The sequence below is a fragment of the Taudactylus pleione genome, unplaced genomic scaffold (assembly GCF_031769625.1).
Source record: "Taudactylus pleione unplaced genomic scaffold, aTauple2 ptg000207l, whole genome shotgun sequence".
Classification (NCBI taxonomy): Eukaryota; Metazoa; Chordata; class Amphibia; order Anura; family Myobatrachidae; genus Taudactylus; species Taudactylus pleione.
This window is the reverse complement of record NW_028284609.1, coordinates 114,436-258,614: the sequence shown is the minus strand read 5'-3', so window position 1 is coordinate 258,614 and position 144,179 is coordinate 114,436. Positions and strand designations below refer to the sequence as shown.

The 144,179-nt window shown below is 43.1% G+C and overlaps 2 protein-coding genes across 4 annotated transcripts; one reads left to right on the top strand and one right to left on the bottom strand.

Moving 5' to 3' along the window:
* The first annotated feature begins 4,355 nt into the window (after positions 1 to 4,355).
* Positions 4,356 to 47,053, top strand: LOC148517843 (cysteine and glycine-rich protein 2). 2 transcript variants are annotated; one of them, XM_088478092.1, is made up of 7 exons: positions 4,356 to 4,484; positions 18,329 to 18,363; positions 31,012 to 31,130; positions 32,341 to 32,509; positions 39,537 to 39,666; positions 41,669 to 41,762; positions 44,696 to 47,053. In XM_088478092.1, the coding sequence occupies exons 3-7, from the start codon at positions 31,019 to 31,021 to the stop codon at positions 44,770 to 44,772; spliced, it is 582 nt and encodes a 193-aa protein (XP_088334218.1). In that variant the 5' UTR covers positions 4,356 to 4,484; positions 18,329 to 18,363; positions 31,012 to 31,018; the 3' UTR covers positions 44,773 to 47,053. The 2 variants fall into 2 exon arrangements, with proteins under 2 accessions (XP_088334218.1, XP_088334219.1); XM_088478093.1 differs by lacking the exon at positions 18,329 to 18,363 and having other exon boundaries at positions 44,696 to 47,051.
* Positions 47,054 to 56,400: 9,347 nt separating this feature from the next.
* ZDHHC17 (zDHHC palmitoyltransferase 17) lies at positions 56,401 to 143,203 on the bottom strand. Of its 2 annotated transcripts, XM_088478090.1 has the most exons (17): positions 142,967 to 143,202; positions 122,254 to 122,360; positions 120,764 to 120,886; positions 116,548 to 116,625; positions 109,100 to 109,244; positions 99,176 to 99,240; positions 98,204 to 98,366; positions 97,375 to 97,500; positions 95,581 to 95,723; positions 79,607 to 79,707; positions 68,620 to 68,744; positions 67,147 to 67,209; positions 65,684 to 65,777; positions 64,052 to 64,135; positions 63,053 to 63,210; positions 62,434 to 62,528; positions 56,401 to 61,514 (listed from the first exon to the last, which is right to left on the bottom strand). In XM_088478090.1, the coding sequence occupies exons 1-17, from the start codon at positions 143,027 to 143,029 to the stop codon at positions 61,376 to 61,378; spliced, it is 1,872 nt and encodes a 623-aa protein (XP_088334216.1). In that variant the 5' UTR covers positions 143,030 to 143,202; the 3' UTR covers positions 56,401 to 61,375. The 2 variants fall into 2 exon arrangements, with proteins under 2 accessions (XP_088334216.1, XP_088334217.1); XM_088478091.1 differs by lacking the exon at positions 120,764 to 120,886 and having other exon boundaries at positions 142,967 to 143,203.
* Positions 143,204 to 144,179: the final 976 nt, after the last annotated feature.

Genomic DNA, 144,179 nt, shown 5'->3' with positions numbered 1-144,179 from the left:
GCAGATAGTGTATACTGCCTTTCAGTACTTCCTTGGATAGTAGACACTTCTGTTACACAGAGGACATGAATAAAAGGAACAAAACACTTATCTCTTGAAGGCCAGTATAAAATATTTGTTGATTGGTTTGGTGCCAGAATTATTATTTGATATGATATCATATTTGATATGATAAGAGTTAATATGTCAACTTCACGCTGTTATTAAGCCAGGACAGAAACTTTGCCCGAAAAGCAGAATTCAATTGTCTCACTGTAAAGAACAAAATTAAAAGTATTACAAAGCTGGGTTGTACACCAGTGAAACTGCATGGCGTAAAGAGAAGACACCAGGAAGCATACCCTAAAAGAAAGAAAGAACATGCAAGTAAAGCAATTTAAGAGACGCTTACTCAAATATTGTCTCTTCCACGCACATCACTAGAATCACCCAGAAAGTAAGCAAATGTTCAGGTTATGATTATTATTAACATTTTCTTATAGCACAGCATATTCCGTTGCGCTTTACAATTGGAAACATAAAAAGAACAAAACTGGGTAATAACAGAAAGATATATAGGTAGGAAGGCCCTGCTCGCAAGTTTACAAGCTATAGGATGATTTACAAATATAGAACAAATAGGTGCACTAATAAATAAAAGCTATTGTGTGTATATACTTGCCGCTGACAACTGAGGGATTCTGGGCCTGATTCAGATCCGCTTGCGAGCGCTGAGTGCTCGCAAGCGGGTCGATGTTGGCCAAATGCGCATGCGCGAGACCCGAATAACGACGACCAAGCCGTCGTTATGGGTCTCGCACCAAAGGGGGTGTGCTGTCGATGGTGATTGACAGCACGCCCCCTTTGGTGGGCGCTCTTAAATTCAGAGGGACGGCCCTGATTCACAGCGAGCGCTCTATCAGAGCGTCCGGCTCTGAATCAGGGCCTCTGTCTACCCTATACCCTAAAATAGGAAAATAATAAGATTTGTTTAATAAATGGTTATTTTAACAACATCTTTTGGGAATTTTTACGTGTGTATGCTGGCGCAGACACATTTTTTTCATATGTGATGATATACAGACTGATATATCAATTATAGCAAAAGTGTGAAGAGGCACCACAAAAAGAAGTAATAAAAATATTAACTCTAGCACCAAACCAATCAACAAATGTGTTATTCTGGCCTTCAGGAGATAAGTGTTTTGTTCCTTTTATTCACGTCCTGTGTGTAACGGAAGTGCCTACTATCCAAGGAAGTACTGGAAGGCAATATACACTATCTGCTAACACTCTAAAAGAAAATTACAGATATTTTCAACAGGTTCCAAACAAGAGGAAAATTATTTTATTGTTAACTCAATTTCAGTTATTTTTAAGCTTTAAATGTCATTGTTTCTTGTCAAAATTATGTATGCGGTACAACAGTATTTGAACGTCAACTTCATTATTTTTTTTCTCCACTATGAAACAGAAGGCCTGATTCAGAGACGGACACTCTGAAAGAGCGCTCGCTCTGAATCAGGGCGTTTTTTTTTTTTTTTGTGCGGCCTCCTGGCCCCTCGCTTAGCTGTGGGTGACCACCCACAGCTATTGCGAGTGGCTAGGATGATGGCCGCGCGGCAAAAAATGGGCGTGGTCACTTAAAAATGGGGCGTGTCAACATGACACACCCCTTTATTTTCACACTGAACATTCCTATCCATATGCACCTTAACCCCAGTAGTACCCCTTATACAGTACCCCCAGTATGCAGTTGTGGTCCCTCTTATGCAGGCCCATAGTAGTGCCCCTTATACAGTATCCCCAGTAGTGGTCCCCCTTATACAGCCCCCAATTAGTTCCCCTTACTCAGTACCCCCAGTAGTGGCCCCCCCTTATGCAGTGCCCCCAGTAGCAGTCCCCACATTGCAGTGCGCCCAGTAGCGGTATCCCCTTATGCAGTGCCCTTAGTTTATATAGTGCCCCCAGTAGTAGTCCCCCCCCATGCAGTGCCCTTTATATAGTGCCCCCAGCAGTAGTCCCCCCCATGCAGTTTTCCCAGTAGTGGTCCCCTTATGCAGGAACCCAGTAGTGATCCCCCCTATCCAGTGCCCCCTGTAGTGGCCCTTCCTATTATTGCCCCCAGTAGTGGTCCCCCCAGTGCAGTGCCTCTAGTAGTAGGCCCCTTTTATAATGCCCCCAGTGGTAGTCCCCCCCCCAAGTAGTAGTCCCCAGTAGTAGCCCCCCCCAGTAGAGGTCCTCCCAATAATGGTACCCCCAGTAGTAGCCACCCCTCCCCTGTTGTGCCCCCACCCCCAGTAGAGGTCCCCCCAGTAGTAGCCACCCCCCTCCCCTGTTCCCAGTAGAGGTGCCCCCAGTAGTGCAGACAGGTTTAAAAAATATATATATAAAAATATACTTACCTGAATCCACACTGCTGCTGCTCTGGTCCACGACACCGCTCCCGCCGCCGCCACCCGCAAGTCCTCCCGGGCTGGCGCGCTCAGCATTATGGAACAGACGTCATGATGTCACGACGTCTGTCCCATTACCCACTGCAGGAGCCGGACGGAAGCTCGGCTCTTGCAGTGGGTGCTGCAGCAGTCAATGAGAGTCTATCTGACTCTCATTGGCTGCTGTTTAACACACGCATCGCCGCCAGCGCTGGCGGCGATGTGTGTGTTATGCACAGCCTGAGCCCGCCTCCTAGCGTTATTGGGCAAGCGATCAGGGGGAGGGAACGGGCTCAGCTGTGCAGCACAGGACCGGCGCTGGAAGCCTAGCGCCGGTCCTGTGTAAATGTGTATCGCTAACCGCACACTGGCTAACTAGGGCGGGCGGGCCGGTACCATGGCTAGCGGCGCCCCCCCCCCGCGCTGCCGGTCCCACGGCGCCCAGGGCACGCACCCCGCTCACCCTGCCCTAGTTACGCCACTGGCGTGGAGTCTTGCTTTTTGCTGTAATGAAATGGTGGGTTATTTATGAAGCAAAAAAAAAACACAATAACGTCTTGGTAATGTCTCTATAAATAAACAAAAAATACCCAATTTGCTTTTAGTCCACTTTCTTGCACTACCAATAACCCCCCCCCCCCACCACCACCACTTTTTTGCCCATTTTGCATTTGAAAGAATAAGCAAACTAGAGCTTTCTTCTGAAAATGCTGTTTACTGTAAAACAAACAAACAACCAAAGAAAACCCCAACAAAACAAGTTATAATTTATATGGGTATACTGCATATTGATGTTGGAATATGCCCAGAAAAAAAAGTCACAATGGCAAAGCCTCAGCACTGAAGGGGTTAACTTAACATGCGTTAAAACATACCTCCCAACTGTCCCAATTTCAGTAGCACAGTCCCGTTTTAGAGGCACTGTCCCACTCGAAACCGCAGTGTCCTGCCCGTAGGTCCCAGTGTCCCGCGGGCAGTGGGAAGGACCCGCTAACTCCGCTGCTCTGCATAGCCGTGCAGCTGTGAATGGATGACAACACAGTGCCGGCTCTTGAAAAGGCTGGGGGGCTGTCAAGCCCCCAGCATGATGAAAACATGGGCGTGGCATTTCCACTAGGCCACACCCCCTATTTTCAGGCACGCACTACTCTCCCACCTGCCGGGACCTAAATGTTGGGAGGTATGGTTAAAATGCCGATTCAAAAAAATATTGCAGCCATCTAAAAAGGGCCGCAGCAATCGGAGGCTGCCATGAAAGCGGTGCTAATAAGTACCTGGAGGCTGAAGGAAATTACGTGACCTGATTAGATGGAATTGTAGGTTTCTTGCGCACTTGCACCCTATTTAGCAGTGACGTGCGGTGAGGTAGATGGCTGGGGAGGCACTGGCTAGTATCAGAGCCAGATTTATACATACATATATGAACCTGAGGGTTAATGTGGGCATTATATAAAGGTGCAGCAGTATATAGCGCTGAAAATTTTGTGAGTTTTGATCAGAGATGTGTGGAAAAGGTAGACAGGGGAGGCAGTGCCTCACCTGCCATACACTTTATACTCCAGAGTTATGACTATAAAAATGATTAGCATAATACACAGAATATATTTATAATATTATCTTTACTTTTTTCTTAGAATTTTTAGTCAAAACTCTGGAGTATACCCAAGTATGACAGGAAAGGCTCTGTCTCACCTGACCGCACATCACAGCTATTTAATACATGTTTTATACCAAGTTCTGTGACTGTGTCTTTTGACATATTCAGCTTTCTGCCTGCTGTACCTGGCTGGCTAGTAGCAGCAGGGTCCGACGAGAGTGGCCGGGAACAGCCAGCACCGCAGAGGTTACGGTGTGAGGAGTGGGGAGAAGATGTTGAGTGATGTCATCCTGGGGGCTGGAAGGGAGAGTATGTGGCATAAGTGCAGGAGCGCTCGCCCCCACCTCTCCTTATACTGGTGTGTGACATAGAGACAGGCCCCTCCTCCCTATTACATACGCCGAGCAGCTGCACACAGCCTCTCACTCTTCTCCTATCCGCGCTGTGTGCTCCGAGCAGTGATTGCTCTCCTGGTGAGTATGCAAGTGCCTATAGCTAATGCAATCTCTGTGGTTATCATAGGCTAATCGAATGCATATAGTTACATGTCTGGCCCTCTCCTATATGAGAAACAGGAAACCTCCACGTTTATGGAAAAACCTGTCTTCCTGTGTGATAATGGGGTATTTTCTTGTTACATTGAAGAGACGCCGCAAGTGAGTGTTCATTTGGGGTGATAGTGCCCCCTCTGTGGGCAATCCCTCTGGTCCCTGACTGCTGTGTGCGCTGCGGAAGCCGCCGGTGTATACAGATGACATATTGGCGTTATCAGAGTGATTTATTATCATTTACTTTACTCCTGCTGAGTCCTGAATAACATCGTGTCTGCTGCTGACTTACACGGTGATCTATAGCCCGGAGTCCTATTACTACCAGCACGTCAGTGTTTATACTGTAATCTCCCTTTATGACCTGCTCGTCCATATAAGCGCCGCTATACGGAGTTACATTATACATTATTTTAAAGTAACCGCAAAAGGAGGGAATTTTTTTCTTCTTCTAAATACAGGTGTTCAGTCACACGGCACCAAACAGGATTATTATAAGTGTCAATAACTACAGGCTTCATTGTGTGTTTTGTGTACTGTGATACAAGAGTTTGAAAAGTTGTGTTGTTTTGATACATATCTTTCCCACATTTTGCGCACCATATTTTATTTAGAGCTTTGCCCTCTTAGCTCACCCCATATTGAGATGTGCCCCTGCTATGTTTTTTTTTTATAGCAGATTTTTATTTATATATTTAAATCACAGCTGGAAAAGTGCAGTGCTTTAAAATCTCACTACTTGTTATGAGTCTTAAAAATGCCCCATTTATCAATATTTTCTGAATTAATTTCCAATCGATCTTGCAATGTAGAAAATACTTTTTTGAACAATAACGCTGCTGTCCTCGCATCTTAAATCTACTTTCGATCCAATAGTGGTAGCAGCAAAAACTTACACTACTAGGTTCTATACCAGCAGTGTTAGTGTGCAAGCATACAGACAGAGATATCTAAATGGACCCTCTTCACACTCTGGACCCCTTACAAGGTATTTGAATATAGCGTTAGCACAACTGGAATACCCCTATAGAATGGGGACTGCAGTCTACTAATACCCTTTTACACCTAAATCCTGGGTCTGTGTCACAGCGGCATGAAGCCAGTTTACACCGCAGGCTGGATGTGGGATATTGCCGGGGCTTACCTCTGCCAGCGCTTTGCGATGACATAATTTCCAAGCGCCGAGAAGGCAGCTCTCCCTGTGCAGTAAACGGGACCCGGATCGGATGACCTAGGTTACCTGTTCACACTGCCCTGTAACCCAGGTCCATCTCTGAACAACCCGAGTAGAAAGTGTTAACCCGAGACGCTGGACCCGGGTTAACTCTTTCACACTGAGTCGCGACCTGGGATAACCTGGCAATAACACAGGTTTTTGCTGCGTTGTAAAAGGGGTATAAGACTTTGCCATTAATGATGGAGATATCTGTGCTATCTCCTGCATAATAGGTGTTTTTGTTAAATAGGACATTTAACTAATAAATGTGTAAACGTTCTGTGTCTGCATGTTCACTGGGACGAAAAGGCTTGATAAATAGTCCCAAGTTCTGCTCAAATATAGTATGTTTTATTTGGGAACTCGTTTTTTATTGAGCACTTTGGATACATATCTACTTGAGCAGGATTGGGGTCTGTGTGCAGAAAATCCCCCTCACCGCACAGTTGGGTCCCCCATACTTGTTCCAGAGGTGCCCTCTTTTCCGGTGATATCTTTAGAAAGATGGTGCAAAGATGGCACATTCACAGAAAAGAGCAAAGACTTTGGCACATTGCCAGAATCTTTGCTGCTCATGTGCACAGGCACCTTTCCGAATATAACGCCAGAAAGAAGGCGCCATCTAACGGCCATATGAAGTTGGAATGCCGTACCTGCAGCCACGGTGGCAAATCGTGTTGTGTGGTATTCCAATTGGCCCATGTGCACTGTACACCTATGATACATATGCCACTACGCTTCAGCAATTAAAGCGTTTGTATAATATACTTTCCCATTTAATAAGACATTGCTTGTAATTTGGAGAAATTAAAGCATCCGTGTGACACCACCTTTTATGTTTTGATGAGGGCAGTTCCAGAACTCCTCACAATGACCTCTTCTTAAACTTTTGATCCTTGGCTCCATGTAGGCCCTAGACTTGGGTGGGGTTTATGAAATATTCCACATGTATTATCTTGAGTCTTCTATTTAGTCTCTTTCTGTGTCAAAGAAAATACAACTTTTGTATTAACCTTTCTTGTAAATACAGTTGTTACATGCCTTGTAACAACTTTAAATCTGTGATACTGCCTGAAGAATGCTGCTGTAGACCTATTGTGTAACTAATAATGAGTTAGATGTACATGTTCCTCCCTGTATTATTCTAGCATTACAAGCTGCTGATTTTTATACATGCCCTCTGACACTTCCTAGTTGCAAACAAACCTGGTAGAATATGGTGATCCATTAGTTGTAATTCAGTTGTTAGCGATGAATTACCAGCATTTGGACCATTTCCCCAGCAACACATGGCCACCAACTTCTCGGTTTACTTCTCAGCCCATTGAGGTGCACAGTAAAATTTGAGAAGTTACTATACTGTAATTCTTGGTAATGTGCAGACAACCCTAATGCCTACACACTAGATGACATATATCGTTCGTACAGCCAATCTATTGTTCAGTCTATCTGACCGTGTGTACACACAATATATCTATGAAGGACGTCTTTCACAGATATATTGCATTGGCCGTGATGCATGGCAGATGCAGTATATCTTTCACATCTGCTTGTGTGTACAGATGACTGACCAACCCATATACTGGCCACAGGAACCAGCAATAATGACATCACAGCTGGTTCTACTGGCCAGACATATAGTGTGGCCGATTGGTAAGTGTGTATACACAAGGTCGTTTGTGCATAACTTTGCCAAATCGTTAGATCGGTTTGTGGGTGGATCTAACATTCTGTCCTTTAGTGTGTATCTCATATTACTCTTGGCAATTTTACAGAGTTTCTTTAATACTGAATAATTGTTTGCCATGGCACCGTTATTTAGCATAACTCCTCTAAAGACTGCTTTTCTGAGTCTTCATGCTTTAATTCAGCTCTATCACAAGCCAAGCAATCATCATTTAGGTAATTTAACAAATGCAAATAAAATTAATTGTCAGCAGCTCCTCTAATCACACCTCATGACTGTAGCTGAATGTATTGTACTTTGTTTAGAAAATTATCTGTACAATCAATCCCTGTGCAAGTCTGTATACACACTAAATGACATGTATCCAGCGATGTGACACACGACCCCCATATCGGGTGGTCCGTACACACTGGACAATCCAGTGCCCGATATGCCCCCCCGCCCCCCCTGGCATAGAGCTGCATGGGATAGTCAGCCACATCGCTTGATCTTACATGCTGCACGTAAGATCAGGTGATGAGGCAGACAACCCCGATGGCCAAATCGTTAAAGATATCGTGTAGTGTGTAGGAGCCATAACTGTTCCTAATATTGTCCATTAATTTTCTAACATAGAGTAAGTGGTCTTTGTATTAACTCAGGGCACTGCTGAACGCAGATTCCCGATGGTCTGGAATATTATGCGCAGATGCCTTACCCGTTCTGCGCATGTGCAGTATGGATCCTGCGTATTTGCACGCAGACAGTAATTGATAGACAGTCTTCTGCCATTTATGGGGTGAGAGGGGGCGGTGACGGCCTCTATTTCCTGAAACGGGGGTGTAGTGTTGGGGGGGGGGGGGGTAGAGTGAGGAGGGCAGGATCTCTTTCCTGGCTTTTCTCTCATCTGCAGCGGCTGGCTTGTGAAACCCCATGAGTCACTTAGCGGGTCGATGTTCACGCACATTATCCGATGCTGCATTGTGCAACGCAGCTCGGATAAATAATGCATGCAGGAGGCGTGATGCCTCTTGCTGCATTACCATAATTGCAAGGATGGAATTACAAAGCTGCCTGCGTGCATCTTTGCAATTCCGTCCTAAGCTGAATTAGGCCGCAGTCTACACTATGCGGTCTCTATCCCATTCCCTCAGATTTCTGAAACTGTCTCAATTTATCCAAAATCCTCAACCATCTCTTTCCTCTGGTATTTTTCTTGAGACATTCAATCACTCTAATACTACCAATATTCCCTACATACAGCATTTAGGTTCTGATACAGAGGTGGATGCAAGTGTTGATTTTGGTCTCAAGTGGCTGATTTCAGTCTACGCATTTATCGAGTCACAATGCACATGACCTGATGGTTTACCGCCGGGGTACACAGAACGGATTTGGTGCAGAAAGAGACCATTTAAGTGGACGTTCCTGAGTGGTAACGTGGGGTGGCTAGCTAGACGTGAGCTGGAAATTGCGGCCATCTTCCAACGGACATTCTGAGCAATCCACAGGGCTGCTCTAATGTCGTATTGTGTGACCAATGGTATTACTTAATACACAAATGGGCATTTCTGCACGAATACCACCGGCTGGGGCATTAGCATAAAGACAATCGCAGCTGCATTACTGTCCACTTCTGAATCAAGCTCATAGCCTCAGTTTACAGTACTGTCTCTATTATACCTTACTGCTGAAATATTTTGCTGCTAATCAACTAGCTGAATTTCTAGAGCCCAATAACCTACTTGACCATCTCCAATCTGAATATTACATCCCTCTCTTGACAAACAAATTTTATGAAAATAGCCAATGAGCTACATATTACTTGGATCTAAAGGATCATTCTTTATAGTAGTAATTTTGTACCTTTCACTAACATTTATAACGGCTCTGTGACTAAGGGCCTATTTATCAAACTTATTGGATTCTTATTCATGGCAGTTTCTGAATGAATTAATTTATTAATGGGCAAATACCAGAGATATCAAAGATCCCCCGTCTTCAGCTAAATAACAAAGGATACTGCAGTGCACATTATTCATAATAGGGACTGTGGTCTTGCGTAATCTTTGCATATTTTGGCCCCGATAGCTAACACAATCCTTAGATGGTGTTCGCCATTGTAGCCTATAGGCTAGACTTTCAAATGGTGTTTTTTTTTTTTATAATGCTGGAGAGTGACCTTTGGGTCCCTCCCCAGCAGCGTATAATTACATTAGAGGCCTGATGGTCACTCCTGCACAGTAGAGAAGCCAGGTCCCATCCCAGCAGTAATGTAATAGCCAAAAAAAATAAAAAATTATCGCCAGGATTTGCAGCAGTAAGAAATTGTTTTAGGGTACATTTAACTAAAAAGTATAATAGGCCAGTATGATGATTTTTTTGACTCTTGTCACATCTGTTTAATCATTCCTTTAATGTCTCTATTAAAGATTCAGCTTCAGCTGTTGTAGATTTAGCTGTTACAGCTAAGGGATCATTGCTTGGGCCTCTGGTCTTTTAGTTATTATATGCTGTCTATATGAACGGTATAACCTGTGTTCTGATGAAGCACAGCTCTACTTGCTAATAGCAAAAATTACATTGGAGGTTCAAACAGCGATTACTAAGTACCTATCAGGAATTTGTAAGTGTACATGTCTCTGATGCATGAAACATAACATGAATAAAGGTATTATATCTTTTGCCCTAGCCGAGGTTCTGAAGTTCCATTAACAGCCGACATCTACTCAATTGAGCGCGTTTCCCAGGCTTGTTGTCTTGGTGTTGTATTTCATTTGTCACTCTTTCACTTTCCCACAGTCACACAAACACAACAACCATGCTGCTATTCTTCATAAACATTGCTATGATACGCCCATTTAATTGTTACTCAAGCACTAAAACTAATGCATGCCCTAATTCTGTCCCACAATGACTAACTGCTATAATCTATGTCTGGTCTTCTGCTTCTATCTGCACCACATATGTCACCCACAGTGTTGCTCTTGTCTTCCCATATGTGTACCCATGATCCTCTTAAAACATTCCTGTTAGCTCCTTGTCAATTTCTAGAACACCTACAAGATTTTTCTACTTGCATACAAAGCTGTACTTTCATCTACATTTCTTCACTTATTTCTATATATAAAACTGGGCAATTTCTGTGCCACTGCTGTATTTTATCCATAACCCTTTTCACTCACAGCTCCAGCCTCTGGAGATTTATCAGATACATCCTACACTGCAGTAAATGATAAATGATCCCCTGAAGGCACTTCAGCTAATGTGGATAAGAATACCTGTTTCCTCTTGTTTAATGCAACCACTTAAAAAATGGGAAAGTGTTTATCAGTATAGAGCAAGACCCCTTATTGCAGCGATGGAGGATGTCTCTGTGTGGACATTTATTAAAGAAAATCACTGTTACGGTAATGCTCCTTTGCGGCTGTGTTGAAACACATTGAGATCTCATTATGGTGCATGCACAAGGACGTCCGGATGCAGTACTAGTAAGTAACCATAGTGCCATCTTTAGATGGTGTTATGTATTAGTGGGCAAGCATCGAAGCTTTTCATCGCTGAGTTAATGCACATCACACTTCTCCACCATAGCTGGCTACGTTATTCTTGGCAGAAGAAAATGTGCTGCTGATTAAGTCTCTGATATCTCCATGGGACGCTTTTTATTTTTATTTTTTTATTTTGGAGAAGCAACCAAAAAGTAAGGTCATCATCACTTCATATACCCCAATCAGCCAGAACATTAAAACCACCTGCCTAATATTGTGTAGGCCCCCTTTGCGCCACCAAAACAGTTCTGACCCCTCGAGGCATGGACTCCCCAAGACCTCTGAATGTGTCCTGTGGTATCTGGCACCAAGATGTTAGCAGCAGATGCTTTAAGTCCTGTAAAGGTGGGTACACACCTGACATATATCTGCTGATCGAGTGATCTGCACATATATATGCAGATGATGGTCGTTCATACACACTGAATGGCCGTCATCTGCTTGTGCCCTCGGGTCCGGGGGGGTGGGACACGGTGGGTGGGTCGGGGGTGTGTCCCGACCACATCCTCGCGGCTGCTGCTGTGTGTGTGCGCGGCCGGTCTGCAGACCGCCCGTACACACTTGCCGATGGACAGCTATATCTGCAGACATATCTGTCCATCGGCTGTGCAGCACAGCTAATACGATATGTCTGTGAATGCCGACGTTCACCGACATATTGCTGGTACACACTGGCCGACGGGCAGAAGATACATTGGCCGATCAATTGATCGCAAATGTATCTGTCAGTGTGTATTCAGCTTAAATTGTGAGGTGCAGTCTCCATGGCTCAAACTTGTTTTTCCAGCACATCCCACAGCTTAATTGGAATGATATCTGGGGAATTTGGAGGCAAAGTCAACACCTTGATCTCTGTCATGTTCCTCAAACCATTCTGGAACAAATTTTCAGTGTGGCAGGGTACATTATCCTGCTGAAAGAGGCCACTGGCAGCAGGGTATACCATTGCCATGAAGGGGTGTACTTGGTCTGCAACAATGGTTAGGTAGGTGTCATGTGTCAAAGTAACATCCACATGAATGTCAGGACCCAAGGTTTCCTAGCAGAATATTGCCCAGAGCATCACACTGCCTCCACCAGCTTGCTTTCTTCCCATAGTGCATCCTGGTGCCATCTCTTCCCCTGGTAAACAATGAACATGCACCCGACTGTCCACATGTAAAAGAAAATATGATTCAGCAGACCAGGCCACCTTTTTCCATTGGTCCATTTCTGACACTCAGGTGCCAATTGTAGGTGCTTTCGGTGTGGGACAGGGGTCAGCAAGGGCATTCTGACCAGTCTGCAGCACTGCAGCCCCATACATAGCAAGCTGCAATGCACTGTGTGTTCTGACATCTTTCTATCATAGCCAACATTTAACTTTTTCGGTAATTTGTGCTACAGTGGCTCTTGGGTGGTATCAGACCAGACACATTAGCATTCACTTCCCACTTGCATCAATGAGCCTTGGGCACCCATGACCCTGTCACTTGTTCAAGGGTTGTCATTCATAGACCCACATTTGGTAGGTACTAACCACAGCATACCTAGAGCACCTTACAAGACCTGGCATTTTGGAGATGCTCTGTCTAGCCATTACAATTTGGCCCTTGTCCGAGTCTCTCAGATCCTTACGCTTGCCTATTTTTTTCCTGCATCCAACACAAGAACTGAATGTTCACTTGCTATCTAATATATCCCACCCCTTGACAGGTGCTATTGTAATAAGATAACCTATGTTATTCACGTCACCTGTCGGTGGTTTAATGTTATGGCTGGTTGGTGTATTTGCCCTTATATTGCTTTAAGCTTGTTATCTCTAGCAACAGAAAATCAGAGGAAGTATTAGACCTTCATATGTATTTGAGAATGGTCAAATGACTAAAGATGAAGCATGTGACTTATGTTTTTTATGGTGAGATGGGAAGTAATCCTGTGACCACACAGATGGTTTTCTTGAATGTGAAGGACTGCATGGAAGAAACCATTTAATAAGAATTTGTTTATAAATAATGGGACACTCGAAGGACACAACCACACTAGGGGATCTAATTATCAATGGCAAAAAGACCTAAATCCTAATAGCAGACGACTGTTCATTGCTATCATGACCAGTTGCTTTTACTGGGGTCTTTCTGCAACTTATTCTTGCGTACTGCAATGGTAGGAGTACTGTTGTCATTCTCTGTTAGCTAATGCTATCTCAGAGTGGTGTAGCCACAGGAGCCTATAGGAAGAAAGGCTTTATTAAAATAAACTTTCAATTCCAATTACAACCCCTCCCCCCTCCCCTTTCCCCCTTCAGCTTTCTCTTTTTGTGTAACTGGAAGTCCAGGGTATTGGTAAACACAAGTGAGATGATAAGCCAGCTCATTCAAGCTTAATGTCCTGGCAAGTGGTGAGGCTACTTTTACTGCCGTCAGCCAGTGTCACCAGGGAGCTGGGCATCATTCAGCTGACCTGGTAACTGAAAAAAAGAATCAAATTTAAAAAAAAACACAGAAAAAAAACAACAACTTTGTATGGTGCCAGTTATAGTTAAGTTTAAGGATTTGTCGGATAGGAAGACTTATGTTCGTTGGTACATTCACACAAATGGGACAGTCCATTTTCCCTAATCATGGAAGGATGGACTCGCCAAAGGCTGAAATGAAATCAGGAAAGGTACCTATTGTAGGTTGCTGAGTGCAAACCTGTACTCAAACAGCAAAAGCAAATATTTGTAATCACCACTGTGCTATATCAGCATTGGGTAACTAGGAGAAAGAAGAAAATAGGGTCATGGCCATACTATATGGTTTAATAATCAATTATTGTGTAATCACATTTTTATTTTAAATGAAACTCTAACTTTCTAACTTATCTTTCTTGGTTGGTTTGTATCTTTTTTTTTTTTTGCCCATTTACAACAGCTGTTTATAGAAGTCTGCTTTTGTTTTGTGTGAGCTTCTTGGGTTCACATTTTCATATTAATAAACGATGCTGATGAGGTTGCATCAATCTTAGGGGTCCATTTATTAAATAATGCATTTTTCTTTTATCTGAATACTGTATGCAATTTTCTCTGTTTATGTGTATTTTACACCTGCGGCAGAGGACCTAAGTAAATCTACTTGTCCTACGATGCAGTTTCTGCACCCTGCAATCAGGATATTAATAATGCAAGCCAAGTTTCTCTCTTTGTGTATGCGTGAGTCGGTAAGGCCGTACATGCGCATAAAATACTCTTGAGTGCAGTGGCGTAACTTCATCCCAGGTGCCCCCCCAAACTAAAATGTACCACCCCCAGCACCTATGCCAGCCCCAGCTGCCGCCGCTCCCCTTATGCAGTTCCTTTTATATAATGCCCCCAGTAGTGGTCCGCCTATGTAATGCTCCCCAGTAATGGTCCCCCTATGCAGAACATCCAGTGGTGAGGCCCCTTGTAGTTGGCCCCCAGTGGTGAGGCCCCTTGTAGTTGGCCCCCAGTGGTGAGGCCCCTTGTAGTTGGCCCCCAGTGGTGAGGCCCCCACCGCGCGCGCGCACACACACAAAAAAAACAAACACCTTTATCCCTGCTCCAGTGCTGCTGCCGTCCATCCCTGGTGTCTGCTCCTCGGCACTATGGGAGTGACGTCACTCCCATAGTGCACTGCGGGACCCGGAAGACGGAGCTCACTCCTGAGCTCCGTCCCCGGCGTCCGCTCCTCGGCACTATGGGAGTGACGTTATGACGTCACTCCCATAGTACACTGCGGGACCCGGAAGACGGAGGGAGCTCTGTCCTCCGGCTACCGCCAGGAGGATAGGAGCCGGGCGCCCGCTGGTAACACACTCAGCGGGCGCCCGGCAAATGGAGGGTGCAGGGGTGCGACCGCACCCCTTGCACCCTCCGTAGTTACACCAATGGAGGTGGAGCGCCGATCCGAGGCGCTCCTTCTCCATGCAGCTCCCGGGGACAATGGAGCCAGGTGCCCCCTTCAGGGCTGACGCCCGGCGGCAAATTACTCCATTGTCTCCGGGAGTTCCGCCACTGCTTGAGTGTGTCGGACTCGGACTGCGCATGTGTGAGCTGGTAATGTGCTGGAGAAAGAACATGTGATTAGCACATTGCAAGCCTGCAGGTAAGCATAATGCTGTCCTGAGTTGCCATTATGTGTTTAACAAAAGCCCGATTTTCGCTGCACCATAAATTGATGATTTTTTTTTTTGTGCTATTAACATTAAAACATCCTCCTCCCCTTTTTTATTTTTACAAAGAGACCCTTTCCACTGTGCACATTTTGAAAGGTAAATGGAGATTGCTCATATTGCACACACAAGGCTCACTGATCTGTAACCAATGTCAGAAGTACTGCTGTTACAGGAAGTGCAGCAGTTACTGGGCCTAGAATCAGCTTCTGCACCCACTATTACCTGTGCATTCATAGGCCTCTCTGCCTGCTCAGAAGAGGAGACATTGGTTGTGGTAGGGCTGATTGTATTGCTAGGCCTCCCCTCCAAAGTTAGCTATGTGACCTGACCTGGTAAGTATGAAATCTTCCTTGCAGGGCCATGTTTTTCGGATGTTCTACTGGAGAAGGGGACAGATTAATCTGGTATAGGTAAGTATGTGTGAATGGGTAGGTGTGTGTAATAAAGTTATACTGTCACGGTGTGTGTGTTTTTGTCTTTTTTTAACTATTTATTTTTCAGTGAAATTACAGGTGGCGCATGTCTGCTGGCACTTGTAGTTCCACAACTGCAAAATGGCAGGCATGCTGGCACTTGTAGTTCCACTGTAAAGTACAATAATGTTACATTATTTGGCCCCCCTATAACCCCCATACCCACCGCTCCAGGGGTATGGGGATGAGCCCCAGGCTTCAGCGTAAGCCTATGGTGCTTGGGAGAGGGGGGACCCTTTTTTGGGGGGTCCCCGACTCCCCCGAGATCACCGGCTTGCGCTGACCGACTTGGGGTGTAATGCTTTGGACCTGGAGCCCCGGTGATTGGGTCTCCGGGCTGTGGCATTACACCCCAGTCGGTTGGGTCTGGTGCTGGTCTTAAATATAGGGGGTACCCCATGTCTTTTTTTCCCCCTAGATTTAAAACCATCACTAGTCCCTGCAACCTGGTGTTGGTTTCTAAAATACGGTGGAACCCTACACATTTTGTTCTGCTTATTTTTAGAAACCACCACTGGCTGGCAAGCCTGGGGCTGGTTTGGCTATTGGGGGGGGGACCTTATGTAATTTTTTTTGTAAATTTTTTTAGTAAATTTTTTTTTTTTTACAGGTTAAAAAAATACGTGAATTTTCGGAAAATATTCTAGGGACACCCCCCTAAAGATGTGTAGACATGGGGGATCACTATGGGTACCCCCATTTTTATCTCCTGAAGGAAGTCTGGATTTCTAATAGCCGCTGCAGGAAAAAAGCTATTTAAAAACCAGACTTTCTTTTGCAGGCAAAAACAGAGATACCCATAGTGATCCCCCATGTCTGGGCATCTTTAGGGGGGTCCCAGGCATATTTCCTGAAAATTCCCGTTTTTTTTTTCGTAAATGGGGTCAAGGGTCATTTTTAAAAAACGGATAATTTTTTAATTAACTATACCAGGTGAAATAAAGTTTAGATTTGGGGTTTAGGGGTGCAGGCTTATAAAAAAAAAATAGCCTGTACTTTTTGGAATGCCCCCTTAAAACGAAATGTTCCAAACAAAATGTAAAAAAAAAAAAAAAAAATCGGACACCACAAAAGATAAAACAAAAATTTTGGGGTGACAAAAAAAAATTGTCAAACAAAAAGCCAAACTGACTAAATTAATACTGGTGGGGTCCCCAAGGATGTGGCAGGTGTTTTTTTTTTTTTATTGCGCAGAGTAGCGGCAGGTGTATTTTTACAGAATTTATAAAACTACCTTTAGGGACTTAAAAATATGCTAGTACCCATTTTCATGTACCCCAAACTTGATGGGACCATTTTTAAAAACGAAAAAATAAGCTAAATGCTCTTCTGCATCACTTCTTCAAAGTCGGGGAAAAAAAACACCTGCCGCAGTTATTTAAAAACCCGACTTTCTTTTGCAGCCAAAAACGGGGGTACCCATAGTGATCCCCCATGTCTGGACATCTTTAGGGGGGTCCTAGGATTATTTCCCGAAAATTCCCATTTTTACCGCCGTTCCAAGTATCGCCGGGTCCCGTTTTCGCCTACTTTCAAATTGAATACAGGGATACGCGGGCACGCGCGCGATATTTTAACGCCTGGAAGACAGGCGAAGGCAACATTGAGTCCGTGCTGCGTTAAGTTAATGCTGCTCGGCTCAAATTGAATGCGGGCCTATGTTTAATTTGTAAATTACCACCAAGAATGGGTTATACAAGCATAATGTATCTGTATTTTTGCAGACCCGTATGTCATTGAGGTGTGTGTGTGTGTGTGGCTTGTTTGAGTACAGATACCACTCTGCCATGTAGCAGTGCAGAGAGATAGCAAATCTTTTTGATCTGTCTCCCTGCCTGTCGCACTGCTGTAAAATCAGACCGTTTAGGGTCATACAACAAGTTCTCCATATATCTACGGTAACTGAAAACCATAGGGTCATGCCAATCTGCGTGATGACCCCCAATCAACATGACACGCATTTCGCACAAGCTTTTCCAAAAGGTCGAGTCTAAATCAGTGCAGCTGGGGTTTAAATATTTTGTCAAGAACCGTATTTTTATTAATCTCTATATATTTAACTTGGACCAGTTACTCAATTTTGTAGGCCGATAACTGTTGTCACTGTATTTTTTAAATATGTTCTATTTTAAATATTCCCTTTCCAATGGAAACCTACCTTTGTGGCTATGTTTAGCATAGATACCAACATTTTAAACTAATATCCAGAGACCATCTGAGCACCTCATGCATGATGCAGTCTCAGTGGACTTTGTAACCCGACAATCACTTATGTCCTGTTTACTGAATTAAATTAGATTTTAGTTTTTATGGATTATAAATATATTTTGAAAAAAGAGCAGATAACAAGAAATGCTTTAAGGAAAAAAAATTCTACTGTGCTGTTGATCATTACCGAATACTGTAAAGTAGGAACATTTCAGGGATAAATATTTAAAACCTAATACTGCCCTGGAAAAATGACAAAAAGTTGGCAGGTATGGTTTAGTATTCTGGTCATATATGTGAGTCTATCTGCTTAGACTACACCACATTTGACCTACATACTGTATATGCACAAATGTTAGTGTAGTGGCATTGGAGTGTCACTATCATGTCTGAGAACAATGCTTAAGACTGAAGAAAAACATCCTTTAATGCATCTTGCTGCGACTAACAAAGAGAAAGCGGAAACTGCATATAAAATATGTGATTGTATTCTCTTCCAGAATATTACCTCAAAGCCCGAGATCAGGAAAGAAATGTAAGTTCTAAATATACCAATGTTTTAAAAAAATATATATATATATATTTTAAGCGGATTGTTTTGTCGTGCAGTTGGCCTGTTTTAATCTGAGACTGATTAAACAAAATGAATCATCTAATTTAAAAAATATTTCCAAATCTGAAATTAAAAGCCTACATACTGCATTTTTTTAAGATGGAATTTTGACTGATTTTTTCACATGCAATATTTAAGGTGGTTGATTTTTATTTATATAGCGCCTTTTGTATTACCATTGGAGTTTAAAGACGCTCAATCAGTAACAGTGGTTACATACTGATCACTGCGTCCTTTTTAGGTGCTGTACAATTGTGGTGGTTTCTATAGCGTAAGACACTTGGGGGTCTAATCATCATGATATAATTGACGTAATAAATGCTAAAACACTCATTTCCACATTATTTAAGCTTTTGCCCTATTCAGCAATGTGTATATGGAGAAGATACCGTAATTATCTTCATATTTTCCTAATTCGCAGAGTACCGCACTGTAGGGATCAGCCATTGATCTCTACAGTGCTTTAACGCTTTTTGCTATTCAGCAAAGCAAAAAGCATTAAATCACTCCTAAAATATTTCCTTTATCTATATAACGCCATTTAAGAATGGCGTTATATGAGGAAAATACTTAAATATCCCGAAAACTGCAGGGACAGAGGGAAATTTTCCCATAAGTCCCTGCAGCATCTTGTAAGCCCGCCCAGTCTCCGTGCCTGCTTCCCGGTGATCGGCGGCAGGTAAGTCCACCTAGAGCCTTTTAAACCTGCCGAAATTGATTGACATGTGACTGACATGTGTATACAGGCTTTATACTAGCCTGTATATATTTATGTGCGATTATATTTAACATTTCTATATAAATGTTAACTATAAAACCACATAAATATACATGTATACAGGCTAGTATAAATCCTGTATACACATGTCAATCAATTTTGGCAGGCTGGAGCTGTACTTACCCCGTCGGCGGTCACCGCAAGCAGGGATGGAGACTGTTCCCTAGCACATGACTGAGCATGCGCAGAGTTACCGCAACAGCTGTCCCTGCAGAAAATATTGCTGAATAGCAGCCATATTTTATCATAATTGATAAAAACTCGTGACAATGTTGCCCGATAATAATCTGGGCAACATCGTCACGCTTGCTAAATAGATCCCTTAGGGGGAGTTGTTTTAAACTTTCAAGAGATAAACAAATAGCAAAAAAAATAAAAAAGGATCTGGTGGCACTAATTAGTACAATAAATAAATCTAATAATCCAAAATATGACTGTAGCAATTACAGAGGGGTATCTGTGTAACCCTCACCAAATAATTGCGCTAGTCAAATAAACGGTAATCAGATAATCAGTGGAAGTCTGGTTCACATACAGTATAACACATATTTAATGTATAAAGATATTGTATAAGATCCTATGAATATGGCATCACAACAAAAATACAGACAATAACAATCAATCACAGTATTATCATTAAACAATAATCAGGGTACAAGATTAAAAACCCAGAGAAGAACAACAAATGTTCATAAAAACTCAAATAATTGTATTATAGTCGCTGGATGACATCCAATTAAACAATCTAATAGTCTCTCTGCTCATGTCTTTAAGAACCAGCTGCATTGGGCCGTCACGCTGTTTGAATACAATGTTGCAAATAGTAATAACTTTCTCTTAAGTTGAAAATGGCAGTAACTAAATAAAGGTTTGTTACTCACTCCCCGTGTTGTAATTACCTCGCTGCTTGCTATGCATAGGCTAAACAACGTTTATTCGTATTAGCAGCACTTCAGGGCCGTCGTGACCTGTAATAGTTGTATATGGTCATGCAGAGCCGGCCCTAGGCATTATAAGCAAATGCCTAGGGGCGACTCAGAACGCTAGGGGAATTCCAGGGCTGAGCTCTGCCTGTCTGTCCCCCGCCTGCCACTAGCCGCTGCTCCCACCTACCCTGGAGCCGGTGCAGCTACCGGTCTCTCCCCCAGCACGCCGCGGCGATCGGAGCTCTCAGATTGGGTAGCACAGCGGATGGCCAGGCCGTCATGTGACCAGGATCCTCATCTGCCCAGCCTTTAGTCAGAACAAGCTTCTGCATAGAAGGGCCAGGTTAGGCAAATCAGCCTCCTGGAGTCCACGCGGGAGCAGCAGGAGGAGGTTTTGCAATGCGTCCACGTTTAAACAATAAGATTGGTGGTGGGATTATATGCTAGGGGGCACCAGTCAAAATTTTGCCTAGGGCACCAAATTGGCTAGGGCCAGCTCTGTGGTCACGGATAGGGCTCCTAAAAAAGCGGCAGGTGTGAAGCAAAGCAATGCGTGGTAGTAGAATAAAGCGTGCCGGATCGGTAACTGTCTCAAACGGGGTGACAGTGGGTTGTTGGAGACCTGGTACTCATCCCGGTCTGGTATGTCCAACAGGTCTATTTCTCCCCATGGCCTCCGAATAGTATTAGCTGCGTGGTATAATTAAAGTGCAGGTAGCAGTTGGCAGCAAGCCGTTCAGTTGGAACAGAGGTAAGAGCGACCTAGAGGTCCCACAGTATCACTCTTGCCTCAGGCAGGCATTTATATGCGCCCGCCCAGTTGAGCTGTCAATCACCGCTGGCCCGTGCAGCAAGTGTACAGGCGGTCGGCTGACCGCCCTTACACACACCACGATGCCCCAATATATCTGCAGCAGATGTCTCAGAACGATGTCGTTCACAGACATAGCGCTGGTACACACTGGCCGATGCACACGATATATTGGCCGTTCAATTGAATGGCCGATATGTCAGCCAGTGTGTACCCAGCATAACTGTCATTTTTCTAGCACAGCCTGCAAAATGACAGAATCTGATTGAAAGAGTTTGAAGTTGTCCATAATTCCCCCCCTATGCCTGGTAAATCTATTTGCACAATCTCTATGGTGCTTACTGTGTGTCCCAAGTAACAAGTGCATTATTTACAGTTCTTCATTAGAATAAAATGTCTGTTCTGCTCTTTAATAAAATACTATTTCTTGCGCATAATACAAAGTATACTTTGGATTTTACAGAAATCTTAAACACCTCTTTCACCATACATTATTTTAGATGTGCGTGAACAGACACTGAAATTATCTAAAAAAAATAACCTTGGTGAGTTATTGTGATAATAAGTAACTTACCAATGACTGGAATACTTTTGGCACACTTTTCCTTTACACCTAATTATTTTCTTTGTGAATTGTGCCAGTTTATTAGATTTATACTCCCATTTAGCCCCCCTTATACGGATAAAGTATAAATGTTTATGTGCTCCCGATTCATTTATCATCTTGTTTAATGAACTTCCACATTGTTTTTACATCAAACTAGAAGTTCTGGTATATTTGCTTTTAATGCCGTTCTGAATCGTAATGGCCCTACGACCCTGCTCCGCTGCTTGGAGTTTTGAATAACAAAGTGGAATGTTCGTTTAGTATGCATGACGGGTCTTCTTTACTGCAGAATCAGACCACTTGTTTCAGTGAGCTTCTACAGGACTAGAAGCAATACACTCAAATGTACATATACTTGCAGGCTCTAACTGATTGTATAAATTTGGCTATTTCAATTAATCAATGTACTACAACTGGAGTAAAGGACGACATAATATTCTGAATGGGGTCATTAGGCAACATATGTAATTTATTGTCTTTACTCTGAGCTAAACAGCAGTAATTAAGCTGCCTACACAAATAGGGGTATTCAATATGGAGCGAAAACTCTGTTTTTACGATGTTTTCGCAGCAATGACGTCATTTTCGGAGGTTTTGGTTTTACACCGTATTCAATTTCAAAGACTTTTCGCAGGTTCGAAAAGTCTTTGAAAAAACTTTTCACCACTGAATAGGTGGTGAAAAAAAGTGCAGAATTGGGGTTTAGGGGTGCAGACTTAAAGAAAAATAGCCTGCACCCCTGGGAATGACATTTTAAAAATAACTGTAAAAAAAAAGTTTAAAACAAAATAGGGACACCTCAAAAAATTAATTAAAAAATTGGGGTGAAAAAAAAAAATTGGGAAAAAAGTGTTTAAAAATAGGGAAATAGGTTCAGGGCTATTCTGCAAGTATGCGGCATGTGTTTTCTAGAATAGATTTATAGCGGCAGGTGCACAATTGCAGAATTTTTTAAAATTTACTTTAGGGACATCAAAATATGCTAGTACCCATTTTCATGTAGCCCAAATTTGATGGGACCACTTAAAAAAACGAAAAAAAAAAACCTAAGTGCTCTTCTGCAACACTTCTTCAATGTCGGGAAAAAACACCTGCTGTGGCTATTTAAATCCCCGACTTTCATTTGCAGGCTAAACTGGGGGTACCCATAGTGATCCCCCATGTTTTTACAACTTTAGGGGGGTCCTACAATTTATTCCAGGAAAATTTTCGTTTTTTTTACGCAGATCCCACTTTGCAGCTTCCCGTTTTCGTAGGTTTTATATTGAATACGGGGATAAAGCGGACGTGCGCCCGATACTTTATCCCAGGAAAATCTCTGATGTAGATCTTTGGATGGTGACTTGTGATTTAGTCCAAACTGGCCCTAACTTCCTTTATATATATAATAACCATACAGAGTGTCCGCACTTGCAGCACCAGAATCAACTTGGGGGTGCTCAATTAAGGACAAAACAGCCCATGAAATATAAAAAATGAGAAGAATTGGCACTCATCAGGTAGCTGACAAGAAAATTGGTTTTTAATTACCCATCTTGAGGGAGAAAGTGTATAGAGCCATAAAGTGCAATAGTCATAGTCTACGTTTCGGTCCTATGTAGGACCTTCTTCAGGACATCACAGCAGACATGTTTCAGCTTGTCTTTGGTTTTCAAGCTGAAACATGTCTGCTGTGATGTCCTGAAGAAGGTCCTACATAGGACCGAAACGTAGACTATGACTATTGCACTTTATGGCTCTATACACTTTCTCCCTCAAGATGGGTAATTAAAAACCAATTTTCTTGTCAGCTACCTGGTGAGTGCCAATTCTTCTCATTTTTTATATATATATATATATATATATATATATATATATATAATTTTTTATTTATTTTTTTTTAAACGACCAGCAATCCCAGTACATCTAGACACTGAAAATCTAGTGTTCTGAGATCTCATGTCCTCTCTGGCCTACATGAGAATCCCTTATTACTGCCCCGTTGAGACAGTTCAATCATAACTGGAGTTGGTCCTGAGATGTGTGTGGCTCTGCTTCACCTGGAGTTGCATACTCTTGGTTCCAGCACATGCATAGAGCAAAAACACATAAGATGCACTCTGATGCAGAGTTAAACGCAAGTCCATTTGCTGGTTTTTTTTTATAGTACTCAAAACCTTCATTTAGCCACTTTTTATGTTAAGTAATGTAGTTTGTTTTAACTTCAATTTTTTGGTTGATCAAAGAAGACCCGTGAGTACCTTTCTTTCTATTCACACATCTGTTTATAAGCTTTTCCTGTGTCCAAACCGTTAACTCCTTTTGGCTTGGTAACAAATTGTCTATTCTAGTAGGATTCTGTAATGTACAGAATAAAATCCCAAGAGGTTCTACTTAATTTAGAGTTTTAGCTGGCGTTATTCAAAGCAAGTTAATTTCCCTGATCTGTGTCAGCTGCTGTTTAGTAGTTAAGCCAAATGCTTGGTTAAAATAAAAGGAATGTTAATCTTTGAGTTTTGTATGTGTGTGTTGCCAAAAATTATAGCCACACTATGGATGACATCATCAAAAGCTGTGAGGTTAAAATTGTCAACCACTTAAGTTTTAAGTCACTTGCAGAGAAGAGCTGCAGACTTACAATACAATGTTACATTGTTTACCAGGTCGCTTTCTAATGCTGGCCATACACGCTACAATTATAGGGACAATCTGCTCGATATGCGCGGATCACCCCGATAATTGTAGCGTGTGCGGGCAACCGAGAGTTAAATATTGCTCGTCCAGCATGCCCGTCCGATGCGATAAAATTTCGGCCGCATCAGGCAGTGTATGCCCAGTCGCGGCCGACAGACATTTCCTGTGTTCCTTCCCATGTCTCCTCCCCTGGGGGCGGAGCGCAGATGTCTGGCTAATACAGAGATATCTCAGTGTATGCCGTGGACATCTGCGGGCTGGCAGGCTGCCAGATAAAATGTCTGTCTGACAGGCATTTTTTCTAAAGTGTCAATTCACAAACATTCAAAGCACAGAACACATGCTGTTATTTGGAATCATGCCCATACTTTGTACAAATCCCCACATTTTAATAATGAAACAAATTGCTCTATGGTGACCTCTAATGCATGTTTTCTCATGGCGTTAGCTAGGCAGATTGGGGTACTCCTTCACGAGTACAAAGTACACTGTACAATGCTCCTAGTTTTCACTGATGTGCAAAAATAAGTTTCCTTGTATAGGATGAGCTGGCAGGGTGGAGTAGGCAATGACCCCTTTCTCTTTTGATTAATATAGGAAATAAATTAGACTAATGCTGGACATACACTATACAGTTATCTGTCAGATCTCTGTCCAATCTGGATGTTTGAAATGAAAGACTGGTAATGTATGGGAGCAAATGACAATCGATTATATGGTTTTAAACACTGAAAAACAGAAAAAAATGATTGTTCAAATTGGTTAAATTTGTTTTATTTAACCATTTTGGCTGAACGTCCATTTTTGCCTGTTTTCCAGTGTTTGTGAACAATTATCATTTGCTCCCATACATTACCAGATTTTCATTCCAACCAGCCAGATTGGACAGATGTCTAGATAATTGTATAGTGTATGCCCAGCTTTAGTCAAGCAGTAATTTAGGAGAAAACATAACCATTTCAATTAATCAGTAAAAATACATTGTGATTTCCGGAGTACCAGTAAAAAAAAAAGGCACTACAAAATCCAAACGCTAGCAGTATCTGCAAAATGTAGACACTACCACCATTTAATACAGGCATTTAAAAAAACAAAATGGGTGCAAATCTTTAAACTTTTTTTTTTTTAAGCTATCTATACTGAACCGAACATTAGGAATGTGCCTTGTTTTACAGTCGATTGCGAGAATTACTGCTTCAGCAATTCCTTTTCATCTAAACCAATATGGCTGAAGAATGCATAACAACAAAATTTAGGAACTTGGAAAGAAATATCCACATGATCATATTTTGTTTGATGTTTTAGTTTATGATTAGGGGTTTCTAAAACAGTGGGAGCGGGAGACATCAGCATCTCATTTTGGATGTATATCAGCGTTTAGTAATGCTGTGTGCAAGTACAATTGCGATTATAATAGCAAAGGACTGCTCTCCCAAAAGAGCTGTCCTTTGTAGTATGCAGACTTCCGGGTTTCTGCGCATGCATGAGTTGTGGGGGACCCTGGGAGGGATCCTATTGGTTCCCTTTCAAGGAATTGTGTTAAAAAGCCAGTAGGCTTCTATTAGGCAACGAGTTACCTATAGGGTACAAGCTTCGGAAAGTTTTGCTTTTCAGAGCTTGGTGCATATGTGCAATGTGGTCAGACCTCCAAAAACTGCAGTTTTCTGAGTTTTGACCCCAATTTGGGCTTGATACTTCCCACTTTCTATGAGTGACTTAAGTGACAGCCATCAGCTTGTGAAGAGATGCCCAGCTGGATGGGATCATTGAGGAGAGAAACCGTGCCTGGCACTGGAGGATAGAGAAGACCCTTGCCTGGAGGTGGAGGAAGTCATCCAATCGGCAAGGTAGCGCCTGTTAAAGCGCCTCTATATCAGTTATTCTAGGAGTGTGCTATAATGTCACAGCCAGACACTACACTGCCCCCAATAGTAATCTCCCCTATGCTGCATTGCCCCCAGTAGTAGTCCCCCCCCCCCCCCCCCCCCTATACAGCGCCCCCAGTAGCGGCCACCCCCTGCTGTGCCAGGCTTACACACACACAAAGAAAACCAAATACACCTTACCTGATCCCCGCTCCTGACGCGACCGCCGCTGTCCTCTGAGTCCCGCCCCGCTCTTCTCCTGCATGGGAGAGATGTCAGGACGTCTCTCCCATCACATGCTGCGGGGGGAGACGGAAGACTGAGCTCCAGCTGGCTCCCTCCGTGGACGACGCAGCAGCAAATGAGAGTCTGGCTGACTCATTGGCTGGCTGCTATTACAAACTGTAAACTGTGTAGGGCCAGTGGCGGATCCAGGGGGGGGGGCGATTAGAGTGATCGCCCCCCCTAGCACAGTTTGTCCAACCATTATCATCTCCTCTGCATCATTAAGTTCAGAGGAGAGAGATGATAATGGCTGCCGGGCTATGCTGTGAACGGAGCTCCCGTCTCCCAGTCAGGGCCGGCCCTAGCCCAAATTTTTTGGTAAGCAAGTATATCTTTTGGCGCCCCCCTATGCAGTGCCCCTTTTACAGAGCCACCGGTAGTGGTCCCCCCTGTGCAGTGCCCCTTGTGCCCCCAGTAGTATTCCCCCTATATAGTGCCCCCAGTAGTAGTCCCCCTATGCAGTGCCCCCAGTAGTGGTACCCCCTATGCAGTGCCCCTTTTACAGTGCCCCCGGTAGTGGTGCCCCCAGTAGTATTCCCCTTATATAGTGCCCCAGTATTACTCCCCCCGCCCCCCCCTATGCAGTGCCCCCAGTAGTGGTACCCACTATGCAGTGCCCTTTTTATATAGTGCCCCCAGTAGTGGTCCCCCCTTGTGGTGCCCCTAGTAGTAATCCCCCCCCTTGTAGTGCCCCACTAGTAATCGCCCCCCAGTAGTATTACCCCCTGTAGTGTCATAAGTAGTATTCCCCCCTAGTAATCCCCCTTGTAGTGCCCCCAGTAGAATTACGCCCAGTAGTGTCCCCCCCCTAGTAATCCCCCCTTGTAGTGCCCCCCAGTAGAATTACCCCCTGTAGTGTCCCCAGTAGTATTCCCCCCCTAGTAATCCCCCCTTGTAGCGCCCCCCCTGTAGTAATCCCCCCTGTAGTGTCATAAGCAGTATCCCCCCCCCTAGTAATCCCCCCTTGTAGTGCCCCCGCAGTAGAGATGTAATGAAAATTAAAAAAAAACACTTACCTGAAACCCGATCCTGGTCCCGCCGCCGATACCAGCTCCTCCGTCTGCCGCTTTGCATTATGGGAGTGACGTCACGTCTTGACGTCACTCCCATTACCCACTGCGGGAGCCGGAAGATGTCCGGCTCTGGCAGTGGCAGCAGCAGCCGATGAGAGTCTGTCTGACTCTCATCAGCTGCTAAAGCAAACACAGCTGCCGGCGCCGGCGGCTGTGTGTTTGTGCTGTGTAGCGCTGACCGAACTCCGTCCGGTCAGCGCTACACACGCGGTGCACCTGTGTCACAGAGACAGTCTGCACCGCGGCCCGCATGGTACGCAGCTGAGGTGCCCTTCACTATGTGGCGCCTTACGCAGCTGCGTACCATGCATAACGGTAGAACCAGCCCTGCTCCCAGTTAGGGGGATGTGTCAGTGACAGGCTGTCACCTGACCCGGGAGCCGGGGAGGAAGCGATCACAGCCGGCTCCTCACACCCTGTGATCAGCTATGTGGTCTAAATAGACCACACGCTGATCACTGCTAAAAAATAAAAAAAAATCCTTTGTCCAGGGACCAAAGATCAGGCTCCGATGATGTCCTCCCTCCAGTCAGCTGGTCTCCCAGCTCCTGCACTGTGACCCTGGTCAGCTGCTGCATTAAACAGTTGACTGGGTCACAGTGCAGGATGGGAGAGCAGCTGCCAGGAGGGAGAACATCAGCGGAGGCAAGTGTAAGTAAAGGGGGGGGGGGTCGCGGGGAGGGGGTGGGAGTTGCCGCGAGGGGGGGGCGGAATTAATCATTAACTCGCCCCCCTCCCCTACTACAACAGTCTAGATCCGTCCCTGTGTAGGGTAGACCGCTTTCACTGCGGTCTGCCCTACACTTGTGGGGCCGGGGGACTAGTCCACCCCTTGGCTGCTGGTGGTACTGCCGGATGGCGCCCCCCCTTTGGTCGATGCCCCTGGCGAGTGCCATTCTGGCAAATGGGTAGATACGCCCCTGCAATATTGGGAGACCTAAATTGGGATGGGGACATGACAGGGCTATAGTGGGTATGACAATAACTCCAGGTAGGAATTTATACCAGCAAAACACTTTTTTTTTTTTTTTTTTTTTTTAAATACAAATCTTCCGCATGTGCAAAGCAAATGCCTCTCAACCTCCTGCAAATGAGAATAAATGTGCTGATTTTGTGATTAGTCCCAACCCAAAAAGGGATATTAGGGAGGTATACCACTGAGATGAGCTGAGGATGCTGCTCCCACCAACTAAGGTAGGAAGTAGTGAGGGTGGTGATGCAAGGAATGGGTATGAAATACTGCCGGCGGTTCGATTCCCGTCAGCGGCAGCCCGACATGAGCAGAGTTCCCAGCAGCGGAAGCCAGACAGCGCTGGAAATCCTGATCGTCGCTAAGGTAAGTATAAACTAATCTAACACCCTAACCCTCCTTAGGGGTGCCTAACCCTAACTTCCCCCCCAAGTGCCTAACCCTAACCACCCCCTTCCCCGCTGCCTAACCCTAAGTCCCCCGGGGGGGTGTCTAACCCTAAGTCCCCCCCGGGGGTGCCTAACCCTCCCTGCCCCTAGCCTATCCCTCCCGGGGGGGTGCCTAACCCTAAGTCCCCCCCGGGAGCCCTAAACCTAACCCTCCCTCCCGCGGCTGTCCGCTTGCGGCGCCCAGCATCACTACGTTCGGGATGCCGGGCTCCGCTCTCCCGGCATCGGGGAAATGCGGGCGTCTACATCTAGACTTCCGGCATTTCACCCTTGCCGGGATATGACAGTCGGGAAGCCGGCTGCCGGTATTTAGGCAGTCGGCTTCCCGATTGCATACCTGATGCAACACCAGACTGGGAGGATGTATCCATTTCTGAGTGGGGAAGTATGTTCCCAGGACTCGCGCTGTGCCTATTTTATGTGTATTTTGTAAGTCCAGAGAAAAGCTAAGAAACCCATAAGAGTTCAGATTTTATCTAGGCACCACTATGCTCGCTGTGGTGCCTAGATGCTGTACAGGCAGATGTATGTGCTAGGCCACAGGGGGAATTTATAGTTGTGAGATTTTTCTCTTGACAAGAGACTTCTTGTTTTGCAATATATTGTTTGCTATACAAGTGATTAATATTTGTTTTGAGTAGATTGTCTAAAATAGTGTAATTCTGCAGTCTAGTTACCTTGAATGAACTTCAGGATATTAATTTCTTCCATTCAACTACATGGGATAAGCAATATAATTGTGGAGATCTGTGATTTTGGACAATGTTCAAAGAAGAAAAAAAAACCTTGCTTTGTCTAAAACTTTTTTTGCTTCCTTTTGGGTGATTAACCATCTAAGATTAATTGTAAAAATTAAAATATAACGTGTATTTGTAACCTCAGACTAAACCAATAATAATAATAAATAGTCCAGTCATGCTAGATACTGCGTGATGAAGCAGGACATCTCTATAGGGGATGCGGTCGATATACTGAGATCAAGATACTGACTGCTGGTCAATCATATGTATTCCGGGGATGCAGTCAGGATGCTGGCGGACGGGATGCCGGACGTCAATATACAAACGCTGGAATCCTGACGCCCGTCAAAATGACAATGCCGCCACCCCGAAGAGATCAAGATACCGACGTCTGCATCCCGATGGTAAGTATGCGTGTTAAGTCAAGGATGGGGGACCAACCGGGGTGGGTTATGGTTCGGCACTGACCGGGGGGGGGGGTTTAGGGTTAGGAACCACCTGGGAAGGGTTAGGTTGCAGGAAGGGTGGGTTAGGCACTACGTGGGAGTGTTGAGGGGGAGGGTTAGACTACTTACCGGCCTCTGTCGGGATCCTGAACATCGGGATGCCACTGTCTGTCTTCTGATTGCCGGTATCCCGACCGCCGGTTAATCATATGTATTCCGTCCATAGAATGAATTTACCTTTTTAAAGTTGATTGTACTTAATTTCCTTCTCCATTTGACTGGAGTACTGCTTTAAGTTGCATTTAATACATTCAAAGGCCTTTATTCACACCATTTAGTTTTGTGTTGGAGTTATCAATGTTCATTCCACAACACTGTGTGCATTTTGTATTCACCTCTGTCATATTGATGTTTTGCCTTGCTCTTGTGTTTTGCTAATTTTGTCTTTGTAGGTGTATTTTGTGGTACAATATAAGAATTCAGACATAATTATAAAGAAAAATTTGCAAGGGGTGCAATTTCTTTTTAATTTTCCCTGGAAGCCATCATCCCTAGTTATGCCACTGAGCTGGTTAGATGTGAAATTCGCTTGGGGCACTAGAAGTACTAATTGGCTACAGCACTTACCCCTGACCTGCTAATCTAGATCTATACACCCCTCCTCTTATTGTAATGCATTCAAAAATATTAATTTATTATATCATTTATAAACTCTGATGTCTAAACTACGTAAGTCATCTTTTAATTGGAATTTATGGTTGCAATATTAAAATTTCTGTTTAATTTATGTCCAGGGAACCTTTTTGTATTTTGGGTTGGGCATTTTGTTGAATTCAACCCTGAACTTGAGTTGCAATGCACTGCAGGATTAGCTTATACATGCTGATCTATTTATGATTCTAGGACCTGGCTCACAAGATGACATACTATCTATTTTATTCTTTTAGTTACAAGATGCCTAACTGGGGAGGTGGTAACAAATGTGGGGCATGCAGAAGAACAGTGTACCATGCTGAAGAGGTGCAATGTGATGGAAAAAGCTATCATAAATGCTGCTTCCTATGTAGTAAGTTTGTCTATGAATTATTAACTTTGCTTTTATATCTCAGTTCTTTAAAAATCAACAAAAATACCCCCAGTGTTTTGTAAAGTCTTCTTCCATTCCATCTTCTGTTAAATCACTGTAGCCTATGTTGCTGAACTAATGCTCTGTGCACCCTTCAGTGACCTGGCACTTGTAGGGCACATACAAGCCTACATGTAGTATTTACAGCTGTAAAAACATGTCCTGTACATTATAAAGCCTGTGACTTCTGTACCCCAGCTAGTGTTATTTATGATGCTTTTGGAATATGTAATATAGTGTGCTACATTGTATGTGAATAAGTGACCTCACTCTCATATGTTGTATAAGGAGTAACTGTGTGAAGAGAGAACTGCAAGGTTCCCTTCCCTGAATTACAATGTACTCCGTGGGCAGCTCACACAAATCAGCCTGTGATTGTAGCTGCAGAGAGGCTGGAATGTGGGAGCATTGAAAGTCCGTGGTATTCTACTTGGCACACTTAGCACAATTAGATTTTTGTTTAATAATTTCATACTTGTATATTCCCATAGGAAAACACTTGTCGGAGACTGAGAACATTCAGTGGTATCTGCAGAATGCTCAGATACTACACACATTTTCCACTTGTTGAATGTCACCATTATGAAGTTCTTCACTCAGAACAGTTCCCCTGGATTGTTTTATCTGTGCTTTATCTTATTACCACTATAGTGTTGCCAATGTTAAGGCACATTGCAGTAAGGTATTAGCACCTTTATGCAATAATATTTCTGGTCATGATGTGTATATTCATTGGCTTGGAGTGTCAATGTGAAGGATTGATAGTTTTTCATTTGAATGAATGGACTCCTGTTTAACTCTTAAGTGCTTCAGAGTTGCTTTAAACAAAAGTGTTTTTATATTGTTTGATTGTCATTGTGAAGTGTGTGTGTTTTCAGGAGGTTTTTGCAGGATAGTGGCAATAGATGCCCGTAATGACTTCTCTGCATAAATCTCTGTTCTTTCATCCAATGTGTTTTGTAAAAAAAAACCTGATGGCAGTTCTGTATTGCTTATGGCAATGAGCTATTCTTTTCTGACTTAAGTAAGATAATGTCTAGGTAACATAATATTTGTGCTGTATATTTGGAGATGCCAAAATGTCATGTGTCCTCCCCTTTTTTTTATTTGTAAACCCTTTTGTGTGTATTATTTGTCTTTTCCCTTTTAGTGGTATGCAGAAAGAACCTGGATAGTACAACAATGGCTATTCATGATGATGAGATTTACTGCAGGTCCTGCTATGGGAAAAAATATGGACCCAAGGGCTATGGCTACGGACAAGGAGCAGGCACACTAAATATGGACAGAGGAGAAAGATTGGGCATTAAGCCAGAGGAGTAAGTTTTATATAACTCTGAAATGATCTTGCACAGCAAGTTTTCCGATAATTATACATAGGCCAACATTTAAAGTAGATATGAAATAAATTTAATCCAAAAATGGGATTTATTCCAGTATTAAGGACAACCGGGATGCCGCATATAGAATGCTTTTATATAACCACACAAATTCCAGGTAGACTTCGAATATCTGTATAATAAAGTTGTGTGTGATACTATTATCCTATATAAGATGGTAAAATAAATAAAAAATAATAACTCTCCTTCCTACACTTTTGTATACAAATGTATTGCTAGTACCTTGTAATATGAGGCATCACTAAATTTACACCAGAAGTAGTTCTAGTCCAGGGCAAAAATAAAGTCTGTTGGCTTGGGCAGAGTATGCTTTAGGTTAAAGTAGAATCAGAAATGTAACTGGTAAGCAGATCTCCCGTCTTTCACATTACTATAGTGCATTGCAGTTGTTTTTTCTACTTCAGGGTCCATAGGGTATCCACAGGATACCTTGGGTATAGGTGTGACGTCAGTCATCGGGCACCAAAGAGTTAAGCTTTCAGCCTCCCAGGATGCACTAGGTCCCCCTCCTATACCCTGCCCCCGAGCCAAGGCATCTCAGTTTCGTTTGGTGCCCGGCCGGAGTCGGAGGCACCTGCTAGAGGGGGGCTTAGAAGAGCCCCTGAAGCTTTTCTTCATGCAGCTGTGGCTGCACATCTAGATGAACAGCATGGACAGTCAGTCCTGACGTCCATGCTGTCTTCCCTACACCCCGCCGGTACCAGAACGCTGGTACTGATCCGGGGATGCTGGTGGACATCTGGGGTCACAGCTAGCGGTGACCCCAGATGTTCCGGACCATGGCCGGATTCAAGGGGGACAGAGGTAAGCAGCGGGGTCCCGCGGGGGGTCCCCGCTGATCACATGGTCCTAGGTCCCCAGGCAGGGGGCTCCCTGGGGACTGGCTGCAGCGTTGAGCCAGGCGACCAACCTGCGCTTCCACTACCCCCTGGGGCAGCAGAGCGGTAGCGCTGCGGCGTCCCAGGGGTTAAATGCATGCCAGGGGAGCGCGCCTTCCCTGTCTCACAGCCGGCGCCTCCCCCGCTGCACACAGCCCTCTCTGCACTGTGCTGACTGGCCCTGTGTCAGCGCTCCTCCCCCAGGCCAGCCTTCTCTCTGCTCCTCGGCGGCCATCTTTTCTGAAGCATGGTGAACGCTGCTGGAAGCCTGCATTGGAAGCATCGTGGTCTGGGTCCCCTCGCATACCTCTCCTCCGCTGTGTTCAGGTCTGTGTATGCAGCGCTGTGTCCTACCAGGCCCTGTGTCTGTGTAGTTGAGTGATCAGCGCTGTTAGTGCAGGAATTGTTATTTCTCTGCATTGTATGTGACTGTGCTAGCGCTGCTGCCTGTAACTTTTTTTCTAAACTGTCAGCTTTATACTGTCCCTGTTTTTTCTGCTAAGCCCTTGCGGTGCGGTGCTGCAGGGTGGTCTCTCGCCTCTTAAATATATAATTGGTGAGAGGGGTCACATACGTGGTGCCATCATGTCTGAAAGTGATTTTCCCCTCCGGCTACAGTGTACTACGTGTAAAGTACAGTTAGCGGAGGGGGAGGGTAGCGCGGAGGGCCTCTGCCGGCAGTGTTTGTCTATGGCGCGGCCTCTTACGGTTACTGCACCGGTACAGGAGCCGCCCTGGGCTTGTTTCGCTCAAGCGCTTACAGCCTTAGTGGGCCAGTTAGCTCCGCAGCCCGCGTTTACACCGATGGGTTTGTCCCAGCAGTCAGTGGTGTCGTCACCCATGCAGGGTTTCCCACGACAATTGGTGGTACCCCACAGTCTCCCTATTTCCCCGCTCCCGGGTTCTCAGGAGCCAGCGTGGGTTAACTCCCTGACTAGTTCTGTACAGCACTTGTCGGATGTGTTGCAAGGGGAGTCTGTGATGCGGCCGCATAAACGCCCGGTGGCGTCTCTGTCGGCTCCTTATGAGGATGACGAGGGGACGTCTGATGATGGGGAGCTTCTGGATCCTTACGATCAGGAACCTCTCCATGCTAAGGACGCTGATGCTAAGTCCAAAGTATATATTCCTGGACTTATTCGGGCGGTCCGCACAGCCTTGGTGATTGAGGACGAAGTTCCCCCAGTGGCTAAATCTAAGTATGCCTTTTTCAAAGATGTGAAGGGCGATGCCACAGTCTTTCCTCTTTCGGGTCAGTTGGTGGACCATTTAGAGGAGGCGTGGAAACAGCCTGGCAAAAGATACCAGCCGCAGAGACGCCTGGCGGTGGCTTATCCGTTCGCGGATAATTATTTTGCAAAGTGGGAATCCCCTCCACAGGTGGATTCTCACGTGACCAGTCTTGTCCGTAGTGCCACATTGCCGATGCCATCCCTGTCCTCCCTTAAGGATGCTACGGACCGCAAGGTGGAAATCTGCCTGAAGTCCGCTTATTCCCTTGCAGGGTGGGCAGCACGGCCAGCTATGGCCATTTGCTGGGTTGCCAGAGCGATGGAGCGCTGGGCGGATTCATTAGAGGCTTCTTTTGATTCCGACTGTCCGGCCGAACAGGCGGAGTTGATTGGCAATCTCCGTGATTCGGCCACCTACATCAACGAGGCGGCCCTAGACATTAGTACTCTGGTGTCTAGGATTTCTTCAGCAGCGGTAGCTGCTCGTCGCACCTTGTGGCTGCGATCCTGGAAGGCGGACGCAGATTCCAAAAGGGTCTGGAGGCGTTGCCGTTTACCGGAGAAGTTCTCTTCGGTCCGGATCTGGATAAGATTGTGGCCACGCTGGCGGCAGCCAAATCGGCTTGTCTCCCGTCGGCCGCTGCTCCTTCTGGTTCTGGCCCATCATCCTTTCGGTCATCTAGGGCCCAGGGCAGGCCCAAACCACAGTCGTTTCCTCGACAGGCTGGCCCTAAGAAATCTGTCAAGCCCCGGAAGCAGGCATGGAGTACCAGACGTCCGGCCCCCAAGCCAGATGACAAGCCTGCGGCCTGACGGTCCGGGCCTCCATTTGGGGGATCCCAGGGTGGGAGGCCGCCTGCTGCAGTTCGCCCAGTGTTGGTCGACCACTACGACAGACACTTGGGTTCTGGAGGTGGTCTCCCACGGGTACGCCCTCTCCTTCCGGCACAGACCCCCGGCTCGATTCTTCACCACGGGTCTACCATCAGACCGGAACAAGGCTACGGAGCTGCGGAAGGTATTGCACACTATGCTCCAGGCTGGAGTTATAGTGCCTGTTCCATTCTCCCAGAGGGCCAGGGTTTCTATTCAAATCTTTTTTTGGTACAGAAACCCAATGGGTCGTATCGTCCGCTTCTCAACCTCAAAGCACTCAACAGGTCTTTGCGGGTACCGAAGTTTCGGATGGAGACCCTATGGTCCATCATTCTGGCGCTGGAACCTGGGGACTACATGGTGTCATTGGACATACAGGACGCTTACCTGCATGTCCCTATTCTTTTGCACCATCAAGAGTTCCTCAGGTTTGCAATCCGCAGCGACCACTTCCAGTTTCGGGTGTTACCTTTTGGCCTGGCGACAGCACCACGGGTTTTCACCAAGGTGATGGCGGTCATGGCGGCTTCTCTGCGGCTGCAGGGAGTCCGCATGTTGCCGTACTTGGACGACCTGTTATTGGTGGCAGGATCTCCAGAGCTCCTGTTACGCCACTTGGAACTGACCATTGCACTGCTGCAACGGCACGGCTGGCTAATCAACTGGCAGAAGTCCACTCTAATCCCGTCTCGGAGGATTCTGCATCTTGGAGCCTTATTGGACTCGGGACAGCAAAGGATCTTCGTGATGGAGGACAAGATCTCTGCTTTACAGTCAAGGGTGCGCAGTTGTCTGCACACCCGCCGGGTGTCCCTACACTCGGCGATGAGGTTACTGGGCTCTATGGTGTCGGTGTTCGACATGGTGGAATACGCCCAGTTTCACTCCAGACCTCTGCAGCACCTGATCCTGTCCAAGTGGAACGGGCTGCCTCAGTCTCTGAAGTCCCAGACGTTTGTGCTCACCCCAGAGGTTCGCCTGTCCCTTGCTTGGTGGTTACAGACGACCCACCTCAACAAGGGACGTCCGTTCTGGGTTCCAAATTGGGTCCTGTTGACAACGGACGCCAGTCTTCGGGGCTGGGGAGCGGTTTCGGGTCCACACTTGTTCCAGGGCAGGTGGACGCCGACAGAAGCGGAGCTTCCCATAAATATCTTGGAACTCCGTGCGGTCTTCAATGCTCTCCAGCAGGCACATCGGTTTCTCCAGGGTCACCCGGTACAGGTCCAGTCGGACAACGCTACCACCGTGGCCTACATAAACAGGCAAGGAGGAACCCGCAGTCGGGCGGCTCTCGTAGAGGTCTCTCGGATCCTGGTTTGGGCGGAGCGCAATCTTCCGGCCATATCAGCGGTCTTCATCCCGGGAGTGCTAAATTTGGAGGCGGACTTTCTAAGTCGCCAGGACGTTCATCCGGGGGAATGGTCCCTGCACCCGGACGTTTTTCAACTGCTGGTGGACAGGTGGGGTCTTCCAGAGATCGACCTCATGGCGTCCCGGCACAACAACAAGTTGCCGGTGTACGGGTCTCGCACAAGAGACGAAGGGGCGTCTCTGGTGGATGCTCTGTCCGTCCGGTGGACGTTCCGGTTCGCATACCTGTTCCCTCCGGTCTCCCTTCTTCCACGGGTAATCCGGAAATTCAAACAGGAAGGAGGGACGCTCCTGTTAATAGCTCCCGCGTGGCCCAGACGGCACTGCTTCTCAGACCTTCAGGGTCTGTCCGTGGACAGTCCTCTGCGGTTGCCGCTATGACCGGACCTTGTGTCTCAGGGTCCTTGTCTTCACCCGGACCTGACTCGGCTGTCTTTGACGGCGTGGCTGTTGAGACGGACATGCTGAGGTCCCGGGGGTTTTCCAGCTCTGTGGTGCGTACCATGTTGCGAGCTCGGAAACCGTCTTCCGCGAGGATATACCATCGCGTGTGGCATACGTTCTTCCAGTGGTGTCGACCGAGAGGTTATGCACCGCGGGAGTTTCGTCTGTCTCGGATTCTCGCCTTCCTACAAGCGGGACTAGATCATGGGCTTCGCCTTGCTTCTTTGAAGGTACAGGTTTCGGCCCTGTCTGTCTGGTTTCACCGTAGGATTGCTACAATCCCGGATGTGCGCACTTTTATGCAAGGTGTTGTCCGCATTCAGCCGCCCTTTGTTCCACCTGTGGCGCCTTGGGATTTGGCTGTGGTCCTGAGGGCTCTCCAAGGACCGCCGTTTGAACCACTGGGATCAGTGGATCTTAAATGGCTAACAGCTAAGACTGTTTTCCTTCTGGCTATTGTTTCGGCCAGACGTGTTTCTGAGTTAGGGGCTCTTTCTTGTAGACCCCCTTTCTTGGTTTTTCATGGGAACAGGGCAGTGCTCCGCACTCGGCCCGAGTTTCTTCCCAAAGTTGTTTCCCAGTTTCATGTTAACGAGGAAATCGTTGTTCCGGCCTTTAACTCACCGGGTCTTTCCGTGGGTGAGGCCTCTTTGGATGTTGTGCGGGCCTTAAGGACTTATGTTGACCGCACTTCTTCGTGTAGGAAGTCGGACGCTTTGTTTGTCCTCTATGGTTTCCGTAAAAAGGGTTGGCCTGCTTCAAAGCAAACTTTGGCAGCCTGGATCCGTATGGCTATTTCTGAAGCTTATCTTCATGAAGGCCTGCTGGTTCCTCCTTCTGTGAAGGCTCATTCCACTAGGTCTGTGGGTCCTTCGTGGGCAGCTCGACGTGGTGCCTCTGCAGTCCAGATCTGCAAGGCTGCTACGTGGTCCTCTGTCCATACCTTCGTGAGGTATTACAGGTTTGACACCTTCGCCTCTCAGGATGCTTCCTTCGGGCGGCGGATTCTCCTTTCTGCACAGGAGCGTCCCCACCCTTAAAGGATACTGCTTTGGGACATCCCCAAGGTATCCTGTGGATACCCTATGGACCCTGAAGTAGAAAATATGAGATATGGTAAGAACTTACCCTTGTTATCTCTATTTCTACGAAGTCCATAGGGTTCCACAGGACTCCCGCCCTGTCGCACCTGTGCTGCAGATGGGCTTTGCTCTGGTCACCGGTTTTCAGTCTCCCTCTGGTGAGAATGTGATTCTTGTATGTGTCCAGATCTTTGTTCTCTCTCTTCCTTCTCCTCTTTCGGCCTATGGCTTGGTAACTAACTGAGATGCCTTGGCTCGTGGGCGGGGTATAGGAGGGGGACCTAGTGCATCCTGGGAGGCTGAAAGCTTAACTCTTTGGTGCCCGATGACTGACGTCACACCTATACCCAAGGTATCCTGTGGAACCCTATGGACTTCGTAGAAATAGAGATAATAAGGGTAAGTTCTTACCATATATCATATTATTAGGTTAAAATTTTTGTAAATTAAGAGTTATAAGCCTTAGAAATTTCTGAGCCCTGTGTGTTGATTCTAAATTTCTTGTTTTCACAACTGGAGAATCTGCTGATGTCTCCTTTCTCCCACCTGCCTAAATGCTGGTCGCACATGTTGTACGGTGAACAGAAGCTGTTCAAGTAATTGCACAAATACCTGTATGTGATGGCTGCTGGATCATGTTTGCTCATGTAATTGCATATACTTACCGAGTTACAACTCGCCAAGATTGTACCACTCACTGCAAGAACTGGGGAAGCAAGTTAGAAAGCACTCATATAATTTGTAGTTCTAACTTTTGTGTTTATATATACATAATATTGCATTGCAGGACCACTGTAATGGCTTTCTTATACAGTTTTTCAAACTGTGCTGATTATTCTCTAAAGTTACGCCCAATGTTACATTGTTTTTAACACCTGCTTTAGAGTACTGTATTGTCTGCAGACTTGAAACACTGAAAATGCAGCACATAATGACTAGTTTCAAAGTGCAGTAATTGGGCTTTGTTCTACAATATACTTCATTATTTAATGTTTTTTTCTTTTTTTCTTTAATGTATGTGTTTCTAAGCTCCAACAAATCTTGTAATACCTTGTTATAGAATACATCAATCACGTCCAAGCACCAGTTCTAATCCTTCAAAGTTTGCTCAGAAGTTTGGAGGAACTGAAAAATGTCCCAGATGTGGTGAATCTGTATATGCTGCTGAGAAAGTAATGGGAGCTGGAAAGGTAATGTGGCTGGATTTGTATTCTTATTAGATAATCGTTGACCATAGATATGTTTATAATATACCCTCTCACTATGAGCCGTATTCAATTAGTTTTGTATCAGTGAGAAAGTTCCGCCTGCCTGACTTTTCGCTGCCTTTGCGTGTTTTGGATGCCAAAACATTTCGAGCGCGCTCCCGATTTACTCCGTATTCAATTGCCAAACAGGCGAAATCGGGACCAGGCGAAAGGTGCAGGATGAATTGGGGGAGTCGCTCTGTACCCCAGAAAAAGATGGTTTGACTTCGGAAATCATTATGGTAGTTTAGTATTAGCCCGAATTGAACTACTTAAGTGGTGGTAAGTTCTTGCTATTAGTGTCTTGGTAAAAGTGGTGAAGAATGGCATAAAGCAGTGTTTTTTTGGAGTAAATAAGTACAGTAGTTCCATGAAATTTGGGGTGCTTGAAAATGAGTACTAGCATATTTTAATGTCTGTAAAATGAAATTCCTCCATCATACAAGCACTTGTAAACCCCAGTACACTTGGCCCCTTCTTAGAGCACCCCCAGGAGCTTATTTTGCTAGTTTTTGAAGTTGTCCCCCCACTCATTTAATTTTCGCCCCAAATTTAAGGTGTTTTTTTGGGTGTTTCTGGAATTTTTTCTTTACTTTTTTTGGGTGAATTGTCCTTTGGGATGGGGTGTACCATGGGTTCTGAGTGGTTTCCAAACAGCTGCACCCCTAAATATAGATTTTGCACTTTTTTTTTTCTCCTGCTATTCTGTGGAGAAAAAGTTTCGCCTAGTTCAGTGCATTGACTTTTCGCATAGGCAAAAAAGGACTGGAATTGAATACAGAGATACATTTTCAGGCGAAATATTCACCTACAAAGGCTTTTCGCTCCGAATTAAATACGGCCCTATGTCTCCTTTCCATGGTATCGATGAGAAAGGGATGACCATGCATTATATAGTGCCAATGAAAAATTAGAGTTTTAGGGTGTGCTTAAATTTTTTATTTTTTTTTGTTCTATATTTGGTAGACTATGAAATACATTCATGTTGGAAACATTTATTATTTAAGAGCTTCACATGTGACCCAAGGTCACTCAGAGGTGATACCCACTTCTTTTACTTAGTGGAATTCTGTATTTGGGGGATCTAATTGCACAGTGACAAGGTAATGTGAACGTAACCTGAGCAGCAGATTAATTCCAAGTTGTTGGGTGGTATTTCTAGTCTAGGTAAATTAGTACAATATTTATTTTTTTATAGGAGGTTTTAGTTTTAATTTTTTTTTAAGCACACGTAATTTGCCAACTATACCAATAAAGTTCACTTTACAGGTAATGCTGGTGAATGAACAAGAAACTCAACCCGTTACAGAACAGGGATTTTGTGAATGCACCATGCTGGCACTGTGATGTTAATTGTGAAACCTACTATTGATCAGAATGGAAGTATAGGGACCCACACTGACTGTTGTGCTAGAAGAAGATAGAAATGGTAGATTGTCACTCAGTGCATCTATGTGCAGCTCACTATAAAGGAAAAATCTATTGGGACTGTTTATCAATTATGTCACTCAAAATCATGTGCAAAGTGCAATTTCTGCATGATTTTTGTATTGTTCCTATTATGCTGATCTCCTGCATTAATGACCGCATTGATGCATACCACTACATACGTTGTAAAGGGATGTTTTAATAGTGCTATTTATCAAGCTCTGAAAATCTAACTCTTTAGCTACCTTCAGTATTTTTGTGTGCATACACTGTGATCAGTGGTGACAGTACAGGAACATCTGCATGCCAGAGCAGCTGTGTCTGCATTAATCATTTTATAAATGGCCCTGAGAAATCACTCATTATTACAGTGATATGCAGCAGTAAGGAATGGTACTTTTTGTGGCCCCACTGTCAACAATTTTTAAATAGGCCTCTATATTGGCTAAAAATGGGGAGTAACTAAACTGTATGTATTATCCACCTATGTCCTTTTTAAACAATTTCTCCTGTGTAGCCATGGCATAAGAACTGTTTCAGATGTGCAAAATGTGGCAAGAGTCTAGAATCCACAACTCTGACTGAAAAAGATGGAGAAATCTACTGCAAAGGTGAGAAGGCCTAATACAGACATGTCCTCTGTACACCTGACATAACCAGAGTGCACTCATTCTGCTGAGTGCATTTTACACACTCTTCAGGAACACAGCGTCAGTTTCCAGAGCATATTGGAATGTTATTAGAGTAATTTTTTGGTAAATACAGTGGAAAGTATTCACAGCGCTTCGCTATTTCCACATTTTGTTATGTTACAGCCTTATTCCAAAATGGAATAAATTCATTTTTGTCCTCAAAATTCTACACACAATACCCCATAATGACAACGCGTAAAAAGTTTTTTTTTTTTTTTGAGGATTTTTGCTAATTTTAATTAAAATAAATAAAAAAAACTAAAAATCACATGTACATAAGTATTCAAAGCCTTTGCTATGAAGCTCAAAATTGAGCTTGGGTGCATCCTGTTTCCACTGATCATCCTTGAGATGTTCCTATGGCTTAATTATAGTCTACCTGTGGTAAATTCAGTTGTTTGGACATGCTTTTGAAAGGCATACACCTGTCTATATAAGGTCCCACACTTGACAGTGCATGTTAGAGCACAAACCAAGCATGAAGTCTGTAGACCTCAGTGACTGGATTGTCTTGAGGCACAAATCTGGGGAAGGGTACAGAAAAATTTCTGCTGCTTTTGAAGGTCCCAATGAGCACGGTGGCCTCCATCATCCGTACAAGGAAGAAGTTCGGAACCACCAGGACTCTTCCTAGAGTTGGCCAGCCATCTAAACTGAGCGATCATGGGAGAAGGGCCATAGTCAGGGAGGTGACCAAGAACCCGATGGTCACTCTGTGGAGAGAGGAGAACCTTCCAGAAGGACAGAGGAATGCTGTAGCTCTGACAACCATCTCTACAGCAATCCACCAATCAGGCATATATGGTAGAGTGGCCAGACGGAAGCCACGCCTTAGTAAAAAGCACATGGCAGCCTGCCTGGAGTTTGCCAAAATGCACCTGAATGACTCTGACCATGAGAAACAAAATTCTCTGGTCTGATGAGACAAAGATTGAATTCTTTGGTGTCAATGCCAGGCGTCATGTTTGGAGAAAACCAGGCACCGCTAATCACCAAGCTTCACTGTAATCCCTACAGTGAAGCATGGTGGTGGCAGCAGCAGCATCATGCTGTGGGAATGTTTTTTCAGTGGCATGAACTGGGAGACTAGTCGGGATAGAGGGAAAAATGAATGCAGCAATGTACAGAGACATCCTGGATGAAAACCTGCTCTAGATCACTCTTGACCTCAGACTGGGGCGACGGTTCATCTTTCAGCAGGACAATGATCCTAAGCACACAGCCAAGATATCAAAGGAGTGGCTTCAGGACAACTCTGTGAATGTCCTTGAGTGGCCAATGCCAGAGCCCAGACTTGAATCCAATTGATAATCTCTGGATTGATCTGAAAATGGCTGTGCATCAACGCTTCCCATCCAACCTGATGGAGCTTGAGAGGTGCTGTAAAGAGGAATGGGCGAAACTGCCCAGATAGGTGTGCCAAGCTTGTTGCATCATATTCAAAAAGACTTGAGGCTGTAATTGCTGCCAAAGGTGCATCAACAAAGTATTGAGCAAAGGCTGTGAATACTTATGTATATGTGACTTCTTAGGTTTTTTTTTTTTGTTTTTTTTTTATAAATTTGCAAAGATCTAAAAAAAAAAAAACTTTTTGCAAGTTGTCAAATTGTGGTATTGTGTGTAGAATTTTGAGGACAAAAATGAATTCATTCTATTTTGGAATAAGGCTGTAACGTAACAAAATGTGGAAGAAGTGAAGCACTGTAAATGGATCTATACTTTCACACAACTTAAATATTTTATAAGGGTATACTGCTGGGGGGTAGAAACCTCCTCCATGCTTGAAATGTTGATGTGACATTTGTAATAAGACATTAGGGGCTATATTTACAAACCATCTGCTTTTATAAGCCGCTGCTTCCCGGTGAAAATTGAAAGCGGCACTAAGTAAAGCACGTCAGGCTTGACAATGTTAGTGGAGATTTAAATTTTCACCTGCAACCCACCAAGAAGGCTTGAAAATATAGCTCCAGGTCAGGACAAACTTGGTCCTTAAGGCACCTCAACGGTACAGGTTTTAAGGATATCCATACTTGTACACAGATAGTATAATCAAACTGACTAAGGAGTCAATTAAATCACCTGTACTTATGCATGGATATCCTTTAAAACCTGGGCTGTTAATGTGTCTTGAAGACAGAATTTTGGAACACCTGTATTAGTTTATTAAAAAATACAGAAGGGTGTTAGAAAGGAAGAAAAATAGGTTTCCCTGGGAAACTATGGAAAATATAAATGATTGTTTAGTGTAAAAACCCACATAATTGTGCAAATGCTTGTATAAACAGCTGTATGAAACCTCTTCATCTATGAGTAATAATGACACATGACTGTATTATATAGCGTTTTTACTGCTTCTTAGTTCCTCATTCATCCATCTCGCATACTGCGTACCAGGATTATATTTCGTGGGAAGTTTGATCTAGTATAGTCTTCACCTGGCTTGCTTTAGGCCCTCCTCCTGCTTTTACACCATAGGGCCACGGATATCCTCTGTATTTTGCATATATTTGACATTAAGGGGTGCCTAATCCCACATAACTAGCATCAACTTTTACAGGGTTTTCTCTTTTGTTTCACTATTGTAACTTGGAAAAAGAAAAATTGTTATCTGGTTTCTTGGCGAAATTCCATAAAATAGTTTCAAGATTAGTGACCAATTTACCCAAATGCTGGACATACAACATACTTTGCGCATGACTCGTTACAACACATAATGGATAATTTGCTCTGACAGTACACGGCTACCATAAAGGATCATTATTAGGTGGTATCAGTAGTGGGTATAAGACCTAAATTCTACATTTTCTTCAGTGGTAGCATGATCTGTATGTCATTTCTCTTTTCTGTAGCTTGTTATGCAAAAAATTTTGGACCCAAAGGATTTGGTTATGGCCAGGGGGCTGGAGCCCTTGTACACGCGCAGTGAAGAAGATGCAACTAATGCCGATGCTAGAACATTTATTGAACATGGATACATCTTTGATACTAAGCAGAGTGTTATTCGAAGCTCCTACTAATGACTGTGACGTCATACTTTCATTCCTGTACCATTAAACCTGTTCTATTTGTTATCCTTGTAACTTTAGCCATTAGTAGGATTTCTGTTTGTTTTTTTTCATTTTGTTCCTTTTCAGATTTTTACAATTAACATATTTTTCTATTACTATTGTTTGTAATGTTAGTAATACAATAGGTATGTGCTTACTGAAATCTATTTCTATTAACTTAATTCTGTATCACAAATAAAATGTAAAACTAAAATTTAAATTCATAAAAAAAAATATACTGAAGTGCCTGGTATGCTTTAAATGGAACAAAAGAAACAGAATTAAGAAATTATATTCTATGTCGAGTATCTGACTTGAAACACCAACTATGTGTCAATTACATCATCCCATTTTATTACTGTGTTTTTCTACCTGTAGCAAAGTTCATTTTACTTTTACAGTTCTGATTGAAAAAGTTTATGTAGAAGCTTCACCTGGGGTTATCTATTCCATTGATGATTAAAACCGAACCTAGAAACCAGCAACCAAATATGTTCCCTTGCCATTTAAACTCCATAGCGTTTTACTGTTAAATCTGCACTAACAGGTAAAATATTTTATGAAAGTGCCCTTTCCTGTAACTGGAGCCCTAGGGGCTTGTAAATGTAGCTGATTATCACAGAGCACTACTACTTCTGTAATACAGAACTGACAAATCAATTTAGCTAACAAACTATAAATATCATGTGAGTGGGAGGGACAATCACAAGCCACAACTCCTGGGTTTTCTATTATTTACATAACTTCATTGATTGGGCCTCCTCCATAGTCACACATTAAGACAGAGTTATCTATTCTTCACCATTACAGTCCAGGTATAGAGAATATCCATGCTTGAGTTAAGATGGTTAAATAAAATTGACTGAGGTAATAATTAAGTCACTTGGGCTCAAGCATTGATATCCTTAAAACCTGGACTGTAATGGAGTTTGGGAAACTCTGCATTTAGTAACCGTGAAAGAAGGCAAGTCCTATAAAGTACAACCTTTATAAGGTTTAGCTGTATTGACAATAAAAGGAAACTATATTAAAACCTCATTAACCTACCTGAGAATTGGCCATTTATCAGAGAGAAAGGATCTGCGCCCCCTCCCACCACAATGAGGTAGGTTCAATAAATTCTGTATATCAATCCCCCACAACTTATAATTCAGTCTAAAAGTTACAGCTAAATATACCATTTATTTTAGGAAATAATTTAAATCCAAATTCATTTATTACCAATTTGTACAAATACAAAATTGCACTGCGCACTGGGATTTCTACTATTGCGGAGTGGGCTGCTGGGTTTGAAGGGTGCCTTGCCTTCTAACAATAGTACATGCAAAAATGGTTTAACTCTGCACTCAAAGACTCCCAATGGGATGATTTTGTGTTGTGAAATTTAGACAAAAACCATCGATCTATGGTTTGTAAATGGTACCGTTACTGAAAATACAAATAAAATACAAGTACAGTCTGTGTCTGGTATATCAAATAGTATGAATTAGTAAAACCGCTCTCCTTGGAGATCGCTGGAGGAATGAGACTCTAGTTGTGCACTGGTATTGCGCTGCTGATAAGTGGAGTCTTAGTGTGACTTTATGCCTCTTTTTGAGAAACAATGGATAGTGCTGATGCTATGCCTATATAGAATGCAGCGGCGTCCCGCTGATTCACACTCAGTATATGCGGGTAGTCCAATAGTGTGGCGTTAGGAGGTTTTGAGAGCTGAGTTAAACCTTTTTTGCATGTGTTATTACCAATGTGACTGTATTAGCCAAATCGCATTCTCTATGCTGCTGGTGACTGCTAGAGCAATAGACATCTTGATATTAGTAGTAAAGTACACATATTTTTTGAATACTTTTTTCAAAGTAAATTGCCCAATGTTTGTAGTTGCCCAGGGACCCCTCACACGTGGCTAAAGCACCAGCATGTGTCACTGTGGTATGCAGTATGTGTACAGTGTGTTTAAAACATTTGTGGTGCTGGGAGTAGTTAAACATTATACTTGACAACATCGCCAGTATATCACATTGGCAATTTTATTGATAGGGGCTCCCACAGGTTAGTGGCCCCACAAACATTAATGCAGCCCTGTGTATATAAGCCTTTGCTGCAGCAGCTTGGTACGGGTGTCCCAATTCCACATGCCTATTCCTTAGCCTTTTCCATCATGGATGTCTTTATTGGATCTCATTTAATGTGAAGGAAGTGTAATGGTATCCACAGCTGAGGTGAATAACTACATTTAGTTTTGTTAAACTTCACTTGCTACACCTTTCTCTAGTTACATACAGTTATTCTGTGCTAATAACTAAATAGTAGGCCATGTGCAAAGTAATTAATAAAATTAAAAAATGTAAAAAAAAAAACAACCTGTACCTTGTGGTACCCCATGGAAACCAGTATGCTAATGTTCTATGCTGTCTATCCATATGCCCTATTTTATCCTTAGTCCTATTGTTCTCATTTTATATGCTAATCTGTTCTGTGGAACAATATCAAATGCTTTGACCTATACTGCACTGCCAAGATCCAGTCTGCAAGTTACTACTGCCAGAAAGCCTAATCAGATTGGTTTGACTGAATCTATGCAGACATTGTGTTAGGAGTTTATTTTCCATATTACACTTGGAAAACACGGATGCTACCATGAAAACATTTTAACCATGACTGATGTCAAGCAGGTCTTTCATATCTCCTGCCTCTAATTTTGTCCCCTTTTCAAAAATTGGTACCATGGGCTTGATTCAGAGTTGGGAATAGAATAAGCTATAGCAAGTATAAACGCCTAAGCAATCTGGCGCTACACCTCCTAGGTGAAGATATACAGACCAATTCTGACTGCTGCCTAAAAAACAGAAAGTGGGAGATGTATCCACCCACCAAATAGAATAAAAAAAAAAAAAATAGTTCAAAGTGCTGCCAGATGTCTGAATTTAATTATATATAAAAAGGTTATAAGAAACTTAATATCAATGATTACATAGCAATTACATCAACAAAATACATGCGACACAATACAATAAAATTTCACTTATCACAGAAAATCAGTCATTTTATTTTTTTTGCAAACATATTAATCATGAGAAAAACAAAAAACCCACACTTTTGGGCACTATTTTGCCAGGTAATTGAGTTCAAAATAGATAACACAGATATTATTCTGTATCCACTTCTGTGTACAAAATGTGTCCACAGTGTTTCTTTGATTATTAAAATCGGCAAATCTAATGGGGGGTATCCACTTAGCGATATACAAACGACAGCACGATTGCGACATTGCAATCGTGCTGTTTGTATAGCTACTAATGTGCCTAGACTGAACGCTCACTCCCATCACATCGCTCATCCCCGCACATGCAGAACCTGACTAGATCGTCACGTTGACCTGCATGTACGGGCGATGTCGGAAGCGACCCGCGGGTCGCTTCTGTGCAAAATATGCCCGATGCATGCGCGATTTGCAAGCGATTGCACGATAACGTCATCGCTTAGTGGATACCCCCCATAAGATACTTTTTTATAGAAGAATATCTGACAAGCTGGATGTGCTGAGAATCGCCAATTAGTTGTGAAGACTTTCATTCAGTCGTCATTGCCGTGTGCGTGGCAATGTTTCCCCGCTGCCACTCTCCGTCTGTGGCTGCAACAGTGGAAAGCCCAGTGGTATATTGACGGTGTTGACCGGTCAGCACTTCCAAGCAAAGGAACAAACTGGAAGAGGTCTCATTTGCCATGAATCAGGAGCAACGGCGATGAAAGCTAAAGCAGCACTACAAGGGGACTCTCAGCAGTCTCGGGCCCCTCCAACAGGTCTGGGTAAGTAGTACCCACCCACCCCTTCCCCCTCTAGTTGCCCCTGCTAGCCAATGGCTCCCATTATGAAGGGGCGGAGATGGTTTCAAGATCATGTTTCCTAATAATGTGTAAACAATGCAATGTTTGGTGAACATCCAAAGATAAAAAAAATTGGAGCACTGCACAGGTGGAGGACTACCACTGGGGGCACTGCATAGGTGGGGGAGTAGTACTGGGGGCACTGCATAGGTGGGGGAGTAGTACTGGGGGCACTACATCGTGGGGTTAGTATTGGGGGCACTATATAAGGAGGACTACTACTGGGGCATCATATTAGGGGCACTGCCCCTTCAATATACCATAGTAACATCTGACCAAAAGGTCTAAAAACCCTGAAGCTGCAAACTTTATGAAAACCAATACTTGTGGCATTCTCAATTTTTGGCAACGGCTGTATTTATCTCATATAAATAAGTGGTCAGGAAAAGATTACACATCCCATAATAAATAGCTATAACCAGTAGGAGACAGAATTGAGGGCCTGATTCACTATGGATCGCTATTGCGATCTCAGATATGAATACCCACACTAACCTGCTGCAAAAATATGCTAATATCTGCCATCGCAAAGCCAGCATAGAGACTCCCACTACCAATTCGCATATGCGTAATACCTTTCAGTCCTGCGTAAACATCGGGAGCATCGAGTAATCGGCCCCTCACGCACAACTACAACAGGTCTGACCTTACTCAGAAATTTCTAACCTCATTGCATGCAGTAAGCACTCAAGTTGCGTATGCCATCACAGAGGCTCATTTTGAATGCCATTGTATGGGCATGCATAACGGACAGGCACACCTGCATTTCTCCGATCACTCCCCCATCACCACCCCAAAACTCCACTCCCGTCCCTTAATCTTTGTATCTGTGTAGGTGATCACAATGCCAACTCACGCACTACGCACCATCGGCCGATCTATGTACGCAGCTGCGTTCCATAATGTTTCAGGCCCTAAAATTCTAAGAACACATTCTCCCACTGCACGTTAGAATACCTAGCAACTACTCTCTGGTCCATTGTTCTGATTGAGTAATCAGATCAGGGGGTAAGCATTGCAAGAGGGCGCCGGTTTGGAGAGACGCCTTCGGTGCTGCTTGTTTTTACCACCAGGTCCGCAGGGCCAGCCGGCTATCCACTGATGCTGCGCCTGTCAAACAGTATGACAGGCAGGCAGGGGCTGCATTCTCATGGGCAGGCATTGCGACGGGAGCCGGCGCTGAAATAAAGTGCTGGATCGCAGCTCCAGAAGTTCAGCGGAATGATGTAGAGATGTGTTCCAATAGGAAACATCAGTGGCTGGCACTGGAACAGTGTGTCTGCTCCCAGCGCCAGTCAAGCAGCAGCATCAAATGGCGCCAGATTAAATTTGCCAGTCAATTACGCCAGCTTGGTGTCTGACGCCACAGTGTGTTCAATTTGGCAACTGCTATCACGACAAGATTACTTTGGATGGAAAGCTCAGCTGTCCGCAGAAGAGGCCAGAAGATGGTATAGCTAAGAAAGAAGATGCTGGCCAGGAGGGGCAGAAAATGAGGACCGGACAGAGATGCAGGTGGTGAGAAGCAAAGAACTAAACGTATCTCCCCACTACAGCCTCTCCCAACTTACCAGTAGGCAAGTGTCAGGCCTGTAGGGCATGTTAGGTAGGCAAAGGGCCAGTGCCAGAAGTATAAGTGACTGGGCATTAGGCCCAGATCAAATCTCTGCGCCTAAAAGGTAGGCAGGCAGGCAGGCAATAGTCTGAGTGGCTGGGCATTAGACCCAGTCCACTATTAAGAAACAAATAATAAGGGACACTACTGTGCTGCATAATGTGAAAGAGCTCTACTGTGTGGCGTAACGTGAATAAGGGGTAAATATGAAACACTGTAAAGAGATGTGAAGAGAATGTAATTGTAGGAGGGTGCAAATTTGCAGTTTGCAAGGGGGTGGGGGGCGGGGGAGGCACCCCCTAGCATCAGCCCTGAGATCCACCCACACAGTAGGCTTCGTAAGAGTAGGCTTCTGTCACTAGGCATGTGCAGATAATTTTTGTCCCTTATACTTCATGGTATGACTGTAGCTTTAGTAAAATCTTTATATACTACTGCTATTATAGTCATGACTTGAGCTGCTGGCAGTGGGGGCAACTAGAACCCTCCTCCCATGTTTGTCAGTTTGCAAATCTAGCCTTTTGTGTGGATAGCTGGCAGTAAAAAGGAGGTGTGCCAGTCCATATCTGAAGTAAAAGCAAAGCTGACTTTCAGAAAAAAAAGGCATCTTAAAAGTAATTGTGTTCTGTATTGACTAAAACAATACAGAACACAACACAGTGCAATAATTTATACTTACAATTCTCGCTATTGTGAAAATTAGAGCAGTCTGTCAGGATATTATAAAACAAGGTTGATGGGCCAGCATTTATTTCAGCCATTGAATAAATAGGCTTCTAGCATGAGGAGAAACATTATGTTAAATATTTGTGTGCACTAAATCATCGATTTGTGTCTGGACTCAGGAACAGAGGCCAGGCAAGTGATGACATATGCACATTCCTTAACGGGGATAAGTTCCTGACATCACCCACATAGTAACTATATTATATTGCATGGGCTGGTGAAACAAACCAGACAGACATCTCAGCACGTAAAAAAACCCCACCACCAATGTAAGATGACCTGATGAGAGATCCACCTTAAATATTATAGTAGTAGCTACGGTCAGACAGAAAAAATAACACAACTGGTCTCTAGGGATCTTTTATAGTCCTCATAACCTCATTGCCCAAGGGACTGATGTTATTTTGCTGCTAATTCCTTTTTGGTGTCCAGCGGCGGATTGGGAACTGAAAGCATACCTGAAAAAATTCTTAAAATGGCATCACGTGTAACAGGACCAAGTGAACTATAGGTGGGAACGACACTGAAGTATGTGAGGTTAGTAAACCTTTACCACTAGCCATCAGTGATAGGCAAAGCCAATGCAGCACGCAATAGTAATCGCAGTCACAGTAATTCAAGGCAAAGCCTATTACAGTAGGCGGCTCAAACATACAAGCAGGCAAAGCATTACACTGGTACATGGAGACGCAGATGCGTAGTACCCACATTACTACAAGTGCTGCAGATTAATCCAGAAGCAGGGAGTTCCCAATGTTAGCACTAAAGTAATAGTGGAGGCTAGGGAGGAAGTTTACTAAGCAGCGAGTTTGAAATCCCAGTGGGTTAAGTGTTTTCTATTCACTTTAGAATAGAAATAGAAAACACTGTCCCTATTTTTCCAATTAAAATAATTGAAACAAAAAAAAATAAAAAAATCTGTCCTCTTACAGGCAGGTGGTTGACAAGCACTATGCAGATATCTAACATCTGCACAGCAATCTTTCTCCGTAAAAAAAAAAAAGTGAAAATTTGCAAAAACAGGGATAAAAAAAAAAAAACATTGTGGGATCATCCGCAAAGTGATAACCAACCCTAGATCCTTAAGCGAAGTCTGGAAGTGGAATAATCATGGGACAAAGAGCATGCGATCCACCCCCTACAAAAAAATTTAATCTACCAACAATATGCTTTACCAATTGAGAATTTGTGGCCCTATTTGAAAATTAGTCCACAGGCATAATCCAACCAACCTGAGAAACCTGGAGCAAATCTGCAAGGAAGAATGGGCAAAAAAAATCACTTTCAAACTGTGCAAGCTTGGTAGAAAATTACTTTAGCCGTTATTGCAGGTTCTACTACTAGTCTGAAGGAGTGGAATACTTATGCAAGCAGCATTAAAAAAATAATACTCTGCAGACAAATAATGAATTAGGAGTTTGAAAATGTACTGGTTCACAATAAAACATATTTCACCTTCTGACACCTAATTGATGCTACCGTGTTTCCCCGATAATAAGACACGGTCTTATTTTTTTTTTGGTTCCAAAAAACACCATAGGGCTTATTTTCGGGGTAGGTCTTATTTTAACTAACATTGACAGCAGTGCCCCTTATGCAGGCCCCCCCTGTAGCAGTGCCCCTTATGCAGGCCCCCCGTAGCAGTGCCCCTTATGCAGCCTCCCTTGTGTAGCAGTGCCCCTTATGCAGACCCCCCCCCCCCTGTAGCAGTGTCCTTTATGCAGGCCCCCTTATTGCAGTGCAAGTACGGTACTTACCTGAGTCATCGCCGTCCGGGATGTCCCTCTCACTTGCGCACTGACTGGATCTAATATGATCCAGCAGGCGCGGCCGCACAGGATCCTCAGCGCGCGGGTGACGTCATGACGTCACCCGCGCACTGCATGACTGGGAACGCTGGTCTCTGCAGCGTTCCCAGCTCAAAAAGAAAAAAAGGTAGGTCTTATTTTCGGGGTAGGGCTTATTTTAGACAGGGCTACAAAAGTAAGGGTAGGGCTTATTTTCAGGGTAGGTCTTATTATCGGGGAAACACGGTAGTATGACTTCCTTCAGGAAGGTAAATGCTGACCATTTTAGGGGGTTAAACATGTTTGTGTATATATTATATATACACACACACACACACACACACACACACACACACACACAGCACTGCCTGCCCACAGTCTCTTACAAGAATTAAATAACTGCAGGTAATGCAAATGTGTTTCTGGTTTTAATTTGGTATATTAATGAGCAGCACTGACAGAAGTTGTCGAGTTTTCTATCAATCTTTAGTATGTATATAGCGACAATCTGAATAATGGTATGGCAGCTCTGAGACATGTAATTCTAATGGATTGGGTATGAAATACCGGCAGTCAGGATGCCTCCTTTCAAAATACAGACAACGGCAGCCCGATGGACGGTATCCGGACAGGGGTCGGTTAAGTCTACTAACCCTCCATGTTAGTGCCTAAACCTCCCCCAGTGGTGCCTAACCCAAACCCCACTATGCTGCCTTAACCTAACTCTCCCCCACCCCCTCAACTAACAGCTAGGACGCCCCGGCTTACCTTGTGCAGAGAGATGGAGTCTGTCTAGTTTTCGGCATCGGGATTAAGATAAACGTTGGTATTTAGATGGCTATATTTAGTCCCGTGCCTGTGACGTCGGGATTTAGACTGGCGGCATCCCGTCCACCAGTCTCCTAACTACATCCCAATTCTAATGTTAAGGTTTTAAGTGTCGCTTGGTTGAAAAGTGTTTCCCCCCCCACTGTTGAACTGAAACAACATTTATTGCATAAAGAGTATAGGATGAGAACGAGTCTCCAGAGAGGTGGTGGTGGAGAAATCACATTCTGTGCTGCAAAAAGTCTGCGTGCCACCCTAAACCGAGGGATTCTCCAACGTGTGTGCATGCTCTCCTCCTTTATCTCATTTAATCTACTCATACAAAGTCAAAACTGGGAGTTACATGTGGAATGCAATATTTGGCATTTGGAAGGACTACTGCATAGATCAGAGGTTCCCAAACTCTGTCCTCAAGGCACCCTAACAGTCCAAGTTTTAAGGATATCCATGCTTGACCTCAGGTGATTTAATTATGACATCAGTCAATTTGATTTAACCACCTGTGCTCAACCATGGATATAACCTCATCCTATGTGTTTGCATCGCTTTGCATTTTGCATGCTCCATGCAACTTCAGTATCTGTCCATTAACTGTAATGTGTTGCCAATATGTACCTCAATTTTTAGCAATTTCAGAACTCACATTGAAACCACACCATCAGTCTTACTTCAGTCGCATCAGACCCAAGTTTGTGAAGGGGAGGGGAACTGCAGCTTTAGAGCTGTGTATGCAATCATAGGTCACAAAGAAGTCATTTGTTTTTTGCGGGTGCATTTTGCAATTACATTTACTTGCAACTCTGAATAAGGCCATGAGTTGGTACAGAAGGAATAGCCTACAAAACAGAGTCTTTGTATATGTCCACAATTAGGAATTTGGACAAGACCTCTACTTTGGAACAGTCAGGTGCATAAATATTGGGACATTGACAGAATTTCATATTTTGGCCTCTATTCACAACCACAATGGCTTTGAAATGAAACAAACAAGATGTGCTTTAACTGCAGACTTTCAGATTTAATTTGAGGGTAATTACATCCAAATCAGGTGAACGGTGTAGGAATTACAATGGTTTCTATATGGGCCTCCCACTTTTTAAGGGGCCAAAAGACTATCAACTCAAAAGCTATTTCATGGACAGGTGTGAGCTATTTCCTCGTTATTTCATTATCAATTAAGCAGGTAAAAGGTCTGGAGTTGATTCTAGGTGTGACATTTGCATTTGGAATCAGTTGCTGTCGACTCTCAATATGAGATCCAAAGAGCTGTTACTATCGGTGAAGCAAGCCATCATTAGGCTGAAAAATCAAAACAAACCCATCAGAGATAGCAAAAACATTAGGTGTGGCCAAATCAACTGTGTGGAACATTCTTAAAAAGAAAGAACGCACCAGAGAGCTCAGCAACACCAAAAGACCAAGACGACCACGGAAAACAACTGTGGTGGATGACAGAATAATTATTTCCCTGGTGAAGAAAAACCCCTTCACAACAGTTGGCCAAATCAAGAACACTCTCCAGGAGGTAGGTGTATATGTGTAAAAGTCATCAATCAAGAGAAGACTTCACAAGAGTGAATATAGAGGGTTCACCACAAGATGTAAACCATTGGTGAGCCACAAAAACAGGAAGACCAGATTAGAGTTTGCCAAACAACATCTAAAAAAGCCATTACAGTTCTGGAACAACATCCTATGGACAGATGAGATAAAGATCAACTTGTACCAGAGTGATGGGAAGAGAAGAGTATGGAGAAAGAAAGGAACTGCTCATGATCCAAAACATACCACCTCATCAGTGAAGCATGGTGGTGGTAGTGTCATGGCGTGGGCATGTATGGCTGCCAATGGAACTGGTTCCCTTGTATTTATTGATGATGTGACTGCTGACAAAAGCAGCAGAGTGAATTCTGTAGTGTTTCGGGCAATATTACATGCTCATATTGTCAAATGCTTAAGAACTCATTGGACGGCGCTTCACAGTGCAGATGGACAATGACCCGAAGCATACTGCAAAGCCAAGTCAATCCCCTGACCTGAATCCGATTGAGCATGCATTTCACTTGATGAAGACAAAACTGAAGGAAAAATGCCCCAAGAACAAGCAGCAACTGAAGACATTTGCAGTAGAGGCCTGGCAGAGCATCACCAGGGATGAAACCCAGCGTCTGGTGATGTCTATGCGTTCCAGACTTCAGGCTGTAATTGCCTGCAAAGGATTTGCAACAAAGTATTAAAAAGTGAAAGTTAGATTTAGGATTGTTTAGTTTGTCCCATTACTTTTGGCCCCTTAAAAAGTGGGAGGCACATATAGAAACCGTTGTAATTCCTACACCGTTCACCTGATTTGGATGTAATTACCCTCAAATTAAATCTGAAAGTCTGCAGTTAAGGCACATCTTGTTTGTTTCATTTCAAAGCCATTGTGATGGTGAAGAGAGGAAAAAATATGAAAATTCTGTCAATGTCCCAATATTTATGCACCTGACTGTATATCAAAAAGTTTTATATAAAAAATAATTTCTGATGTATCCTGATTTTAGAAAAACCTTTTACAGTGAAATACAATAACCAATAAATGCCACCACATGAGAAAACAACAATCCCCAAATATTACAAACACACTAACAGAATTGTCAATATTTATTTGATTAATAACTTACAAAAAAATGATTAAATTAACTTTTGTAAGGAGAGCTAAATTATGAAATGTACAATTTCTGTTGCTCACAATGTAGTACATCAAGACAGACAGTAGTAAAATAATACTTGGCACAGTTAAATAAATACAAAATGAAATATACATACAATTCAATATTTAAAAAAATGTATTGCAGAATTCTTGCAGTTGGCTCGTAAATATGAAATAAAAAACAAAATCCATGAAAAGAGAACAAAAAGCATGTAGGGAACAAAGGACACAGTTTCTTATTTCACTATACAAAACGTCATTCATTTCCAGATATGATTTTCCACAGATACCATTGCTCTTTTTCCAATCATGCTTTTTGTGGTAAAGTACTGCTTGAAATTAGGCAGCCAATCAGTGTAACTGTAGATTATCAGTGCATATAATTATACAGAATCAACTGTATAACTTCAGAAAAAAAGATGTGCATGAACAAAAAGACTAAAATAGCATTTATGTGCAAAACTATTGACATAGTAAAAAGAATTAGGTTAAAAAACCAAATAAAAAAAATATAGTGCAGACAGGCGTGAAAGAAGGACACTGCCGAGTTTCTAGAGACATGTGTGTAGATCTATAACTTATATTTCCAATATCAGCCACATTCCTATAATGTAGTCTGGAAATCTGAATAAAGAATAAATGCCAATTAGAAATGTTGCCCCAACCAAAGTAACCCTCAGAGATAACCGAGTACAGGTGGTCTAGCTGTGTAATGTGAATGTTAGACTACATTCCCTTAGTCTCCAATTCACCACACCCTACAGAGTTCTGAAACATAGCAATCCCTATGGAGATCATAAGGTAATAATGGTCCCAAAAATGGACTGCTAACTGGATCCTTTGAGGGGTAAAGGGGACACTTTGTAAGCGGAGTTATCCTTTATTGAAATTTGTTTTAATCTATTACCATCCATAAGATAAGGTACAGTATTACATTTTATAACTAATGGTTTAGTAAACAAACATTTATATACATAATGACTGGCAGGCCAAATATTGTTTTATTTTATTTTTTTCAACAGATACATATTCACGAAGACTTGACTTTGAATCAATGGAAATAGAAAACATGGGAAGGTTTATTTTTAACAATCTGACCTGCTGGAATAAGAGAGGACAATGTAACAAACAGGGCTGTCTAGCAAGTACGTGTGCAAATTATAATTAATAATCTCATTAAAGCAACACAAATTTTAATAGCAACAGCAATCCAGCAAGTGGTGGTTGCTTTTATACTTATTTTCTGAAAATCACTACAGGTGCGTTGGGATTGTGCTTTTTTTTCCTCAGCACCCTATTCATATGAATGGCAAGGCATTTTAGGAGCTTATCTGAAGCAGTTGATTGTGACTGCCCTTATCTGCTATGTTAGTATCTGAAGCATCAAAGACACAAATGCAGTTATATATTGTATACAGTATCTTTCATAGGAGACAGCCATCATTCAAGTACCACACATAGAATGAGAACGTGTGCAGAAATGGAACTTGCAAATTATGTGTCTGTTGTGTTAAACATACATTATATTAAACTCTAAAATACTGGAAAACACATGCTTGGTCTACGAATAGAAGGCAAGGATCAGGAATACCGCTAAAATGCTTTAATGTTCATTAGGTGACCATTACTGAAATATTACATTTGACAAGCTTGTGCCAATTGTGAGCTTACAGGGGGGAGAAAATGAAAAGCTCAACATTTACCACACAAAGTTTTTGGTTTAATACAACTAAATAAAAAAAAGAGCAGCATTATACTAACAAACACACAATGAAAAAAAATAATAAAAAAGGATCTATATACAGATAAAACATTCTTTACACTTAAGTCTGCCTCTTGTGCATAGCGGCAATTGACAAGGTTTCATCTTCCCCCTCTTTCAGCATTCTAGTTCTAGGACACTGAGGAAACAATTTATTATACAAGGAAAATGCATGCTTCGTCTGTGCCATGGGAATACGCTGGACACACCCGTGCTTTTATTTGTCAAAATGCCCTAATCAAAATGACTTTTAAAACTTCTAATAAGCCAAGAGGAACATTTTTTAGAAACTTAACGGAGTCTCTCGTGGGAAGTAATATTTCCCTTTGATGTACCAATAAATGTATATATAGTTAGGGTATTTACACATACTACATTAGTGTGGAATCACTGCTAGTATGTACACCACTGTATTTTCTCACTGTTTTGTTCCCCCTTACAATTGTACTGCAATCCCTAAAGTATCTTGCTCAACTGTCTTATTTAAAGACCCACCGAGAAGGAGACATGGGCATTCACATATATAGGGCAAAGGGCAATGATGCCTTACTAACCATAACTTAACAGATTGCTGTTATTTAAGGCGCAAGGGGATGCCATCCAATTAAAGTGTGTGTATTAACATGCAAGACGACTACACCCCGGGTTACATAGAAATGCCAATAGAAAAATGTTACATAGTAATATCTTAGCCACTTACCATTGTGAACAAATACATGGTAGCAACACAACAGAAATGTAAGAGGTAGGGGGCACATGAAATAAGTTAATCATTCATAGAAGATCACTGACCTCTTGATAAATGTTCATTTACCATGAAAGACATGCTTTGTAATCTTGTAAAGAAATCTAACCATGTATATATCTATTCCTTTCAGACCTTATTATAAAGATGTTGCTAATTTGTGCAAAATAGTCCTAATTCCAATTTGTTGTGTAAATACCATGGTAGTACTTATCTAGAAAATGAAAATATATGGATTATTTTGATAGTTCTAGGACAACATAAATAGTGACTGAAATTGGCTCTTTTTTATTAAATGGTATAAGTCCATGTAGGTACTGCTTACCTATCTTCTAAGAATAAGTCAATTCACTATTCCTGTTATGCAAGGAATAGAATTTTTTTTATTTGTACAAAACATTTATAGATTAAGTTTCTGAAAAATATTTTAAAAAAAATATTTTTTGCCAAAAAAAAACCAAACCCAGTGTAGCCTTAATCATTCATTTGTTTTAAAACAGTACTTTTTGCCTTTTCTAAAGATTTTCAAATAGGCATATTTGGCAGCCTGGTGTAATGAGAAAATAAGCAGCTTTAATATTGTGTATCACAATTTTTTTTTTTTTTAACATTTCAGCGAGTCTTGAACTATTCAAATAAGGAATGAACAAAAGGAAACAACTAGAAAAGGCCTGTTCGCTACAGATAAAGGGTATCCATGAGTTCACCTTCTGAGCGTTACTACTTAAGAAAATAACCCTGGGATTGTGGTTAGCTGAATATGTCACTAAAAGATATTACAATTAAATTTACTCCACAAAACAAGAGAAAAAATATATCATCCTTTAACCAATGTTCCTAAACAACTATAAATCTTCTGTACAGAGGCCCATGAGACAGGATGCTATTTGTGTCTATGGCATTTTTACTTTAATTAACCAGAAATGTAGTGTGAAATTTTTAAAGCAATTATATGGAATGAATGTTTGAACATAGTGATGTCATAGCACAAAACCACATCTGTCCATGCAAAGATTTTCATTGTTTAACGTGTACACTAACTATAGTTACAGGACGATGGTTATCATATGCAGGATTCTCTTATCTCTTTATGCAATTCACAAAACTTATACTGAGGTGACTTTATGGATTGCAAACAAACTTCAGTGTTATATATCAGGAAAAAAAGAACAACGAAAACAAAACAAAAACTTGGCTTTTAGGTCTGTTACTTATGTTTTTTTAAGACTCAACAGAGATTATCACAACAGTTTGTTAATTTTTTTTTCTTTTATCTTCTCACAATATAAAAGTGTGACTGATCAAATCAAATGACGCACTGTAAGAATTTTTACCTAAACACTTATTTTTTTTTTTTTTTTTCAGTGCACAACCACTATAACATTTCAGCATTATAAAGTATCTTAGAATATATAGATGTGCCTTTAGACGTTTACATCCCCCATACTAGCATAGAGAGATACTAATTGCACAATGTGAAACAAAATGGAAGGAAATAGACCACTATATCTTTTACTCTACATGTGTCCAGTGCTGTCTTTTCAGTATGAAACCGCTTTATCCAGGATGTGAGCAGCAGGTCCAGTCATCAAAAATGCTGAGCAAGATCTCAATGACCAATTTTACAGATTTACTATGGAGTTTCCTCATGATCCTCCTATAGAACACTACTTGCATGCAAATGCAGACGACTGATCGACTGCAGAAAGGGAAATTTAACATAGAGATTCTACGATCAAGAAACAGATGGTAAGAACAGCTGACCGTTATAAAATGTTGGAAACATACATTCAGTTTTTAAACCTTATCCTCATGTGCCCGTCTCAGCAAGTTAACTCAACAGGCTAAATGGGCAATAAAAACTAACTCTTGATTCTTCAGCCCAGCATCAAGACTCACATGTGCAATGATACTATAATAGAAGTACAACTGTGGGAGATCACATTACAGGAATAAAATGCCACAGTATCATAGATCAAGCCAGGCCACAATAGGGGATTATGATGGCCGTATTACACAGCCTTACTCCACTGGGTGTATTGAGAAAGAAAAAGGGCAACAAATAGATTTTGTTCAAGCAGAATAAGAAAAGCATGTAGCCAGAACAATGCCATGCTTTGTTTTGAATGGTGCAAATAAATAATATAAAAAAAAACAACAAAAACACAGATTTCAAAATTCACGGTTGTTCAAATTAATCCCAATACAAGGATCTGTTAAAATCCTCCTCCTGATCTTCTTCCTCTACATCAGTGCGGGCAGAAGGTCCTGTCCATGGTCACGGTGGTTGATAAAATGCTGACAGAGAAGGTACTGTAAGATTCATCAATAGCCCTACAAACAGCATGCTATAGTTCAGGGGGCAAGTTTTCGCAAGAGACTAACAGACATATTCAGGCACCACCCGTATAGGATCATGTCAGAATGGTGGCTCTACAGAGACTACACCAGCTGGTAGCCTGAGCCTGATGTTTGTTCATACTCTATTGTGTACTGCCGTGTCCAGTCCACGGTTACAGGGCGGAAGAGGCCACAGCATCGGAATTCAAAGAAGTCTATGATATTTCTGATACATCCATGGCTGTAACATTAAAATAATAATAAAAAGTTACACAATTTATATGGACGACCACTGAAGCATCTAAACTGTGTTACTATATAATGGGAAAATATATAAAAAAATATAAATGGAAATTATGATGAACAACAAAGTATTAGCAAATTACTAATGTCAAACATTATCTACACATTAAGGGTGAGAAAACTAGCGCCATATGAAATCCACCCCGGGTTTTAGTGGTGCCTGTATGCTTGTCTGACAAGTACAGCGCACCCTGTATATGCAATATAACAAAATATCAAATGAGACACTTATGTGGGGTACACACCTGACCGACTACAACACCCAAAGAGCGATTTTGTAAGCATACACACTTACCAATCGCAGCTCTATATGTTTGGCAAGACATCACAACTGGGCAGACATTTAAATTTCCCCACCCAGTTGTGATGTCAGTTCCAGTATAAATGATCGGTCGTCCGTACACACTGGCAGATGCGCACGATCTATCGTCAAGATATATAGCATCTGCCATGCTGCACGGCCGACGCAATACATCTGCGAACAACATAGTTCAGATATATTGTGTGTACACACCCGCAGATTTACGAACAATATTGTGTACCCAGCATTAGGCAATTAACCCATCAGAAAAACAAAAATACTTAAAACAAAAAGCAATACATAAAACGAAAACACTCGTGTATCCTTGGCCGACAATTAGGTTTTTGTCTCAGATTTTTGCAGTTTAGCATTTCATATAAACAGCAAAAGATAGAAAATAAAATATATATGAAGATGTATATGTAACACTACAGAGTAGATATGATTAATGCTACTTGTCTCCAGTTTGACAGCGTGGTTAAGAACATAATACTACCAAAACAAAATAATTTCCCCTCTTACCAAGGATCTAATAAAAATATAACTATCTGCTTACTTGAAAGGGCTTTCAATGGATGTGGTTGTGACTTTGAAATGCTTGTATCGCCTTGCATTCATCCGTTCATTAGTAGTAATTCCCAAACAAGATATCTATAAAATAATGTCACTGGGTTAATGTTAACAGAGGTTATTATAAAGCAAGCCAAAGACGACATTAGTAAACAATGTCTGAGGATTGAGAGATCTTACACATTTCAGATAAAACTGGACGGGGGAGAGATGCTCCACCCAAGAACAGAAAGACTGGCTGTATATCCAATATGACGTGTCAGCGGAAGTTGCTTGGGTCCAATGGACAGGGGATAAGGGCCACATGTTAATGTGTTCATGTGAAATTATGGTAGTCTACGGTCCCAAATGATATCAGACAGATCCTAGTAATATAGCCATTAACCAGAATGCACGGGCACCTTTAGATTAATTACTTACCAATTAGTTGTTTTTTTAAATCGCACTGCTCACAAATTATCCTCTTTTGTAACAAATGGCACAATATGGGAACTTAACATATATTTGTGAATGTCATAAGGGGTCTCCATCTTGGATCAAGTTTTAGGCTCAATTTAAGCACCCAACCCTATTTATAGTAAGGCACAGCAGAATGTCTTCCTTACCTGGTACATCTGACACATCAGTAACACTGCCACCCACATTAAGTGAAACACACTATTGAGGAACATCCAGAACATCCATGGTGAACAGGTGGCAATTTGTGTCACATATGTCCAAAATCCATCCTTATTGTATGTTGTGTCACAGTGTATTCCCCAATCTAGAAAAGTAAGTCATTATTATGTTGTCATCTAAAACAATAATACATAACTGTAACCTCAGCAAGCACGTGATCATTTAACATGTCTTTTTGTAGATAGACAGTAAGCAACATCTCTGTTGCCTCGCCTAATAATCCGCACTACACTAGCATAAAGATCTGTAATGCTGCATACACACGTAAAGATTTTCTGTCCAACCATCCAACTAGTTGATTGGTTGGAATGAAAATCTGTTAATGTATGAAAGCAAATGACAATCAGCAATTTGCTCCCAAATTCTGGAAAATGGCCAAAAACTGTTTGAACAAATTGTTTACATCAAACGTTTAACAAAACTTGTCTGACGACTATTTTTATCTGTTTTCTGGCATTTAGGAGCAAATTGCTGATCATTTACTCCCATACATTACCAGATTTTCATTCCAACCAATCAACTAGTTGGATGGTTGGACAGAAAATCTTTACGTGTCAATGAAGCATAAGTCTTAAACCATGTATAATGTTTTTGTAAAATAGCAAAGACATTCCTAAAAATTGCATGTCGTTTGCTAATTAATTACTCCAATTTGTATACATCTGATTTAATCTAAATCAACTTAATAATGCACAATAAATCTCTTGTTAATGCAAACAATTCAGAGATGGACAAAACTACATCCTAATGCCAAATAAGAAGCCTAATTATGCATTTCGATTTTGCCACAGAGGTCTGGTAAATAAACCAGATCTGCACCTGATACAGTTTCAGTTCATTATAGAGTACACAAATACGTATCAATTTGTAATCATTCCAAGGCAATTCATTTCAGTAACCCGAGCGCGCGCAAAATGCATACTCACAGGAAATACAGCCATATATCATCCAACAAATCATGCAGAGGAGGAAAAAAAGATACCCCATGAAATAGCGATGGTTTCCTGCACCTATATAATACGGAAGATATAAACGATTAGCAGCCCAATATTTACGTTTCATTAACTAGTGCATACAATCTTATTCCATGTATATGGATGTATAATCAGTCATAGACTGACCCGTCCATCTAGCCCAAACTGAGTCATCAAGCTGCCAGTGTAATCAGGAATGCAGTTCCCAAGTCCAGGAAAACCACCTCCTGTTGCTATAGTTTGACCAAACATAATTTTAATAGTGGCAATTTTTTTTCATCCATTTTAAATAAAGATCTCATTAATGAGATCAGTATATTGGCTAGACATTCATAATGTCGACATGGTCATCACGACGACAGTGAACATATCAACATGTTCATCATGTCAACACTGAACAAGTCGGCATTCAGCATGTTAACACTGATAATAAGTAGATATGGTCAGAATGACGTAACCCTAACACTATCCCTAACGTAAACCTTCTGTCAATGTCAACATTTTTCAGGTGACAATATTTATGATATTGACATTTTAACAATGTCAACTTGCTGGTGTCGGCATTGTCAATGTTAACAATGTAACTGCGAACATATATATAATCATTGTTCTTTATTATGTAGATGAAGTGGTAACAGACTGAACCTTTAAATGTTGCAATTTTGAATAATGAAATAGAAGTAAAAAGGTTTCACTTGGAACATTTACCATTGTGTTCAGCAACACAGAAAACATGGTCAAAGTAACTCAAAATCAGGCAACTTTAACCAACTGGTTTCTCCATACCCCAAAACCTTTACTAGATACATTGGCTTGTCTATCTGGCTTCCGTCTCAGTTTTTCACTAAGGCCTTTGTATAAACTAGATAAGCCGTTTATAACCACACCTACGAGGTGAACAATAAAAAGTTAAATCTACAGAGCAGTTTTAGACCATACCCTAAGCTAACAAACATTCACTCTTCTTTGTAACATGCGAGGCAATTCATTTACACACAAGCTGCTATCGGCAGCTCGTGATGCACATTATGGTAGGCTGATCTCTACTTGCATCTTCCTGCACTGCAGGCAGAACTCAGCCTCTGATGGAATAACTCACAAAGCCGCTGGCACTTGCATGTAGTTGATGGAAGGGACAACATTAAGTTGTCTCAAGGTGGATACCCCCTTTAAATAGTCCATGTGGGTGTGGTATATTTTGTCGACATTCACGATGTTGATGTTCAATAGGTTAATATATAACTTCGACACGAATGTAATGACGACATTATTGAAATATCAACAATGTGTTTTACATGTACTTCCAACCCTAACGGTAACTCTAACGCATATTAATGCAAGTGTGATTTTTTTTTTTATTGTTTTACAGATTGAAATATAATTTAAATTAAATATTACAACAAAATAGAGCAACCTAGGCAAATTGTACATAATATTGTAATATATTTGCTTGTAACAAGAAATATTTTCTCTGAATTCAATCATCCTTCTTCAAAACAAGACATTCAATTCCACGGTTGATTTGACACACATACAATGTCCTAAAAATCAGCAATTAATTTGAAAAATATAAAGTATACTTACCGACACAATTGCCGACCCAAGGACAATGATGGTCAAACTTTGCTATACAACGATTGCAAATGCCACAGTGTTTAGATCGTACAGGTTTTCTTATCTATAAACCAATGTGTGGATAGCAATTTAATACATTTGTTACGGAGATGATTTAAATAAATAAATAAATCAGATGAAAAGAGCACAATCACTTTTACCAATAGTGATGCAGCAGTGTGGAGACAAATCATTTGGTCAGGACAGTGGGCCTGATTCAGAGATGCATGCAGGTCATGCACGGCTGCCATTTCTCATGGATTCGCAAGTGCGCAAATATGTAAATGTGTCAGCTTGAGCATTTCTCTTGTGTATTTCCATGTGAAGGACTGAGCAAACCTTGCAACACCCACTTTGCATATGTGAGAAATGCTCAACTGCGCTGATGGATCCAATCTACACCACATCTGCTCCCCCAGCAGCCCCTGTCTGGCGCACAGCCTCCCTTGTAACTTTCTCGAAATATAGCCACTATGGCTGAGGTCGGTCCTGCGAAAGAACACAGATGCATGCCAAAACAGGCCCATGAAACTCCCATAATATGCCTGTACCACCACCTCTTTTTGCGATCACTTTAGGTCATATCCCAGTCTCCATCCTGAAATGCACATGGATCGCAGATGCGGTCTCAAAGCCATAACAATTTCGTACACAAATGTGAACGTTATTGCACACATTGGTTCGCACGTGCGCAGTAAGAGTTTTCTGGACTGAGCATACGTAGTGGTAAAACGTTGCTCAATTGCACAAACATCGGCGCTGCATGCACCTCTTAATCAGGCCCACTGTCAACACAATTTATAAAAAGCCTCTTGCAGTCATCTCATATTAAGCATTTTAATATTTTACTTATAAGCTGTAAAATAAAACTGCATTGACAGTTTTCAAAATAAGAGAATGACATTAATAGGATGCATCCTATTAACATCATTTTTTTATTTTAAAAACAGTTAATGCAATTTACGATTAACTAAAGTAGTGATGGTCGTTGATGGTTTTAAACCATCGTTAGAAAACAATAGATGGTTTAGACATTGATGGGTGAGTGCTGTGCACGAGCAGCCCTCAACCATCGCACCGGTGTCGCCGATGTTCACAGCATTGGGCGATGCATCATCCATGGAAAAACCCTGCTTGGCATCGGCCAAAGACCAATGGTTGTGGACCATCAATAGCCATCCTTACATCGATGCCACACCATCCATGGCAAACACTTGCCAAAGGCCATAGACCATCAATGGTTGTGAACCATCGATAGACATCCCTACACTAAAGCTTTTACACTCCATAAGGAGGTTTAATATAATTTTTAATTCTGGTCTATAACTTTCCCCTTCTCCGCTTTAATCTCATGTTGAAATGTTGCTTTATCTGTTATTGCTCATGTCATAACTCAATCTATATAAACTGAATGACAGCGTATGAAGACTCACCAAACAGGTACTGCAGAATATACTCAGATCTAGACTGCCAGTCTCCGCAAGCTCTACAATTGTCTAGTAAGGACAAAAAGCATAGAAAATGTAGTCATCCTAGATACAGCACACTACCATACAGCAAACAAAACAGTTGAGGATGTAGAGAAGCATTCTATTGACTGTGGTACAATACAAACAGAATTCTAGTTACCTACAGTACATATAATTGAGAGGTTTATGTAGCAAGCAGTGAAAAGCATGGATAAGTGGTGGAGAGGTTGCCTATAGCAACCAATCAGCTTTGAAGTAACATTTATCAAGTACAGTCTATAAAATAATAGTTAGGAGCTGATTTTTTTGCTACAGGCAACTTCTCCACGCTTTACACTGCTTAATACATAAACCCCCAAGAGAGAATTTGAATAATTACAATACAGAGAACATTTGAAAAATGTTAAAATGACAGATCATTTTAGCAGCCACTATGCAATACAGAAAGCAATTTAGTTATGTATACAACTTTAAAGAGACCATTCTAGAGGACAATACAATGAGTATCCTAGGGTCTGAGGTGTCTACAGGATATACAGTGGGCATCCTAGCGGCCATGTATACAGTCAATACAAGGGGGCATACTAGGGAATGATGTGTATGCACAATACAGTGGGCATTTTTGCGGCCAATACATATACACAGTACAGTGGGCATTTTTGTGGCCAATACATATTGTTTACACAATACAGTGGGCATCCTAGTGACCGAAATACAATACAATGTCCCTCCAAAATCTCTGTTGGCTTTAACTTTATGAATACATTGTGCAGATGGCCTGTTTTACTGGTTCAGGAATATACTACTTAATGTTCATTCTAGGTCTGGCGCACATCTGAAAAGGGGGCGTTGTCACGAGAAAAGGGGGCTAGTCTTTAAGACGCACCCCCTTTTCATCACTCGTGTGGGTGCGCCCGGCACTTACGGACATGCAGGGCCACCCCCAAGTTCTCCCTTGCACCAATATTTTTCCCTCCCACGGGACACTGTGGCCCACGGGTGGGGACGTCACCTAGCAGTTTGTTTTAGCGGGGAGCTGCCAAAAGGGGAGGGCGCATTCTGCCTTTTTGAAATCGGGCAGGGCGCGGCGCCCCGCTAAAACAGCCTAGTGGGAAAGCTTATATTGCTCGCGTTAATTATTGATTATATGAAGTTGCATGCTGTATTTAGCACACAGTACAATGAAAAGAGCTGCTATGGCAGCTCACTGCTCAAGGTAAGGAGAAAATTATTATTTGCTATTTTTTTTCCAAAGTTTTTTTTTTATACTAATAGGAACAGCCCGGAGAAGCTTATGTATACATGACTGAGAAAATCCAACACGCACAAAATGAAAAATACAAGCATAGACATTTGCTATTTCAAAATTTAAACAGATAAAACTGTTCAAAAAAAATAAAAAAAAGTTATGCCCAGGGAATCAAGGATTACTTTTACCTTTTTCTTTTGTTCCTCTGTGGCCTTTATAATGCCAGGATCGGATTTCCAAGATTTGCCAAAATTGTAAAACAGGGCAACACTATTAGCCAAGAATGGGAGATGGATGAACAGAAAGTTCAGATGTGCTGTGAGTTAAGGGAATGTAATAAAAAGTAGGAGAGAAAAATACAGTTTAACAAATAAAGGATATTTGGTCTGTTTATTTATGGAAAGTCACATACCAATATAAACTCTGGGAAGCGGTCTTCACCACAGGGTAAAATGGTTCAGGTTATACATTCAATACTGAAATCGGGCAGCAGCTGTGAATATACTTGAAAGATTCGGACTTGCATTTATCTATATTATTTTTTTTTAGTATCATGTGATATAAGGAGTACACAAAACAGACTGCTAACTCGAGACAAGTCTTTAGTCATGAGACCATCATATGAATAAACATTCCTGTACATTCCCGAGTTGCAGCATCTTTTGTTTTGTTAACTGTATCATACCTAAAGATTACATTTCACTTTCTAGATCTTCCTACAAGTGACTTGATGAGGCTGCGTGGAATCTGAACTTTACTTCACTACTGACACCCTATCCATCTACACAGGGGTTGGGTATGAGTTCCCGACAGCGGCATCCATACAGTGAAAATCCTGACAGTGTTAGGTAAGTATACTACCACTAACCCCAACCCACCCCTCTTAGTACCTACCCTTCCCCCTACTGTCTTACCCTAACCCCCGATACTTACCTTCGTGATGCCGGCAGTCAAGATACTGGAACCGGGATCCCAACGCTGTCGGGATTCCAGCGCCATTAGATAGTCGGCATCACCTATACAGACAAAGCCCAGGTAACACCTACCCTATTAGCGGGACAGCATACTGGAAAATGTATTTTTCATAAATTGTAAGCGTATTTGGTAGCTCTTAAGAAATATGGTAAGCACATTTCTGTAATAGAAGCTCTTGTGGCCATCAGTATATGTCTTATTGTGCTTCAATACAAGAGCAGGAAAGTTCAGCAAGAGCTCTAGGAGTGGGTCAGTGCAAAGTGGGTAGAGGAAATGAGAGCAGGCAATTCCTTCTACATCACTTCACTTATCTTAAAAAAAAACAAAAAACCTCCCAAACCAACCTCTCCGCTCTGCACAAGATCTGCGTCTCTCATCCACACTCATTACCTGCTCCCATTCATGATTATAGGACTTTTTTCGGGCTGCACCCACTCTGTGGAATGTCCTACGCACAGTAAGATTTTCCTCTCGTCTCCAAACCTTCAAGCGTTCCATGAAAAAAACTCATCTCTTCAGGCAAGCTTATCAAATTCCTGAAACACCCACATAACCTTTATAAGCTATCCTGCTCCATTACATCCCTATACAGTCCACACAACTCTACATAGTTTCGCTTTATTCACTTTTACATCCTCTGTGTGACTGCGTCATACGGGCCACCAAGAACCTCTGCAACCTGGCTGACCAATATGCAATAGGTAGAACTACAGATGTGCCCTTGCTCATCTAGCCTCAATACGCACGGTATGCCTGTCATGAGTTAGTCGCCAAGCCCCGTGCAACTCTGCCAGCATTGGACATCTGTTTTTGCCGGACATGTGTCTAAGTCGCAATGTGATGCAGTTAGGACGCACCAGGTGACTGTGGATTAATTCAATATGTGACACATTCATATATCTATGTGCAAACGGAACTTGGTATGGAAGAAAAGCTGCGGCCGTCGCCTCGTAGCACTTCACATGCTGATTATGAGACTAAGGGACAAATTCAATTAGGCGATAAAATTGTCTGATTTCGCAAAAAAAAAAAAAAAAAAAAGAGGCGAAAAAGGACATGCAGGAAATTGAATCTGTACCCCAAAAAATGGCTGACGTACATCGGAAATTAATTTAGAAGTGTATTATTGGCTTACATAAAAGTATTTAGGGTACTTAAATTGCGACGGCTGGCAGTTATTTGCATATATATAAAAAATGTGAAAAAACTTAATCAAGAAAGATATTTTTTTTTTTCCAGGAAATTACCGTTCCACGTAATTTGGGGGCACGTAAAAAAAAAAAAAAAAAAAAAAAAACTTGCCGCAACCACCTGCAATGTTTAAAGCACTTGGCGCATCAGTTTATCGCCAAATTACGCAGCTTACGAAAAACTTTTGGGGTAATTTATCATTTGGAGGGGTGTCTACAGGGTTCTGAAAAAAAATCCCCATATTTTTAGGCAAAAAAAGGGATTTGCATTTTCTTTTTTTTTTTTTTAACTTTGCCTGCTTTACATTATCCAATTATCGCGGGTGCAATAATTTGCTGCGAAATCGGCCGATTTTATCGTTGACGATAAAATCAGCCGATTTCGCACCTAATGGAATCCGGCCCTAAGTCCCACACAAATATAGAAATGTCACATCTCAAATTAATCGATAGTGTTTCCTGGTGCATCCTAGTCACATCACGACTTATTCCGTATTCAATTAGAGGCAAAAAGTCAGAAGTTTCGCCTGTCCGACTTTCCGCCTCCTTCGCCAGTTTCAGAGGCGAAAACTTTTTGTGCGCGTCCCCGCTTTTCGCCCTATTCAATTCCAAAACACGCGAAAACAGAAAGCAGCGAATGCGTAACAGGTGGAAAGTAGTCAGAGGTGGGGAAATCAGTCTGTACCCCCCAAAAAATGCACTAAAATAGGGAATCAATGTATATGTGCACTAATAGCCCTAATAAAATTGTTTGGGGTACTAAAGTAGTTTAAATTGCTTCTTATTAGCGTCTTGGCACAAGTGGTGAAGAATGGCATAAAGCAGTATTTTTTGGTGAAAAAAATGTTTCTAAAGTGAACTTTTAAAAATATCAAATATGCACCTGCAATCCCAAAAACACCTGACCCATCCTTGCAGACCCCCAAGAAGTCTATTTCGATAGTTTTTATACTTGTCCCCCCCCCCCCTTTTTTTACTTTTTCACCCCAAAAATGAAAATACTTTTTTGGGGTGTTCTTAGGTTTTGTTTTTGCCAGATTTGTCCTTTGGGGGGCTGTCCCAGGGGTTCTGGTTCGTTTCCCCAGCTTTGCACCCCAAAATAAAGATTTTGCACTTCTTTTCACCTGCTATTCATAGGCAAATCTTTTTTGCCTATTAAATTGCATTGAGTTTCCGCTTAGGCGAATTCCGTCTGGAATTGAATTTGGAGATGAGTTCTGACCAGGTGAAAAGCGGCAAAAGGCAAAACTTTTTTTTGAATACGGGCCTTAGACGTATTTTTGACAAAAAAAAAAAAAAAAGAAGACGCCCAACACTAGCAGGACAAGGGACACAGAGGGGCTGTTTGTCGCAACTGCAGCAAAGGACACATCTGTATCATTTTGTATCAATGTCTATTTCCCTATAGATTGTAAGCTTGCGAGCAGGGCCCTTTTACCTTTATGTCTTTTTGTTATTACCCAGTCTTGTTTTATTACTGTTTGTTCCCAATTGTTAAGCCCAAGGGATTATTGCTGTGCTATATAATAATTTGGGAGATACATACAGTAGGAGATTTTTGTGGGCATTCAATTGGATGTAGTAAAATAAGTTTTCTTGCGAAAATTTAACGGAACAGTTTTCGAAACAAAACCCTTTTTGCATGTATGCACGCTCCCATTTATCAAGGGAAAACTGGCAAAAACTCATTCTCCCTAAAGGGGATGATTACAAGCAAAGAAAAAAAAAAAAAAAAGGGAAAATCTGCTTGTACCCGAAAAAAGGTACACTAAGATAGGGAAATGGTCTACAATTCTGTTAGTATATCTAATACACGAGGAAAAAAAGCAGCACAATAATCAGGTACCAATAATAATATAAAAATGGTGAATAATCAGCTTGGGTATATAATAAATTAATTACATACAAAAAAAACATAAGTAGTTTAAAATACTATGTAAATGCTGGTTGGAGCTCGTACCATTTAAACAAGTTCACAGATCCAAAGCTACACAGTGATACCATATTGTTCATAAAATATACACAGTAACAGATTATTGTAACAGACCTGTTTAGTTAGTATGAAATGATGGCTAAAATGTAGCACTAAAAATAAGTCCTAGTAATCAGGATGCCTCTGTAGCAGTGTTTCCCAACCTCGGTCCTCAAGGCACACTAACAGTCCAGATTTTAGTGATATCCTTGCTTGAGCACAGATGGCTTAACCAAAATAACTGAGGTACTAATTAAGACACCTTTGCTTAAGTATGGCTATCCTTAAAACCTGGACTGTTATACCCCTTTTACACTAAACAAATAACCCGGGTTATTGCCAGATCGATCCGGTTGAGGCTCTGTGTGAACGGCTCCCAAAAAAATAACCCGGGTCGATTTACCAGGCAATCTTACTCGGGTTGAGAGCAGGGTTGAAAACGGGTTGTTCCCGGGTCGTGAGGCAGTGTAAACGGGTGCTACCCTGCTTATTTGACCCGGCTAGCTCTGAAAGATGCTGATTGGAGCTTCTGGGGCACTGGCAGATGATGTAATTTGTCAGTGCCCTGCATAGAGAGACTCACATGAAGCCATCGCTTGCCTGCCTAACCTCCTGCACCACAGCAGCCTGACCAGCAGCCAAAAATGCAGGCAGGCACACAGCCTGCCACAGCCAGAACTGCAGCCTGCACCACAGCCTGACCAGCAGCCACAAACGCAGGCTGATACACAGCCTGCCACAGCCAGAACAGCAGCCTGTGGCAATACTGGAAACAGTCCCCACCCCTCTCTTTTGCTGTCTTTTGTGACCATCTTTGTCAGACCTTAAAGCAGACCATTTTTAATGACTTCTATAGAGAAAAGCAGGGATTACCAGGGTTCAGTGTAAACAGGGCAAACCCGGGAATAACCCGGGTCGAGTTGCAGTGTAAACGGGGTCTGAAGCAGAGTTCAACCCGGGATTGACCAGTGTTCAAATTCCAGGGTCGGACCCGGGATTTTGGTGTAAAAGGGGTATTAGTGTGCCTTGAGGACCATGGTTGGGAACCCCTGCTCTATAGGTTAGCTGGATCCTATGTAAATGTGGCAGTTCACAATGACAACAGTCTCACCTGTGCAAAACAGTGTAGAAAGGCAAGTTCAAATCATGTCCATCTAATTGAATAATATCTTTGCTGCAATCAATTTTAACAGTGTAATCCACATAAGAGAATTCCTTTGATATGCTACGTATTGTACTCCAATGGGGCGATGATTACCTCGCAGGAATAGGCTGCTTGTTACTTTGCATTGAATTTGCGGAGAGCAGTGTGGATGTGCTCAGGTTGCCACTTGGAAACAATGGTAATTCGTACATATACTGTCTCTAGTCCTTCCACCGCTAATAGATAGATTTGAGGTGCATCGGCGGGAGGAATAACCATCAACTGCTCTATGTTCACAGGCAGGAGGAGTGGGACAGTGTAATAACTTCAATGCTCAAGAGTTTCCTATCCCACTACTTTAAACCTTTTTTTTTCCACCCTAAAACTGACAATTCATTATTGGCCAAATTTAGCCATTTAAAAAAATATTTTTGCCTAATTTGTCATTAAGGGTGGTGCCCAAGGGGTTCTGAAGCAAGTCCCGACATTTTGTACCCAAAAATAGGAATATTGGAAAGGATTTCACCTTCTCCAAGGTGCTGAAAAAAAAAACTGGTGTAAAGTTGGAAATGAACTTTACGAAATGCAAACAGCCCCGGAATCTGAAATGCCCAATAACTTTTCCCCAAAAAGCCAGTTTCAAGCTTATCGCAGCTAATTGAATCTGGCCTTTTGCCTTTAAGTTGAAACTTGCAAAGTGATATAGTGGCAACTGGGCTGGAGGAAGCAAACTGGTCCATGGGTGGTGGTCAGAGCCAATGATGATCTGTACATACTAGTAAAAGTTATTTTGGAGACCCCATTAAATCAAAATAAAAGCACTTGGCAAAATAGAGGTATTAAGCTGCCAAATATCTTGGGGAGGAAGAGCAGCGATTTTACCATACACATAAAGGTTATCCGGATAGAAGATTGCCAACTTAAAGGTTGACAGTCAATGGGTCGACAAATACAAAAGGTCAACTTACAAAAGTTTGGCAGTTCCCAAGTCTGACAGGGTTAAAAAGTCGACACATTAACTACATATGTTTATGGTTTTTCAACGATAGGGGTTAGCGCACTTAGGGGAAGGTTAGGTTTAAAAAGAAAAACCATGTCAACCCTTTTTGTGCCAACCTTTTGAACCTGTCAACCATTTGCTTGTCAACTATCTGGTATTGACCTATTGACTGTCAACCTTTTGTACCACACCCCACGAGAAGACTTGGCTACATTTTCAATAAAGAGTTTGGAAAAGGGTTCTAGGTAGGGACCGAATTGCTGTAGGATGAACATCTTCCCAGGAGACATGGGAACTTGTCATGAGTTTAACACTTCCCAATTTGAAGTAGGAGTGGGGTGGAGTTTGATCAAATATCTGTCAAATTGTGGCATACATTTATCCCAAAATATGATGGTTTTAGATTTCAAAGAGTACAAAACTTTAGCTTTCTGACCGGTTACCCTATCCTCATGATCATTTAATAGCGGGCATTTAATGTATTATGGGAACCATTACAAATTCTTGAACACAGCAGATAAGGCCAGCAATGAAGGGAGGCCATTATATTTTTAGAAGTTACATACAATTTGAATACTGAAGATAGCTGTGTCGAAGCTGGATTATTGGCTGAGACAAGATCAGTTTAAAATTGAATCGCAGCGACACCATCTTGCGACTGGCCGCAAGACGCCATCTTGGAAATGGGATCGCAAGACGCCATTTTGCGAATGGCCGCCTAAGCGCCATTTTAGATAAACTCACACTTTAGTACATGTGGCGATATTACTATTAGCATCATGTGATTGCATCTGTGACCATCGCCATAAGTTACGGCGATTCACCAAAAGCCCATTTCATGACTTTACGTAGTTTGGGTGCTCTGGATAAAGTGTATATTATTATAATTCCCCTAAAGTATATATTTTCAAAATTGGATTGCATTAGCTAAACAGAGCAAATGGCCACGTGACAACTAGCCTGTGTAGATAAGCTTCCTGGACAGAACGTCTGCTCTCACTCCAGGTGGGCCTGCTCGAATACAGCAAGAGGGTCGTTTGTAGCACCTTACATTAGCAGGCTTCCTGCAATAAAATACCTTTAAAGCCAAGAGTGTTATCTGAGGTTTGGGTCTTGTAGCCGTGCTAATTTGCATTTACACAAGAACCTAGGAGAACAAAGGACTGTGCTTTTGAGCCTGGGAAGGGTGGGGGCTGCTGAGAGAGGGGGGGGGGGGGGGCGTGTGGAACTAAAATGCTCAGCATTCCACACTGCTAGGTGTTCACTTAGTTTAAGTGAGATTTAAGTGCACCATTTCTCATACACACATTAATAGCACAATTGCATATTAGCGAATGCATAAGATCCTCTATGAAAACGCTGTTTATTAGCTTCATGCGCACGCATCTGCCCCAAGTTAACTAGCGTCTTTACATCACACCCCACATACTTACACATTACATATTCACATAAAAGTTTTAATAAGCTTTAAAGTATAAGATTTAAGTTTGTTCATTTAGCATAAATGCTGTGAAATAAAGATTATTTGGTAACTAAGGTTTTATACATGATAAGTAAGCAGTGATTGGTATTGTACTGATGCGTACTCTTTCAACAGTATTCCGGTACCATCGGTGTGGAGATCGCATCATGCATTCTCAACTTATGGACCGCAGAGACTTCAAGCAACAAAATGTACATAATATGAACAACTGTTAGGATGATTGCATGAGTCAGGAAACCAGAGACCCCCCAGTTGTTAGAGGCTGGGTTGTGTATTTGAATCAACCTGTTAAATGCCTTGTAACATATGCCCTCTCCTTTAGGTTGTTTATTTCTGGGGGGTATAAATATGTGTGCTCTGACCCTGGGTTCCTAGTCTTTGTGCTGAATGCTGATTGACGAGGGGTTTCTTGCTGATGCCTAACATCTGGACCAGAGAGCGCTGCGTATGTATAATTGTACTTGGGTCTGTATAATCTCTTTACGCTAAGATTATATGAGGATCATAGCGTGTAACTGCTGTACTTTACTTGAATAATACTTTGTGCTTTGGAACCACATGTTCTTAGTCTGGAGTCTTTATTTACTCAATGACTGCGTACGCAAATTAGAGTTATATAGAGGTTCAAAGGCAGTATCCTTAGCTGTTATGTAACATTTCTTAATAGTTAAATAACTTAATGACTGAGCTGCTGTAAACTCTTCAAAGTGATTATAATCTGTTATGAATATGAATTATGGCTGAATATTTTGTTAGTTTTTCCCTCAATATAAAAACAAAATCCTAGGGACAATGAAAAACCTTTATTGTTTTATGAAGACTGAGTTTGTTTTTTCAGTCTTTCCATCAAACCACAGACTAAATAGAACAGGTTTACTCATTACACGTGGCTGACCTTTTACTACTAAACTGCAGAGAATGTTGTGAAATAGGAAAAATAAAAAGATCTGTCAGCAACACATGGATTAGCTGCTGTTGGGAATATATTACAAAGCATCAACGTTACAACAAGTTTTATCTAGACTTCACATTGTGGGAATTATTTGTCACAATGTCATACACTAACTCACCACTCTGGAAATAGGGCTGTAAGAAATCTTAACATGATACAGCAAGGCAAAAAAGGAAAATTTAATAATTCACAGGATACTATTAAACAAGTTATTACAGCTCTCAATGAATATGACTCATCTGTCCTCCATCTGCAGCACAACGCATACAAATTTCAAAATGACTGCAGTACACAGATAAAGATAATCACGTCAGTCTAGCCAGAGAAGGTATATGCAACAGTTACATGTGATATGATTCAGAGGACAATACAACACCAATATAACACAAGTCTAGACAGACATCATTTGTCTATGCAAACCCTCCATGGTCCGTTAGGTAGATGAGAACAACTCTTGAGTCAGCAGGAAGGAAGACATGAAATCAGTGGAAAGGCCAGTGAAGGAAGCAGCAGGGAAAGTTAGGCCGGCTTCTGGAGCTAATTCTCATTGTAACAGACAGCCATGCAGGCATGGAAGTTCTGTACACGACCCCATCCCAGCTTATATAAAAACGACTGCACTGAAGACAACTTGTGTGTGATCTACTGCAACCAAAACACTTTACACAAAGTCACGTTAGCTCTGTAAATGCTTTCCATCTTTGACAGCCATAAATACTAAAACTAGCACTATATTTTTGCAATCTCTCGTTAGTTTTCTGAAAGAAACAGATGTTATAATTATTTAAATTTTATGAAGCTACACTTAATATGAGGGTGGTTAAATAATGTAACAAGACCTCTCATTGCGAAAATTAATTCAACTTGTACATATACATATAATCAATAGTGCTGAATGTCAACGTCAGTTGCGGAACGCCTTCCACCCAGGTGCTTCTTCAATGGTTTAAACTGATGGAAATCACTCGGTGCCAGGTCAGGGCTGTAGGGAGGATGGTCCAGTACCTTTCAATGGTAGCGCTGTTACAACTCATGCGTGTAGTTGGCAGAGTGTGACCTGGTGTTAACTTGCAGCAATACACCTGTTTGCAGCAACTCAGGTCGTTTTTTCAACAAATTGCCCTCCGCAACCGCCTCAAAGTGTTATAATAGCAGACAGCATTCAAAGTAACTCCCTTGGTGAGGAAATTAACAAGAAGCATGCCCTAGAGGTCCCAAAAATACGGTGGCCATGATCATCTTCGCTGATGGAGTTGTTTTGAATTTCTTTAAAAGGTGGGGACAATGTGTGTTTCCAGGTCATGGATGTTTGCGTCATCTCTGGTGTCACATGATACACCCACGTTTCATCGCCTATAACAATATGCTGCAGAAACTGCACTCCCTCCTCATGGTATCAAGTGCACGAGACACAATCCCATCCTATTGGTTTTGTGAACTTCTGTGAGTTGCTTTGGTACCCCACTTTTTCCTGTACCCCAGTTGTTCATGAACAATGTTGTGCACAGGACCCACTGAGATGTTCAGTTTGTCGGCAATGTCACTAACTCGAATGCGTCTGTCCTGAAGAATCAGACCTTCATTGCGGCACACACTGTCACCTGTGGACGTGCTCGGCCGTTAAAGGTAGTGCACCAATTTGTTTCCGTGACATTACATTAATCGCTAACTTGTCGAGGTGTACGGTGATAATTTCAGCTGCTGAAGTGACTTTCAGAGGCAGAAATCTGATCACACTACGCACCTCAATGTTTGAAAAAGTTTCCACCAGCCCTGTCATCTTACAACCGATGTTGGGACAGTATGACTGATAGGTGCAAAGGCTGAGGGGAAGCAGTGATCTACCTGCTCTGGTCTGGCGTGAAATTAGAATGAAAGAGAGAATATTACACATGTGAGAGGTCTTGTAACCTTACTTATTGAACCACCCTCGTAGCGCAATAAAAACCAAATAGTGCCAAGCAGTTTCCTGGTTTTATAATACATGAGCTTGTCAGTCACAATATGTAGTTTTGGTCTAGGTCACAGGTTCTCAAACTCAGTCCTCAGGACCCCAAATAATGCACGTTTTCCCGGTCTCCTCACAGAAACACAAGTGAAATAATTATCTCCACCGATGGAACTTTTAAAATGTGTCAATGAGCAATGAATACACCTGTGCACCTGCTTGACCACCTGGAAAACGTGAACTGTGTGGGGTCCTGAGGACCGAGTGTGAGAACCTCTGGGCTAGGTGGACATAAAAAAACATTAAATAAAAGCCTGAGGAGAGCACGTGGGAAAGAAAATAGCAAAGGTGTTGCTAAATGGGCAGATACCATGTATTATAGCTTCAAGTGCACATCATGGATATATTGAAAGAGAATATCACTATTCGGAGTAAATGTCAAAATGAAAAGGTGGTGAAAAAATACTGTTTCAAAAAGAGGTAACCATAAGTGTAGCAGGGTAAAGGATATCATTCCAAAACCAGAAGAACCAGGTGACATACATCCAGAACTTGGTTGCCAGGTATATCCCAAGTGGAAGAGCGCTATGCATTGAGTGATCAAAGAAGGATCTGAAAGAGAAACACAATCAAACAAAAGTGTAATATCAAAAGTAGCAAATACTCGCTTCATAGTTGCCAGGCAGAAAAAGAGTGCTAAATATTGCTGGCGCCTTTACAACAAAACTTATTCTAATCTATTTGATGAGAAACACAATCACAATTGTTTTGTTAGGCAAATATTCATTAGAAATTCAACCATTAAGAATAATGGAAGTCCACCTTTGCAATGATATAGTTTCTACTGAACAAACAGAACTGTCAATATTGTTAAGGTAATTAAAAAAAATAAACATTTTTAAAAGAATTTTATTTGCATTCATTAGTGTACAAAATACAAACATGTTCAATACTATTAATTTGGAACATGAACAATGGTAGCCAGAGAGGATAATAATTTTCATGTTTACAGTGTATAATATGGTCTTCAGGCTCTTGCACAAGATAGTAATAACAAGCATCTATTTACAGAAGCTTGATCTATAAGCAGGCCTAAATATTTTAAATGACAGATTCATTACTTATCTGGAGACCACAGACTCCACTAACCTATTTGTATACTTGTCTAAACAAAATTTTAACATTGGCACTTACATTTATTGCATGTAAGGTGTGCAATCCCTCCTTTAAATCAGTTTAATTTTGTGGTCTCCAAATCTACTCTCCATAAACAAGCCGCAACCACCTGGGCCACATAGCGCTTTTTACAAATGCTGGATGACGGAGCGCTTAACATTTAAACGGCTTGTATCCCCAAGTGCATGTGTACTGTTTTCATTGCTGTTTCCTCAAACACAAAATAGAACCATCTCTAAGCTGACCAGCAGGGTGTCAAGTTGCTGCAGAGGGCAACTGAATCTTTCTAAATATAAGTAATGCAGTAATAACCATGACACAGATTTTAATTATAGCTTCGCCCCTTCTCTCACCCTTGTGCTGAGGCCATTTTAAGATGTTCGTGCTCATCACATTCCAATATCACTGATTATATAGTTAGGTACATATTATGTAGATCACTTGGCAGATCAGATAAACACTGCGATCCTCGGAGTGTTTATCCGATCAGTGTGACCGCCGTACACACAGAGTTGGAAATAGCTCAGTGTGCACGTTCTTCGATAGATCAGTAGATAGGGCAGTTTTAATATTAAACTGCACATAAGATGTGACCTCCAGAATCCCACGGAGCACGTGGAATGTGCAGAAAGGAGACCAGTGGCGTCCGGTGAGCCGCCAATAAGTCTGCAGAATAGCAAAACGTATCCAGCGCGCCAGAACCTGTTTGAAAGCAGGCCAACCTTGTTTCGCTGCATCAAAAAGAAACAAAGAATCGGACTTGCTCAAGTGAGCTGTCCGATCCACATAGAACTGTAAGGCACGAATCACATCCAAGGAGTGTGAAGACGGCTGGTCCCCCTCCAACACCGGAACTACAATAGGCTGGTTGATATGAAAGGAAGAGATCAACTTTGTCAAAAAAAGCAGAGCAAGTACGAAGCTCTGCTTGATCCTCATAAAAAACCAGATGAGTGCGGCACAAGAGAGCTCCAATACCCTCCTAGCCGAAGCCAAGCCCAAAGTCCAAGAAAGATACTTCAAGTGTAACTGTTCAACAACCGATGACTGGGATCTCAACCTCGTACTGTCTTTTCTTCAAAGAGCCGGAGGGACAAAAGGAGGCCTAACACGTAGCACCCTTTGCAAAAAGTTCTGAACCTCAAGGAGGTCAAGTTAACATGCGTTGGAAGAAAATGGACAGAGCCAGCATCCAAACCTGACTGTAGAAAACTCAAGAGACGGCCCAGGTGAAAAAAGACAGACTGAAATCCCCGCCGTTCACACCATGTCACATAAGCCTTCCAAATGCAATGAAAATGGTCTGAAGTCACCAGTTTTGTAGCCCGGAGCATGGTAGGAATACCGGCTCTTGGAATGCTCTTATGGCACAGTAGCGCAGATTCAATGGACGCCCCATTAAACAAACATTTCCACTCACACCCAGGTTCAATGGGGGGGGAGAGATAGAGAGACACACACAGAGACAGAGAGAGAGACACAGAGAGGGAGACAGACAGAGAGAGACACAGCAGTAGAGAGGAAGGAGTGTCACACCAACCCGTCAATAAGGTTCCCCCAATTAAACAGCCACCCCAGCAATAACTCATCGTCCCTAATTTTAAACAGGGTGTGGAGCTGAGCTGTACTGGAGGCCCCTGGGAGCAGCCGCTGATGTGGTGTATAATTGGAGGACCCGTCTGCAGGTAGAGCTGTACCCTGGTCTGGTACACGGGAAGTGCTGTAGAGAAGCACACTCTATACCTCCCCGCCTTCTGCCGGGGAAAAGCACCATCCCCTGGACCGTACGTAATCCCTCTCCTGCAGAGCTAAACTCTGCTGCAGTGTCTAACTAAATACCAGCCCTTCCCCAGCTAGCGGGGAAGGCTGGATTACTTACCCGGGTCCCCCTCCCCATCCACAGGGGACCCGGACTCAGCCGCACGCTGCTGTGGGTGGGTCCCATTTAGTGAGGAAGGATACCCGTTTCTGAAGCAGCCGATGCTGCTGTTGTGGTCAGGGACCCGGACATGTGCCTCAGGAAGCGGCGGGTCCCTCCTGGCGGATCCAGCAATGCAGGTAGACCGGGGCGAACGGTCTGCCTGTTGAAGAGTTAAAATAATAATGTTAAAAAAATTAAAGTAAATAAATATCAGGAGAGATGTTGCCCAGGGACCGGCTCCCTCGAGGTACATTTCTAAAACTGAAGAGGTAGGGGCATAGAGGGGGAGGAGCCAGTCACATTCTTAAAGTGCCGGCTCTACTCTACACCCCACAGTCTTGACTCCTGTGTCCCCTGTGGATTAAAGAGAAATAGAAAAAAATATAACAGGATTCTATATGTAGGTTTTAACAAAAATAAATAAATCTGCACTTGAAATTATTATATGTTTTCCAAATTCCGCTGTCTCGATTGAACGCTTACAATGAGTAGGAAGAATAAGGTAGAACAACAAGGCCTACCATTTTATAAATTAGACAACTTACCGTTTAAAAAAAGGGACCATTTTTTTTTAATTTGACATAAGATGGTGGAGAGAAGGGCTTGAAGATCCCTCTTTCAAGACTAGTGTGTGTGGGCCGAAATCATGGAAATTGTAATGTGCCCCTCCCCATCTATGGAAAACTATTTTCTTCTATAGCACTTGACGATATTGTTGGTGATCACCAGACAATAGATGCTAAGGAGGCCACATAATTTGTTATGTGAGCAACCTTACATGTACAGGTGTAACATTTTGCTGGTGTCATGGGGTGTGATAGGGTAGATAGTGTCCCCCCCACCCCCATATGGAAAACACACATCTTTTGTAGCACAGGATAACATTGCCCAGGTGATCACCAGGCAATAATCTCTATGGGGGCACATTGCTTTAAAGAGGTGAAATTCCAAGAGTGCTCCTATCCCTTTGGTACCAGATTTGGAGAGATAGAGGGACAAAGTCCATCCCCCCCTTCTATAGCAATCCTTTTTTTCCCCAACTTTAAATGGACAGTGGCGCTCATGCACACTGAAGTTTCTGCCCCGGGATGGCATCACTGATTCCAGGGACTCCCCACCGGTGATTAGTGCCAGTGGGGAGAAGGTAATTTTGCTTGTGCTCTTTGATGCAAATGGTAAGCCCCACTCATACTCTGATTTCTATGCAAGTAACAAAACTTTATCCACTTTGCTGCAGACTAAAATCTATTGGATGATGTTTTTCATCACTTTACTGACTACATTTTTTAAATGCTGGGCCATGCATCCAAACTACTACAGGTTGAGTCTCCCATATCCAAAGTGCTTGGGACCAAGGGTATTTTGGATATCGGAATATTCCGTATTTTGGAATATTTGCATTCCATATTGAAAGGTCTTAAAAATAGGGCTCACATCTAAACACAGAGGGCAATTATGTATTATATGTACCTTATACACACAGCCTGAAGGTAACTTTATACAATATTTTCAGTAATTTTGTGGCTCAAACAAAATACATACATGAAATTCATTTATGTTTCATATACACCTTATACACACAGCCTGAAGGTTATTTGAAACTTTGTTTATAATAATTTTGTGTCTTAAACAAAGATAGTGCATTGAACCATCAAAAAGCAAAGATTTCACTATCTTAGTCATGCTAAAAATATTCTGTATTTCGGAAAATATTTGGATATGGGAGACTCAACCTGTATAAACACACACAGAACATACAAACCATGGAAATACAGTCGGACAGGTCACCAAGGAAACACACCCCGGCAGACAGGTGCGTCAGGGTGGGCACCCAGTGCCCCCTATGGAGTCGAAGAAAGACTTAACAGGTAAGCAGCATAAGTCTCCTTTTCTTCTTCCTCCACTAGGGGGCACAGGGATGATATTGTGATGTCCCAAAGCAGTCCCCTATGGGTGGGGATGCTCCTGAGGTACAATGAGTACAGAACGCTCAAAGACGGCGTACGAGGACGCAAAAGTATCAAAGGCATAAAAACAGATGAAAGTATGAGCAGACGACCACGTGGCAGCTTGCCAGAGCTGTTCCGTAGAAGACTAAATAGCACGTTGCCCAAGAAGTCCCCACTGACCGGGTGGAATGAGCAGTCCCCCACGGTAAAGGTAGGAAGGTTCGCCAAGGAGTAAGCTTGGCGAATGTGAAGCGGAGCCAACGGGCCAAGGTCTGTTTAGTAGCAAATATCTCTCGTCCTTTTGACATAAAGGCTCGTAGTCAATTAGAACCGAAAAGCCGAGATTCGCGAAAAAGTATCGCCAATTGCGACTTTTTGCCTGTAGGAAACTTATCTACGTATTCAATTCCACCCGCTTTTCGCGTACGTGGAAAGTCAATGCAATGTAATAGGCGAAAAGATTCGCCTCTGAATAGCAGGAGAAAAGTGCAATTTTTTTATTTTGGAGTGCAAAGATGGGGAAACCACTCAGAACCCTTGGGACAGCACCCCAAAAGATAACTGCATCAAAAAATCCCTAAAAAAAAAAAGTGAGGAACACCCCAAAAAAGTACTTTGAATTTGGGGGCGAAAAAGCACAAAGTGAGGGGACAAGTTCGCAAACTAGCGAAATATGGTTCTGGGGGTGCTCTAAGAAGGGGCAAGTGTTTTTTGGATTGCAGGTGCCCCAATTTTGACAGGACTAATTATTTTCTCCAAAAAATATTGCTTTATGCCATTCCTCACCACTTGTGCAAAGACACTATTAGAGGCAATTGTGCGAAATTAAGTACCCCAAACAGTTTTATTAGGGCTAATCAGGCACTACTACATTGATCCTCAATATTTCTGCATCTTTTTTGGGGGGGGGTTCAGGCTGATTTCCCAGATTCTGACACCACTTTTCACCTGTTCTATTTTCGGGTCTTTTGGAATTTAATAGGGCGAATAGCGGGAACGCGTACAATAAGTTTCCGCGGCTAAAATACACGATTTAGGCGAAAAGTCCGGCAGGCGAAACTTTACTGTGTACGCGAAACTAATTGAATACCACCCAAAGCCGGAGAGCCCTTACCACATCCAAGGAAGCCTCTGTTTGAGTAGAAGCCGTAGTCTGGAAAGCAGGTACCACAATTTCTTGATTTATGTGGAAGCGGGATACTACCTTTGGAAGGTAGACCAGACGAGACCGCAGCACAGCCCAGTCTGAATGGAAAATAAGGAACTGGGAACTACATGATAGGGTGCTCAATTCAGACACCCTCCGGGCCGACGCGATGGCTAGAAGAAACAGTTTTTCATGTGAATCAACAGTCTAACGGCTCAAAGGGAGCAGACTGGAGAGCCTGGAGAACCAGAGACAAGTCCCAAGGAGCCACAGGAGATAGTGGCTGAACGTGGAGAACTCCCTGGAAAAAAGTTTGCATGTTCAGGAGCAGTGCTATCTGTCTTTAGAAGAGGACAGACAAGGCTGAAACCTGGACCTTCAAGGACGAGAGCTGGAGGCCCAAATCCAGAACGGTCTGCAGAAAGGAAAGGATCCGAGAAAGGCGCAAAGACGTCTGAATAAAACCCCTAGTCGTACACCAAGAAAAATAGGTACGCCAAACCCGCTGATCGATACGTGCAGAAGAAGGCTTCAGAGCCTTCAGCATGATCTGAACAACCCTCCCGCTCTTAGGACAGATGTCTCAAGAGCCACCCCGTCAAAGCGAGACGGGACATTTTCGGATGGAAACACGGACCTTGAGACAGAAGATCCGGCTGCAGAGAAAGACTCGGTGGTTAGTCTATGGAGAGGCCAAAGAGATCTGCATACCACACGCGCAGAGGCCAATCCGGCGCCAGTATGAACTCACGGGGAAACCCGCGGAATCATTGAGATCGGAGGGAAAATGTATATTAGAGGAAAGGTCCAAGGAACCCCCGGGGCATCTACCAGGAGAGCTTCCGGATCCCTGGAGTGGGAGCAGTATCGTGGTAGCTGATGATTGGGACGAGACGCCATCATGTCTATGTTCGGCAGGGCCCAACGGCGGACTAGTAGTTGAAAGACGTCTGAATGCAGTGCCCACTTGCCTGCATGAACGTCCTGACGACTTAGGAAGTCCACTTTCCAATTGTGAACTCCCAGGATGAAGCCTGCGGACAGTGCTGGAAGACGATGTTCCGCCCAACGAAGAATTCGTCTGACTTCACGAATGGCTCCTTGACTGCGAGTGCCGCCCTGATGGTTTATGCAAGCCTCCACAGGTCCGACTGTACCTTTACCGGACATCCCTGAAGGAGGTGCTGTGTGTGACACAGAACCCTGTACACGGCACGAAGTTCCAGGACGTTGATGGAAAGCTGGCTCTCCTGACGTGTCCAATGACCCTGAAAGGTTAGGTGACAGGTTACCACCCACCACCCCCGAATGCTTGCATTGGTGGTAAGACCTAGTTCTGGATCCAAAAGGGGCAGCCCTTGTCCAGATGTGAGCGCTGGAGCCACCACAGTAGGGAGAAACTTGCCTCCTGGGGAAGAATTCGAGTCTCTGGCTTGCAGTTCGGACGAGACTTGATCCATCGATTTTTTAAGACCCTTTGAAGAGGCAGAGACTGGAACTAACCGTACTCCACCAGGTCAAACGCTAAGATCAAAGAACCCAGAATCTGCAAGCATGACTGTATGGACAATTGACTTTGGCTGAGAAAGGTGCATATTCTGGCTTGTAAAAGGTCAAGATCTTGTCCAGAAGGAGGAAGACTCTCTGAACTCTGGAATCCAACAAGGGGCCCAGGTGGAGCATCTCCTGAGATGGAGTTAGCGTGGATTTCCACCAATTGATTATCCATCCGTGACACTGTAGAAGCTCCACTGTCAGCTGGATGTGATCCCTGAGAACTATCAGACTGGGCCAGAAGAAGCAAGTCGTCCAGGTAAGGTAAGATTCAGTATATAATCGAATAAATATACTGGGAGCTGTAGTCACCCCTGCAAGGGAACTTCCTCAGGTGACCAGTAACCACAGCAGGTACAGAGGCCCAGATAAAGTACAACTATTTACATACACACAGACCACTCAATGCAGAAATGTGGGCTATTGGTGCTCAACAAACCAGCCAATATAGCAGGGTAGGAGCAATGTCTAGCGCAGCTGCTGGGAGCAGGCTATGAAAGGAGACCAGAACCCAGCTTCTCTCTCCAACGCTGAGGAAGGCTATGAGAGAAAATAGCAGCTCAGCGTTCACGAGGAGGAGAGGGAGAGGAGGATCTAGCCTGGGGCTTGCTGGCAGTGGAGGGAAAGCGCGCCCCAGGGTTGGGGCTAACAGGGAGCACCTGCCTCCCCCGTCTGGCTGAACCACAGGGAACATGGCTGCAGCTGCTAATAAGCAGCACCTTGCTACATGACACTTCCCTGGTGGTCTAGTGAGAAACGCGGGAGGCTGGGAGCCCTCACTGCCAGTCCCGCGGAGGTCTCCTACTGTTGGGAGTAGAAGCCACAAACACACAAACTGGATGCAGGGAGCCGCTTTACCTGAACCCCGAAATCACTGACCCAGTTACCAGTGCTGCTCCTATAGGACGCCTTACACTGCCCACTCGTTAAAAAATAAGTAAAATTAACTGCGGGGGATCACCTAAAGCAGCCCCACTGCCAGCACCAAACTCAAACTGAGGCCCAGTGGCTGGGGGTAGGGTATAGAGAGGAGTCTGACCTTGTGGGTAATTTTAATTAACTATTAATACTCTCCAGGCTATACCCTAGTGCAGTGGCTCCCGAACGGTGTGCTGTGGCACCCTGGGGTGGCTCAGCACTCTTGCAGGGGTGCCTCAGCTTGGTGGTCCAGCACCAATTTAAATTACTTATAGTCAATGTAATGTAAATGTTTACAAACATGCAACCTGTCCACCACCACATAACTGAATCCAAGGATGACAGGTAAGCACAATTTACTTAATTATTTTTACTGAATTTCTCATTAACCTTTTGGCGTAGGGGTGCCTTGAAAACAATGCAGATGCTCTAGGGCGCCACGAGTAATGGTATAACATACCTTTGTTAATTCATTTTCTTCGAGGTCCATAGGGTCCACAGGAATTACCCTGGTGTGGTTGGAGTGATCCAGGCACCAAACAGTTACAAGCTTTCAACTCCCAGGATGCACTGGGTCCTCCTCCATATATACCCAGCCACTTGCTACAGGCATTTAGTTTGTTACCAAGCTCAAAGCAGGAGAAGGAAAAGATGATAAGGAAGGACAATTGTACCTCAGAAACACTCTCTCTAAGAAGAGGGAATCACAGAAATACAAAAGAAATGATTACCCAACAACACCAGGTGCGTTAGGGTGGGTGTTCTGTGTACCCCATGGACCTCGAAGTAAAAGTTAACAAAAAGGAATGTTATACCATAACTCTGATTTTCTACTTCGGGGTCCATAGGGTCCACAGGAATTACCTTGAGGATGTCCCAAAGCAGTTCCCTTAAGGGTGGGGAAGCTCCTGTTTAGTAGAAAGGAGAATCAGACATCCAAAGGAAGCATCCTGAGAGGCAAATGTATGAAATGCGTGAAATTTGACAAAAGTGTGGACGGAAGACCAGGTGGCTGCCTTGCACAATTGTTCAGCAGAGGCACCACGACAAAACGCCACGATGGTCCCACGGATCGAGTAAAATGTGCTGTCACTGTATTTTTAACAGAGATCAGCTTGTGTGTAAGCTTGAGAAATTGTCATACGAAGCCACCTAGCCAGAGTCTATTTGTTAGCTGGCCAACCTCGCTTATGACCGCCATACAACACAAAAAGAGAATCCGATTTCCTAATGGAGTTGGTGTGATCCACGTAAATACGTAGGGTATGTACAACATCCAGAGAAGCTTCACCTATAGAGGCGCCTGAAGACTGGAATCACAATTTCTTCATTTACATAAAAATGGAATACAACCTTAGGAAGGTAACCCACCCTGGTACAAAGAACAACTCTATCCTGATGAAAAATCAAAAAGTTAGAGCGACAAAGGGTTACCAAATCAGAGACCCTACGGGCAGTGGAGAAGGCTAGAAGAAAAACGGTCTTCGCTGTCAACCACTCAAGGTCTTCTGATGTCAGGGGTTCAAATGGGGGGAACCTGTGCCCTGAGAACCAGAGACAAATCCCATGGAGCTACTGGAGGGACAAAGGGAGGCTGAACCCTCAGAGCACCCTGAAAAAAAAAAAAAGTCCTAACATCAGGCAGCGGGGCGATCCTTCGCTGAAACCAAACTGAAAGTGCAGATGCCTGAACCCTCAGGGTGGCAAGGCGGAGACCCCAGTCTAACCCAGACTGAAGAAAAAAGCACTCGAAAGATCCCAAAAACTTCAGGATCATATTTTCTATGTTTACACCACTGAAAATACGAGTGCCAAACTCTGTAATAAATGCAGGCAGAGGAAGGTTTTCGCAACCTAAGCATCGTTTGAATTACAGAACTGGTAAAACCCTTGGCTCTTAAGATGGAAGTTTCAAGAGCCAAGCCGTCAAAGACAGACGAGGAAGGTACGGATACAGGCAGGGACCCTGTCTTAAACATGTCCGGCTTTAGAGGAAGAGGCCATGGAGCGTCTATGGAGAGACTCTGAAGGACGGTGAATTAATGGCGTCTGGACCAAGCAGGGACTATCAGTATTACCATTCCGCCCTCCTGCTTGAATTTCCTGATGACCCTTGGGAGAAGGGAAAACTGAGGAAAGAGGTACGCTAGGTTGAAGTTCCAAATCGCTGCTAGAGCGTCCACAAATTCAGCTGCGGGATCCCTAGTTCTGGACCCGTAACTGGGGACCCTGCGGTTGTGGCCTGAGGTCATGAGGTCTACCTCTGGAAGTCCCCAACTGTCCACTAGGCTCAGAAATACTTGTGGATGAAGAGTCCGCTCTCTGGCGTGTATATCCTGCCGACTTAGGAAGTCAGCTTCCCAATTGAGGACTCCTGGTATGAATATTGCCAAGATTGCTGGAAGATGACATCCTGACTTCGCGAGCCTCCCTGATGGTTGAGGTGGGCTACTGTGGTGGCATTGTCGGACTGTACCTGGACAGGCCTGCCCTTCAGTACATTCTGTGCCTGAACGAGTGCTCTGAACACTGCATGTAGTTCCAGGACGTTTATGGACAAGACCTTCCCTCGTCGTCCATCTTCCCTGAAATGTGTGCAGACCTGTCACTGCGCCCCATCCGCGGAGGCTGGCATCGGTAGTGAGGAGCACCCAATTTGGAATCCAGAATGGGCGACCCCTGTTCAGACAAAAAATCTCCAGCCAACATGAGAGGGACAGCCGCACCTTTGGAGAAAGACGTATCGTCTGTGACTTTATTGAGCGGTACTCCCCGTTCCAGCGGGAGAGGATTAGCCGTTGCAGTGGTCTGGGGTGGAACGGAGTATATTCCACCATGTCGAAGGTGGACACCATGGATCCCAGAATCTGCATTGCTGAGTGAACAGATACTGACTTGGTTGTGGAGAAACCTGTGAATCCGCTACTGAAGGGCCACAATCTTGTCTCTGGCAAATATATCCTCTGTGCCACAGAATCTAAGCATGCACCATCTATTGTACTGGAAGAAGCAACGACTTCTTTAAATTTATGATCCAGCTATGTCTGTGCAGACAGGCAATCGTCAGTCTGAGATGATGCTGCAACACCTGTGGAGATTGTGCCAATATCAGGAGATCGCCCAGGTATGGCAGTATTCTAATTCCCTGGTGCCTAAGGCAGGCTATCATCACTGCCATTATCTTGGTAAACACCCGATGGGCTGTTGACAAACCAAAAGGCAGTGCCTGAAATTGGAAACGTTTCTGCAAAACCGCAAACAGCAGAAACAGTTGGTGGGACGATGTAATTGGCACATGCAGATATGCATCCTGAATGTCCAAGGACACCGTAAAATCCCCTGGTTCCATTGCCAAAACAATTGACCATATGGAACTTGGGCAACCGGACAAATGTGTTGAGACCTTTTAGATTCAGAATAGGCCGGTGAGATCCATTGGGTTTTTGGAACAAAAATTGGTTGGAATTAATCCCCCTTTCCTAGTTGATTCACTGGAACCCTTGAATATTACCCCTGAATCCAGCATGATGGCCTGCTGGAGGTCCAAGGCCTTTGCAGACTCCGCTGGGGGAGTTGTGCAGTAAAAACCTTTGCGGGGGACTTCCCCAGAAAGTAAGGGCATACCTTTGAGAGACCACCTCCCGAACCCAGGCGTCTGTTGTCATGAGATGCAAGGTGTCCGAAAACTGAAGAAGTCTGCCTCCTACCCTGGGATTCCCTAGGGGGAGACCCGTCGGTTTATCGTCCAACCTGCACGCTGGACATCCGTTTGGCCAAGGTTTCTTAGATTGCAATCTCCTATAAGAACTGGTTCTAGAGGAAGACTGACCCTTTGCTTTTCCTTGAGGCTGAAATATCGAAAAGGACGACTGCCTAGGTCCAGGAGTAGATGTTCAAGGCGGCTGGTCTGCCTTCGAGGCTGCCACTGTAGCTACAATCTTATCCAACTCTGTGACAAACAGAATGCCTCCCGTAAACGGAAGGGTTACCAGGGCCTTCTTGGACCCTGCATCTGCTTTCCAGTCCCTTAACCATAGGGCTCTGCGAGCCACAACCGAGGCAGCTTATGCCTTAGAGGACAGAATACCAGCGTCTAATGCCGCCTCTCCCAGGTAGTAGGCTGCCTCATTAATATAGGAGATAATTGTCAACTGTTTCAATGGAAGCCTCTGGAAGAGTATTTTCGATAGCCTTTATCCATTCCGCAATGGCCTTAGAAACCCAGGCCGTAGCCATGGCCGGGCGGGTAACAGCTCCTGACAGAGAAAAGACCGCCTTGAGACAGGCTTCAAGACTCCTATCTGTGGAATCCCTAAGGGAGGATGTAGATGGTATGGGCAATGTGGCACATCTAATCAGGAGCGCCACATGTGCGTCTACCGTTGGCGGAACTTACCATTTAGCGCACTCGTCTGGTGGGAGGGGGTATAAGGCTCTAACCTTTTTGTAACATGGAATCGTCTATCTGGAGAAGAGAGAAAGACTCTTGAGAGGAGCCCTGTATATCCTTACACTCATCAGAATATGCACCAGAGTCTGCAGGCTGGACGGAGTGATAGGAAGAAGCCGACCGCCTTCTGGTTTTAGGATCTACCGGCCTAGATGCATGCAGTGCTTGCTGAAATGCAGCAATGGACAAAGTCATACTATGACCTGAGTGGGCATAAACGTCTATCCAGGACGGATGCACAGGGGGCATAAACATAGTAGGTTGTAGCTGCTGAGGGTACCCCATAGTAGGGGCCGGCTTAGGAGCAGATAACCGGTCTACAACCTGCGCCATGATCTGGGAAAAAGGAAGCCCAAGATTTGACTGATGTGGTGACTCTTTATAACAGTGACTACATAATCCATTCTACATGAAATACTGAGGGGATAACCATGCTTTACAGGCCATACATGACACCAGCACAGCGCTTCAGCCACCTGATTTTCAGTTTCTTTGCATAACATTAGGAATATTGTTAGGTCCAAAGTAATATACAATGTTTCACACCCAAAATAACCCACACACCTGTAGCAGAGGGTTTATGAGGAGAAACAGCAGTGATAGCTACAACTGACAGTCATTCAGGAATAAAAAAGGCAGTATAACACAGCAGATTTCACAATGCACTGCAAAAAAAAAAAAAAAAAAATGATATTAAATATATACACATATACACACATAATAAGCTCTTAGTCAACTACGAACAGCACACCAGGCCAAGTAGGATATCAAGCTCTGTATAACCTGGCCACCTAAGGAGAGGGATACAGGGAGACTGACCAAACCTCCTCAGATCACAGCCACCGAGAGCACCAGAGAGTGGTTTCTGGCCGTCTCATATACAGGGAGGCTGGAAGGGGCAACCCAGACGTGGGAAACCTCAAATCTGGATCAGCATCTGGTTTGGGGGAGGGGCCGCCGGTGAGAGCTACCTCCCCTCTGCTGTATGGATCCACCGGGCACACTGACATATACATTACCGCCGCAATTAAAACACCCCCGGCTGTCAGGATCCCTCGTGTCACGGTGGTCTAGTGGGGGAAGCAGTTCACCTGGCTCCTTATTACATAGTCCTCTGGCAGGTCTCCACCGCCGGAAGCACGGACTGCCACGTGGTTCCTCGCAGTCAGCGGCCGTGGGGAGCTACCTTACCTGCATCCCCGATGTCTCTGGCTGCAGTCCTGGGCTCAGTGTTCACTCTGCTGACACCCGCCAAAATCACCAGTTCCCTCACTGGTGTTGCGGCGCCGGCGGGGGTAGACTGAGCAGCAGCACGGGTGTCCCTCCAGACGCCTAGTGCTGCTTACTTATACAAAAAAAAAAAAAAACTTTGTTTGGGACTGCTGAAGCAGTCCCCCTGTTCAATAAGGTGCACACCAAACAAAACTAAATACCTGTAGCCAGGGGCGGGTTATATATGGAGGACCCAGTGCATCCTGGAAGCTGAAAGCTTGTAACAGTTTGGTGCCTGGATCACTCCAACCACATACCACAAGGGAATTCCTGTGGACCCTATGGACACTGATGAAGAAAATCCTGTTTAAATTGGGAACAAATTAACAATCTCCCTTCTGTTAATTTTATCCTGATCTAAAGCAAAAAAAACAAACAAAGAAAAACAAAAACCTTCATTTAACCCACATATCAAACCACCAAAATACATTCTTCAATCTATAAAAGTACCCCATCATCTCCCTTCACATCCATAGCACAAGTTTGGTACAGGACTGAGCGCAATATGCAAAGACGCTAAAGCTGGGTACACACCTGGCTGACCTATACAACGATTGGCAAGTGTATACACGCTTATCAATCGTTTGGCTGATGTGTGCGACAAGCATAGTCATATGCTCACCCATCTGTCACGTCATATTCAATTACTTCTGCGGGCGACATATCGGATAGTGGGCGGGTCGGCCATACAGACGAAACGATATACATCTGCTAGATATATCGTCATTGAATGTGCTACTGGGCCAATTATATATGTCTGAACAACGTCGTTCACAGACATATCGGGTGTACACACCCGCTGACGCACTACAGACATATCGCCGTTTAAAGGAGTGTGTACCTAAAATAAGACACAGGTCCTCATACTTGGACTTATTACACGTCCATTGATAGCTACACTGTTTCTGCCAATTAGCAATGTCTGAATAAATCTAGAATACTTTACAAAGGCTATTTCTAAATTACCAGCTTAATGTAGCCTCATAGCCCTCAGGTCAGGAGTTCAGTACCTTACCAAATCGCGCTTTGATGGGAGTATGTTGTCCCCGTTTTATGTAGCTTTCCTCCAGGTGCTCCGGTTGCATCCCACACACCAAAAACATACTGCTAAATGAAATGGTTTCTGACAAAAAAAAAAAAAGTGTGCGCATGTGTGTCTGTATTAGCAGGGTGCCGGTACTCTGCCTGTTTTAGAAATGAAGAAATGCATACTGCCTGTTTCCGGAGCACCGTTAATTGAAATTTGTGATCCTAACTGCAGGGAACGTGGCTTAGCCAGGAAGGTCGTCACTGGAAACAAATGTAAGGCACAGCTGTCAACTGCTGCAGTGCTCTCTGCTGAAACAATTACCCTTTGCCTTCTGGGAGTGCCCTGCATCAGAGGAGTTCCCCGCGGTCCAGGTTCAAGCTTAGCCACAGTCCCTGCATGACCCTGCTATGCACCGAACCCTGTTACAGTCATAACTGCACCTTGATCCTACTACCACATGTCCACTCTGGTGATATTTCGCTCTGCTGTAGTGCCTCTCCCACCCCGCTACACACAGGACTGTAAAGCTGCTTTGTCTGAATGGGCGCTGAAAGTGCATGTGGAGTGTCTGAAGGGACATTTATAGCGCATATGGGGAGGTATGATGACATGGTGAAGGCTGAGGAGCACTGAAGGGGCTTCTGGGGGGTTTGAAAGTGAATATTTAAATATTACATGTAATAAAATCCTAGAGTGAAAATTAGAATACAGTACAGAGATTGTAAACCACACTGGGACAGGGACTGAGGTGAATGACTGTAAAGCGCTGTGTAACAATGTGTGCACTATACAAATAACAGCTAATAATTAAAATACACAAAGTGCAAAAGCAGCTTAATTATGTTCAAATATAACACTAGTATTTTAAAAGCATACATTATCCCGTAAACTTTAGATTATGAGCATATTAGAAATCACCTTGGAGCTCTGTGACAAGAACAAATCCATTGAGCAGATTTAGAGGCTCTCGGTGACTTCCAAATGCACATTATCTACAGGACATGACATTTTGTTCCTAATATCTCATCATCTGAGTGTTAGTGTTATCTTAATTCAAAGTCCACTTACTTTGACAGAAACTGTACCATAGCCCAAACTCCACCATACATAAGACCTTTTATTAACCAGGAATCAATGTCAAGGTCAGCAATAAAACCAACCAGCCAGATCACCAGGAATGGCGTTCCTAGCATTACTTTCTGACGGAAATCCTGGAAAGTAAAAACACAACTGTAATAAGCTCCAACTCTTAGAACAAATATGCAGTACTGTAACAATGAGTTTAAACTGTACTAATAATGTAAGGGCTTATAGTTAAGCTAATACTAGGCAAGGAAAGTGCCCAATGTCACTAATATGGCATTCTGGCCCCTCATAGGGAAGTCTTTATGATTCATTTTATAAAAAAAAAAACATTTTTTTCATTGAATTTATTTAGAACAGTATATATCAGCTAAACAGTGCAATCATATGCCAGGAAGACCAAGCAAATCTGTTATTGTGCTGGTACTTGGTCTTCATGTGTATTGAGTGACCATGAAGCAATTACTACTTTACTTTATTTTGTTGCTTAACAGAGTCTAACAAGTTCCCTAATAGGACATTTAAATTTGTGTTTATGACAATTGGCAACTGAATTGTAAGGATACTACTATATCCCGTTCACATACCTATGCAAGTATGAGTATAACGAATTACCACTACAACATATGTAGCAATCATACGGCCACTTTGATGTTTAATTTGGTCAGACATTTAGATGCCCAAAAAGAACAGTCAGTCAGGCTGACCAACCAGATCACATTGCATGCAATCAGCTCTGGTGATGACTGCACGAATACAGACTGCAGGCAGCAGCCATCCTTTTTTCTAGCCAGAATAATAAATATCCAATTTGGTTTATATCATTTTGGCATGACAATTTTAGGTCAATTTAGTCTAATCCTGCAAAAAAAATGAAAATAAAAGAAACAGAAGCTAACCCAACTTCAAGTTTATACAAGACCATCACACTTTTAATCATAGGGTGGTGCCATTTGCTTGGTTGACTGAAGTCAGCATTTACAGCTTTCGGTTGTTGAGTGTAACTAATCTAAATTTAGGGATCAATAATCCCTTAGGAGAATGCCTTCTCACTCATTGGGAATTTGTAATAAACAAGGGAGGAATGCTGAGCAGACGTACCAGAACAGAGCACCATAAAGCTAACATTACTAAAAATAAATAAATAAAACTAATGAACCTACAATTCCACTTGCAGCCCCTAGCAATGTAAGGGGAAGTACTTCTCAGCAGGAAAAAATTTTAACAATTTGTTGAATTTTTTTTATTTATTTTTTTTAAATGACCAGTGTGCTTCTGGTGAATACATTAGTGTCAGCTGGTTGTGATCACTTAAATAATAATAATAAAAAATAATGCAGCAATATCTATATTTCAGTTTAGTAAAAACAGAGGTGTCTTGTTACAGAATGCAACTTCACAAATGTCCTGCCAAAAAATGTATATATGCAGAAATATACATTATTATGTATATAATACCTAAATATGTGATATACAAAAATTAAATTTTTACCATTTGAATGCAAAAATGCATGTCACATAACTGGATCTCAAGTATAGACTTCGCACATTCTAATGGAGCATACACACGGTCAGACTTGCTAGATCAACGATGAACGATTTCTGACTGTATTAAAATGAATGAAATCGTCCAAATCTTACTGCAAACACAGTCGATGTAGATATCGTTGTCCGTCATGCGGGATCGCATGTCAAAGATATGAACGATTTTTACAATTGTTATCGTTCCGATCTTTAACAAAATCTGTCCGTGTGTATGCAGTATAAGCCTCCTCTTACCTTGTCTGCCTTTAGCTTCTTGAGGAATGAGGGATTGTCATAGCCTTTAGCTTGTCTAGCCTCCTGCAAGTGGTTGATCATCCAAACATTTTTCCTCTGTTTTGCTAGCTCAAGTGGCGACTCTCCCTGCAGGAGACCACATAGGAGTGTTAAGAAACAAATACAAATGTCCACATTTTGCATGAATACTAACACACATACTACACACTTATGATATTGCATTAGTTACTTTTGAAGCCAAGATTCCTACAGTACAGCTCTGACACCAACTGTCAGACATGGAGGAGGAAGTGTGATGATCTGGGGCTGTTTTGCTGGATCATGAGTCGGCAACTGGCACTCTGAATTAAAAGGGCTACAAAAGCATTTTGCAGTGGAACGCAATACCCGTCGGTCTACATCTAACTAGTCAAAAACCTACCTCCAGGCTAAAACGGTATTACTTTAGAGGAAAAGAACAGGGCAATGGGCTTCAAGTCATGGAATGGCTAGCACAATCTCCAGACTAGCTGGTTTGGGATGAATTGGACATATGGATGAAAGCAAAGTAACCCACAACATAGAAGTGTGGGCACTTCTGCAACAGTGTTAGGAAAAAAATCCCAAACAATATTTGAATGCCACAAGTATGTTCATTGGTTATATCTCCATATGGTGGTTATTTTGTTGAGTCAGAAATTTAGATTAGATTTAGATAAACAAAATAATTTATTTTTTATTTCATAGCCAATCATTTTATTTTTTTAATTTCAGAGTAGATTGAGACAATACGCTGCATAAATTTCAATTAAAAAAGCTATTCACATAACTTCTTAGAAATTTCTATTACCTTAATATTCTGAGCATCAACGTTGGCACCGGCATCTAGGAGCAAGCTAATGACTGTAGTGTTTCCGGCCAGAACAGCCCAATGTAATGCAGTGTTCTTGTGGTATTTATCTCCAATATTTACAGACACGTTAAAGGTAAGGAGTAACCTAGTGGGATCCACACTATAAGAAGCACAAACAATTAAAAATATATTTTATAAGTAATTAGACAATTCCTAGAAAATTTATAAAAGAAAACAAAGGAATCACTTTGGACCGTAACATTTTCAAACCATCACTTACACCATTATGGTTACATGCTTGTAGCTATCAGTTTTATTTACCTGAATATGAAACTTTAGTTTTACTGTGGCCCCTTCAAAAAAAGTATTATACCTCTCAAGCAGCCCTAAGATCGAAAGGTGAGACACCCCCAGTGCTACAATAGGTTTAGCAATTAAAATCTAAACAAGCAAACCATTGAGGGATTTGATACCTACAGAATGCATCATGGTATTGCATAGGAAATAATCTCTGCATTTTAAGCTTTAGGTTTCATAAAAGTATAGGCAGTGTTTCCTATATATAAGCTCATCACTACGCAATACTCCTATTGAATGTGAGCTACTGTTGTTCATTGGTAGCTAATAACAGCAATTTCCAACTGGGGAAGATTGCTGCTTAGCGACTTTCAACTGGTGTGTCTTGGCACACTGGTATGCTGCGACTAGTGGACAAGTGTGTTGCCACACAGTCGGCCTGCCAACTTAAACACACCGTCTGTCCGGGGACGCTGACCAGCACAGGCACAGAAAAGACACAGCCCAAATAGACACACATACACCACTCGCACAGACGAAGAAATTAGAGTCTGACTGTGGCGCTGAACTGGGGGCACTGTGTGACAATGTGATCTAAAGGGCAGCATAATGAGGTCTAAAGGGTACTACATTATGCTAATGCACTGGAGTAGAAAACATCAAAGCACTTACCTATGTGTCCTATAAGCTGCCCACATTAATGGAGTCATCCCATTTTGGTCCATCATATCTACATCCTGGAACGCAAATGTTGATCATCAGATTACAACACAAAAAAAAAAAAAAAAAGAAATACAATGATGATTAAATGAATCATGCAGCACTCTGGTCTCCATATTACAAATATTTTTTTTTTTTCACATTTCACGTACTGAACATGCAAACTTTCAAATCTACTATAACACTATTACTTTTATTAAGCTTGATATGGCAGAAGGGACAAGGAATGTGCTACCCTGCATTTTGCAAAATTCAAGCCAAATGAAATGTCACAATCAACTCAACTGTTCATCACTTGGGTTCAACTCACTCTTCATCCAGTTTGAGAACAACTTGCCTTTAGTAAGCTTTTCTACAGTATTCTTTTCTAAGTCCATAGCAACCAGATTCTAGCTATTATCTTCTACAAGGTGTTAAATAAATGTTAAGTAGAATCTGATTGGTTGCTATGGGCAACATCTCCACTTCTAAAAAGCCGCACTTTAGTAAATATACCCTTAAGACTACATCCAGATCGTATTTCCTCACCTCCCTACTTTTGGAAGACTCAGCCTAAAGAACACTACTCATGGGATGTTTGGAGAGGACTTTTAGGAGCTGAATTTAATTAGTCATGTAATAAAAATTTTTTTAAAAAAAGCACCAGCAAACTGCAATAATGGGCATCATAGCACACAGGACCTGGATGTAACAACTAGGGTAAATTATTGGGATACAGATTATGAAAGCCAACCCTGACTTCAAGCTGCACTTGAAATCAGGGTATATATAGCAGAAGCTCAGAAAAATCCTTGGATGCAGAAGAGATGGGCATGTGTGACATGCAAGCCTTCACAAGCCAATTTCACACACTGTATGGTCATGCCAAAATTTAAAGAAAAACTTCTAAACTTCATTAATCATGTATTTAAACTTAAATCATTAGCAAAAAGCATTCTATGTGACTTTAGTAAGTGGAAGGAATATTTCACAATTATCACCTAGTTGCAGTTCTCATACTTTGATATACACTAAAACTCCAGGTTTCAATGAATTAAAAAACAAAACAGTAATGGTTATCCAGATGGATAGGAGTATTGCCATGATTGGTATCAAGGTGGGATAGAAAAAGGTTTACAAAACATGGAAATTTCCTCTGGGCTCTTATGAGACTGGTCACTGCAAACAGAGATTTGGAAATTCTACTGACGTTTCTCTAATCTTATTTCCAGTTTTTAATCTTATTTGAACAATTCTACTTAATTGGTATCTTATTATTGTGTAAACTTCATCCTTGTTGCATATCTTTCAACAATGTAGTGACACCACATCCTGATATGTGTAGAAATTACTTCCTTGCTCGCATGGGTATTGCTGTCAATTCTCACTGTACAATGCGGTAGTGACAAATCAGTTGAGAGGAATATATTCTATGGATAATTGTAAGTGCATAACCGTTATAGACGTTAGGACAGTTATTACCACCTCTAACCGGACAGGATATAATATGAGAGGATCAAGGCAAGACAGCAAGGGATGGAGAGTAATACCTAGATAATATTTAAACAACTGATGGGTTAAACCTGGGCCATGTAAGTACCATGAGTACAAAACCCATTTCATATCAGCAAACTAGGAAGAATGGTGTACTTTTACTCATTGTTCTCTACATAAAGATTTTTCTTATTTTTAACGCAAAGTATAACCTCCCCAGTAACAAAGGTCAACACAACATATGCTTGGGTAGATTAAGGAAAAAAATATTGTTCCTAAAATCAATCTAGACCTATTTTGAACGTGGCAAATGGGAGGAGTGAAAACCATTAACAGCATGAATTGGTAAGCAGGTGGAATTCACATCAGATGATAGAATAATTTACAACCACACAAGATGAAGTGCACTTTACAGAAGGTACCTGGTAAATACAGCGTCTATCTTTCACTGATGGAATCAAAATGAATTTATTGCTCAATACTTACTGCTCATCAATACACATTACTTGAATTAAAAAACCACAAATCAAAATCGAAAGCTTTTCCTTGGTTACAAAAAAAAAAAAAAAAAAAAAAAAGTAAATAATAGATTGTATACACATATTCACCCACCTTTGCTAAGATACCTAAATACACCAGAAGTCTTCAGAGATCACATAATAAATTGGAGTCTACCTCTATACAATTAAATTGTTTAAAAAATATGAGATATGGTAAGAACTTACCTTTGTTATCTCTATTTCTACGAAGTCCATAGGGTTCCACAGGATACCTTGGGGTATAGGTGATGACGTCAGGCATCGGGCACCATAGGGTTAAGTTTTCAGCCTCCCAGGATGCACTAGGGTCCCCCTCCTATACCCCGCCCCCGAGCCAAGGCATCTCAGTAACGTACCAAGCCATAGGCCGGAGGAGGAGAAGTAAGAGAGAAAAAAGATCTGGACACACAAGAATCACATTCTCACCAGAGGGAGATGGAAAAACCGGTGACCAGAGCAAAGCCCATCTGCAGCACAGGTGCGACAGGGCTGGAGTCCTGTGGAACCCTATGGACTTCGTAGAAATAGAGATAACAAAGGTAAGTTCTTGCCATATCTCATATTTTCTACATCAGGGTCCATAGGGTATCCACCGGATACCTTGGGGATCTTCCAAAGCAGTATCCTTTAAGAGTGGGGACGCTCCGCCGCCCGAAGGAAGCATCCTGAGAGGCAAAGGTGTCAAACGCGTAATACCTCACAAAGGTATGGACCGAGGACCATGTGGCAGCCTTGCAGATCTGGACTGCAGAGGCACCACGTCGAGCAGCCCACGAAGGACCCACAGACCTAGTGGAATGAGCCCTCACAGAGGAAGGAACCGGAAGGCCTTCATGAATATAAGCTTCAGAAATGGCCATACGGATCCAGGCTGCCAAAGTTTGCTTTGAAGCAGGCCAACCCTTTTTACGGAAGCCATAGAGGACAAACAAGGCGTCCGACTTCCTAAACGAAGAAGTGCGGTCAACATAAATCCTTAAGGCACGTCCAAAGTGGCCTCACCCACTGAAAGATCAGGTGAGTTAAAAGCCGGCACAACGATTTCCTCGATAATGTGAAAACTGGAAACAACTTTAGGAAGGAAACCAGGACGAGTTAAATTAATGGCCAGAAGGAAAATTGTTTTAGCCGTCAGCCATTTGAGGTCCACTGAGCCCAGTGGTTCAAACGGCGGTCCCAGGAGAGCCCACAGGACCACAGCTAAATCCCAAGGCGCCACCGGTGGAACAAAAGGTGGCTGAATTCTGAGAACACCTTGCATAAAGGTGCGCACATCAGGGATTGCAGCAATCCTACGATGGAACCAGACGGATAGGGCAAACACCTGCACCTTCAGAGACGCAAGGCGAAGCCCATGGTCCAGTCCCGCCTGTAGGAAAGCTAACACTCTAGACAGACGGAACTCATGAGGAGCATAACCTCTCGGCCAACACCACTGAAAGAACGTATGCCACACACGATGGTATATCCTTGCAGAGGATGGTTTCCAAGCCCTTAGCATTGTTTGCACTACAGAGCTGGAAAACCCCCCTTAACATGGCCGTCTCAACAGCCACGCCGTCAAAGACAGCAGAGTCAGGTCCGGGTGAAGACAAGGACCCTGTGACAGGAGGTCCGGGCGTAACGGCAACGGCAGAGGAATGTCCACGGACAGTCCCTGGAGGTCTGAGAACCAGTGCCTCCGGGGCCATGCGGGAGCTATCAACAGGAGCGTCCCTCCTTCCTGTTTGAATTTCCAGATTACCTGTGGAAGAAGGGAAAACGGAGGAAACAGATAAGCAAACCGGAACGCCCACCAGACGGACAGAGCATCCACCAGAGACGCCTTTTCGTCTCTTGAGCGAGACCCGTACACCGGCAACTTGTTGTTGTGCCGTGACGCCATGAGGTCGATCTCTGGAAGACCCCACCTGTCCACCAGAAGTTGAAAGACGTCCTGGTGCAGAGACCATTCCCCCGGATGAACCTCCTGGCGACTGAGAAAGTCCGCCTCCCAGTTTAGGACTCCTGGGATGAATACTGCTGATATGGCCGGGAGATTGCGTTCCGCCCAAACCAGGATTCGGGACACCTCTACGAGAGCCGCCCGACTTCGGGTTCCTCCTTGCCGATTTATGTAGGCCACAGTAGTAGCATTGTTCGACTGGACCTGCACTGGGTGACCTTGGAGAACCCGATGTGCCTGCTGGAGAGCATTGAAAACCGCGCGGAGCTCCAAGATGTTTATTGGAAGCTCTGCTTCCGCCCGAGTCCACCTGCCCTGGAACAAGTGTGGACCCGTGACTGCTCCCCGTTGTCAACAGGACCCAATTCGCCACCCAGAACGGACGACCCTTGTTGAGATGGGTCGTCTGCAATCACCAGGCTAGGAGTGAGTGACTTCCGGAGTGAGCACCATCGTCTGGGATTTTAGACTCTGAGGCAGTCCATTCCATTTGGACAGGAACAATTGCTGCAGAGGTCTGGAGTGAAACTGGGCATATTCAACCATTTCGAATACTGACACCATGGAGCCCAGTAACCTCAGCGCCGAGTGCAGAGACACACGGCGATTCTGCAGACAACTGCGCACCCTCAACTGCAAGGCAGAGATCTTTTCCCCCATCACAAAGCTCCTTCGCTGTCTGGAGTCCAATAAGACTCCGAGATGCAGAATCCCCTGAGACGGGATCAGGGTGGACTTCTGCCAGTTTATCAACCAGTCGTGCCGTTGCAGTACCGCAATGGTCAGGTCCAAGTGGCGTAGAAGGAGCTCTGGAGATCCTGCCACCAACAGAAGGTCGTCCAAGTACGGCTTCCATGCAGCTGCAGGGAAGCTGCCATGACCGCCATCACCTTGGTGAATACACGTGGTGCTGTCGCCAGCCCAAAAGGTAACGCCCAGAACTGAAAGTGGTAGTTGCGGATTGCAAACCCGAGGAACTGTTGATGGCGTAAAAGAATAGGGACATGCAGGTAAGCATCTTGTATGTTCAACGACACCATGTAATCCCCAGGTTCCAGCGCCAGAATGATGGACCGTAGGGTCTCCATCCGAAACCTCAGCACCCGCAAAGACCTGTTGAGTGCTTTGAGGTTGAGGATCGGACGATACGACCCATTGGGTTTCTGCACCAAAAACAGATTGGAATAGAAACCCTGACCCCTCTGGGAGAATGGAACAGGCACTATAACTCCAGCCTGGAGCATAGTGTGCAAAACCTTCCGCAGTTCCAAGGCTTTGTTCCGGTCTGATGGAAGACCCGTGGTGAAGAATCGAGACGGGGGCCTGTGCCGAAAGGAGAGGGCGTACCCGTGAGAAACCACCTGGAGAACCCAAGTGTCTGTCGTGGTAACCGACCAACACTGGGCGAACTGCAGCAGGCGGCCTCCCACTTTGGGATCCCCCAAAGGGAGGCCCGGACCGCCAGGCCGCAGGCTTGTCATCTGGCTTAGGGGCCGGACGTCTGGTACTCCAGGTCTGTTTCCGGGGCTTGGCCCATTTTTTGGGGCCAGCCTGACGGGGAAAAGACTGTGCTTTAGGCCTACGCTGGGCCCTGTAAGGCCGACGTACCTGAACTGGAAGGAACTGCAGCAGACGGGAGACATGCAGATTTGGCTGCCGCCAGCGTGGCTACAATTTCGTCCAGATGCGGACCAAATAGGACTTCTCCATTAAAAGGCAAAGCTTCCAAGCCCTTTTTGGAATCAGCGTCCGCCTTCCAAGATCGCCACCATAAGGTGCGACGAGCAGCCACAGCTGCCAAAGAAATCCGAGACGCCAGGGTACTGATAGTCAAAGCCGATTCATTGATATAAGTGGCCGAATCCCGGAGATTGCCTATCAACTCTGTCTGTTCAGCCGCACAGTCGGAATCGAAAGACGCCTCCAAACTATCAGCCCAGCACTCCATAGCTCTGGCTACGCAACAAATGGCCATAGCCGGCCTAGCTGCCCCCCCCCTCCCCCCTCCCCTCCCCCTGCTGGAGAGGAAAGCCACTCTCAGACATGATGATAAGTATGTGACCCCTCTCACTGATACTTGTTAGTACAGTGTGAGACCACCCTGCAATCACCGCACCGCAAGGGCTTTAGCAGAAAAAGATCAGGGACAGTGAAATGGCTGACAGTAGAAAGTGAAAGTACAGGCAGCAGATGCTAGCAGAAGTCACATACAATGCAAAGAAATCAATCCCTGCACTATCAGCGCTGATTCTCAACTACGCAGACACAGAGCCTGGTAGGACACAGCGCTGCATACACAGACCTTTTCCAACGGAGGAGAGGTATGCCGGGGGACCCAGACCACGATGCCACCGATCTTCAGCGTCCAACAGCGCTCACCATGCTTCCAGAAAAGATGGCCACCGAGGAGCAGAGAGGAGGCCGGCCTGGGGGAGGAGCGCTGCCACAGGGCCAGTCAGCAGAGCAGAGAGGGCTGTGTGCAGCGGGGGAGGCGCCGGCTGTGTTACAGGGAAGGAACGCACCCCTGGCATGCATTTAACCCCTGGGACGCCGCAGCGCTACCGCTCAGCCGCGGTCCGCTGTCCCAGGGGGTGGTGGAAGCGCAGGTTAGGTACCTGGCTCCACGCTGCAGCCAGTCCCCAGGGAGCCCCCTGTCTGGGGACTCTGGACCATGTGTCAGCAGGGTCCCACCGCGGGACACCGCTGCTTACCTGCTGCCCCCTTGGATCCGGCCATGGTCCCAAACATCTGGGGTCACCGCTAGCATCCCCGGATCAGTACCGGCGTTCTGGTACCGGCGGGGGTGTAGGGAAGACAGCATGGACGTCAGTACTGACTGTCCATGCTGTACATCCAGATGAGCAGCCACAGCTGCTTTGAAGAAAACTTCAGGGGCTATCCTTAGCCCCCCTCTAACAGGTGCATCCAACTCCGGCCTGGCACCAAACGAAACTGAGATGCCTTTGCTCGGGGGCAGGGTATAGGAGGGGGACCCTAGTGCATCCTGGGAGGCTGAAAACGTAACTCTATGGTGCCCGATGCCTGACGTCATCACCTATACCCCAAGGTATCCTGTGGATACCCAATGGACCCTGATGTAGAAAACGGTTTCAATTGTTTATATATACACGCCGGCTTCGGAGAGGCTGCACATTTGGTTAGTGCAGTGGTTTCCAAATTGAATGCAGGGTTGCCACTGGTTGGTGGTCCAGGGCCAAATCCAATCAAACATGTGGACAATCAGAAGTGAAGCTCTTTCCACTACCATAACAGAACCGAAGGATGACATTGGCACAATTTACTTTTTATAATTTATCCAGAATTTCTCCATAAAAAAAAAAAACTTTTGGCCTGGGAGTGACGTGTAAAAAGGCTGATACTCTAGGGCACCATGATTCCAAAAAAATTTGTGAACCACTGGGTTACTGTATTTCCATCATGAAGATCAAAAACATTTAAAAAATATTAAGAAAGGTTATTAAAAAGAACCAGAGGAAGGATATGAGAACAGTTAAAATTCCTAATATTCCTCACAACACTGTCAAGTCCCATTATATGAAAATTAGAGAATTGCACAATGGTGTAATGGTTAGCATTACTACCTCACAGCACCAAGGTCGTGGGTTTGATTCCCACCACAGTCCTGTGTGTAGTTTGTATATTCTCCCTGTGCTTGCGTGGGTTCACTACGGTTTCCTACCACACTCCAAAAATATGCTGGTAGATTAATAGGCTCCCAACAAAAATTAATCCTAGTGTGCATGTGTGTAAACATGTGGTAGAGAATATAGATTGTATGCTCTACTGGGGCAAAGACTGATGTGTATGGCCAAATATTCTCTGTAAAGAGCTGCGGAATATGTGTGCGCTATAGAACTAACTAGTAATAAGTACCGTCTTCCATGGTAGTGATGGGAGAAGCTGTACATGGTACGATAACTTAAGCTCTTCACAAATCTGAGAGAGTGAAAAACCATCTTTGAAGAAAACTCAGTTAGTAAGTTTGTGAGAGACCCACATAGCAAGAGGAAGAAAGTTATAATGTCTAATATTAACAAGAGTGAACTTTCTGCACTCAATGCTAAGCACTATGTTTAGAGCAAGCCACACGCTGCACAATAATCTCTAGGACACTATCGCTAACCTGAAGGATGCAGATGAGCGAACATAATGCTACAGGGATACTGCACTGCTTCAATAGGGCAAAATGGACAAAGCAAAAGAAAAGTTAATTTTGGATGAAAACCTGCTGCAGTCTTTATAGACAATGATCCAAGGCATGCAGGAAAAGTCACATTGGAGTGGCTTAAAAACAAAAGTACATTTTTACAATTCAATAATACCACTTTCCCACCAAAATCCCAGGCCCAGCCCGGGACACTGAACATGGGTTTTAAGCCGTGTCACAGCGGCTTGAACCCCATTTTCACCGCAGGCTGGACCCAGGATATTGCCGGGGCTTACCTCCCAGGAAATGCAGCTCTCCCTATGCTGTGAATGGGACCCTGGATACCCGTTTCCACTGAGCCTATCCCGGGTTTTACCCACATAAAACCCTGCTTGAGACCCGGGAAAAAATGCAGGGTCAGACGACCCAGGATTTTTTCCTAGGAGCCTTTTCCACTAAGTCAGGTTGACACGGCAATAACCCGGGTTTTTGCAGCGGTGGAAAAGGGATATAACAGTCCAACCGATGGAATGTAAGCAATACTGTAAAAAGGAAAGAATGGGCTAAATCTGTAGTGTACAAATTTGTCCAAAGCAAACTTACAGCTGTAATCGCAGCAAGTGTCCTTCTACCACATATTAAAAGATAGGAGAGTGAATATTTGTGAAATCAGTAGGTCCTTGTTTTTATTTGTAATTAATAAAACAAAAGCAGAACATTTTTTTTTTAACATTACAGAATATTTTGTATTGATCAGCAGAAAATTCCTGGAAAAATTTATTTTGATTCCATGATATAATAAACTAAAACGTGACAAATGCCAGACGTGAATCCATTTTACAGCCAGTATTTTAGGAGCAAAGGGTCAAATAAAGCTGGGAACTAGAATTGCGTTCTCTGAACAGTCCTATCATATATATATATACCAAACACTATACCCTAAGCTCAGTGATTCCCAAACTGTTCGCCGTGGCACCCTGGGGTGCCTCGAGACACTTGCAGGGGTGCCTCAGGTTGGTGGTCCATCACCAAATAAAATTATTTATGGTCAATGTTATGTAAATATGTGGGCAAACAGAAGTTCAAACCTGTCCACCGCCTCATAACTGACCCTAAGGATGACAGTTAAGCACAATTTACTTCACTAAAAAAAAAAAAAAAAAATTTAATTTCTCAATAACAAACAAACTTAGGGGTGCCATGAGTCAAAAAAGTTTGGGAACCACTGCCATAGCTAATGATTCCTATCTATGAGCCAACCGATGGTAACATTTTAAACTTAAATAAATGAGGGTACATGTTAATTTACAAGGTTCAGGTTTCAAATTTATTATATATATATATATATATATATATATATATATATATATATATATATATATATATATATATATATATATATATATATATATATATATATAGTTACTGGACTGCTACCAAAAGGGATTGTGATTTGGGATCTCTGACAACTTATCTTGGTTGAAGACATACAGATGCAGTAGAGTGGCTGAGTGTAGTTTTAACCAATCTAAATTATTGAAGTAATCAGAAGGAATTCATATGCTCAATGTTAATCAATATGGTATAATTGATGAACACTTAATTTAGTAAAGGAAGTACCAATCATGGCAAAACACATGTATTGCATTATCAAGGAAAGTGTGAATTCCAACTTCCACTACAAACTAGACTAGAGCAATCATGCATACAGAAAAATATTGTGTTATTAATTTATCTTCAATCAATGGTACCTGTCCCTTTGCTATGAGATATGCCACAATTGATGTATGCCCAAACTGGGCAGCTAGGTGAATACAACTGCAGCCTTCTCCATCAATGAGTGAGGGATCAGCACCGTATTTCATAAGCTGGACAACCATGGATAGATGCCCCTGTCTGAAGAGACATGTGGTTTATAGTTTTAGGTTATGAAACAGATTTATACATTAGAATATGAAAATGCAATTCCAATAAATAATAAAGAAAGATAAGCACCCCTGATAAATTACCATTACACTATTACCATGTCAGATTTATTTTAATCATTTATTTGAACTGCTAAGATCAGATAAAAAGGTGTATCCAATCCCGGTTGTGTGACTTTATTGCGTTGAAAAGAACTGTTTGACATTGCTGCGAGAGCCATCGCTTTGTCTTCAGACTCTTGGTAGCTTTACTGCAGCTTCTACCTCTAGGCTTGCCAAATGTCAGATTTTTTCAGGAACCAATCACAAGGTCTTGAAAGTTACTGTTAAAACTATTTTAGTTTGCAGTCAAACTCAAGCATCCAACAATCAAGGCTGGGATAGGGGGGGTCTATTTTTTATTTTTATATCATTTACGAGCTTTATAAAACAGGGAGTGCCATGACGACAAATTAGTTAGTAAATTAACATCTATTTTATTTTATTCTAGAAAGTTGAGAAAAGTTAATTAACTTAAATGTTAATTTGTTATGGCAGTAATATAGCATGTACTATGTTGCTGAATTCACATCAATGCAAGTCCTATAGTAGTATAATACTTTAATGCAAATGTTTTGCTTATGCATATCTACATTTTGTATGAGATACATTTACAATACACCACCTTGATAATTAGAGGCATAGGCCAACTCCTAAGTATGAAGGAAACGTTTCAAATTTGAAGTGCATTAAAAGAGTTTTCAATCTTCACTTGCGCCCTGGATACTGCAGAGCAGAAATACTTTCAGGACAACAAAAAGAGTTATGGTAGACTTACCATTGATTACTCTTTTTCTTCGAAGTCCATAGGGCCCACAGGGATACCATGGGGATAATGTGGTTGGAGTGATCCAGGCACCAAACTGTTAAGCTTTCAGCTCTTATGATACCTCTGGTCCTCCTCCATATATACCTGGCCCCCGGCCACAGGCATTTAGTTCTGTAAACAAGCCCAAGTCAGGAGAAGGAAAGAGGAGAAGGAAGAACAAATCGTAGAAACTCTCTCAAAAAATGAGGGAATACATGCCCGAAAGAAAAATTACCAAATGAAGCGGGGTGCGTCAGGGTGGGTGCCCTGTGAACTTCAAAAGAAAAAAAAAAAAAGTCATCAATGGTAAGTCTACCATAACTCTAATTTTCTTCTTCAGGGTCCATAGGTATACCATGGGGATGTCCCATAGCAGTTCCCCTAAGGGTGGGGGACGCTCCTGAGCAGAAAGGAAAACTCATTGGCCAAAGTGAAGCATACTGAGAGGCAAAAATATCAAAAAGGCGTAGAACCTAAGAAAAGTGTGGACAGAAGACCACGTGGTTGTCTTGTACAAATGTTCAACATAGGCACCAAGATGAAATGCCCACGATGGTTTCACAGACCAAGAAGAATGTTCTGTCGCTGTGTTTGGAACAGGGAGATCAGCCTTAGTGTAAACCTGGGAGGTAGTCATACATAACCATCAAGCCAGAGTTTGTTTGTTGGCTGGCCAATCTCGTTTGTGAAAACCATATAACACAAAAAGAGCTTCTGATTTTCTAACAGAGTTTGTACGCTCCACATAGATAGAGAGAGCACAAACCATATCCAGGAATATTTCACCTACAGAAAGATCTGAAGACTGAAAAAGCTAGAACCCCAATTTCTTCATTCACATGAAGATGGAACACTACCTTAGAAAGGTAACCCTCCCCTGTAGGGAGGACAGCTCTAACCAGGTGAAAAAAAAAAAATGAGGCGCAACAATAAAGTGCTTCCAAATTAGCAACTCTGCGTGCAGAAGAGATCGCGAGGAGAAAAAAAATGTCTTCGCTGTCAACCTCTTCCAATCTACAGAGTCCAGAGGTTCCAATGGGGGAGCTTGTAGCCCCTTGAGAACCAAAGACAAATGCCACGGTGCTACAAAAAGGTGGCTAAACTCGGAGAACCCCCTGAAAAAAATAATTCTAACACCCGGCAAGAGAGGAGAGTTTCTTTTGGAACAAGCAAGACAGCGCAGAAACCTGCACTCCCAGGGTGGCTAGGCAGATACCAAAGTCTAACCCAGCCTAGAAAAAAATAAGTACCCGGGAAACCCTAAAACGTTAGGGTCATACTATCTTGTGGGAACACCCAACAGAATGTCAAACTCTGTAACAGATTTGGGTATAGGAATGCTTTCGTGCCCTAAGCATCATTTAAATCACAGAGCTGGAGAAACCTTTGGCTCTTAAGATGGAAGCCTTAAGAGCCACCCCGTCAAGGATAGACTAGGTAAGTCCGGATGCAGGCAGGGACCCTGCAGTAACAGACCCGGCCATAGAAGTATAGGAAACTGAATAGTTATGTCGGTGAACCAATGACATCTAGGCCAAGCAGGAGACACTAGTATTACTTTTCTGCTTGAGTTTACGGAGGATCCTTGGGAGGAGGGAAATTGGAGGAAAGAAGTACGCCAGCTTGAAGCCCATCTTGCTGGCAGTGCATCCGTGTATGCGGCTGAGGGGTCTCTGGTCTTGGACCCGTACCTGGAGACCTTGTGGTTTGATGCCATGAGGTCTATGTCTGGTAGGTCCCATTTGTCCACCAGGAGTTGAAAAAAACCTCAGGAGGGAGAACGTGTATGTCCTGACGACTTAGGAAGCTCTTTTCCCAATTGAGGACTCTCAGGATGAATATTGCAGAGATAGCCAGAAGATGACATTCTGCCCAAACCAGAATGTTTGTCACTTCCCTCATAGCTGCATGACTATTGAGACAGGCTACTGTGGTAGTGTTGTCGGACTTGATCTGGACGAGAAGAGAGCAGAAGAGAAAAGAGGAGAAGAAGAAGAGAGAAGAAGAAGAGAGAAGAAATCTCCGGAGAGAGAAGGATCCTGTTACCGTATTAGATAATACTGTCCGTTCCATCTGGAGCGGAACTGAGCATATTCCACCATGTCGAAGGTGGATACCAGCTTCCCTAAGACCTGCATCGCCTATGATAGAATGGATACCCTTTGATTGCGGAGCAACTTGCGTACTCGCAATGACAGGGCCACAATCTTGTCCACTGGCAGAAACACCCTTTGTGCCAGAGAATTCAGAAGCACCCTCATATGTACCATCCGCTGTACTGGAGACAGAAGATTTCTTCCAATCGATTAACCAGTCATGCTTCTGTAGGCAGGCAATGTCAGTTGGAGATGGTGTAGAACCACTGGAGACTATGTCATTATCAGAAGACCCGTCCAGATATGGCCGTATTCTGATTCCCTGAAGCCTGAGATAGGCAGTCATCACTGCCATTATTTTGGTGTAGACCCGTGGGCCATCAAGAACCCAAAGTGCAGTGCCTAAAATTGGCAACGTTGTTTCAGGACAACAGACTGTACAAATTGTTGGTTAGATGGCTTAATCGGCACACGAAAGTATGCACCCTGAATATCCAGAGAAGCCAAAAAAAATTGCCAGGATCCATTGATCAAAGAGTTTCCATACGGAACTTGGGTACACTGGTAACACAAAAATTTGACCATAGTGTGTATGTCATAGGCAATATAGATTGTAAGCTCCACTGGGGCAGGGACAGATGTGTAAGATATTCTCTGTAAAGCGCTGCGGAATATGTGTGCGCTATATAAATAACTGGTAATAAATATATAAACTGTTGAGGGTTTTCAGATTTAGAATAGGGCAATGAGACCCATTCTGTTTCTGAACAAAAAATAAATTGGACTAATAATACTTTCCCTGTTGAACCACAGGAACCGGGATCAACACCCCTGCCTGCAGCACGGCGTAAATGGCCTCCTGTAGGGCCAAGTTCCTGACTCCGATGGAGGTGTTAGTGCAAAAATTTCTGGAGAGAATGTCTCCGAAAAGTGAGAGCATACCTCTGAAAAACCACTTCTCGGACCCAGGCGTCTGTTATTTGATGCCAGTAGTTCGCAAATTGAAGAAGTCGGACTCCCATCCTGGGCTCCCCCAGGAGAAGGCCCGTCCCATCAGGCAGGGGGTTTGTTATCTGGCTTAGAAGCTAGACGTGTGGCCGACCAGAACCTCTTAGCTTGCCTGGTGGTCATGCGAAGACTTCCTAGACTTTAATGAAGCCGTTAATGGCAGACCTGCTTTCGAGGACCTTAACCAAAAAAGCTCTATGAGCCACACCTGACGCTGCCGATGCTTCTCCCAAATAGGGGCAGATTCCCGTATGTGGGAGATATAGGTCAGCTGTTCTCTGGTAGCATTTGGTAGAGTATCCTCCAATCCCCTTGTCCATTCCTCAATAGCCTTGGACACCCAAGCCATAGCTGGTTGAGTAACAGCTCTATATGATGAAAAAGCTGCTTTAAGAAGTTTCAATTTTCCCATCTGTAGGATCTTTAAGAGGAGATGCCGACGGAATCTAAATGGGTCACCTGAGAATCCACGGTAGGAGGGACTTCCCATTTAGTACATGCAGTAGCTGGGAAAGGATATAAAGATGCTAATCTTTCCGTTTATCCGGGTTACTCCATGCCTTTTCCATCAGTTCAGTGAGCTGGCCGCCCTCCCCTCAGATTTAGGAAACTCAGATTTTACCATCTTCTGGTGTTCAAATACTGGAGCTTTCTTTCTAGGAGCCGACACATCATCCTGTATACTTCGGATTAATTTGACCGCCCTCATAAAAAAAAAAAAAAAAAAAAAAAGACATCCACTGTAGAAGGATGGTCCTCCTCTCCCGAGATAGATACTCTGGAAAAGAACCCGGCGCATCATCTGATTCCTCCGATGATGCGTCCGAATCTACATGCTGAGACCGATTAAAAACGAACGTCCGCTTAAGCGCCTGTTCGTAACAGCCGACTGAGCCATAATCTGACTTGAGTGGGTATAAACATACATCCTGGAAGGATGTATAGGAGGGACAAACATAGCATGCTGTGAGTATCCCATTAAAGGAGGCAGTTTAGGAGTAGCCAAATGATATACTAGCTGCGTCATCACCTGGGACAAGAAGGCACCCAAGATGACTCCTGTGCCAGGGCTGTTAGACTGGACTGATGATGTGGTTCTTTATAACAGACAGAACACCAACCATCCTGTATAAAGTCCTGAGGGGACAAGCCTGCCAAACAGGATTTACCTGAAACCAGCACAGAGGCCTCAACCTCCTGTTTCCCTTTACATTTTCCATAATAAAGTGTAACAATGCAATGTGACAGCCTTCACAAATACTAGTAAATATGAAGTACACAGAAAAACCCCTATCCACCTGTACCAGGGTGATGAAAAAAAACAGTGCTAGTTATAATTGACAGTCAGAAATAAAAGGCAGTATCAACACAGCAGCTAGCAAACAGTCACATACAATGCATATGTAATTTAGTTGCAATAGACTCTGAATCAACTACTCAAACACAAGGCTTGGTAGGATATAGGGCATCATATACCTGACCCGACGGAGAGCTATACAGGGAGACTGTCCCAAAATCTCCTGTGATTAAATTGCTTCAGCAGAGTACAGATAGTGGACTGTGTCTCATTTACACGAGGAGGGTAGGAGGAGCAATCTGCGTCTGGGTCGGGGGAGAAGCTTCAGGGGGAGAGACTACCTCCCCATAGCTGTATCAACCGACCAGGTACGCTGGCCTCAGGGCAGCAGAAGCTAAGAGTAGATAAGAGAAGAGAAGATAAGGCCCCGGTAGTCTAGTGAGGGAGCGGAGGCACATGTCCCTCACTGCGCAGCTTTCGGTGAGTCTCCAGCGCCGGAACCAAGGCCTGTTCGCGCAAGATTCCCACGTAAGCAAGGCATCACCTCACCTGACATCTCTGTGCGTCCGGGTGAGTTCCAGGCCCCAGCATCGCTGCTAGCAAGCTCTGCCGTGACCCGCCGAAATCACCAGAGACGTTACTGGTGTTTCGGCCCAGCGAAGGTAGGAGTCACAGTGCATGCATCTTAATACAGACACTCAGCATGGCTAACTCAAAACATAGAAAATAAAACAAAATAAAAGCTTGGGACTGTCTGAGCAGTCCTGTTACAAAGGTGCGTCTGAATCCTGCCGCACCAAACTAAAAACTGAATGCCTGTGTTCGGGGTATATATGGAGGAGGACCAGAGGCATCCTGGGAGCTGAAAGCTTAACTGTTTGGTGCCTGGATCACTCTAACCACATTATCCCCATGGTAGCCCTGTGGATCCCTATGGACCCTGAAGAAGAAATTAAGTTATCTGCGCCTTTTACTCTGTCTATAAATAAACAGATTTAAAATTAAATCAGTTGATATAAATATAGGACTTAAAAAGTGTAAACATTTATTTGGAAAGAGATTAAGGAGGACATGCACAGGTGAATGAATGAAAGCCATTGGAAGGTAGCACCAAGTGGGTATTCAATTAGAGACAATAAGCCGTTTTCATGTGTGAAAACCACTTTTCACGAAAGTAAAAAACTTATCGCCCAATTCAAATGCAGTTGACGTTAACACCCGATAATTCTCCATAGGATTTAACGGAATTTTTTTCACCACTTCCTGAACATATGAAATGTTGGGGAAAATCGCTATTTTAAAAGGGTAAAAATGTCAGGACTTGGTTCAGAACCACTGAGACACCCCCATAATGACTAATTAGGCAAAATACATTTTAAATTAGCTCAATTTAGCCAACGACTACGTTATTTTTGGGGTGAAAATTTACAAAGTGCAGGAAAACTGGTTAGTTGATGTGGGGCAGGTATATGGGGGTCCTATATGAGTGGGACATGTGTTTTTAAGATTGCAGGTGGGTTGTAGAGGTGTAATTTTTAAAAGTGACTTAAAATGACAAATGTATAGTTAGGGGTGCATAAAAATGCCTGTAATTTAAGTAGAGCGTTATTATACAGAAAAACTTTTACTTTCTATAATTTTTTCACTGTTTGAGAAAAATGTTTATAACAGCCATTTCACAAAATTAAAGAACCCCCAAATAATTTTATTATGGCCACTAATACAATATTAGTTTGTCTTGTTTGGGGTACAGATTTCCCCATTTTCACCTATACTTAATGAATGTAAAACCAGAAAGAATTATCGGGTGAAACACTTATCACCCATTTTCTAATTGGATTGCACAATGATTTAACACACACAGGTGTTAAGTAACATTTTTAGGGCGATATGCATGATAGGATAACACCAGTGAAAACTTATCACTTTCACCTCTAATTGAATTCCTTCATAAATATCTATGCAGGCAAATTTTGGAACACATTGGTGTATCATAAAAGATATAAAATGTCCATAATAATCTCACCTTGTTGCCCAATGAAGAGGAGTGGAGTTTAGATCCCCACCAAGTTGGTCCACAATAGCACCTTTAGATATGTAGAACCTGTAAAATAAAATAAAAAAAAAATGTTTATAATGGATAAGTATATAACAAAAAATAAATCACCAAGTTTTCAAATCCTGTTAAAAACCCCATCCAAAATAAAATGTTATCTTCGAGTGCATTCTGCACATTCCCGCTTTTCCTTGATATGTTAACTCACTATAACAGGCTTTCTGTCCTGATAGGTCTTGTCAAGTATTAGTATTTGTGTAGCCTGCAGTTAAGACACTCTGGGCAGGAGATAATCACAGTTATAAAATGTGTTGGGTTTTTATGAAAATTAAAATTATACCTTTATTTTGTAGGCAGTAGAGAATATGAAAAGCACAAGAGTGTAGCCAATATGTTCCATGTATGATAGAACAGAACAAACACTAAAATATATTCGCTGTGACCATCGCAAAAAATAAAAAATATATATGATATATCTATACATAGCATCAAAAAGTCCCTGGTAGGCACCTGTTTGTATGTTCGGGCTAATCTCGAGAACCTCTAGACTATTCCATAGAGTCGAGGAAGGTTTAGGTGTAAGGGAGCCGAGCAGCGACTATTTTCATTGACTAGACTATTTTAGTCTAGTCCAGAGGTGGCCAACCAGTCAGAGTCAAAGAGCCCAAAAATATCTCTAGGTATGTCAAAGAGCCAAGATCATGTGCACTCCGAAGGTGTACACACAAAAAGGGTTGTGGCCTTGTGCCAGCTATGCCACATCCCTGGTATGATTTTGTAGGAGCATGTAAAAGCAATGCGCACAACCACCATGAAGGTAACTATTAAAGGAAAATAAAAATCCAGAACATGAAAAAACATTGAAAAAAAAAAGATACAAATAAAATACACTGAAACAAGTCAGATCCACATAAAATACACTGAAACACCCACAACCACAAATAATACACTGAAAAAGCCACGTCCACAACAAATTCATAGGGTACAATCCAGACCCCCCACATGTCACTCCAGCCCCTCCTTGTGTCACTCCAGCAGTCAGTATCAGTCAGGAGAGCCGCATCAGAACAATAGAAGAGCCGCATGTGGCTCAAGAGCCACAGGTTGGCCACCGTTGGTTAGTCAATGAAAAAACAGACGTCCGAGCATTTCTTGGCTTACGCTGCCTAAACCATTCACGATATATCACAAAGATGGACTTTATTTTATACCATGTAGATTTTCCAGAAAAATTTATATAAGCCCAGTTTTTTTTATACAAACTTTACATTTTTCTCTTTTTTTACCGTTCCTATTTAATTTATGTGAAAAATGATTCCTTATTTTCAAATGTATCCAATTCCTGGTAAGAGTCTGCTTTGGCATGACAAAAAAAGCACTGGGACAGACACTTAACGTAGCTGGAGTTAGCCAGCGTGGAGACTGTTTTTCTCATGGACAATTTTTACGTGGCCCTTTTGAGTGTCAAGCCAGGAGGAAAAAACCACTAATGTTGTCTACTAGGCAATCTTAAAAGACTATCGCCGTAAATTCAAAATTGCTCCCGTGGAAAGCTGGGGCGGGTCGCTAGTGAATAAACGTAGTAACAGTAATCAGTTATGTATGCCACAAAGCAGTTTCATATTTTAGGAACTTTTAAAGGTGATTTACAGAATTTGTGGCATCAGGAGTTGAAAATTCTGAGTTCCCATGCTGGATAATTGATCAGGCTTATATGTATGCATACATACAGTGAGTAAAATAAGTATTGAACACATTAAAATTTTTCTCAGTAAACATATTTGTAATGGGGCTATTGTAATGACATTTTTACCAAATGTCAGCAACAACCCATGCAATCCACACATGCAAAGAAATCAAACCATAGATGTCCATAAATTAAGTTGTGTGTAATAATGTGAAATGACACAGGGAAAAAGTATTGAACACATGAAGGGAGGTGCAAAAAGGCATGGTAAGCCAAGACACCAGCTGTAATTACTAGAGATGTTACCAGAGACTGCAATTTCAAAGACACTACCAGTAATTAGAAAGCAATCCTGCCCCCTTGCCAGTGCAAATTAATATAAGCTGGTTTAGTCCCAACTGATGGCCTATAAAAAGGTGTCTCATTACCAAGGTGTCACACAAGAAACATCTCATGATGGGTAAAAGCAAAGAGCTCTTTCAAGACCTTCGCAACCTTATTGTTGCAAAACATACTGATGGCATTGGTTACAGAAGGATTTTTAAACTTCTGAATGTTCCAGTGAGCACTGTAGGGGCCATAATCCGTAAGTGGAAAGAACATAATTTCACCATAAACCGGCTTCGACCAGGTGCTCCTCGCAAGATTTCCGACAGAGGAGCGAAAAGAATCAGAAGAGTTGTACAAGAGCCAAGGACCACTTGTGGAGAGCTTCAGAAAGACCTGGAATTAGCAGGTACAATTGTTTCAAAGAAAACAGTAAATAATGCACTCAACCGCCATCATGGACTGTATGCACGCTCACCACGCAAGACTCCATTGCTTAAGAAAAAGCATGTTGAAGCTTGTTTAAAGTTTGCTGCACAACATTTGGACAAGCCTGTGAAATACTGGGGGAATATAGTCTGGTCAAATGAGACAAAAATTTAACTCTTTGGATGCCATAATACACACCATGTTTAGAGGAGAAATGGCACTGCACATCACCCCAAAAACACCATACCAACAGTGAAGTTTGGAGGTGGGAACATCATGGTGTGGGGCTGTTTCTCAGCATACAGTACTGGCATACTTCATATGATTGAAGGAAGGATGAATGGAAAAATGTACCGAGACATTCTTGATAAAATTCTGCTGCCATCTACCAGGATGCTGAAGATGAAACGAGGGTGGACATTTCAGCAAGACAATGATCCCAAACACACAACCAATTGGTTTCAGAAAAAGAAAATAAAGCTGCTAGAATGGCCCAGCCAATCACCTGACTTGAATCCAATTGAAAATCTATGGAAAGAACTATAGATCAGAGTTCATAGAAGATGTTCACAGAACCTTCAAGATGTGAAGACTGTTTGTGTGGAAGAATGGGCCAAAATCACACCTGAGCAATGTATGCGACTAGTTTCTCCATACAGGAGGCGTCTTGAAGCTATCATTATCAACAAAGACTTTGTACGAAGTATTAAATACATTTCAGTAAGCGTGTTCAATACTTTTTCCCTGTGTCAGTTCACATTATTACACATAAATCAAACCATAGGTGTCCATAAATTAAGTTCTTTGCATGTGTGGATTAAATGGGTTGTTGCTGACACTTGGTGAAAATTAATTACAATAGCCCCATTACAAAATGGGGATGTGTTCAATAATTATTTTATCCGCTGTACGCACACATAGGGGGAGATTCAATTAAGCACGCTGATGATAGCGCCGGGAAGGTGTTCCTGGAGCTACGCAATTCAGCGTGCTGTTAGGTCGACTAAAGGATTTCTTAAGCGAGCATAAATCAGACTAAAGCCCTGGCCGCGAGGCTGCTTTCTGTCTTAGTGCGGCGCTAACTGCCTTGCATCCGGCACTTTAGTTGGAGAATGCCGGTTCTCTCGACTAAACACAGAGATTACGTCACGAGAACCAGCATTCTCTGACTTAAGTTGTTATAGTCGGACTAAACTGCGAGGTGTTTTGAATAGCTCCGGGACCAACTTCCCAGAGCTATTCACCACACTCTGAATTGAATCGCCCCCACAGTAGAATAGATTCCGAAGAAGTAATAAACAGGTGACACAAGCACCTGCTAACCATTCATCACGGTGTCCCAATATGGTGGTGCAGTACAGTTTGCAGTAAGTCTTTGATTTTAATAGGTCACAATAACGATATTCTAGATTTGTATTTTTGCTTTATTCCAGAGAACATAAGAATATTTGACATGAGCGGATTTTCAGCAGACAGGCTTCATTTCATTATAATAATGTAATTGTAGCAGCTGTTCTCCTCTATGAATACCAGTTATCTTTACAGATATAAACATGTGCATTAAATTAGTGCACTATTGATTGCATCAAAACCTTTTAAAATAAAGAGCAGATTGTAAGCGTATTATGTAAAGGGGTCAGGACTACATAGTGGCGATTCTGAGCACTGCAGGCAGTAAGTACATAGCATGGCTATTATTCCATGAGATGTGGTACTGCAGTGTGACAATAAAATGATACTAACTTTACAAGATCTATCCTATTGTTAATGGCAGCCCAGTGAAGCAGAGTAACATTCTCTTTGTCAGGCTGTCGCACATCGTAGCCTGCTTCCACCAGCTCTCTGCAACGCTCGTAGATTCCATACCTAGAGATGCAAAAGGAAATCTGTCAAAAGCACAGAGAATATTGTTCATGCACATCACTGATAACATGGCAGGTCACAGATCAGACAATGACATGATTATTATTGGAGGTAAGTGTGTCATCTGTGGTGATGGTAGTGGGACATATTTCACCTCAGAAAATCTGCATTAATTGGTTTTTACATAACTCTATGCAATATTTAAGGGCACTCGAACCTCAACAAGTTCTCTCATGTGGGCTATGTTATCTCTCTGTGCTGGTTATTAGACAAGGCAGACATTAACTTGAATAAGCCACTAGCATCAATGTTATCTCCTTATATTATTAGACAAAGCAAAAAACATTTTTAACCAATGCCTTTATATTTATGCCTTTATATACTAGGCAGAGTTTTTATTATTTAATTTTCTTTGGATATGGTACCGCATTCAGATATATTTATATAAATTATAATTCTACTTTTATAGAAATGATCTATAGCTTTCAATCATGGCAGAAAACACTCAAAAGAGATTGGCTTTATTAAAAATGAGAAAGAAAAAACTGGTGCGCTAATCACTCAGGCGTTGTCTAATATAGAGACTTGCGGCTGACACCAGAGGAATACCTGTAAATCACCCTGAAAATTGAACATTTTTAATAAAATGATACTCATTTAATACACAAATCAAACAAACCAATACATTTTTTATAATATAATATATATATTATTTTTTTTATTGTACATGCATAAAAATCTTAGAACAATACACACTTATTTTAACAAGAGAATGTTAAAGAGTTTAAAAGTACCTAAATAATTACAACATCCTGGTTCAGAAATTGTGAATACGAGATATGTCCCTTTGATTAACAAACCACAGCTATCACCGTTCTACATAATTCTGGGATCACTTGTAGCTTAAGTCACTGCAGGAACACTGCAGCCCGCAGATGGGGACAACACAAGGCAGGCTGCTTTAGCGGGGCACCGCTAAAAGGGCATGGTTCATTTAAGGTGCAACGCACTGCTAAAACAGCCTAACGGGAACACTAACTTAGGGGGCCACTCAATTTGTACTGTACTCCAAATGCAATCCAAAGTAATGAAAAATTATACAATGTTCTTTGGCATAATTATCCAATTGACTGCAGCAGTCGCTTACTGTGCTTACCACCACTTGCGCTCTATAGGCAGCCTCTTGTCTCCCAAACAATTTTCCCTCCAACGCGTTTCATCTTGGAACCAACTTACTCACAGAATAAACACTAACATTTATAAGCAAATGCGCCCTACAATACTTACAAATAGATAGTAATAAAAATATGAATTCTAAATACATTTGAATCAGTGTCTTATCACAAATAAAATTTGTTGGAAATGCTTACTGTGTGGCTTTGACTATATCCCATGTACTATAGTCATCCATGTGGCTTTTACGTCCCATGGCTTCAGTGCTGTACCCATGATTAAAATGACCCTGTGTCTTGATTTCCTGTAAGAGACATTATCATTACACATAACATATGCAAATTGCACTTGGATGCTAATTATTCAAGTACAATAAGTAACACACATAGGAAATAACAAATATTGCTTTATTTATTTTGAACTTAACTGCACAGACACAAAGAACTTCGTTATTATGTCAGCTAGTATCCTTGTATAGGGAGATACATTCTGTAGTTATAACTGGTCATTTATCCCAGTTAGTAACATTTTGTAAAGAAATGCATATCACCCAATAATTTCAAATAAAAAAGTTATACGAGTCCCACCTCTGAAGCACACAATTAAGCCTACTTTTGGGGGTTGAGAATCGGTACTGTTAGGAGGTATGCTAAATGGTTACCACTAAACCATCATTAAGGGCCGTATTTATCACAACACACACACATTATATATATATATATATATATATATATATATATATATATATATATATATATATATACACACACACACACACACACACATACAACTAAATTTGCAAAGTGATTATTCACATTTTTATCCAAAAAAAGTTAGCAAAAATCTCTTGCGGAGACATGGGCTCCAATGAGAGTCCATCCTAGCAACCAGCTGCAAGCAGAGTGAAATCTGTGGGGGCTGCTTTTGAAGTTGGAAATGGAAGGACAGTGCTGTGGTCCCTCCTTCTTAAATGCTGGTGAGACTTAGATTTTGCAGGGATCTCCCCAATTTTTCTGTTTTAAGGGGTTTCCCCACAATTTAACGTTCATAAATATGCCCCTATGTCACTTAAGCTTGTTGCACCATGAGGTTACTGAGAACTCCGCTAAGTAAATTGTTACTTAAACAAAAACAGAAAAACACTGCAACATTTTCTATATTGTCTGGAAACTCAACTCACCATAACATGTATGGGAATAGTGAGGAGGAATGCTCAATGCAATTTCTTACTATTTGCAAAATGCTACCAGGTCTCACCCCAGCAAAAGGAACAGGTGCTGGTGAACCAAAACATAAAAAAAAAATGAAAACCCACGGGAAGTGGCCCCGCAACATATATTGTGGCAGGAGAGGTGGTTTCCGCATGAAATGAGACCTCTAACATTCAGCAGAGTATCTGTCCTGTGTGACCCTATGCCTGAGCTCACCTTCTCTGCACTGCAGTGATCCTACCATGTCTGACAGACCCAACTGTTCCATGGGAGTGGGATGTCCTGGTACCCTAGGCCTGGCAGCTCTCACCTTCTTTAAAGTCCAATTGCTTTTTTCAAAAGTTATAAATCTCAAATAAAACCAAGTTTAATTACTTTTCCCAATCATTCATAAAAAGGTACCAATCAGCACATACAGCTGAATATGAGAACACAGTTATAAGCCACACCTAGACCTGAAAAATGAATTCAAAACAGCAGGTTCCTTATTAGCTATTTTTCTAACCAATGTGCTATAAAATGCTAATACTGTGTTCTCTTACGGTTTTTACCAAATTTCCAAGCACATTTGAGAGAGACAGGATGGAAGAAAATACCTAAAAATGTACAAATAAATGATATTTGCTTAGAAAACATTAAGGTGCATACACATGTAAAGATTTTCTGTCCAACCATCCAACTAGTTGATTGGTTGGAATGAAAATCTTGTAAGGTATGAAAGCAAATGACAATCAGCAATTTGCTCCCAAATGCCAGATAATGGACAAAAACTGTTGTTTGAACAAATTGTTTAGATCAAACATTTAACTAACTTGTCTGACGAGCATTTTCATCTGTTTTCTGGTATTTAGGAGCAAATTGCTGATCATCAGTTACTACCATACCTTACCAGATTTTCATTCCAACCAATCAACTAGTTGGATGGTTGGACAGAAAATCTATACGTGTGTATGTAGCTTTAGCCTTACTTCCCTTATAGTAACTTGTGGCGAGCAAACCGATAAAGCCCTTTCTCCGATTCCATAGGGGGCACTGGAGGGCATAGACGGTGGGGTATAGAGGGTGCTAAGTGGAGCTATGGCAATTAAAATTTTTAAGAACTGTGACTAGCTCCTCCCCCTCTATACCCCCTCCAAGCCCCAGTCTGAGCAAACTGTGCCCATGGGGAGCTGAGAAAAAACAAACAGACGAGGAAGACGAAGAACCCATGGAGCGAGTGGAATGCGCTGTAATAGAAGGCGGAAGCTCCCCAGATGAGGCCATATACACCTCTCTGATTGTCAGACGAATACAGCGGGCCAGCGACGGTTTGGAAGCTGGCCAGCGACGGTTTGGAAGCTGGCCAACCAGGACAGGCATCATCATACAACAAATAGAGTGTCGGTTGTACGTATGGCTGCAGTCCTTTCCACATAAATACGAAGAATCTTAACAACATCCAAGTATTTCGTTGAAGGTGAATCTTGTGGAAAAGCCGGTACCACAAAAGGTCGGATGATGTGGAAAGCTGAACACACCTTTGGAAGAAAGTCCATTCTAGTCTGAAATTCTGCTCTATCCTCGTGAAATACCAAGTAAGGATGACGACAGGATAGAGCTGCTAATTTCGACCCCCTCCTGGCAGAGGCCAGTGCGAAAAGAAGTACCTTCCACGTAAGGTATCTTAACTCCACCGACGCCAAAGGATCAAACAAAGGAGACTGTAAGAAGGAAAAGTACTAGATCCAAATCCAATGGAACCGTAGGAGGAACAAAAAGGTGGCAGTAACCAAATAACACCTTGTAGAAAAAAACTGTACCTCCGGTAGCAAGGCCAGCTTCTTCTGGAAGAAGCAAGTTAGTAATGTTTAGAAGTAACTTCCTTCCAACCTCTAAGCATAGGGATTACCCTGGATGGGATCCCTTTACGTCTACAGTCAAGATGGCCCTTTCAACAGCCATGCCGTCAAACAAAGCCGCTTTAAGTCTAGATAGACTAAAAAGGACACTGTAAAGAGACCTTCTCTTAGAGGTAGAGGCCACGGATCGTCTATCCGCAGAAGTTGAAGATTGGAATACCAGGCTCTGCGAGGGCAATCTGGAGCTACCAATAGAACCCTGGCATTCTCCCTTTTGTGCGTTGTAGAATCGAAGGAGAAAGAGGAAACTGAAGGAACAGATACAACAAATTGGAACTGCCACGGTGTTAACAGTGCGTCCACTGCCACTGGGTCTCTCGTCCGAGAGCAGTCGAGAGGCAGTTGATGATTTTGTCTGGATGCCATGCGGTCAACCTGTGGGAGACCCCACCGTTGGACCAGCTGTTGAAAAACTTGAGGATGTAGTGCCCATTCCCCTTCTCTACGCCTGGAATGAAGATTGCTGACAGTGCCTTAGTGAAATTTTCCAGATTAGAATTTGGCTTACCTTTCATAGCCACTCGACTTCTGGTGCCGCCTTGTCCGTTTATGTACGCCACTGTCGTGGTGTTGTCGGACTGGACCCTGACTGCTTGGTCCCGCAACAGGTGACCTGCTCTGAACGGCGCAGAACACTGCCCGCAATTCCAATATGATTCTCGGCAGAGTCGCATTCTGTGATGTCCAGCGGCCTTGGAAGTGATGTTCCTGAATCACAGTCCCCCATCCTCTCAAATTCGCGTCTGTGGTCAGAGGAGACCAATTCCACACTCCGAATCTCTTTCCCTCCAGGAGTTGTACAGAGTTCAACCACCGGAGGAGGGAAATCCGAGTTCTGGGGCTTAACCATACCCGTTGGTGAAGGAAAAGATGGGATCCCGTCCACTGAGAGAGGAGGTCTTGCTGAAAACGTCCTGGAGTGAAAACGTCCATAAGGAACGGCCTCGAGTGCCCTAACAGTTTTCTCCAGGAGTCGAATGCAGACATGCACTGAGACTTGATGTCAAAAGACCATCCTCACCCTCTCCTGAATGGAATTTACCTTTTCTGTAGGGAGGAAAACGCACTGACATAAGATGTCTAAGATCATTCCCAGAAACTGTAGCCTCTGCGTCGGTTGTAGGAGAGACTTGGGAAAATTCAGGATCCACTCATGACGAATGAGAAGGTTCTGTGATATTCTGTAGTAATCGGTCCCTGGAAAGGGCCTTCAGCAGAAGATGATCGTCCAGGTAAGGAATAATAGTGATCCATTGTTTCCGAAGGATACAGATCATCACAGTTTCCGTAGGGAGGCCCTGACCTTTGTGAATATCTGGGGGGGCTGATAAGCCGAAGGGTAAGGCCTAAAGCTGGAAATGCGAGTACCAAACAGCGAATCTCAACCACCTAGAAAGGCGGCCAGATAGGAAAGTGAAGGAAGGCGTCCTTGATATTGAGAGCTACCCTGAATTCGCCTTCCTCTAGGCTACACAATCACCGACTGAAAGGACTCTTGAATTTGAAAATCCTTAGGTAAGGATTGAGATCCTTCAAGTTCAGAATAGGTCTGACCGAACAGTCTGGCTACGGAACCACAAAGAGACTGGTGATGTTCGGGAATGTGGACCACCACCTCTGGCGGCTAGAAGCTCGTCTATAGCTTGCTGTAAAATGACACTCCTGTCATTCGAATCTGGCAAACCGTGATGAGATCCCGTACCCAAGCGTTCGTACAAGATTTCGTCCCTAAGACGTGCTCCCACTCTGAGAAAGAAAAAGAGAGAAGAAAAAGAGAGAAGAAAAAGAGAGAAGAAGAAAAAGAAAAAAAAAAAAAAAGGAGAAAAAGACCAGTCATGCACTAGTTGATAAAACGTAGTTGCGGCTCTGCCCCAACCACAGGAAGTTGATGGTGCTCCACTGAAGCGACCACGTGAACGTCCCGGAGGATGAAAGGACCGAAACAAGGTTCCCGACTAAGATCTTCCAGGTGGGGGGGGGGGGGCGCAAAAGGAAGACAAGTGGATTTAATGCCAGTAGCTTGAGAAATCCATTTATCTTCCAAACACTACACTTCCCGTGAATGGAAGTGCTTCTACTTAGATGCATCCGCCTGCTATTGTCTAAGTCAAAGCACTGTACGTGCTGAAAACGCCATAGCTGAAGTCCTGGATGCGATATTGCCAACATCCTTGGACGCCTCACCCAGGTAAGTCGCGGCTTCATCTATATGCTTTGATAACAGAAAAAGCTCCTCCCCCAGCAGCTCATTCCATCAGCCAATTGCTTTACCCAAAGCTCAATAGCTTTGTTAGTCCAGTAGCTTAAAATTGCGGGACGCAGTGTCACCTCTGCAGCTGTGTAAATGGACTTGTGAGTATCCAATCTCCTGTTGGATGTGTCTTTCAAAGACGTGGCCCCAGGAACTGGTAGTTTAGTCTTCTTAGACAGCCGCGACACTGATAGATCTACGTTAGGGGGAGTTTCATAAGATTTCCTGCTGTCGGAAAAGGATAATAACCGCCGGGACATCTGAATTTCTAGGTCTTTTGATACCGGAAAAGGAACAGTCCGTCTTTGTTTCCTTAGAAAGAAAGACTGCCATGCAGGAGTCGAGTCCGTCCTGAATCTGCAATACCTGGCAAATTTCAGAAATTAATCCTGGAGATCTTTAGGTGAATCTGAAGCATATTCTGCATATCCTCCGACTGGAACAATCTCTTCTTGCAGACCGGAGGAGAGGATCCCCTAGTGGAAATAGCCATGGCATTTGAAACCCTCCCTGGATGTCGCCAAGGATCTCTTCTAGAGTGACCTGTAAGCCTCTTTCTTTCCAAGAAGCCTCTCCTTAACTGATGCAAACCTGTGCCTCCAAGGCGGTGGTTCTGACACCCCTGCAGATTGTAGCTCAGTATTGCAATCATCACACAATCGGGATTTAGATGACAGTCACTGTGTAAACTTAACTGCAGTTTTTGTTTTAGGGGAAAGCGCGAACGCAGTCCCCCACTACCACAAATTATGCAGGTAATTGCTTTTGAGACGCCTTAGTCAGTCATGCTACATACAGACCCCACACATACAATATGTAAGTGTAGTGAAAAAAGTCAAAAAGAGGAAACTGAAAGAGAGAGACAGTCAGGAGAGAGTCATACTTGCCCTGATAGCATTCCTAGCAGTGCCAGACAACGCTAGGCATATCAGGAAATAACCACTGATAAATAAGTAGTTCCTGATCCTGCCATAAATGCTCTCCTAATCTGCCTAAAACCCGCTGTGTTACTTACAGTCCAGGTAGGCTATCAGTTTCCTGCAGCAGCGATGTTACAGTTTTACACTGTGCAGCAGACGCTGTTCCTCTGTATAATGGCCGCCAGCATACTTCTGAGAAGTGCTGGGGCCGCTGGGAGGAAGGAGCAGAACTTTAGAGCCAAGCTCTGCCCCCCCTCTTACGTGCTCATGCATAATTCATAAGTGCGCGCTGTGAGAGGGAAAAGTCCGCACAGCCGATATTGCTGCAGAGTGACACTCACTGCTGCTCTAAATCACCGCCTGCTTGTTAACCTGGCCACCTCAATAACTGAGATAGCCAGGGCATACTCACTGACTGACAGACTACCGGAGGCGGTGTGACCAGCGGGAGACTCAGAGCGCGCTGCATGCAGTATTCCAGAGACAGTGGTCTCTTCCTGTAGTCAGGGACCCCAGGCGAACTGCAAGCAGTTGCGAGTGGGTCCCTGCCGGCAGTCTCCCACGGAGCAGACAGGCAGTGGAGATGCTGCCTGTCTGTCCTCAGCTTCAGCACAGCAGCTCTACTGATAAAAAGCCTAACAGCCCAGAGCATCTGGTATACACGACCAGCTCCAATTTTATTTCCAAAAACCTCTCCTAAATTGTCAGGTTTTTTCTTGATTGAATTAGGTCAAGAACATCTTTTAAAAACTATTCCAACACAAATTATTATTTATTTTTTTTTAAACACCATATAAATAAAACATTTTTATGGTATACTGTTGTTCTAGTCATTGACAGCTGTACCATCGATGGCCGATTGACATCGGTTGGGGGGCTGCACAAAATCTATATAGATTTATAAATCTATAATATATATATCTATATATCTATATATATATTTATCTATATATATATCTATCTATCTATCTATCTATATATATATATATATATATATATATATATATATTTATTTTTTTTATTATTATTTTTTTTTAATATTACACACATATATACATATACACTACCGGTCAAAAGTTTGAGGTCACTTAGAAATTTACTTATTTTTGAAAGAGAAGCACTGTTTTTTTTTCAATGACGATTACATTTAATCAGAAATACACTATACATTGTTAATGTGATAAATGACTATACTAGCTGCAAATGTCTGGTTTTTAAAGGAATATCTACATAGGTGTAGAGAGGCCCATTTCCAGCAACCATCACTCCAGAGTTCTAATGGTACAATGTGTTTGCTAAGCGCGTTAGAAGACTAATGGATGATTAGAAAACCCTTATTAATTATGTTAGCACAGCTGAAAACAGGTTTGCTCGTTAGAGAAGCTATAAAACTGGCCTTCCTTTGAGCTCATTTGTGGGTTCAATTATACTCTCCAAATGGCCAGAAAAAGAGAACTTTCATGTGAAACTCGACAGTCTATTCTTGTTCTTAGAAATGAAGGCTATTCCATGCAAGAAGTTGCCAAAAAACTGAACCTTTCCTACAACTGTGTGTACTACTCCCTTCAGAGAACAGCACAAAACAGGCTCTAACCAGAGTAGAAAGAGAAGTGAGAGGCCCCGTTGCACAGCTGTGCAAGAAGACAAGTACATTAGAGTCTCTAGTTTCAGAAATAGATGCCTCAAGTCCTCAACTGGCAGCTTCATTAAATGGTACCCACAAAAAGCCACTGTCAACGTCTACACTGAAGAGGCGACTCCGGGATGCTGGCCTTCTAGGCAGAGTGGCAAAGAAAAAGCCATATCTGGGCAAAAGAACACAGACATTGGCAACGCCATGCCATACCCTGTGGACAGCGCTTGATTGGAGCCAATTTCCTCCTCAACAGGACAATGAACCAAAGCACACCTCCAAATTATGCAAGAACTATTTAGGGAAGAAGCAGGCAGCTGGTATTCTGTCTGTAATGGAGTGGCCAGCGCAGTCACCAGATCTCAACCCCATTGAGCTGTTGTGGGAGCAGCTTGACCGTATGGTACGCAAGAAGTGCCCATCAAGCCAATCTAACTTGAGGAGGTGCTTCAGGAAGCGTGGGGTGAAATTATTTCAGATTACCTCAACAAATTAACAGCTAGAATGCCAAAGGTCTGCAATGCTGTAATTGCTGCAAAAGGAGTTTGAAGGACAAAATTATTACTTCAAACAAAAATCATTATTTCTAACCTTGCCAATGTCTTCACTGTAATTTCTTTTCATTTTGCAACTCATTTGATATATAAAAGTAAGTTTTTATGTAAAACACAAAATTGTCTGGGTAACCCCAAATTTTTGAACGATAGTGTATATATACACACATACATATATACATATATACACACACACAGTCAGGTCCATAAATATTGGGACATTGACAGAATTTTCAGATTTTGGCCTCTATTCACCACCACAATGGTTTTGAAATGAAACAAACAAGATGTGCTTTAACTGCAGACTTTCAGATTTAATTTGAGGGTAATTACATCCAAATCGGGTGAACGGTGTAGGAATTACAACGGTTTCTATATGTGCCTCCCACCTTTCAAGGGGCCAAAAGTAATGGAACTATCAACTCAAAAGCTATTTCATGGACAGGTGTGGGCTATTCCCTCGTTATTTCATTATCAATTAAGCAGGTAAAAGGTCTGGAGTTGATTCTAGGTGTGATATTTGCATTAGGAATCAGTTGCTGTCAACTCTCAATATGAGATCCAAAGAGCTGTCACTATCAGTGAAGCAAGCCATCATTAGGCTGAAAAATCAAAACAAACCCATCAGAGAGATAGGAAAAACATTAGGTGTGGCCAAATCAACTGTTTGGAACATTCTTAAAAAGAGAGAACGCACCGGAGAGCTCAGCAACACCAAAAGACTCGGAAGACCACGGAAACAACTGTGGTGGATGACAGAAGAATTATTTCCCTGGTGAAGAAAAACCCCTTCACAACAGTTGGCCAAATCAAGAACACTCTCCAGGAGGTAGGTGTATATGTGTCAAAGTCAACAATCAAGAGAAGACTTCACAAGAGTGAATATAGAGGGTTCACCACAAGATGCAAACCTTTGGTGAGCCACAAAAACAGGAAGACCAGATTAGAGTTTGCCAAACAACATCTAAAAAAGCCATTACAGTTCTGGAACAACATCCTATGAACAGATGAGACAAAGATCAACTTGTACCAGAGTGATGGGAAGAGAGGAGAAGGAAAGGAACTGCTCATGATCCAAAACATACCACCTCATCAGTGATGCATGGTGGTGGTAGTGTCATGGCGTGGGCATGTATGGCTGCCAATGGAACTGAATCCCTTGTATTTATTGATGATGTGACTGCTGACACAAGCAGCAGAATGAATTCTGAAGTGTTTTGGGCAATATTATATGCTCATATTCAGTCAAATGGACGGCGCTTCACAGTGCAGATGGACAATGACCCGAAGCATACTGCAAAAGCAACCAAAGAGTTTTTTAAGGCTAAAAAGTGGAATGTTATGCGATGCCAAGTCAATCCCCTGACCTGAATCCGATTGAGCATGCATTTCACTTGATGAAGACAAAACTGAAGGGAAAATGCCCCAAGAACAAGCAGGAACTGAAGACATTTGCAGTAGAGGCCTGGCAGAGCATCACCAGGGATGAAACCCAGCGTCTGGTGATGTCTATGCATTCCAGACTTCAGGCTGTAATTGCCTGCAAAGGATTTGCAACAAAGTATTAAAAAGTGAAAGTTAGATTTAGGATTGTTTCGTTTGTCCCATTACTTTTGGTCCCTTAAAAAGTGGGAGGCACATATAGAAACCGTTGTAATTCCTGCACCGTTCACCTGATTTGGATGCAATTACCCTCAAATTAAATCTGAAAGTCTGCAGTTAAAGCACATATTGTTTGTTTCATTTCAAAGCCATTGTGGTGGTGAATAGAGACCAAAATCTGAAAATTCTGTCAATGTCCCAATATTTATGGATCTCTCTCTCCACGGCGCTGCTGTTCATTCATGGGGGTGGGGCTTGCAAAAATGGGGGAGGGAGAGAAGGGGATTACTGTTTGGCCACTGGGGAGCCGCTAACAGGGCATGGGGGGGGTGGAGAAAAGGTCAGCGCTGATAGCGCCACCTTCTATTTGCTCGGCGGCTGCTTTGTCTTGTTTGCAGCCGCCGGGCTGCTGCTAGCATGGGTGGAGAAAGAGGGAAGGACAGCGCTAATAGCGCTACCTTTTCTGCCCGGCGGCTGCTCTGCCTGTCAGAAGCCGCCGGGCTGCTGCTAGCGAGACGGAGAGGACAACGCCGTCAGCGCTGCCTTCTCTTTGCCCAACGGCTTGCTGCTGTTTCTACTTTCCCGGCTGCTGCTCTGTCTTCTCGGCAGCCGCCGGGGGTGGGTGCGCCGGCGCTGGGCTGTCCTATAGTGATCGGCCAAAGTGTGCAGAGGGACCAGGAGGTCCCTCTGTGATTGGCGGCTGCTAGAAGATGATTTTCCAGCAGCCGCCCACAGAGCTTTTCTGACTGGTCGTATCAGATACCATGCCACACAAGTGGTTAATGCTAGATTCGTTTTTTTTTTTAAGACATTCACAACCAGTAGAAAATTGGACACTATAGAGTACACCAGTGTATAGCAGAAACTAAACAAATGTATGGCTAATTGCACACAATTATCCTAAACCTTTGTTCTCTCTCTCGAATATAAAATAGTTCTTGTGATTCCTATTTTTGGGGTGATCTTTATAAATAGGATTACGCTATGTTCTTGTTTGGATCTTATTTGTTAGTGTCATTAAAGAAGAATTGGCTGAAAGAACTGTATGAAGTGAGAATGTGATTTCAGTTAAGATTTACATATTTTATAATTTGGCACAGCACTACTTATGAGTTTCTGCACTTGTGGTGGATGACACATTATTACACTAGGAGAATCCAATTGACAAAGCCCTTCGGCGAAATGCGCATCTTGTCATCTGGAGGCCCTGTAGTGCACACGAGGGACTCCATACCACACCATCCTCATACAGCTGAACTGTTTAAAGAACAGGTATCTTTCTCTTTTCTTGGATTAGCGTTCCTAGCGGTTTTCCCTGCGCTGGGATTCCACCAGGATCCACAGCCCAACAAGGCTTACCCTATTTTCCTTATTCTAATATCGGATGTCTGGATAGGATCACCCACCCAGCGTCCACTGTGCTACTAAGCACACACACTGGGAAGCAGCACCTGAGCACTGCCTTTCCAGTTATACTTGCCGGACTATTTATCTACCTACACAAAGCTACCATGCTTAACTAGTTATTCAGGCACTCTCACTGGAATAGGATTTGCAGGTGAGCATCTGCTGTGATTTTATTATCAGACACCACCCCAGATCGAAGTCTTATCTTTTTTTTCAACACCACTAAGTAGTGGAGGGAGGCAAACCGCATGCATTCTCAGAACCTATTATTTTACTTAAGACAATGTTAAAAAAAATGCAGGGCTCGCATCATTGTAAGTAATACCGTTTGATCACGCTAGAGGCAATATTTTTTGTTAATAATTGTATATACTGTATAGGTTATATACATTGCTAGTTTTCGGTGCGTTTCAGTATGTTGATTTCATTCTGATCTTATATAACTGATCACTTATACATAGCAATCACCTGTCCTTCAGGGTCCTATGCTCAGATGGAACTGCGATTCGTATTGGAATTCTGGTAAGTATGCTGCACGCATTGCTATTTGTGTTTTACACGCCAAAGCCATTTTGACTGCAAACTATTTACCACTAGGTATTATATATGCGAAGGATATTAATTGTAAGATAAACCTGTTCTTTAGGGTATTACGTATATATGTAACTGTAATCAATAATATATAAGCGATACACAAACTAGCGTTAAACAATCACATTTAATACTGCCGTTGAACTATTTTCAATAATAGAATTCTTTAAGGTGGCGGTCTTGCATAGGGTAATATCCAACAATTAGTGGTAATTACACATTTTGCCATTAACAAACCATTGGGATTATGATGAGATGTGAGAGAAGATTACCCATAATTATTAGGATTTTATTTTGACATTAAGAGTCAATTGCATATTTTTGGCATTACATTTTTTTATACATGTAAGTGCTGTGTGATTTTGTCTGTTTATACTATAATGACCATTATTTAGGTCATGTTTTAGCTATGAGGGTGGTTCAATAAATAGGTAACAAGACTTCATTGTGTAAATTTATTCAAGTCGTACATATACGCATAATCAATAGTATGGCCTTGGTACAAATTATTTTTCTATGTAGTACCCATACTTGTTTAAGCATTTGTTAGAACAGCACACCAAGCCATTTATCCTGGTATAGAAGAAACCAGTGTCAAGCACCTGAAGCCAGAACATGACGGCTTGCTGAACCCCAGTTGCTTATGAACGATGTTGTGCACAGTAACGACTGAGGTTCAGTTCGTCAGGAATATCACTAACTCGAATAAGTCTGTCCTCCTAAATCACACCTTCACTGCGACGCAAATTGTCATGTATAGTGGACGTGCTTGGCCGGCCAGATCGCTGCTTATCATGAACATCTGTCCTGCCATTATTGAAGGCAGTCACCAAACCCAAAACTGTTTACGTGACATGACATGATCACCACACTTTGACAAGTTGGCGATGAATTTAAGCTGCTGATAAGCTCTTAAGACAAAAATCTGATCACTCTACCCACCTCAATGTTTGACCATGTTTCCACCAGCCCCGTCATCAAGTGATGTTGGGACAGTATGACTGATATAAGGCGCAGTCTAATAGCCGTGAGGGGAAGCAGTGGTCTACCTGCTCTAGCCTGGTGGGAATTTACAATGAAATAGAGAACATTACACATACGAGAGGCCTTGTTACCTTACTTATTGAACAAGCCTAGTACATACCATTAAAGGTTAAGTTTTATTATTAGATATTGTATGGGAACTCAAACCAGAGAGTTTTTTTTATCTTTCCCCTTGTATCTATATACTCCAATTTATGAACCGTGTGCACCTCCACATGGTTCATAAAATAACCATAACAGTCATATACCATAATTGTGGATTTACCTACCGACTTTTATACCAGTCAGATTACCAGTGCTTAGTATCATCCACTTTTCCCTTGTTCCCTGGATTAAGTAAACCCAAGATTGCTGGCATGCAGTTATGCTCAAAAAAATCGCTAGACTCAGAAATACTCATATAACCTAACCCTATCAACTAAGGGGGCAATTATATTCCCAGCACAGCAATGCAGCTACTGGGATGAGTGCCCTGAGCTATTCAAGTGGCCACACCGCACCCTGCGATTAAGTTAAGATATGCAGTTTACCATGTCTAATGCTTTTTTCTGACTTAAGTGCTGGGCGTGATGCTGTTAACGCATGCAATTCTGCCCCGAGGAACTAGTTAAGTCAGTTTTGTGCTCACACATCAGGAGGGTCCCATTTTAGTCATGGATTTATAGCAGAGCCAATTGAATAGCTCTTCACTATACGTCGCCGCTCTGGGAATTGAATTACCCCCTTAAGCGAGTTAAAGTAAACAACAGTGGGACTCTATAACCCAGTGTCCTCTGCAGGACAGACAGAAAGTGTCAGGGTCGCTGTGAATGCAAGTACACTGGAGAGAGGGATAGTGCAGGGTGAGAACCAAATAGGTTGGAGGGCCCTTCTCATGAGAGTTTACAATATAGGGGAGTGTGGGGTATAACCAGGAGGTGAACTGAGAAGATATGAGGAAGGAGAGCAGAGGGCATGAGTTGAGAGTGTTAAGATGGCAGGTGGGCATTATTATATTATCCTTAGTTATGTTCTATCTTGTCTACAAAGTTCAGAAAACCAGGGAATAAGAAAAAAAAAACCTCAATGATGGTCCTGCTAGAATGTGGGGAGGGCAAGGCGCAGACTCGCGGGGTTGGCATCTTCTGTGCGCGTTGAAGGTGTGCACTCCTGAAAAGGAGGTGTGGCCTTGGGATACAGCCACAATTCGTCACACATGAAAGTATGCCCAGCACTTACGGAGATACTGGGCTTCCCCCCAAGCTCTCCCGTGTCCCGCACGGCAACTATAGCATTCCCGCTAGGCACCCCTCTGAAACAGCCTGCACCCCTCTGAAACAGCCTGCACCAGTGAATGGATGCCGGGCGCATTCACAGTGACTGCAGCGCTTGGTGGCTGCCCGGCGTGTCCGTAAGTGCCGGGCACGACCCAAAGAGTGACGCAAAAGAGGACACCTCAGAAAAACAAGCCCCCTTTTCGGGCACACACAGAAGTGTCCTCTCTCTTGGTCTGGAGCCGGACCTAGAGTGAACATTACATCTATTCGCCCAGCGTGATCTGTCACAGCAACTTCTGCCGCCTGCGGGTGAGGAAGGCTCAAGGAAGGCTGTTTTAGCGGGGCGCCACTAGAAGGCTAGGGCGCATTTTGCCCTTTTAAAATCAGGCAGGGTGCGGCGTTCCGCTAAACAGCCTAGCGGGAACACTAAATTATGCTATGTGGTGCAGTGTTCACCCCAGGCTTTATTTTGCGGGTGCAACGCCCGGCAGCAACAGCCTACCGGCCGGCACTTCTCCTCGCGCCATGTCCCTGTACAACTAACTGCCTAGCATACCCTTCCGCCCCAATGTGCCGCGTCCCCTGTTGCCCGTTCACCCTTAACGTGTCCTTGTTATCACGGAAGATGTCGAATGTGATGCCGAACTGCGTCGACGTCACATCTCAGTATGTCTGACATCTGTGTCCCTGGAAATAAGTAGCGTTCCCGCTAGGCTGTTTTAGCGGGGCGCGGCGCCCTGCCCTCTTTCTGGATGGCAAAAAGCGCCCTGCCCTCCAGAAGGAGGGCAAAAAGCACCCTGCCCTAACAGCCTGTGGGAACTGTCTTCACCCGCGGGTCGCAGTGTCCCGCTGGTGAAGAAATGTGCGGTGACCCGGTCACCGCCGGAGAATAGACGCCGGGCGCATGCGCCCGGCATCTATTCTCCCTGTCTGCAGGGCTTGGGGGGATCAGGCAGGACATTGCACAGGGGGAGTAAACATTTTAGCCAAATTTAGATAAATCCATGCTTAGTAGGTGGCTACGTCATGGGAAGCATATACTTCTTAAAATATAGGTTTCTAAGTCCAGGGTTTTTTATATTTATTTATATATAACAGTACGATGTGACATCTTAATACATCGTCGTTTGTACTATCGTACCTTTTCTAAATACAAATAGTACAGAATGTCAAGGTAAGAATTTTCAAGGGAATCGTATGCGAGATCGGATACAAATCGCCCTATGTATGGGCACCTTAAGGCTAAAAACTGGAAGTGTAGACAGTTTGAAGGAAACCAAGATCTTCCAAACATAAAGAACTATTTTTGCTCTGCATTTACTGTTCACAATTCAGAAATGTCTACTGCAACATACTTGTCGGAATGTCTAAATTTTGGGGAGTACACCCTGGAAAGCAGGCCAGCGGGGCCTCCATTCCTACAGACACAATTATATTTACTATGCAAACCGTGTTACTTGAATTCAGTTAACAAAAATAGATAAGTCAAAGGGTCCAGATTCTATACAGCCAAGAGTACTAAAAAGGACTAAACTGGTTGCTGCCTACAAGTGGAGATGGGAATTGTAGTTGAACAAAGAAAAAAAAAAAATGAAGAACAGGGTACTATATGATTACCACAGATCTTATGCTGGGTACATACTGGCCAATATATTGCGAGTGCGTCAGCCAGTGTGTAAAGACATCACGGGCGGTATTTAATTAGTTTGGCACCCGCGGAATAGTTTCGCCACGCTGACTTTCCGCCGACATCGCGTGTTTTGGAGGTGGAAACTTATCACGTGCGTCCCCGCTATTCGCCGTATTAAATTCCAAAACAGGTGAAAACGGCAAGTGGCGAATGCAGAACATACGGAAAGTACTGTCAGAATTGGGGAAACTAGCCTGAACCCCCCAAAAAGATGCAGTAACATTAGAGATCAATGTAGAGATGTCCGAATAGCCGTAATAAAACTGTTGGGGTACTTAAGTTGTTTCAATTGCTTCTTATTAGCGTCTTTGCACAAGTGGTGAAAAATGGCATTAAGCAGTATTTTTAGATGAAAATAAGTAGTCCTGTCAAATTTGGGGTAGTTGAAAATGGGTGCTAGAATATTTTTAAAGGCCCCCATACATCAGCAATCTGAAAATCACAATTGAAGATTTATTGCCCGATCTTAGGATTTCCCAATCGAGCAATCTGCGCCCATACACTACAGATCTTTTTCGGTGATTTGCAGATCAATTGCAGCAAAGACAGATCTGGCAATCTTGAAAGGCCCATCATTTTGCTAGAAACGGTCTGCAAATCTGCTGATCATGTCCATACACTAGCAATCTACAGCCCCAATCCATCTGTGAAATCCAACATGTTGGACAATCTGATTAAACAATTCCAATCACTTTTTGGTTGCAATCTGCGATCTGTGAAGCCCCATACATTGCAGATTTTTATACACAATCGATTGCAAATTGCACGATTGCTGCAATCCATCTCTGATGTATGGGGGCCTTTAAGTCTCTAAAGTGATGTTTTAAAAAAAACGCACCTGTTGCAATCACCTGCAATCTTAAAAACACCTGACCCATCCTTGCAGACCCCCAAGAAGTCCATTTTGCTAGTTTTTATGCTTGTCCCCCCACTTTGTGCGTTTTCGCCCCCAAATTCTAAAGTACTTTTTTGCGGTGTTAAGTTTTTCTCCAGGATTTGTTTGACACAGTTGTCCTTTGAGGTCTACCCCAAGGGTTCTGAATGGTTTCCCCATGTTTGCACCCCAAGATAAAAATTTTGCAATTCTTTTCTCCTGCTACTCTTAGGCAAATCTTTTTCGCCTATTACCGTATATACTCGAGTATAAGCCGAGTTTTTCAGCACATTTTTTGTGCTGAAAAAGCACCCCCTCGGCTTATACTCGAGTCATGCCCGCATGGTACGCTGCTGAGTAGCGTACCATGCGGGCCGCGGTGCAGACTGTGTCACTGTGACACAGCCTGCACCGCGTGTGTAACGCTGACCGGACGGAGTTCGGTCAGCACTACACACTGCCAAACACACAGCCGCCGGAGCCGGCAGCTATGTGTTTGGTATAATCAGCAGCCGCTGAGAGTCTGTCAGACTCTCAGCGGCTACTGCTGCTCCCACTGCAGGAGCCATCTTCCGGCTCCCGCAGTGGGTAATGGGAGAGACGTCAGGGGGGGATTACTACTGGGGACAGTACCAGGAGGGGGATTACTACCAGTAGCTGCTGCATTTCCCACCCTAGGCTTATACTCGAGTCAATAAGTTTTCCCAGTTTTTCGTGGTAAAATTAGGTACCTCGGCTTATATTCGGGTCGACTTATACTCGAGTATATACGGTACATTGCATTGACTTTCCCCGTACGGGAAAACCGCCTGGAATTGAATTTGAGATAAGTTCAGACCATGCGAAAAGCCGCAATCGGCGATACTTTTCGCAGAAAATGGCTTTTCTCTTCTAATTGAATACGGCCCAAGGTATGAATGACCTCATTCACAGACATATTGCGTCAGCTGTGTAGCACAACCAATGGCAGATATATCTGCACATTGTGGTGTGGATTAACACACAGTAAAAAGGTTGACAGTGTCCAGATAGACACCAGATGTTAGACAATCAATAGGTTCACAGGGACAAAAGGTCGACATGTAAGAAGGTCAATAGGTACAAATGGTCACCAGGGTCAAAAAGGCAACATGAAAAGGGTCAACACGTTTTGTTTTTTTTAGCCCTAATCTTCACTCTAACTCTCCCCTTGGTGCCTAACCCTAACTGTTGGGGTAGGTCCCTGACCTTACCAGTCCCTTCTAGTGCCTAACCCTAACTGTCGGGGTAAGTGCCCAACCCTAACACTCCGGTAAGTAGCCAACCCTAAACACAAAAAAAAAACCTCACGTGTCGACCTTCTTACATGTCGACCTATTAACATCTAGGGTGGAATTCAATACTATGGTGAATAGCCGCATAGGGAGCTCCCACAGCTATTCAATTCAACGCGCTGTTTGGGCGGGCAAAGAATTACTTCTCACACCCCCCGTAGGATGAGAGGAGAAATCCGACAAAAGTGCCGGGCACGCAGCTGATTGCCGGCTTAGCGCTGCGAAAACAGCCGCGCACCCGGCACTTTAGTCAGAAAATGCCAGTTACGGCGCTTAAGACCCAGGTTAAGTTGCGAGAACTGACATTCTCTGACTTACCCGCTTCCCGACAAGGCACACAGTGCATTGAATAGCTGCGGGAGCTCCCTCCAGCAGCAATTCCCCATTGCGCTGAATTGAATTCCCCCCCTAGTGTCTATCTAGACATTGTCGACCTTTTTACTGTCTATCTATAGTCTGGAACCTGTGTGTACTGGTTGGTCGGCTGACACTTGCTGCAGAGGCCACGGGGAAGGGGGGGGCAACGTGACCCGCGGCCAGATGATGGATGTTCAGTGTGTATGAACAACCGTTATCTGCAGATCAGTCGATATGCAGATATATCGTTTTTTAGGTGTGTATCCAGCTTAAGTCTAGCTGCATACACACACAACGATTTAGTTAATGAACGATTTTAGTAAACGATTTTCTCCCTTGTAAAAATGAACTAAAATCATTTACTAAAGTTGTTCATTTACTATGTTCATTTAAATGTAATGAACGATTTTCTAGAACTACAAACGATTTTTGCATATTCTCTTACTGAAAATCGTTGAGTTGACAAGTCTGACTGAACTACAAACCACAAACTACAAACGTGAACGCGCATGAACGAAAATTGTTCGTTTGTAAAAATCGTTTACTTTGAGTCAAACGATTATCGTTAAACAATATCGTTCAAAAAATCGTTGTGTGTGTATGCCCCTTTACACATCAAAGCAGGCAAAATTAATGAATCATGTTTAAAGAACTGTTCACTGTTTAGTGTCAAACAAATTAGAAGATCCAAAAACTGTTTACTGGATTACCATTTATCTGTTTGCATTCTAAATTTAATATGGCCTAAAACAATGTGCCTGCCTTGTCTTTTGAATGTTATTGAATTATTCATGTATTGTTGATGAAACCAATAATATAATAAAATGTCCACATCATCAGACCAGTTCCTTCTGCAATGTTACATTTCTCAAACAGTTCTATTGTGAGGTTTTACTTTCATGAAACTGACCTGAGAAGGAAATTATTGGATATAAGCAAAACCATACAATGGCTCACCAGTCAATATAATGATTTGCACTTGGATCTTAACTTTATAGAATATAGACAAAATCCTGCTGCATGAATATTAAACTATATATATGTATTATCATTACCATGCACTTGTGGGTATATACATTAACATTGCAGATTACAATTCCCAACTTCAATCAAAACTCTTTAACCACAGCTCTTCAAGCTAACTAAAAATACATCTGACTAAAAACAGACAGCTATTGTACAGTCATTCTGAAAGTCTGTATTTTGTTAGAATACTCTCAGAATAAAGCAGCAAATGTATGAGTAGAAGACCTCTTGAGAGTGGGCATATATATTTTGTACTGCAAAAATAGAACCAATACCATAATTAAAATACCACCTATATATTTGTTTTTAATCAGATGGTTTACATTGATACATATACAGTTATTAAAAATAAACTTCAGGTGGATAATTATTCCAGCATTTAAAAACTTAAGAAAATGGTTGTCACCTATACGGTACCAATCTGCATCTTATGTACTATAAACAGAAGTGGCCTGAAGAATGAGAACAAACGTTTCCAAGGACACAATCCAGAAACTCCAACCAGAAAACTAAGTGATTTTATCCCATTGGGACTATGAACATCTGCTCCTAGGTCACACACTAATGGAAAGCATGTTATTTTTAATTACAAACATATACATATATATTTATTAATCATTTGACATGATTTACCAATAAGATGCTATATGCATGATGAGCATTAAGTTATGCTGTGAGAAGTTCTCCTTTCTTTACACAGCGGTGGCCTCTTCCTTAGCTATAGATTCCTTAGGTGGTAGAAGGTTAATCTATATAACTATACAACAAAACACCCGAGTTGACCGATGGATGAGGCTATAACTAGGGCTGAGATGCTGGGGCAGCAGCCTCCCCCTCCCACCATGCTGCTACTCTCCCTGTCACCCGCCCGGCTCCTGGCCCACCAGAGACTCCTCCATGTCCGGGCGATACCGGGACCGTCACTAAGATACACCCATGCCCGGGAGAAGGGGTCCTTCCCCTCCAGGTGTCAGTACGGCAGCCGCTGGCTGGGAAACACAGGCCGCCCTCCGAACCACGGAGCCTGGGCCAGGGTGAGTGCCCGGGAGCGGTGCATGGGGGAGCATGGCAGAGTGCGGGAAAACAATGCTGCGGGAAGGGAAGAGGCACACACAGTCTCCCCGGGACAACACAGGCCGCGATGCTGTACCTGCACCTCCCCGAGCATCCTCAGCAGCAGGCGGCACCCCAACTCTGCTCCAGAGCAGGGCAGGACAGTGCCCGACCCGCCGCCCGCACACCTTGCCCGGGCTCTCTGCAGCCGGGGAACATGTCGGACTCACCTCTGGGTGCAGGATAGGGACGCAACCAGCGTCTTTCTCATATTCCTCCATAGTGTCCGCCATCTTGGTGTTAGATTCCCCACTGCATGCTGGGTAATGAGAAGCCGGCGGGGAGGAGGGACGCCCGGCATCACACACACATTGCCTGTTGGTGGTGACACTGCTGCTTATTACCCCCAGAGAGATGACATGTCAAGCTGGTAGCGCTGTGGTACACACTCCTCCGTCACAGCCTCTCAGCTATTAGGGCCGGAATCTGGATTAAGCTTTCGGGAGGGTCACTTATGACAGAGGGACCTAGTCAGCACTGTCCCTGGCTGTGCCTGCTGTGTGTAGGGATGGCCATCAGTGGGCAATTGGGCTTACCATTGGTGGTTAACCTCGATGGTATGAAACCTTCAACAAGGAGCCATCAATGGTTTCACCCACCGATAGTCAACAGGCCAATCAGAGGTGGGTTATGTCTGAGGCAGGCTGGAAAAAAATCCCATTGCAAGATTCTGCGCCATCGATGGTGGTGAAGCATTGGATCTCCGCCATTGATGGCAAAACCGTTGTCCAGGATCGCTGCTGCAGTGCCAGTGGAGCGCCCTTTAGATGCTCTAGACAGGCGTCCTGCAGCCTGTACATCCGATCGTCAGTGCTGCCATTCCCAATGCTGCCAGCCCCTCCCCCTCTGCATGACATTATGGTGTCATGCGCATTTGAGCCCTGTTACGGCACTGATTAGAAGGGTATCCCAGCAAAGTACAATATACCATTTGCTCCCAAACACTCGTAAACTGTTAAGGCGGGTATCCACTTGACGATATGCTCTATGAGCTAAATCGTCTAGTGTTTCCCCGGCAAAGATGTGCTCAATGTTATTAACGACATTGAGCACCCACACTGAACCATATCAATCACAATATATCGTTCAGTGACGTCACCCTCATCCCCGTACTTGCAGAACCTGATGATATCGTCAGGTTGCCTTGCAAGTACGGGTGATGAAAGATGTCGTCAATGACCAGCGGGAGAGTGCATCGCTGGTCATTGACGGCATATCCATTGTACGATATTGCGGACGATGAATGATATCGTTATCGTACAAATCATCCAATTCATCGTCTAGTGGATACGCGGCTTTATACTTACAAATTGATTAAATACAATGAAGCCCATTAGCATGATATTAGTGCCCATGATTGCATTGTAGGATGTAAGGAAAGGA

Coding starts and splice junctions, on each gene's coding strand:
- LOC148517843 (XM_088478092.1), top strand. CDS start 31,019: ATGCCTAACTGGGGAGGTGGTAACAAATGTGGGGCATGCAGAAGAACA. Junction 39,667..41,668: donor AAGTAATGGGAGCTGGAAAG/GTAATGTGGCTG, acceptor TCTCCTGTGTAG/CCATGGCATAAGAACTGTTT. Junction 41,763..44,695: donor TGGAGAAATCTACTGCAAAG/GTGAGAAGGCCT, acceptor TCTTTTCTGTAG/CTTGTTATGCAAAAAATTTT.
- ZDHHC17 (XM_088478090.1), bottom strand. CDS start 143,029: ATGGCGGACACTATGGAGGAATATGAGAAAGACGCTGGTTGCGTCCCT. Junction 122,361..142,966: donor TCCCTATCCTGCACCCAGAG/GTGAGTCCGACA, acceptor TGTCTCTTACAG/GAAATCAAGACACAGGGTCA. Junction 95,724..97,374: donor AGAAGCTAAAGGCAGACAAG/GTAAGAGGAGGC, acceptor TTTACTTTCCAG/GATTTCCGTCAGAAAGTAAT.